The sequence below is a fragment of the Lissotriton vulgaris genome, chromosome 12 (genome assembly GCF_964263255.1).
Source record: "Lissotriton vulgaris chromosome 12, aLisVul1.2, whole genome shotgun sequence".
Lineage (NCBI taxonomy): Eukaryota > Metazoa > Chordata > Amphibia > Caudata > Salamandridae > Lissotriton > Lissotriton vulgaris.
Window position 1 is genome coordinate 64506189 of NC_141700.1, and position 144179 is coordinate 64650367.

The following is a 144179-nucleotide window of genomic DNA, read 5'->3' on the forward strand; positions in this document are numbered from 1 at the left end:
TAATGGAATGCATTGTAGTGGATTTTGTGATGTAAAAACTGCGTTGTAAGTGCATGTGTTGTAAATGTATGCGTTGTAACGTCATACTGTCAAGCCGGCCCTGGAAGCAAGCAATGTTTGATAACGGCTGCTACCGGACCGCATGGTGAGACGGGGGTAAGGGGACGACAATGAAAAAAGAACCCCACTTACCTGTATCGACTGGCCGCCACCTCTCCCCCATCATAAAGCACTCGGGCCTCCAAGCTGCCCTGAGCCAATCACAACGCTACAGCTTTGTGATTGGTGGGAGAGCTGTGGTTCGGCGCTCAGACGGGGAATGGGAGGCTGGGCATGTTCCTCACCAGGCTGTGTAATGCAGCCTGGTGTGGAAAATGCAAAGTGAGCCTGACTTTTTGGCCAACCCAAGAGGGCTGGCGGAGCAGTCATGCGCACTTAGGGAGTGTAAACCACTCCTCCCCCTGCTCTGGCCAGCCCGACCCCTGAGAGCCACTGAGTGCAATAGGAAAACGAAAATGATAATAACGAGAGTTCTCATTTTATTTTTCCTTTTGTTCAGTGGGGCGATGCTCCTCCTCCTTAGCGCGGAGCCGCCACTGGCGATCTCTGCACTCACACATGAGCCGTAGGGCTCTAAATAGCAAATTCTATTTAAAATTATAGTAATGCTTCTGAGGAACAGATGGTGCACGGCAGAAACCTATATGTTCTGTAGTACTAGAAGATGGGGAGATGAACACCCACTTTCTAAGTTGACCTCTAACCCCACCTAAAGTGTCAATGAATATCCAAGGCATTAATATATGTATATAGAATAGTGGACTGGCAGCTCACCAGAACGATGCTTACCGGGCTCACTGCCTGTGCACAGAGATAGGTTTCCTGAGGCAAAAAATGTGCAGTCGAAGCGAAACCTGTGCCATCACGTTTGCAGCACACAAAATGAAACAACACAGTAGTGAGGCCTTTATAAATCCTTGCTTGTTGGGGATCTCAGCCTGTTTCAAGTTATTATGTTAAGACACCCTAGAATGTGTGTTGACACATATTTCTAAACTACAAAGACAGTGTTACAATGAAACTCAAGACCACGACTGAGGTGAGTTGCTACCGGAGTCCGGGGCATGTGTCCACAGAGGACTTAGGATGTGAGTTGGCGGCGTGTGATTGGTCATTTATGTGAGTGCCTGTGAAGTGTGCATTTTCATACTAACCGCATTTGTAATGATGTAGCACCAGAATATTTGTGTCACAAATACTATCCTTAATACTATTGAAAGTAAAATCTGCATCCAATGGAACAACATTTAAAACACAGTATTGATGTCAAATTGTGTTTCTGTATATGATATTCTGACATAAAACCTTTGTAACGTGCAAAGAAAGACTAAATGAAAAGTGTTCTCCAGAAAGCAATTCCCTAGATTGTACTGGGACGTCAAAGCCCTCTGCACAGCTTTCTGCTATCAACAGCTTTCTGAAGCCACCAAGAAAGTGTGAATAAACAGAACTAAGACAGAGATGGGAAAAGAGAACCTACAGGAGAGGAAACATCACCAGGGGCCATGCAGAGCAAACAGAAGGGAAAGACAAATAACTGTTTATAAAAGAAGCTTGGAAAGCCAAAAGGACATTGGCTGATGTCCCTTTTGCGTTGGAGTGCTGAAGGAAGGCAAAACAGAGAGCAGATGAGAGATGAGGAAAAGGAGCAAATGGGAGAGAAAAAGAATACCGCGAATAGGTGTTATGTCGTGTTGTGTTGTCTTGTGTTATGTGATGTCATGTTAAATGTATTTGTGGACACAATATCGCCTGTGAGGGTATCCTGGCACTGTGCATGTGCGGGTACCTTCTCTGCCCCCGGCTGGGGGCTAACCAAATAGCCAAGTCTTTATCCTTTTTCAGTACTCAAGAAGCGTGGAGAAGGTTCTGATGTGAGTAAGCAAGTTGTTCCAAGTGATGTACGAGAAAGCCCAGGTACCGGCTCTGTTTCTGTGTATGCGTGGGATGTGTTCGAGCAGGTGTCTGGGTGAAGCGGAGGTGTCTGTGTTTTAGGGTGAACGGTGATGCAGCCGTTCAGGTAAGGGGGACCAGGGTTGTGTAGTGCCTTGAATGTATGTTTGAGGAGTTTGAAGGGAAATCGTTTGTGTACTGGGTGCCTTGTATCTCCCTGATGTGTGTTCTCTGTGAGAGGTTGAGTATCCGTCTTGCTGCAGAGTTCTTGGGGTTTCAGTCTCCTCGTTTGTTGCTTGGTGATTTCGGCGTAGACTGTTCCAGCAGTGGCTAGTGACTAGGGCGTGGGTAACGGTGTTTCTGGTGTGGTCGGGGAGCCACTTGAAGATCTTCCTTAGCACCTTCAGGGTGTGGAAGCAGGATGCAGTGACGCGTGCTCAGGTCCAGTTTGATCTCAGTGATGGTCTAGAGGTTCCTGGCGTGGGGTTTGGCGGAGGGAGTGGGTCCTAGTTTGGCCAGCAACCAGTTCAAATTCCATAGTGAAATACTGGTGCCGAATATCACCCTTCTGTCTTATCGGTGTAGGTCAGTGATACTCACAGTATGTCCCAGGGCTGCATGTGGCCCCTTTGACCTTAACATCTGCCCCCTGGGCTATCAACAGCACTGGACTGCTGTATGTTAAATAAATGGACAAGCATTTGTTTGGGGGTTAATTTACGTTAAAGAAAGGAAGTAACTAAGGTAATCTGCAGTGCTTAATTTTAGAAACACATTCAGTTTTAAAGACATTTTGCAGCAAACGTGTAACAATATGATAAAGTCTCTTGAAAAATCAAAAAGTGTATTTCATTAACATGCTGAACCGTTTCACTTTAGTACATCAGAATATATCAGTGGAATAAGTATTTATTTTTTAAAGTGACAGTTTTCAAACATGAATTTAGAAACATTCATGCTTGCTCACGCCCTGACAACTATGTCAACAGGGAACCAACAGGCAAGTCACCCTTTGGGTGTCCTGGGTTCTTTTTATTCATGAAAAGCATTATGGTTTATTAAACCAAATACAGGAGAAGGTTTTGTACAGTGCACATGTTTGAATTAATGTATTTCAAGTTGCTCTAATATGTGATAATGAAGAAAAAGGAGGGAAAGAGAAATAAAACAATTGCCTAGGCTCACACAATTTGATCAAGTGGGGAAGCTGGGATTGATTTCAGGTTTTCTAGTTTCTCGTTGCTCAATCCAGCAGCTAGATGTACATGCTTTGCTTCCCCTACACCCACCTTTCCACCACTCAAAAACGGTACCTTGCTGGCATCAATGCCGCCCTCGGTTACACCACAGTCCAATTATTTTGGCCCCTGGGAGAATGTTTGTGAGCATCCATGGTGTAGGTAAACATGAATTCCTAATGTAGAAAGTAAACATACTTAGTCAATGGAGGGAGCACGTAGAGGGAGTTGCCAAGTGGTCAAATAGCAAGAAACAAGGAGAGCGGCCACGAAGAGTAAACAAACCATTGGCCAAGGGCAGTCAATGGAATGAAACAAAGATGGGATGTGGGCTGTGACTTTGTCGGTTTGAAGCTTGGGTAGTCTCCGGAGAGGCTTTGTTGGAGATATAGACTATTACAAGCCATCGTTTAGAAAGCAGTGCTCAGAAGTCTTATATTGGGAAACATCCTTTACAACGTAACTGATACAACGCGGTACTGTTACGACGCAGCTTTAACAACGGAAGTCGTTACAATGACTTTCGCTGGAGGGCGCTCTAGGATAGGGGATAGTTTAATTTACTATCCAACACCTTCCCTACTATCCACGGGGACTGGTGTTGAAATAGTAAATTAAACTATTCACTATCAGCGCCCCCCAGCGCAAGTCGTTGTAACGACTTGCGTTGTTATAACTGCGTCGTAAAGGGGCGCGTTGTAACGGTACGCGTTGTACCGTCATACATCCCTTATATTTTGTGGAATTCTGGGCAGCGGGTCCCTGTCTGATGAGATGAGCACAACTCATTAACTAAAGACGTGGGCGGGGATATGTAAAGTAAAATAATTGAATTACTAATAAGTAATCATATCATTTTGACAAATGTGGGAAAATATGTCAGGACAAAATTAAAAAAGCAGGATTTGCGATTTATGGACCACGATCCAAAGTTTTAGAGAGACAAATGATTTGAAAGTCAAAGGAACAACAAAGCCTTGACAATAGTACACTCATGAGACAGAACTACCATGAAAGAATGTTTCTAAGTCCAAGGGTCTTATGAGGATGGGTTCACGCCAGCCTGATCTAGTCTGCCTTACCAATAGGTTAATAGTGCATGCATCCTGCAGAGACAGGGATGGCACTGAAGTAAGGCGAATAAGACAGCTGCCTAATGGTGCCACCACATATAACCACAAGAGGTCACCCAATCACTTTAGGAGTCGACCCAATGCTACCGGAAAGGATCAGCTGAACTGGGGTTATGAATTCTTTCCGGATACATGAACACCATACCTGCCAAGCTTTGACATTTGGAAAGTAGGGGATTTTGAAAAAAAATCAGGGAAATTAATTTCCCCCATTGACATATGACATTGAAGAAGAGCCAATTGTATGTGGGAGCCAGAATAAATAAAGCAATTTTTTGGCTTTAGAAATTGGGAGTCTTCTGTCTGAATCAGTGTATGTAAAACACTTGCAAAGGTCTAGTTTTTAGTAGGTGTGTTAAGCACTCCATGTCATGTGTGACACCTTCAGCCAGTCCAGGGTTTTTGTTTTAGCCAGCAATAGGTTGCATGTTGCTATCCTTGAGGCTTATATTTAAATTAAAAAAAATTATATTACACGTCACACAGTGTGCAAAGTGCTGTTAGTTAAACAGACAGCCGCATACCTTGGGCCTTTTAACAGTTATGTCTGATTTCTCCATGTTTTCGAAATCCGCTCACCAAATTAATGTGAAGGTAGAAGGGAAAGAATTAACGAGCATAACAAGTGATTTCGATTTGGAGGACCAGGGTCCAGCTGTGTTATTCCTTCTTTGGCATGAGGCAGGCTGCTCGTGCAACTGGGGGAAAGTTCACTTCCCCTGAGCCTAGCCTGGCGGAAGTCAGCCGCCTTTGTAATAACTCAGCCGTGAGGCCTGCGCGGTGACCTCAGATCCAATGCAGCTTCTGGATAGCTCTCTGCTGCTCTCTGCTGCCGGCATGAGGTACTGCAGTGATAGGGCAGTAGGAAACACCTAAATCAGAGGTCCTCAAACTTTTGCTTTGAGCCCCTCTTAGAAAAATGTTTTGAAGTTGGGCACCCCTCCAAAACTATATGGCGAGAATCTGAGGAGAGGAGGGATGATTGGGGCGGGGATGATGAGGTCATTTCAGAGGTGCTTTCTGTAGCTCGTAATCCACCCTAAATTAAACACGAACAAAACTGACCCAAAAACACTAATCCCCATAATTGGGGTGCTGTGGGCCCCAGTGCACTCCACCTGTTGCACTAACGATGTCTGTGCCCTGAGAAGCAGGCTATCTCCTCTTCTTTCACTCCTTCCCCGCCATGCCTGACCATCACTTCATACTTAAAACAAGTCCGGTCTCTTTCAGAAAGAAAATTAGCTACTTTATGCTTCCCCCTTTTTTGCACCAAGGCCACCATCTGCTCTAATGCTAGCAAGGAAAGTGAGCCCCCATGCCCACTTTGTGTTGTAAAACATGCATAATTGTGATGAAGTGGGCACCTGGGCAAAAGCGTCACTCCACCTCTTTCACTAAGGATAGCTGCTGCCTTGCTGTCACCTCTGACCTTTGTTAACAACATTGTAATATTCTATGTTTTGCATGTTTTCTGATATTGTATTTTAATACTGTGTTTTCCTTTAAGTGCTGTTACCACGGATTCTTAGAATCCTGTTGTGTGTTCACTGAGTGCATTCCACTTAGGGATCACTCTAACCTAGACAACGACTTAACTGGTTGGCTATGTCTTGTATGCCACTTTAATAAATCAACTCTAATCTACAATCTTGCCTCCCGTGGATTATTACATAAATTTATTGGCGACGATGCGTGCTTTACATCTGTAATCTCCTTGGGACCGGCTAAGAAGTGATAGAGCTCCGTTCCTGTCTAATATCTTCTACTGCTGACTCTGCGTCACCTTGAGGATCATCATACTTAAAGTCGGCATTTTTAACTTCTGACTGTCAACACGGAGATATCAGAAATCGGATATCGGAAAACCACATCTTTCTTTGGACTTTGACAAATAGAGACATCCGCAAACCGACTTTGAAAACAATGACATCTGCAAAACCGTAAGACTATTTGTTCATGTCCGTGTGTTTAACTTGACAAAGATTGAAATTTTATATGTGGTTACTCGAACTTTATTTCGAGACTTTTCTCATATTCTCTATTTTTTTTCCTGATACTCCAACTTTATTTACTTAGCCTCGACCGTTGTCTATTTTAAAAAAAATAACATTTACAGTCCTCTCGAGCCCTACCTTCCTTGGCTGAGTTTCTGAGCTCCGGTATTCTGTTTCCTTGGGGAGTTTTGTGATGACATTATACGTTTGTGCATCATCACGTTACCAGCGCGTCAGTGAAGCGTATTCGTCAGTTTTTCTCTACTGTCCTTTCATTGGACGAATGTTTAGACAGTCTGGATTGGTGTGACGTCCTGTAACTAAGTAACACATTCTTCGCGCATTTACCGCTGATGCGCACAGCTCACATTGCTTAGCAACCAATGCTTCGCTGATGCGCACAGCTCACATTCCTTAGCAACCAATGCTTCGCTGATGCACACAGCTCTCGTTGTGTCTTCGCTGATACGCACAGTTCTCGTTGTTCGAGTTGCAAGTTCAAGTTACAGCGCATTTTATCTTCTTTTTATTTATTCCTTTGACACTTGTGCTCACAGCTTACCATTATCTTCAACGCTGATGCGCACAGCCTTCGTTATTTATTCCTTTGACACTTGTGCTCACAGCTTATTATTATCTTCAACGCTGATGCGCACAGCCTTTGTTTTTTTTATTTTTACATAGTGTCACAATACTTTAACCTCAAATTTTAAGTTTCAAGTCTCTTGTGATCTCATTACGTATTTTCTTAAGTTACTGCTAATGTGCATTCTGTTTTGCATTACTGTTTGTTTGATAATATAGTTTGCTTTAACTATTCTTTCAGGTTATGTCTACTCTACAGTCAGTTAATCCACCTCCAGCTTTTCTGGAAACTCCTGGTGAACCTCCAATAAGGTGGGAAATTTGGCACAATGCTTTTGAAAATTATTTAGGAGCCATTGGAGCATCTAGATTTCGCCCTGAAAGGAAAAAGTGCCTTCTGTTACATTCTCTAGGCTTTGAGGGCAGGTCTGTTTATAAACATCTCCCAGATTTACCTGTTATTGAAGGTGTTGTGTCTGATGAATATAGTGACACTGTTCAGAAACTTAAGATTCGTTTTGACAGACAACCTAATCTTATGGTTCGTAGACACACTTTCTTTAAGAGAAAACAAGCTGATTCAGAAGATATTGATACCTACATTTCTATTTTACGCAGATTAGCGTCTGAATGTAAATTTGAAAACTTTAATGAACAACTTATCAGGGACCAATTTGTTTGTCATTGTAAGGACAAAAACACTAGACAAAAGTTATTAGCCATGAGTGATCCGTCTCTTGACGACACTATTAAGTTAGCTAAAAGTGAAGAAACATCCATGGTTTCTCTCAAGGAACTTGAGGACAAAATGGTTGAACCTATAAATGCCTTAAGTTTGAATCCTTCTTCAAGGTTCAATAAAAAAAGTCTAGGCCTAACTTTACTAAGGGAAAAGTTTTGAATAAGTCTGAGTCCTCTCAAATGTGCATAAGGTGTGGCAATCCTCAACACCAAAAGGGTTCTTTATGTCCTGCTTCAAGTGTAGTTTGTAACTATTGTAAAAAGGTGGGACACTTTGCAAAAGTTTGTTTAAAGTTGAAAAACAAAAAGAATTTTAATAAACCTGTTGTGGGTGTTGTTGATTCTGATTCTTCTTCAGAATCTGAAATAACTATTGGTGTTGTTTCTGATTTTCCTGAAGAACCCATTATTGAAGGTGGTCCTGACTCTTGTGTCGACCCCATTATTGATGTTGCTGTTGGTGATAAAATTCTGAAACTTCTGGTCGACTCCGGCGCTAAGATCACTATGATTGATAAGGGCTGTTTGACAATACATGGAATGTTTCTCGACCCCTTCTTCCTCCAGACCGTGCTCCTGTGTCCTACGAGGAAGGAAAATTTGTCTTCTTGGTTTCTTTGAAGACATCTTGTGTTTTCAGGGTAGGAAGATCAGAGGGAAAATTTATGTTGCGATTAAAGGACTCAATATCTTGGGCTGGTTCCATCAGGGTCTCTTCGGTATGACACTTAAACCTGGTGCGAAGGAACAAGTTTTCATTGCTGCTTGCTCTGATTATCTAGAAATGCTCAAATGCAAGTTTCCTTCTGTTTTCAGTTCCACATTGGGTAAAATAAAAGGGTTCAAACACAAGATCATTGTTAAAGAGGGGTCAACACCGGTCAAACACAAACTTAGGGGTGTGCCTTTCAGTGTCAGAGATGATTTGAAGAAAGAACTTGAGATGTTGTGTGAGAATGGTGTGATAGAACCTGCAGAGTCTTCTCTTTGGCTTTCGCCTTTGGTCGTAGCCCGTAAGAGGGATGGCAAACTTAGGGTCTGTGTTGACCTTCGCTCAGTCAACAAAGTGATCTGGGTGGATTCTCATCCTCTTCCCCGAATTAATGATCTTTTTGCTGCTACCAAAGGGGCAAAGTTCTTCACTAAATTAGATTTAGCCAGTGCTTACCACCAGGTCGCGTTACATCCTGATTCCCGTCACATCACTGCTTTCATTTCTCCTTTGGGCACCTTTCAGTATAGACGTATGCCTTTTGGTCTAGCGTCGGCCGCGTCGGTCTTTCAGAGAGTTATGGGTAATATTTTGGAAGGTGTTAAGGGTGTGACAGTTTTCCAAGATGATGTTTTAATCTTCGGCAAAGATGTTGGTTCTCATGATTCTGTTCTTGATAATGTTCTAAATTTGTTTCAAGATCATGGTGTAGTTTTGAAACTAGAGAAGTGCAAATGTATGTGTACTGAAGTTGAATATCTTGGTCACATCCTGACACAAGACGGAATAAAGCCTAGACCGGGACTTTTGGACGCTATTTCTAAAGCTCCAATTCCGTCTGATAAAACTGGGGTTAAGTCTCTTCTAGGTATTTGTGAATACTACTCCAGGTTTATTCCTCATTACGCGACTATTGTACGTCCAATTAATAACCTTTTGAAGAAGGGTGTGAAATTTGTTTGGTGCGAGGATTGTGTTAAGGCTTTTGAAGAAGTGAAAGTTTCTCTGACGTCTGATTCTGTACTTAAACCTTTTGATCCTGCTTTGCCATGCTGCCTAACAGTTGATGCAAGTTGTGTTGGTCTCGGTGCTACCTTAACGCAAAGTGAGGGTGGTGTGGAAAGAACCATCAGCTTTGCTTCCAGGGTGTTGAGATCGGCTGAGATTCAATACTCTGTTATAGAGAAGGAGCTTTTGGCGTGTACTTGGGCCATTGAGAAGTTCAGACCGTTCATTTGGGGTAGGCGTTTTCTACTTCAAACTGACCACAAACCTTTGGTTAACATCTTGGGGGGTGGTCTTACTAAGTGTTGCACACCCAGGATTTTGAGAATGGTGACTAGGCTTTTACAATACCATTTTGATGTTGTGCATATTGCTGGGGGAAAAAACGTAAGGGCTGATTTTTTGTCCCGTTTTCCGCCTGCTGTGTGTGACGATGATGTTGACATCCCGTTTTCCAATCTTATTGAAGAGGACTGTGATGATTGTTTAGTTGCTTGCGTAGACATTCCTGAATTACAAGTTTGTTCTGAAGTGGAGTGGAGGAAGGTTTTTGAAAAAGATAGTGTTCTTCAGGATGTTTGCAATTTTGTTAAAGTGGGCTGGCCGCGTGAAAAGGTTTTGTCTCCTTCTCTTCAACCCTATTCTAAGGTTGGCCATGAGATATCTATTGAGGATGGTATTTTACTTCGCAATGATAAGATTATTCCTCCTTTTGCTTTTAGAAAAGATATCATTGTCAAAGCTCATGAGGGCCATTTGGGTTGTTCACTCACTAAACGCAGAATTCGTGAAATGTTCTGGTGGCCTGCTATGGATTCCGATATTGATCTTTTTGTTGCAGAATGTTGTATCTGTAAATCTTCTGATAAGAGTCTCAAGACTTGGGTTCCTCCTCTTATGCCAGTTGAGTGTCCAGATCGTCCTTGGGCTAAACTGGGTATTGATATCATGGGCCCTTATTCTGTGCTTAGTGGGAGTTTCAGGTTCATCTTGGTTTTAGTTGACTATGCTTCCAAGTGGCCAGAGTTTAAGTTGACTAAAGACGCTGATACAAAAAGTGTTATTGAGTTTTTGTGTGACGTTTGGAGTAGGGAAGGCTTTCCTGAAGTGTTGGTTTCCGATAATGGGAAACAATTTGTGAGCCATGAGTTTGTTGACTTTCTATCCAATTCAGGGGTTAAGCATGTCAGGAGTTCTCTTTATCATCCCCAAGGAAATGGCCTTGTTGAGAGGATGAACAGAGTTATTGGTGATTGTGTAAAGTGGGCTAGGAGTAGTAATGTCGAGGTCAGCAAAGCATTGAAGAGCAGGATTTGGTTTTACAGGACCACTCCTCACTCCTCCACTAAGGTCTCTCCTTTTGAGTTAATGAGAGGTCGAAAGCCTAACACTTCGTTTTGTCCTGGGTGGATGTCTAAATGGATAAAGTCTAGTTCTGATGTTTCAAGTCTTATGTCCATTGTAAAAAGTAGTGTTCTGCTTGCCCAGTCCAAACAAAAGGAATATTTTGATGTAAGGAAGGAAAGGTACGAAAGAGAGTGTGTTGGAAGTTGGGGATTGTGTGAGGATTAGGAAGTCTGCTCATGTCAGCAAAGGGGAAAGCAAGTTTGGGCCTCCTGTAAAAGTGGTTAAGATTGTAGGTAATGCTATACAAGTTGAGGGAGGCTTCTGGTGGAATCTTAATAGAGTTGCTAAAATTGTTAGTAGCTCTTATGTTCCCTCAAAGGCATTTTCAACCTCACCTGTTCCTAAAAAAAATTCCACTATTTCTATTCCCTCCAAGGTTCCCTCCACTGACTCTGGAGCCAGGAAGAGTTCTCGCATTGTTAATAGACCTTTGAGATTTAGAGAGTAAATGTTTCCGTCTGCCCTCCTTTGCTCTTTTTGTTTTTCAGTTTTTTTTAATTTATTTTATTCTTTTAAGAAAAGGAGGTGATGTAATATTCTATGTTTTGCATGTTTTCTGATATTGTATTTTAATACTGTGTTTTCCTTTAAGAGCTGTTACCACGGATTCTTAGAATCCTGTTGTGTGTTCACTGAGTGCATTCCACTTAGGGATCACTCTAACCTAGACAACGACTTAACTGGTTGGCTATGTCTTGTATGCCACTTTAATAAATCAACTCTAATCTACAATCTTGCCTCCCGTGGATTATTACAAACATCTACCATCTCCCCCCCCCCATTTCTCATCATCCCTCTCATCTCTCTGATCTCCATATCAAGGTGTCGCCTCAGCTTCATTTTTCACCCTCCCTTGGGCCATGGCTCCAAGGCTCAAAGAAACTCTGGCACAGCATGTATGCCCTGGGCCTCTCATGCAACTATAGCACCAAAGACACCTACAACTCTTCAACGCAGACTGCCTACTCTATCCACTCATCAGGGCCATTACTTCTAGGCCAGAAGTCTAATGCAGGCTTTCTGACGCTTTGTGTAAAAAATAGGAGAAGGGCACACTTAGCCCCCCACTTCCGCCCGTGCTGCTTGGGCCTTGTTTCTTGCGCAACAGTGGTGACCCGGGCCCTAATGCTAGCATGGAAAATGCACCCCATGCTCTTATTCATAGTAAGACTGCCATAACTGGGGTCCAGTGCCACTTACAGAGGGTGTGGTAGGAGGGTGGACTCCGGTGCTGTGAGATATATAGTAGAGAACTAAAGAAGAAACATGCCTTCTCACCAAGGTGCGTGCTACCTGAAAGAAATGTAAATGTGTGCAATGGTTAAGCAACCAAATATAAAGGCTGCCTTTGAGCCAGTTTAGCTAATAATTATTAAGTCACTCAGCTTCATGGTGACAAATATTTATTCTTTTTGAGAGGTAATGTAGGTGTCTGTTGAAAGGAATGCACCCTTTTAATGGACTCATATAAAAATATTTACATTAGATATAGCGTGAATGCTTATCACTAAAATGTGTATTTTTAAAACACTTGTTTTTATCTTAAACAGTATTTTGCAGCAGCCTGTTTTAAACAGTGTAATGCATTTTCAAAACAATGACATTCACAGTGCTTTCTGTCACAGACTGGGACCTCTTAGCACTATAAACAAGTCACTTTTCCTCTCGGGACCAATCAGGATTACATTCTGTGATTCTCTGGCCACAAATGATAGACATCTGCAGTGATCACTTTAGCTAACTGAAATTTCATAAGGCAAACAAGCATATTTCCCTTTGATTAGTTTAACTTGCATTTATTTTTAAATCGAGGTGTGTGCATGTTGTTATATGCAGTTACCTGAAGGTGAAAAAATAAATAAATAATAAAATGCAGAATTTGTGCTTCTTTTTAGCCATGTCTTTGACTTAGTCTTCACAATCACTAACACTGGCCTATGCCACTCAGTAGCACAGTGCCTTTTGTAGTTCAAGACATCCAGGGCACAAGTCGTAAAAAAAGAAGTGGAGGGACGCTGTCACCGGAAGTGACGTCACAACAGAAAGTGACGTCACGAAAGGTGCCGAGCTCCTCGTCCCAGAGAGGCCAAAGAGTGAAGTCCAGCTGTTTGGCAGGGGGGACGGCGTCCCCCTGGTAAAAAAAAGTGGGGGGTCGCGGTCCACCCGCGAGGTACCCCGACTCGAGCCCTGAGGCTATCTTCATCTACAAGTAATTGCAGACCCATCTGCGCCTCCCTGAGAGCTCATCCATGGCCCCCCAGGGGGACGCACCCCACAGTTTGGAGACCTCTGACCTACATCAAGCAGCGAAAGGCTTGTGTTTAGATATTTAACAGAGTTTTTGTAGAATATGCAGTTGATCAGACTACTGCGAGGAAGACCCAGATCCAGTGTGTGTGCGTGTGGGGGGGGGGGGGTGACCCTCAACACTAGAGGGGTATTGAGGGGACCGAGAGCAGAAACCAGTGGGGTCCAAAAAGATTTTTTTTAGGTCTCAGGACCTATAAGCTGCGAAGCAGCTTCCGGTCCGGAGATTTAATGTTAGTTAGTAGGGCAGTTTAGACCCGCCTCTCAACTCCGTTCGCTTCCATTGGCTGGCTTCCTAAACAGAGGCCAGCCATTGGAAGAGAAGTGAGTCACTCCAAACAAGCCCCGTCTTTTTCGGATTCGGGGGCGTAAGTTTTGCTGTTCTTTAGCTCGTGACGTCGTCCGTCACTCAGGACAGCAAAACACGCCCCCGAATCCGAAAAATTTTGCAAGCTTGAGCCAGCCATTTTGCTGCTGGTATGGTTGAGGTAGGCAGCGTCGGGGAGGGGGGGCGCTAGTTCATTGTTTTGGGCTGTTTTCTGTTGGCTTTTGTCTACTAATAACTTCCTCGGCCTCCACTTTGGCGCTGTGGTGAATACCCTTTGAACCTTCTGTTTGAACAGCACTGATGCGGAAGTGCGCGGAGTCTTGTGAAGTGAACCTCAAGAACTGAGTCCGCCTCCAACTTCAAGTCATACTGCAAACCAGAGCCGAGACTGCCTTCAGGCTCGAGACTGTAAACCAGAGCAGAGACTGCCTCCAGGCTCGAGACTGCAAACCAGAGCCGAGACTGCCAACTACAGCCGAGACGGCCCCTAAGCTCGAGTCTGACTGCAGACCAGTGCTGAGACTGCAAATCAGAGCCGATACTGCCTCCAAGCTTCAGACTGCAAACAAGAGCCGAGACGGCCCCTAAGCTCGAGTCTGACTGCAGACCAGTGTGAGACTGCAAATCAGAGCCGATACTGCCTCCAGGCTCGAGACTGCAAACAAGAGCCGAGACGGCCCCTAAGCTCGAGTCTGACTGCAGACCAGGGCTGAGACTGCCTTCAAACGCGAATTACAGTGAGAAAGGCTGACAAGAGTCAGACACTGCAAAACACTGCTTGCTAGCTGAAATTAGACTGCAGAGTTTGCAAGGTACTGTTAGGCTACAGAGTCTGCAAACCCGGCCCCTGAGTGTTGTCACGGCGGGCACTGCAGAGAAGAGACAGCAGAAAGCAGAGACCACTGAGACTGGAGCAAAAGACGACGGAGTGTGAAAAGAAGAGAAGTTACAACAGACTTCAGCGAGAGCTGCTGGTATGTTTTCTCCCAAACCAATAATGAAAGATTAATAATAAGCAAATACAATCAGATGCCCCAGAAACCGGACAACAGAGACCGCAGAGCTCGAGGCAAGAGACTACGGCTATTGGAAAGCAGAGACCCTCGGGTTTGCAGCCTGGTGCGGCAGAGACAGTAAACAGAGGCCGAGGAGCTGTGGTCGAGAGACTGTAGAGAACGAGGAACGTGAAGCCAGACACTGCAGCGACCTGAAGGAAGAGTCAAGAGACGACACCCACTGGACGGCAGCGGCTGCCCCCTCCCTGGAGAGGAGAGACCGCACCGCTCGAGGTAGGGGGGAGACTGCAGAGCAGAGTCCGTGACTCCTTCACGCCATTGCCAAGGTGAGAGGCTCGCGTGATCCATTCGGGGGGGGGGGGTGAACTCCTCATTCAGAGCCATCGAACACCGGATTATGAATGGATTTGGGAGGAAGGACCCCCCCATCCCCTTTGCATGCACACCCTGGGGGCAGGCGGGCTGCGCCAACGGCCCGTCTGCAGAGGGACAGTTCACCGCATTTTCCAGACCCAGTCTTTAACAGTTGCCTGTTTTATTGGGAAAATACAATATTTTATAAATAATTCAATATCATCAGTCCGCTGCCTCCAAGACGTGGGAATGTGGACTCCGCTCACTGGTCCTTATACTAGCGCCAAGAAGCACACACTGCTTGGGTTGACCGGCGCCACAACGAAGTGCACTCTAATGAGGTAAGGAACATCTTTAGCTGTCATTTCCCGCATGTAATGCCCCCTGTTCTGTCGTGTTTGCTTTCCTGCCCCTGTTCCGTCGTGTTTGCTTTCCTGCCCCGTTCCCTTCCGTCGTGCTTGCTGCCCCCTGTTCCGTTGTGCTTGCTGCCCCCTGTTCCGTCGTGCTTGATGCCCCTGTTCCGTGTGCTTGATGCCCCTGTTCCGATGTGCTTGCTTTCCTGCCCCCGGTTCCGTTGTGCTTGTCTTCAATATGGCGAAGGAAAGTACTTTCAAATACCCGTGTTCCGAATACCAGTTGCAGAAAAGCATAGTGCCTCTGTTTACTAGAGCATAATGTTGCTCTCTCCACAAGAATGCGGCCTCGCAGGGTTCAACTGGCTGCTCATAGTTCATTAACGTCACTTTCGGCAGAGTTGGGAGGGAGCAGAAGGGTTCGCAGTTATTGTTATTATGTATTACATTACTAGTGCGTCTCTTCCTAGGGTGGTGCTGTTGGTCTTTTTACTAAGCTTATTTGCGTGACAATGGTTTTAAATGCGGTACAGTGACAACATACTTTCTTATAACACAAGATATGTGACACTTGGCAGGGCTGGTATTTTTATTATTCATCCAAACTCTACTCAATATTTATGGGGTGTCGGTGGGAGGCACAGTTTGCTGGTAAGTTCTCATGCCAATTATCAAAAATATGAAACCCCTCAGCGCTTTGTTCATTAACATATGGCACCAAGCTGTTCTCTTCCATACCATGGAGCATATTTAAAAGCACTGGCGTTGGCGCTGCATCACTTTTTATGATGCTCGGTGGCGCAGAGAGCTAAACCATATGTACAAGGCAAGGCCAAGCCACTTGGCGTGGCTTTTCATGGTCTTGCAGATATGGTGTAAGCAGAGACGTTTTAAGGCAGGGGCAAAGTGCCCTCTGGCCCAAGGCCCCTGGCTTTCAGGGGGTCCTGATAGAGCCATTGCTGTTCTGCAGAGTCTTGCCCTGATGACCTGGAATAATTCTTCAACAGATTGTTTTAAATACCATTTTCATTTCATTAATTTTAATGTGAGTGATGTGTGAGTTTATTACAGATATTTTGCAAAGAAATGTTTGTTTTATGCAACATCCATAAAAAAAGTTTTTTTAAGATCAAAACAGGACCTCACATATGAGAAATGGGAACGGATCACAGAGATTATTTTCAATATTTGCGAGCAGCTGCTGGGTTTCAATATTGCAAATAGGTCATGTAATAGGTCATGCATTTGCGAGCGATTAAGCTATTGGCATTGTAAATGACAATGCCATTTATTTAACGATTAAGCTATTGGCAATGTAAATGACAATGACATTTATTTATGATTTAAAAAAAAAAAAAATCATGAGCAATGCCAATAGCTCTACCTTTAATAATGCCGAGACCATTGCATTGTAAATGCTTGTTTAAATGTACTTACTTACCTGTGTTGCGCTTTCCTATGTCTTTTCTTCTTTGTTCTCTCGTGGAGACTCAGGCAACCCCCACCTGCAAATCTGTTTTACTGGATGCGCTCTATAAATGAATGTGGTTGTACTGCCCTCTGGTGGTACAATAAGAGATTCACAGCTCTCGCCGAGCAGTGCCTGTCTACACACAAATGGCCTCCTGCTGCTGCTGCTGCACTCATTAATAACATTATTAGCGAGGCTGAACTCGACTGGTAGATATACTAATAGGCGCCTGGCATCTTTTATTCTGACTAGTAAATTGAATAGAGTAAAGGCTTACAGTGTGTGTTCAGCTTCCAGAGGGGGGACTGGCCTACAGGGAAAAGAACCCTTGAGCTGGTGAACAGTCACTTCACTTGCATTGCTGACAGATAAATCATGCTTTCTTCCATTTGCTTCTTCTTCCTTCTCTCCTTCTTTCTTTCCTATTCTTATGTTTTTGTTACTACTTTCGTTTTTCTTGCTCCATCCCCTTTCATTCTTTCTTTTCTTCCTTCCTTCTTTACTTTCATTATCTCCTTCATTCTTTCCTTCTCTCCTTGCTTCCATTGTTCCGTATTCATTTATTTATTTACTTTCTCACCTTGCTTCTTTTCTTCTCTCTTCTTCCCACCTATCCTTTGTCATCCTTCCTTCTTTACCTTCCTTCCCTTCATCTTTCCTTTCTCATCCTCTTCCTCCCTCACCTTCTTCTTCTCCTCTTCTGGGACATTGACATTGGGCTGCATTGCAAACTCACTCTGCTGTAGGGAAAACAGCACTGTAAGGGCCAGAATGCAAAGTGGTTGTGGTTAAAAAATGAGAAAAGTGCCACAGTGGTAACCGTACCAGCTAAGCAAGACTGGACAGGGACATGGTGCCCTGCATTCAGTGCTTAATTTGAGCCGGTGGTTTCCGGTGCTCGGCACCGGCACTTAACCGTGAACACCAGCTCTTATGTCAGTCTGCCATATGGTGGTGCTGTTTGTTGAATTTAGAGCACACCAACAGTTGTTTATGAATTCAATATATATTAAAAGTGATTAATACCTGCTGTCTAAGCCATTCTTATAGCTTTGGGGGCCTGGAATAGTCTGAATTGTCACACTTGTAGAAGTGTGATGGCAAGAAGTTGTGTCAGTACTGTCACTGGCAGTGCTGGCAGTAGCAATGTGTGGTGCACTCTGCAATGGCCTCCTGATAAGAGCCCTGGCACTTAAATCTTTCATAAAATTAAGCACTGGTTAAATGCCCATGTAACCCACATTTAAACGCCATACACTGACCGTTCTCTACAAACTTCCCCTGGTTGGTATGCAAGTGGCTGGACATCCCAGATGGTAACACTTCAACTTTCAGGAGCCAATTAACACAGCCCAGACCTGACTTGTAATTAGAAGGAAAGCAACATTTTGTCTTTCCGTTGGGTCACAGAGCCTCATTACAAGTCTGTGGTCTACGTCTCAGAACAACTTCCCGCCCACCTCCCAAATTGGAGGTTTCTAAATTAGTCTGGAAACCTTTAGCAATGAGTATGGAGGAAGAAGAGATGGGAAATAAATGGATGCACAGAGGAAGAGTGAGAAACCTAGAGAGATCACTAAGGAAAGTAACAGGTATAGTCAGCAAGCCTTGTGTCAAACCTTCTGCCACTGCTAGGTTTATATATGAGAAACAAAAGGGATCCACCCTAGAATTGATGTATGAATGTGTTCTCCCAGACTAAGTGGGTCTCTTACAATGGTGGATAGCACACATCTTTGTTTAAATACCCCTCACACACCAAAAGGGCCCTTGGTGTCATGCTTCATCATAGGGGTCTTCCCGCCCCGCTGCGTGCTGCAACCTACGACTGCGCGGGAGCACTAATTTTGGAGGAAAAAAACAGATGTGTAGTGTAGGAATGTGAGTGGAAGGGTCAGGCGTGAGTGAAAGAGTGAATATAAGTTAAAAAATACCTGGCACTGTAGAAAAAAAGCTTTAATATTCTGTTGAGCTTGTATTATTAAAAGTGGGGCATGAGTTATAGATATAATGCTATAATGAGCCATTTCTCCTATGTCAACATGTTTCAAAGCCCTCCCCTGGCTTCTTCATCAGGACCGAAAGGATCCCTTCTACACTCAAATTTGTAATACAAAGAAAAGTACACAAAGTGTATATACATGTAGATGATACTGCGTGGTGCACGTGTAAAAATAAACATGCACTGTATACAATACTCCAATAGGTATACTACTTTATGAAAAAAAATTCTAAAAAAGGATATTACCCCATGAGCCTCCAAACAGGGTGGGAAGGAGTGTCTATAGTCAAACAAATATCAAGATCACTGCCTCTCCTGGATACTACCTCCCCATGGCTCTGGGCTATTGGTGTGATTTTATAATAATAAAGAAAATGCTGCGCTCGCCATGGAAGTCATACTGCCAAGGATTCACTACTGAATTCATGCTGGGGATTCATACTGACAAGATATGCACCAGCCCTTAGGTTTTATGAAAGAAGTCAGTTTCATGCATCCCTCCTTAACCCATGGGTCCACACAGGTAGCTTGACAGTGTTCCCCCAAAGTTCAAATACCTCTTAGCAAAGGGGCTAGGAAACAAAAACAGCAAGAGCTCATAATGTGCAGCGACATGCAGCGACATTCCGATTTTCCTGAAATGAACTGGATTTTTTTTTTAAAACATACGCATGCTGCCGTAAATAGCCCCTTTCTGCTCATGACTTTTGCTCTCAGTAAAAATGTCCGGACTTCTCCTTTTCGTCATTAAAACAGATGTACTTCTGCTCCGTGGCCTGTTTCTCACACCGTCTGCTGGTTTTGGCAGCAAACGTCACAACTCAACTGTACTAACTTATTACAGAGGAGCAAGCATGTAATTTTCTTATTACAGTTGACTTTTAATGGGAAAGTATTGACACTTCTTAGTAGTGAATGAGTACTCTGGTATTTTTGAGAACTGTTGCTTCTATATTTCCACCTCAAATACTGGGAGGAAGGTCCTTCTTAATGATTATATGGGTTGAAAGATGCCCTACAGAGACCCAATATGTTACATGAAGCTACTTGTGTGGCTGTGTCCTGTTTCTGTGCTCCAAAGCCCTGCATCCAGAACCAGAACTCTGCACAGTGAAGATGTGGGGCTGGCACAATGGACCAGCAGAGACAGCAGAGGGAGCACTATTCATACCATGAAGCACAGTCACTTCTCATTGGGTACAAGGAGTGATTTTATAGTGAGTGTGACTGGGCTCCAGTAAAGGCTTAGCCTGGGTGAGAGAGACTATGTTCAAAAAGTTAGACGTACACAAACAACTGTGCTTCTAGAAATAATCCTTAATAACAGTGAAACCATGTTAAAAAAAGTGAAACTCGCACACTCCGACTGATCGCTCCTGTAACAAGCATTTGCAATGCAATAGGTCTCGCATTAGGAAAGTTTGAGCTATTGGTATTGTAAATGACACATTTTATATTTATGTGTTGGTTTTGAAAATAGCGAAATTAATAGCTTTGTCATTTACAATACCAATAGTTTTAACCTTCGCAAATGTGGCACCTATAGCATTTGTAATGCAATATGTGTTATATTTACGTGTCTTAGATGTATTGATATTACAAATAACAATGGCTTTTAATTTTTTTAAATAATTAATACTTAAAAGTTATTGTAATTTATAATGAGATTATGTTCAGTGTATTTTATTGTGACGAAAATCCAAGAACAGAAGTGAAATATTAACATCTCTTTGTGACATTTGTAATACAGCTTGAAACATTGAGAACATATTTGAACCAGTTATTGTTGAATAGTTGCACAGATTGATGCTGTGGTGGCGCTGAGTGATGCTGTGGCGTTCAGTGATGCTGTGGTAGTGCATAGTGATGTTGTGGTGCCCCTGAGTGATGCTGTGGTGGTGCTGAGTGATGCTGTGGTGATGCGATAGATAGATAGAGGGAGGGCGATAGATAGAGGGAGGGCGATAGATAGAGGGAGGGCGATAGATAGAGGGAAGGCGATAGATTGAGGGACGGCGATAGATAGAGGGAGGGCGATAGATAGAGGGAGGGCGATAGATAGAGGGAGGGCGATAGATATAGAGGGAGGGCGATAGATAGATAGACGGAGGGCGATAGATAGAGTGAGGGCAATAGATAGATAGATAGAGTGATGGCAATAGATAGATAGATAGAGTGATGGCAATAGATAGTGTGAGTGCGATAGACAGATAGAGTGAGGGCAATAGATAGATAGAGTGAGGGCAATAGATAGATAGAGTGAGGGTGATAGATAGATAGATAGAGTGATGGCGATAGATAGACCAATAGATAGAGTGAGGGCGATAGATAGATAGATAGATAGATAGATAGATAGATAGATAGATAGATAGATAGATAGATAGATAGATAGATAGATAGATAGATAGATAGATAGATAGATAGAGTGATGGCGATAGATAAATAGAGTGAGGGCGATAGGTAGATAGAGTGAGGGCGATAGATAGATAGATAGATAGAGTGAGGGCGATAGATAGAGTGAGGGCGATAGATAGATAGATAGAGTGATGGCGATAGATAGACCAATAGATAGAGTGAGGGCGATAGATAGATAGATAGATAGATAGATAGATAGAAAGATAGATAGATAGATAGATAGATAGATAGATAGATAGATAGATAGATAGATAGATAGATAGATAGATAGATAGATAGATAGAGTGATGGCGATAGATAGTGTGAGTGCGATAGATAGATAGAGTGAGGGCAATAGATAGATAGAGTGAGGGTGATAGATAGATAGATAGATAGATAGATAGATAGATAGATAGATAGATAGATAGATAGATAGATAGATAGATAGATAGATAGATAGATAGATAGATAGATAGATAGATAGAGTGAGGTCAATAGATAGATAGAGTGAGGTCGATAGTTAGAGTGAGGGCGATAGATAGATAGATAGATAGATAGAGTGAGGGCGATAGATAGAGTGACGTGGTGGTGGTGGTGGTGGAGGTAGACGTGGTGGTGGTGGACTTGCTAGTGGCCTCGTGGTGGACGTGGTGATGGACATGGTGGTGGTGGACATGGTGGTGGTGGACATGGTGGACGTGGTGTTGGTGGTGGACGCGGTGGTGGTGGACGCAGTGGTGGTGGACGTAGTGGTGGTGGACGTAGTGGTGGTGGACGTAGTGGTGGTGGAAGTGGTGGTGGTGGTTGTGGTGGTGGTGGAGGTGGTGGTGGTGGACGCGGTGGTGGTGGAACGTGGTGGTGGATGTGGTGTTGGTGGTGGACATGGTGGTGGTGGACATGGTGGTGGTGGACGTGGTGGTGGTGGACGTGGTGGTGGATGTGGTGGACATGGTGGTGCATTTTCAAAACCAACACATAGATAAAAGGTTTGTCATTTACAATGCTAGTAGCTCAAAGTCTCGTTAATCCGAGAACTATTGCATGCATTTGCAATGTAATAGGTCTAGCATTTGTGAGAGTTAGAGCTATTGCCATTTTAAATGACAATGTCTTTTTACCATGTGTTTTGTTTTTGGAGTGGATGCACGTGGTGCGGAATTATGTGGGTTGAATTAGAATTATTAGTTGTGGAACTGTGTGGCATGGAATGGTGTGGAGTGAAATATGTGGCATGGTGCACAGTAGACTTATGTGGATAGCAATTCTGTCGTATTGAGTGTACGGGAATTATGTGGAGTGTGCATCATGAATGCACTTGTGTGGATGGTTATTATGTGTTGTGGAGTGGCGTGTTGTGGGGTGGCGTGTGGTGGAGTTTAATTATGTGGTGTGGTGTTGAATTTTGTTGCATGATGTGGAATTCTGTGGTGTGGATTGGATGTATGTAATGTGTAATTATGTTGTTGATTTGAATTATGCAGTTTGCTGAATTATGTGGTGTGGAACTGTGTAGCATTGAGTGAAGTTATCCTGAACAGCCTAACATAGAAGCACCCTCATCTGCAGCACTCTGGTAACAGAGTGAGGGAGCATTACCCAGGGGCTGGCTAGATATGCAGCATTGTGAGAGTAACAGCCATTGGCAGTGCTGCAGGGGAGAGTTAGACACATGTTGCCACCTACGCCTGTACGCGACACATCACAACCTATTAGTAGAAGCAGAGCAGGAAGGTTGTTGGGACCACCTGCAAAACTAAAAGACTACATTTGCGAATAGTTCACCCTTTGTTCCTCTTCTCCTCTCTCTCTCCTTCTCTTCCTTAGGAACGGAGATGTGTCATGATCGTAGGCATGTGTCCCTTCCAGGACACCGTTCAGCATATGCTTGGTAGTGTCCCTGTGCGGACACCATACCGCAGGTGAGGCCACCAGCTGTTAACAGTCAGGATGACAGTTGACAGCTGATCGCTAAACTGACTGAAAGTGTTTACGCTTCAACCTGTGTAGGAGCTAGTGTTGGCTTATTCAATTAAAGAACTCTCTTCAACTAACCTAATGCGTCTGGAGTTCTTAACATGTGCCTAGCCCAATTTTTTTTTTTTTTTAATGAATGTGTGTCCTTGTGTAACATAACCGGTGCTCATGTAAAGCGCTCCAGTACCTTCGGGTCGAGTGCGCGCTATATAATCTGCAAAAAAAACACAAACCTAAAAGCCAATGGTGGGCAACAGGATGCTTTCTGAATGCCCAAAAGAAATGGTTAGCAAGACAACAGCTGTCAGGTAGGCTTCGACCTAAAAGATTATGCCCACTCACTAGTGCGTACGGTGAAGGAATATTACAGCCTCAGTATTTCCATTTCGTTAAGTTGTCCCGGATTTTCCTTTTAGCGCCTTCGTTTTCTAGTACTGAGTGCATACATCCGTACAACATTACATGAGTCAATAAGTACTAGAAAACGCCAGTTTGGGCAGAAGAATGGCTCCCAACATGGGCATCTCTATCATACGATCGCACTGTGGTATTTTTGCGTCTCACCAACTGTAGACGTTGGACTACACCTTCAACGTGACGTTGCGACGTAGCATTTCTGCCAGTGACGTCACACGTACGCCGTTGGACGGACGTCGAAGCGCGAGGAGCGGTGGGGACCCTGGCTAGGCATCGCGCTGGTAACAGCTGAATGTCGGTCGTCGGTAGTCAGACGACCGTCAACGGACCATGTGTGAGACCGGGTAGTGACCGGCTGAGCTTGCTGTCAACCTGGATCGTCGCGGAATGCCTTGCGTCTATATTGGACGCCTCAGCTATCAGGCCCGAGAGCGCGATGTGGAGCGCTTCTTTAAAGGTTATGGCAAGATCATGGAGGTGGATCCAAAAAATGGATGAGTATGCAAGTGAGAGGAGCAGGAGGCCTATCGGAGTACTACTGCACCATCGGTGTGAGGTACTTGTTGGGTGGATTGGGCCTGCGGAAGGCGCATGCGTTTGTTGCCCGCGGGATAATGGCGCACATGCGCAATGGTCTCTGGCATTAACGCGAGTCGTGGCCTGGTGTGCTCGTGCTCCAACAGTTCCCACCGGCGGAGTTTGTACCCTCTTGATGGCTCTTAGCATATACAACGCTTTTGAGACGTTTTTGCACCGCACCTTTTGTGCCTGCCGTATCTGCTCATTCCCGACTGTGCGCATGCTTAGTTTAGGTATACAGCTGTACGTACCCGCGCTACCTTTGGGAAAAAACGCCCGTAAGTGATTCCTGTATGCACTGTGTCCTTTCAGTGATTTTGCGGGTCCTCGTTATTATTGCGCACTGTTCAATTGCTTCCATCAGTCCTTGGAGTCCCAAGTGATGCAGAGCCATATCTGCATTCCCACAGCAACTGTTTAAGTGGTTGAAACTGCTCACTACTACCCTGTGTGTGTGCGCCTGCATGTGTGTGTGCGGGCGCGTGTGTGTGTGCATGCGTGAGTGTGGCTGTGTGTGTGCACACGTGATTTAGAGAGGCGGGAGGCGGGCTTGCTGGGAATGTAGGACAGGAGATGTGCGCGTCCACGAGGTGAAATCGCCGAGGGAAAGCGCGTACCCATCCCCTGTCCAACATTCCCGGCAAGTCGACAACAATAGGTCTTTCGCTGGATGCAGCGCTTCGCACTGCTAACACCAGCGAGACCTAAAATCGTACAGTGAATGATACTATTTTCTTAAAAGTGAGAGTCGCCATAAATGTGCTTCAGGCAATGATCACTATTAGTAGTGAGACCGCTCTTGAAAAAATGAGACTCGCACAGAGTGAAACTGTGTTTAAAGAGGTGAGACTTAAAATTAGTGAGTGATGCTGTTCTCCAAAAAGTGAGTCACCCTCAGTTAGTGAGACCGTGCTTCAAGGCGTGAGACTTGCAGTGAGTGAGACTGTGCCTCAAAACACACGCTCACACATAGTGAGACAGTGCTTTGAGATGTGAGACTTACAAACACTGAGTGAGACTGTGCTCCCAAGGTGGAACACACACACAATGCGTAAGTGCAAATAGTAGACTCATACAGGAATGAGATTGTTCTTGAAGCGACCCTTGACCCTGTTACCAGGTAGGTCGCCCCCAGCCACCACACGGTCCTCCTTGTGGCGCTACCCCCGCTCTTGCTGCCACCCTGCTCCAAAACCGCTGGTTCTCGTGAGTCCTCGCGGCCCACTTGTTGCCTGCGCATCTGCTGCTCTGTACTCTGCCTTTGTACCCCGTCTGGTCCACGTGAGTCCCCCCTGCCCACTTGTTGCTTGCGTATTGCTACTCTGTTGCATTCTGCCTGGTAACCCCTTGTGACTACTGTGTAACCCTTTGTGCCCCCCTGTTCCCCCCTTTTGCCTTCTGTGCTCCCGTGCCCCGTATTGCCTTGGTGTCCTTTCCCCGCTTCTTTCCCTCTGTTTCACTTTCTCCCGCTGCTGCTCCCTGCGGCCCGCCCCCTCGCTGTTCCCATTCGCAAACCCCGCTCCCGCCTCCCAGCTGCTCCTCCCTCCCACAGTCCCTCATATGGAGGCCGCACGTTGATAAAGAGAGCGACCCTTGACCCTGTTACCAGGTAGGTCGCCCCCCAGCCACCACACGGTCCTCCTTGTGACGCTACCCCCACTCTTGCTGCCACCCTGCTCCGCTGCCGCTGGTTCTCGTGAGTCCTCGCGGCCCACTTGTTGCCTGCGCATCTGCTGCTCTGTACTCTGTCTTTGTACCCCGTCTGGTCCACGTGAGTCCCCCCTGCCCACTTGTTGCCTGCATATTGCTACTCTGTTGCATTCTGCCTTGTAACCCCTTGTGACTACTGTGTAACCCTTTGTGCCCCCCTGTTCCCCCTTTTGCCTTCTGTGCCCCCATGCCCCGTATTGCCTTGGTGTCCTTTCCCCGCTTCTTTCCCTCTGTTTCACTTTCTCCCGCCGCTGCTCCCTGCGGCCCCGCCCCCCGCTGTTCCCATTCACCAACCTCGCTCCCGCCTCTCAGCTGCTCCTCCCTCCCACAGCCCCTCATATGGAGGCCACGCAGCGGCCGCGCAGCGGACGAGCGCAGTGGGCGTGCCGCCGGCCCGCCAAAGGCAAGCCTGTCTGCGCCTGTCCGCGCCTGGACCGCGCCCTGCGCCAGTACTCCTGGCCCCCGCCGTAGCCAGGGGACCCGACTGAGATACGACGCCGCCGCCCTCAACGCACTCAACACCGGACGAGCACCCGCCTGCCACCAAGACACCCCGAAGCGAACCCACGGACCATTCACCTGTCAAGCCTGCAAATTCACCTGCCTCTGAACCTGCACCCCACGCACCAAACCGAGCAACTACAACAACCACCTCAAGTGCGTCCTCGTCAACACACGCTCCGTCCACAGGCACGCCATCGAACTCTGGGACCTCCTCGACACAACAGCACCAGACGTCGCCTTCCTCACGGAAACCTGGATGAACGCTACCTCGGCCCCCGACATCGCCATAGCCATCCCGGACGGCTACAAGATCACCCGGAAGGACCGCATCAACCAAACTGGAGGAGGAATCACCATCATCTACAGGAACACCATCAACATCATGACACACTCCCCTCCGTCGAACACCTTCACTTCCAGATTCACACCGACCCCAAGACCAACCTCAGAGAAACGCTCATCTACAGACCCCGGGCCCGCGCACACAATTCAGCGAAACCATCGCCGACTTCATCAGCCCGCACGCCCTAACCTCACCAGAATACATCCTCCTAGGAGACCTGAACTTCCACCTGGAGAAAAACAACGACAACAACACCACCACCCTGCTCGACGACCTAACCAACCTCGGACTCAAACAACTGGTGAACACCCCCACCCACCTCGCTAGCCACACGCTCGACCCCATCTTCTCCGCCAGCAACCACGTCTCCTTCAGCCACTCCACTGAACTACACTGGACCGACCACAGATGCATCCACTTCATCTTCAAAAAGATTACATCCCACCACCGCAGGCAACAAACCATCCGAAGATGCTGGCTCAAAATCACCACAGACCAACTCCTCACATCACTAAGCAAGAACCCGCCAACCGACATCGTTGACACCAACGACGCAGCCCACAACCTCGCACAGTGGATCACCAACTGCGCCCCTCCCTCGCCCCGCCCCCCTCCACTCTCCACTTATGACAGATGCACTTGCGTGCAGCGTTCACGCGCAGCGGACGCGCCCTATGAGCGCCGAAGGCGCGCCAAAGGTAAGCCCGTCTATGCCCGTCCGCGCCTGGACCGCGCCCAGCGCAAGACCCCCTGGCCCCCGCATTATCCACTCCTCCACCCGCTTAACGTACGACGCCGCTACCCTCACTGCGCTCAACACCGGCCGCCTCCCCGACTGCCACCAAGCCGCCCCTGGACGCACCCATGGACCCTTCACCTGTCAATCCTGCAAGTTCTGCTGCATCAGGACCCACTCTACATCCACAAACGCCAAACAGAGCTCAGACAGTAACCACCTGTAATGCATCCTACTCAACACTCGATCGGTCCACAGACACTCCATCAAACTATGGAACCTGCTAGACAACACTACGCCGGACGTCGCCTTTCTTACAGAAACCTGGATGAACGCCTCATCAACTCCTGACATCGCAATAGGCATCCCGGACAGCTACAAGATCATCCAAAAGGACCGCATCAACCAGACAGGAGGAGGCATTGCCATTGTCCACAAGAACACCATCCACATCATGACCAGCTCCGACGATACCCTCACAGCCGCCAAACACCTCCACTTCCAGATTCACACCGACCCCAAGACCACACTTAGAGGCACCCTCATCTACAGACCACCAGGACCCCGCGCACAATTCAGCGAAGACATCACTGACTTCATCAGCCCACACGCCCTCCCCTCCGAGGACTACATTCTACTAGGGGACCTCAACTTCCATCTGGAAAAAACAACGACAACAACACCACCACAACCTTCTGGACAACCTCGCCAATCTTGGACTCAAACAACTAGTAAACACCCCCACCCACTACGCCGGACACACGCTCGACCCAATCTTCTCCTCCAGCAAACACGTCTCCTTCAATCACGTCACAGGACTTCACTGGACGGACCACAGCTGCGTTCACTTCAGCTTCAGAAAGACCACTACCCACCACCACCCACAACAAGTCCCCCGCAGAAACTGGAACAAACTTACCACCGACCAGCTCACCACTTCGCTAAGCCAAAACCTTCCCGCCAAATCATCGGACCCTAATCAAGCAGCCATCAATCTCACACAATGGATCACCTACTGCGCTGACGAATTAGCGCCCTTGAAAAAGCAACACAACAAGCCAGGTAGCAAAAAAGCCTCCTGGTTCAACGACGATCTCAAGAACTCCAAAAAGAACTGCCGCACCCTCGAGAAAGCCTGGCGAAAAAACCCAACCACAGACAACATGACCGCCCTCAAGGACGCCACCCGCAAACACCACCAGCTGATCCGATCCACCAAGAAATCAGCATTCAAGGATTGACTTGACAACAATGCCAACAACAGCAAGGAACTCTTCAGCATCGTCAAAGAGCTTACCAATCCCAGCACCGACACCAACGACATCACTCCCTCTCAAGACCTCTGCGACTCTCTAGCCTCATTCTTCCACAGTAAAATCGCTGACATACACAACAGCTTCGGCGACCAGTCCACTCCCCTCACCACCGAACTGAAGCACCCCTCCACCACCCTTTGCGCCTGGAACCCGATCAGCACCGAAGACACCAACCGCTTGATGAACTCCATTCACTTCGGATCCCCAACCGACCCATGCCCCCATCACATCTTCAACAAGGCCGACTCCATCATCGCACCCCAACTCCGGGATATCATCAACTGCTCCCTCAACACCGCTACCTTCCCGGAAAGCTGGAAACATGCAGAACTCAGTGCCCTCCTGAAGAAACCTACAGCAGACCCAACTGAACTTAAGAACTACCGCCCCATCTCGCTCCTCCCTTTCCCTGCCAAAGTCATAGAGAAGGCCATCAACAGTCAGCTCGCCGCCTTCCTCGAGTCCAACGACTCCCTCGACCCCTCACAGTCCGGCTTCTGAGCCAAACACAGCACCGAGACTGCCCTCATCGCAGCCACAGATGACATCCGAACACTACTCGACAACGGGGAAACAGCTGCCCTTATCCTCCTGGACCTCTCTGCAGCATTCGACACGGTCTGTCATAGTACCCTTGTACAACGCCTCAGCAACGTCGGGATACAAGGAAAAGCATTGGATTAGATCATATCATTCCTCGCCGGAAGAACCCAGAGAGTCCACCTCCCCCCCTTCAGATCAGAGGCCACCGAAGTTATCTGCGGCGTACCACAAGGATCATCGCTCAGCCCCACCCTCTTCAACGTCTACATGAGCCCCCTTGCATCCATCGCACGCCAACACAACCTCAACATCATCTCCTACGCTGACGACACACAGCTGATCCTCTCCCTCACCAAAGACCCAAACACTGCCAAAACCAACTTACATGAAGGGATGAAAGACGTAGCCTAATGGATGAAGAATAGTCGTTTAAAACTGAACTCAGACAAGACGGAAGTCCTCATCCTAGGATCATCCCCCTCTGCATGGGACGACTCATGGTGACCACCAGCCCTAGGCAACGCGCCCAAACCAACGGACCATGCTCGCAACCTAGGATTCATCCTAGACTCCTCCCTCTCGATGACCAGACAAGTCAACGCCATCTCATCATCATGCTTTAACATCTTGCGTATGCTCAAAAAGATCTTCCGATGGATCCCCACGGAAACAAGAAAGACGGTCACCCAAGCACTTGTCACTAGCCGACTGGACTACGGAAACACCCTCTACGCCGGAACCACAGCCAAATTACAGAAAAAACTCCAACGCATTCAGAACGCCTCAGCCAGACTCATCCTAGACTTACCCCGCCACAATCACATTTCCGGTCACCTGAGAGACCTTCATTGGCTCCCCGTCAACAAAAGAATAACGTTCCATCTCCTCACCCACGCGCACAAAGCTCTCTATGACCTAGGACCCAAATTCCTCAACACGCGCCTAACCTTTTACACCCCCACCCGCCAACTACGATCGTCCAATCAAGCCCTCGCCGCGATTCCATGCATCCGAAAAACCACCATGGGAGGAAGATCTTTCTCCACTTAGCGGCCAAGACCTGGAACTCTCTCCCCACCCACCTCCGCCTTACACAGAACCACCTCTCCTTCAGAAAACCACTAAAAACTTGGCTATTTGATAAATAACGAACCCCCCCCACCTCAAGCGCCTTGAGACCCTCCGGGTGAGTAGTGCGCTATACGAATTCTCTACTTTACTTTACTTTAACATCGTCAAAGAGCTTTCCAACCCCAGCGCCAGCAACAACGACATCACACCGTCACAAGAACTCTGCAACTCCCTCGCCACGTTCTTCCACCAAAAGATCGCAGATATACACAACAGCTTCGGACCCTAGACTCCGCCTCCAGTCACCGAACCACCCTCAGCGCCTGGACCCACATCTGCCTTGATGACACCACCAACTTCATGAACTCCATCCACTCTGGCTCCCCCTCAGACCCATGCCGCCACCATATCTTCAACAAAGCCGACACCATCATTGCACCCCATCTCCGGAACGTCATAAACATCTCCTTCGCGTCAGCCACCTTCCCCGAGAGCTGGAAGCACGCAGAAATCAACGCCCTGCTGAAGAAACCCACAGCGGACCCCAGAGACCTCAAGAATTTCCGCCCCATCTCCCTTCTACCCTTCCCGGCCAAAGTCATCGAGAAGACCGTCAACAAACAGCTGACTGCTTTCCTCGAGGCAAACAACGCACTCGACCCATCCCAGTCCAGATTTTGAGCCAACCACAGCACCGAGACTGCCCTCATGGCAGCCACCGACGACATCAGGACCCTGAGAGACAACAGAGAAACAGCCGCCCTCATCCTCCTGGACCTCTCGGCAGCTTTTGATACCATATGCCATCGCACCCTAATAACCCGTCTCTTCAACACTGGGATCCAAGAGAAGGCCCTGGACTGGATCACCTCGTTCCTCTCCGGCAGAACCCAGAGAGTCCGTCTCCCTCCCTTCCGATCAGCGGCCACAGAGATCATCTGCGGCGTACACCAAGGCTCCTCGCTCAGCCCATCCCTCTTCAATATCTACATGAGCCCCCTCGCCGCCATCACACGCAAACACAACATCATCTCCTACTCCGACGACACCCAGCTGATACTCTCCCTCACCAAAGACCCATCCACCGCCAAAACCAACCTCCAGGAAGGAATGAAAGACGTTGCGGAATGGATGAAGCTCAGTCGCCTGAAACTGAACTCAGAGAAGACGGAGGTCCTCATCCATGGACAATCCCCATCCGCCTGGGACGACTCCTGGTGGCCAACCAGGAGCTGGACTGTTCCCATGAGGCACAGAGTCAGACTGATTTGCATATGGCCATGTCTGAACTGGGGTGGCTGAGTGAGCTAAAGAATGGTGATGGATTAAACCCAGATCAGTTGACTGGGGGTGAGTGTTTGATTTGCTCAAACGCTCCGTCCATCATCCCCTTTTGTAACGTCCTGGTGGCCCACAGCACTGGGCTCCGCGCCGACACCCTCGGACCACACACGCAACCTGGGATTCATCCTGGACCCCTCCCTCACGATGACCAAGCAAGTCAACGCCGTCTTGTCCTCTTGCTTCAACACCCTGCGCATGCTCCGGAAAATCTTCAGGTGGATCCCCACTGAAACCAGAAAGACCGTCACCCAGGCCCTCGTCACCAGCCGACTAGACTACGGAAACGCCCTATACACAGGAACCACCGCCAAACTCCAAAAACGACTGCAACGCATCCAGAATGCCTCCGCACGACTCATCCTCGACATCCCTCACCACAGCCACATATCCACCCACCTGAGAAACCTGCACTGGCTCCCCGTCAACAAGAGGATCACGTTCAGGCTCCTCACCCACGCACACAAAGCGCTCCACGACATAGGCCCCGAATACCTCAACAACCGCCTCTCGTTCTACACTCCCACCCACCAGCTCCGCTCCTCCAACCTCGCCCTCGCACCGTCCCGAGGATTCGCAGAACCACCGCCGGAGGAAGATCCTTCTCCTACCTGGCAGCCAAGACATGGAACTCCCTTCCCACACACCTACGACTAACCCAGGACCATCTCACCTTCAGGAAACACCTCAAGGCCTGGCTTTTCGAGTAGTGGCAGCACCCCCCTCCCTTCAGCGCTTTGAGACCCTCACGGGTGAGTAGCGCGCTATATAAATGTTCTGATTGACTGATTGAAGTGAGAGACGAGTGAGAATGTGCTTCAATGTGTGACACTCACTCTCAAGGAGTGAGACTGTGCATGCTATCCTTTGCTGCCTTTCTCTGTTCCGGGGCCCCTCCCTCGCCCCCACTGTTTCTCATGTGACAGCACCCAGATACCCCTAGGGGTGTCAGTGTTGCGCTTTACAAATACTGTTTTATTGACTGACTGATTGGTTGTTCTTTTCTGGTGGGTCTTGCTGTTTCCCTCTCTCCTCACATGTTTTTAAGCATCTCTCCAGGATCTTCCATCCTCCCTCTGGTGAACCACTCTACCTATGGCCCTCCCATCGGGCTCATTTCTGTTAACCCAAGAAGAATAGCATAACACAATAGATATCCCATTCTTGTCTATTGGAGAAACAGACACCACCCTGGGGAGACACTATCGAAATGTATGTCGCAGTCATTTGGATGCGCTTTCTGCGCTGTTCAGAATCACGCAGATGACACGTCAAACCTTTCCATTTATCCGTGATTGAGCTCACGAATTATGCTCATTTGAGGTGCAGTCTACCATGAGCGTCCCTGCATTATTGACACGGACATAGATTTTAAAATAAGAGAGCTCATTGTCAAGTCCCTATATGACCATTGACTGCGAACATTCACTGTTAATAGTGATCTATTTATCCTGAGGTAAAATTTGTACAGAGGTAGCATTCCTGAAGAAGGCAGGTCTTTGCCGAAATGCGCGTAGAGATGATGACATGAAACCAACGGAGAACTATAATCGCTACATGACACAGATACTATATTCTGTTGTTGCCATGTTTTTTCTTTGAAACCTTATCAGAACATTCAGTCGTGTTGATACAACTGGGACAACTATTAAAATTGTCAATACATTATGTATATTAATATGTTAAAAAATAATCTGTTCCCAAAAAATTAAATGGGCCATTCAGTGCATGATATCACAATAGGTCTCAAAACGCAAGCTGACATCATCAAACAAAGCAATATTCTAGAATGCCTATCATTGATGATTGACAGAGATGCAGGGTTGGGCTAAGAGGCCAGTTTTTTTTCTTTGTGCTGCATGGCCCCTTTAAATTATAGTGTGTATACGTTGAAGCTCAAGCAGTGATATTAGTGTTTAATTTGAGACAGTGTTTTCCAGTGCTCGGCACCTGCACTTAATTGCGGGAACCTGCATTTATGACAGCTGCCACATGGTGGCACTGTTTGTGTAATTTAAAGATGAGCAGAAAAATCTTTGTTTTTAAAAATTTAATATATATTAAAAACAACTAATACCTGCCCCCAAGCCATTCTTAAAGCTTTGGTGGCCTCAAAAAGTCTGTGAATTGCCACACTTGTAGAAGTGAGATGGTTAATAGTTGTGTAAGAAAGTGGCAATGGGTGGTGCAACCTGTGGTTGGCTCCTGGGGCCCGGCACTTATGTTTTTTTTTTACAAATTAAGCACGAGTGATATGTATTTGAAATTCTCAGGATCAGAGTTTTCTGTCAACACTGATTGCAGCAGATGTCCAGAAAGGTGACACAATGGCACTGTTTTGTACAACACTCCTGCAGCCCGAAGGCCAGTGTAAGCATTTGTGCTATATAAAGATTTAATCAGGTGCTTGTCCAAGTCCATTTAGTTAAATGTGGAGTTTCTAACAAGAAAAGTTCCAAGGCGACAGCCTCTAATTTATTTGGCTTTAATGAGTGCCTTCCCCTTTGCAGGACATCTACTGTAGGCTCCAAATTCCACCCTGGGAGAACTAGCAAGGTATTTTTAGCTCTGTGTAACAGTACACTATTTAGCCTTGTACACAAACACACACACTCACAAGCATTGACAATGCCAATAGGTGTGGCTCATACCTGAAACTAAAACCAAAGGGGATGATGGACGGAGTGTTGAACATTGCAAGCACTCACCTCCAGTCAACTGATCTGTGTTTAATCCATCATCATTATTTAGCTCACTCCGCCACCCCAGTTCAGACATGGCCATATGTAAATCAGTCTGACCCTGTGCCTCATGGGAACAGTCCAGCCCGAACTGCCAAGCCATGTCTTCCCTGGACCGGAAACAACCATCCTGGGACCAGTTTTTGGCTAATCAGCCGTCATCAGCCAGGCTAGCTTGAATCCAGTGGCAAAGTGAGCAAGTGACCCACATCTGGGCATACCCTGCCAACTTAGGGTGAACAAAGCAAAACCAAAGAGGATGATGGACGGAGTGTTGAACATTGCAAGCACTCACCTGCAGTCAACTGATCTGGGTTTAATCCATCATCATTATTTAGTTCACTCCACCACCCCAGTTCAGACATGGCCATATGCAAATCAGTCTGACCCTGTGCCTCATGGGAACAGTCCAGCCCGAACTGCCAAGCCATGTCTTCCCTGGACCGGAAACAAGCATCTTGGGACCGGTTTCTGGCTAATCAGCCGTCATCAGCCAGGCTAGCTTGAATCCAGTGGCAAAGTGAGCAAGGGACCCACGTCTGGGCATACCCTGCCAACTTAGGGCGAACAAAGCAAAACCAAAGTGGATGATGGACGGAGTGTTGAACATTGCAAGCACTCACCTGCAGTCAACTGAACTGGGTTTCTGGCTAATCAGCCATCATCAGCCAAACTAGCTAGAATCCAGTGGCAAAGTGAGCAAGGAACTGCCAAGCCATGTCTTCCCTGGACCGCAAACAAGCATCCTGGGACCGGTTTCGGGTTCATAACCTCCGGTATGAAGCGATATCAAAGGGGATAATGGACGGGAGCAAATCACACACTCACCCCCAGCCAACTGATCTAGGCTTATTCCATCATCATTCTTTAGCTCACTCCACCACCCCAGTTCAGACATGGCCATATGCAAATCAGTCTGACCCTGTGCCTCATGGGAACAGTCCAGCCCAAACTGCCAAGCCATGACTTCCCTGGACTAGAAACAAGCATCCTGGGACCGGTTTCGGGCTAATCAGCAGTCATCAGCCAGGCTAGCTTGAATCCAGTGGCAGAGTGAGCAAGGGACCCACGTCTGGGCATACCCTGCCAACTTCGAGCGAACAAAGCAAAACCAAAGGGGATGATGGACGGAGTGTTGAACATTGCAAGCACTCACCTGCAGTCAACTGATCTGGGTTTCTGGCTAATCAACCGTCATCAGCCAGACTAGCTTGAATCCAGTGGCAAAGTGAGCAAGGAACCACCAAGCCATGTCTTCCTTGGACCGGAAACAAGCATCCTGGGATCGGTTTCGGGTTCATAACTTTACGTATGAAGCGATATCAAAGGGGATGGTGGACCGAGCGTTTGAACAAATCAAACAGCCCCAGTCAACTGATCTTTTCCATCACCATTCTTTAGCTCACTCCACCACCCCAGTTCAGACATGGTCATACGCAAATCAGTCTGACCCTGTGCCTCATGGGAACAGTCCAGCCCGAGCTGCCAAGCCATGTCTTCCCTGGACTGGAAACAAGCATCCTGGGGCCGGTTTCGGGTTCATAACCCTCATCAACCAGGCTATCTCGAATCCAGTGGTAAAGTAAGCAAGGGACCCACTTCTGGGCATACCCTGCCAACTTAGGGCGAACAAAGCGATACCAAAGGGGATGATGGACGGAGCGTTTGAGCAAATCAAACACTCACCCCGGTCACCTGATCTGGGTTTAATCCATCACCATTCTTTAGCTCACTGCACCACCCCAGTTCAGACATGGCCATATGCAAATCAGTTTGACCCTGTGCCTCATGGGAACAGTCCAGCCCGAACTGCCAATCCATGTCTTCCCTGAACCAGAAACAAGCATCCTGTGGCCGTTTTTGGGTTCATAACCCTCATCAGCCAGGCTATCTTGAATCCAGTCGCAAAGTGAGCAAGGCACCCACATCCGGGCATACCCTGCCAACTTAGGGTGAACAAAGTGATACCAAAGGGGATGATGGACAGAGTGTTTGAGCAAATCAAACACTCACCCCCAGTCAACTGGTCTGGGTTTAATCCATCACCATTCTTTAGCTCACTCCACCACCCCAGTTAAGACATGGCCATATGCAAATAAGTCTGACCCTGTGCCTCATGGGAACAGTCCAACCCGAACTGCCAAGCCATGTCTTCCCTCGACTGGAAACAAGCATCCTGGGACCGGTTTCGGGTTCATAACCCTCATCAGCCAGGCTATCTTGAATCCAGTGGCAAAGTGAGCAAGGGACCCACATCTGGGCATACCCTGCCAACTTAGGGCGAACAAAGCGGTACCAAAGGGGATGATGGACGGAGCATTCGAGCAAATCAAACACTCACCCCCAGTCAAATGATCTGGGTTTGATCCATCGCCATTCGTTAGCTCACTCCACCACCCCAGTTCAGACATGGCCATCTGAAATCAGTCTGACCCTGTGCCTCATGGGAACAGTCCAGCCCGAACTGCTAAGATAGTGGAGTGAGCTAAAGAATGGTGATGGATTAAACCCAAATCAGTTGACTGGGGGTGAGGGTTTTATTTTCTTAAACGCTCTGTCCATCATCCCCTTTGATATCGCATCATACCTGAAACTGCTTTTTCAGATTTGGTACTCAATAAGTAACCGCACATACACTCTGTCACTCACTCATTCACCCACTCGCCCATTCGTGCATTTACATACTTCCCTTGCCACAAGAAAACAGCCGCACAAATTCAACAAGCATAAACAATCTAAAATAAAAGTATAAAAGAATAAAAGTAGGGAGCAGGTCGGTGAACTCTCTGAGGGAATACAAAAAAGATAGAAATTAAAGATACCAATAAAATGTGAAAAATGTGGACCTGACTCACAAAGGTCCCCGCACTAGTGGCGGAGGCCCCGTAGTCGTGGGGGAGTCTCCACACTTGTGGCGGAACCTATGCAGTGACATTTCTCATTGGGGAGATATTGGGCAGAGTGCCGAGACACCCCCACGACTGTGGGGTGTCCACGATGAGTACGGAGGCCCTTTGTGGATCAGGCCCTAAATGACTAGTCCACCAGTTCAGGCACTCACACGTGCTCACTTTCAGGTAGATGTGTGCAAGTGATCAGGCAGAATGACTTTACCCATAGGATAATAGAGCCAATAGCAACAATGGGCTAACCTTTTGCCATGCAGCTTCCTGTCACGGGGAGAAGTGAGTGAATGGTACTCGAACAGACTAAAGAGAGCTGGGGGGGAGTAGAGAGAGAGAGCGATATATATGTGTGTGTGTGTGTGTGTGTATATATATATATATATATATATATATATATATATATATATATATATATATATATATATATACATACATATCTCTTTGGTTTTTATTACAAGCAACTACCCCTGCCACTGCCTCCTAAGAAGGCCTAGTAAGGATTATTGCTTTGCAAATCTTCAACCCCAGGGTTTGTCATAGGAAGTAACCAACACCACGATTCTTGTCTTTTATCATAATCTCTGAGATTTCATGTAGTAAAACACTTGTTTACCTCTTTAACACAGTGTAATACAACCCTACCGTAGAGGCCTGTAATCTTTGTCACTGACGCGTCACCATAACCAACGTGGGACTACTGTATAAAGTTTTCACAGAGGCAACCATCCATATACAGTCATACACCTATAAATATGTACAAAATAGCAATTAGCAATACAATACATAACTCTTCCTAGGGTGGATTCTCAAAGTGGAAATCTTCACCTACTAGAGTAACCAAACCCCATACCTACTGGAGTAATCTATGAGATTCCATCTGGCAAAATAAAAATCTACAAGTTTTAACACAGTGTAGTGACATCCTACCCTTAAAAGCCTTTTTTTGTGTTACACATATATTTTTCACAATAAGTATGTCAAGTTTACAGCCTTTGGAATAACTTTTCATAATAAACAGTTCAAACTTACAGCCTTGCTCATTGGCTTGCCGCCATAACCAACTCAGCCCTGCCGAATTGAGCACACTCTATCCCAAAATACAAACAGTGCAACATAAGGACGCGTTTTCAGCAGAAGAACACAACTTCTGCCCAATCAGAATTTGTACTCAAAGTAATCAACTTTTGGGCAGTCAAAGCTTCTCTTTGTATGATCACATGACAGCTTTGCTGTCAGGCCAGACCTAAAAAGCATTATCTGGCTAAACGATCCAGAGAATATTGCGAGCACCACACAATATCACTTCTGCGTGGACAATATTACATTTTACGATGAGCAGCTTTGTAATCTTTCACCCCTGAGATATTATCTCATGAAGCACTTATATACACTTTTGGATAAACTAAGAGTGGGTTTTTTTTTGGGAGGTTTATATAGCACAAACTAGACCCAAAGATATCGGGTATCAGAGTACTTTACATAGCACCAGATTCGTTACACAAGGACACAAATTGTTTTTGGTAGGCACGGGGAGATTAAGTGATTTGCCAAGAATCACAGGATGTTGAGCATCGTTGTCCAGACTCTAACCCGGTTCTCCAGCTTCAACGTCGACCATTCTAGCCATAAGGCTACCAGAACAAAAATCCCTGTCCCCCTCAAAAAGGAAGACATTGCTGACATATGGCGAGAAGGTTCGAAGTAACACAATGCAGGAATTGGGAGGCCGGTTGAACGTGCGGTCACATGTCGGGAAGAGGATGTTCCCTCATGTTTACCTCTGTATTCCTTGATCTGTGGCAGGCGCTTCTCTATTGTCAGTCAAAGGGACAAAGACACTCTATTGACCGATAGTGGGAACTACAAATAGATGTAGGACTGTGCACTGTAATGACAGGAAAAACACTAAGGGCCCGTTTCAACAAAGGGCCTCCGCGGTCGTGGCGGGGGGTTCGCACTCGTGGCGAGAGAATGAGAAACTGCAATACCGAGGTGCTGCCATGAGTGCAGGACACCCACCGCGGTCATGGGCCTCGGCTAGGAGTGCGGGGCCGCGGCCAGGACTGTGGGGTCTCTGCCATGACTGTGGGACCTCTGCCATTACTGTGATGCCTCTGCCACGACTGCGGGCCTCTGCCACAACTGTTGGGCCTCTGCCATGGCTGTGGGGCCTCTGCCACAAGTCAGTGTGGGGCCTCTGCCATGACTGTGGGGCCTCTGCCACGAGTGCGGGGCCTCTGCCACGAGTGTGGGGCCTCTGTCACGAGTGTGGGGCCTTTGCCATGAGTGCAGGGCCTCTGCCATGACTGTGGGGCCTCTGCCACGAGTGAGTGTGGGGCCTCTGCCACAAGAGAGTGTGGGGCCTCTGCCATGAGTGTGGGGCCTCTGCCATGAATGCTGGGCCTCTTTCATGACTGTGGGGCCTCTGCCACGAGTCAATGTGGGGCCTCTGCCACGAGTGCGGGCCGCTGCCACAAGTCAGTGTGGGGCCTCTGCCATGACTGTGGGGCCTCTGCCACGAGTGTGGGGCCTCTGTCACGAGTGTGGGGCCTTTGCCATGAGTGCAGGGCCTCTGCCATGACTGTGGGGCCTCTGACACGAGTGAGTGTGGGGCCTCTGCCACAAGAGAGTGTGGGGCCTCTGCCATGAGTGCAGGGCCTCTGCCATGACTGTGGGGCCTCTGCCACGAGTGAGTGTGGGGCCTCTGCCACAAGAGAGTGTGGGGCCTCGGCCATGAGTGTGGGGCCTCTGCCACGAATGCTGGGCCTCTTTCATGACTGTGGGGCCTCTGCCACGAGTCAATGTGGGGCCTCTGCCACGAGTGCGGGCCGCTGCCACAAGTCAGTGTGGGGCCTCTGCTATGACTGTGGGGCTCTGCCACAAGAGAGTGTTGGGCCTCTGCCATGAGTGCAGGGCCTCTGCCATGACTGTGGAGCTCTGCCACAAGAGAGTGTTGGGCCTCTACCATGAGTGCAGGGCCTCTGCCATGACTGTGGGTCCACTGCTACGACTGCCGGTTCTCTGCCACGACTATGGGGCCTCTGCCACGAGTGCAGGGCCTCTGCCACTACTGTGGGGCTCCGGCCACGAGTCCAGGGCCTCTGCCATGACTGTGAGGCCTCTGCCATAAGTGAATGTGGGGTCTCCCCCACGAGTGGGGCCTCTCCCATGAGTGTGGGGCCTCTGCCACTAGTGTGGAGGCTCTTAGTGAATCGGGCCCTAGATACAGACTACAGCGGGTTGACACCCATTTTCTAAACAAGGATAACCTGGTGCTGAGTGTAGACATGTCCCAGACATAAACTACTCCACAGAGAAAGGATTTATAATCATTGTTCAAAGTCCAGCGAGGACGTTCAACCTTACCAAAGAGAAGGCTTGGTTGGAACACAAGGCTTCCCAGGTTCATCTGTTTTGGCAACATCATGTATCTGTTGGTTGAGAGGTATAGTCCAGTGGCTATGTGAAGGGGTATAGTGCAGTGGCTATGTGAAGGGGTATAGTGCAGTGGCTATGATGAGAGGTAGAGTCCAACGGCTATGTGGAGGGGTATAGTGCAGTGGCTATGTGCAGGGGTACAGTCCAGTGGTTCATTTCAGGAGGTCAGAAACCAGCACAGCCCACTACTGAAACACAGACCCAGTGCTACTCACAGACATAGTGCCTATCACAAAGTTTAAATTCAAAGCACTTTGCAATTCCACTTCTGTTGCATTAACTCAAACTATCTAGTGCACGGATACCCTCACAGGTGAGAACAAGCGCTGTACAAACCTACCGATTGATTGATGGATTCTGGTGACTTATAAAAACACATGAATGAAGTAAGATTTCTAAAGCAGGCCTTCACCTCACTGCCCTCCCCTCACTGCCTGGCCCTCTTCACAAACATGCAGATACGTGTAGTTTTATTTTCCGCTGACCTACACTTCTGCATTTATCTCCTGCCTGCCTTCACTAGGCATGTGTTCATTGTTTTACTGGAGGGGGGTAATACATTGCAGTGGTCTGTTCATTTCTCCAGGGAGACTGTAGGGCCAAAGGCTTATCTCCATAGGCTGTAGGATACCGCAGCCTACCACCTAAATTGGTAGGGTTGGCAAGTAGGTTCCCAATACAAACACATGTCTACATATTGTGCTCCCATGAACTGTACCTCTGCCTCCTGTCCTCAGCTCAATGAGCTGAAAAAAGAGGCCATTTTCAAACTTGCAGTCTTCATCTCTTCAGAAAGGGGGCTCAACAAGAGCTCCTCTTTCTGTTTCATAATATTTAAATGCGACTCCACACTGAACTGTTTGCTTTCATTTGTGCCAGCTGCCTTGCTCACCTGTGGACTAAGCTATACTCCTATGTCAAGAGTGACATACCACATGTCAAGAGGGCCTTTACTGGATTCATTTAGGCTTGAGTTGTATTATGGTGGCCCAAAAGCTTTAGCACTTTAGCTGGAATGGTAAATTAGTGTTTGTTTTACTAGTGAGAACATCTGGTAATTCACTAATTGACCTCCTAAGGTAGTGCCATGCTGTAAATAGTTTATAAGCGAATCAGATTGTGATGCTTCAATTTGGGCCTCTCTTCAATATCACGTGCGCTCACTCAGAGCTCTTCTTGATGGGCGAAACCAGTGCTTAATTTTTAAAAACAATATAAGTGCCAGGGCCCTTTTCAGGAGGCTATTGGAGCCTGCACCACCCACCACTGCCAAAGACAGCACCAACACAACTACGAACGATCACGGACCTACAATTGTGACAATTCAGACAATTATAGGCCCCCAAAGCTATACGAATTGCTTGGGTGGCATGTATTAGTCCTTTTTAATACATATTGAATGAATAAGCAACTGTTATGCTAATCTCTAACTGAGGCAAACAGCGCCATCATGTGGCCGACTGTCATAATTGCCGGTATTAACAATTAAGTGCTGGTGCCAAGTACCGGAAACAACTGGTTCAAATTAATCATTAAGTGGATTTGTACTTATTTAGTAATTTCTTTATTTTAAAAGTTTTATAAAGTTCAAGCCCAGAGGCTTGGCCAGGAAGGTCGACATGGTGGCCACATTTTAGCGTGGTCTGACCCGTGCCTGGTCTTCAATAAGTCTCCTCCCTTTCAAGGCACGTGGTGACAGAAGAGGAGCTGGGAAAGTGCCCACAGATCACAAGGGGCACATTTGGTAAATAATGGTAGCAAATGACTGACATTTTTTTTGCCTTGCGTGTCACGGATGGGCACTGTCAATCCCACAATCAAAACTGTACATACCAGACGATACCAAGTGCTTCGATTGACATAAGTTTTTACCAACTTGATACTGCACTTCAAATCCAGAAGGTATTGGACTAGAAGCCACTGGGCATGAATGCTGAAAGTGTAACATGTTTAATCCGGCAGATATGGCGAGTGAATATGAAACAGCGTTAGCTCCTGAACAGTCTATAATGGAGGACAGAGATGTGAAAGATGAAGAAATCGCTTTATGAACAGTTTGGAAGACTGGAGAATCTGTAAATTCACACAGAAACTTTCTGACCAACTCATCCACCCTTAACTTGGAGCCCTAACACTGGGGCCATCAACACCTAACCTCTGGGGTCACTAACATTTTTCTCCACATTTAGAAATAAAAAATATATTCCACAGATAACTATTATATTAATTCAAAAAATATTCCTCCTTTGAATCAATATGTTGACATCAGGCTAAAAATCTGGACTGAAATACACCGACAAGCATATCGCTTCTTACGCGCTTAATAAAATTTATAAAAAAAGGAAATTTAAAGGGACTGTAGAGAAGGATCTGAGCTGTGCGCCCGCTGGAGACAAAACAAAGAAAGCGCACCTGCAACGCATCAAAGAAAGCGTGCCCGCAATGCATCCTCAAAGAAAGTGCACCAGCAACACATTCTCTAAGGAAGGGCACCTACTATTCATTTGTAACTCCAACCACTAGTATCTGTAGTAGACATATGCACTTACTACCATTCTTATGTGAGTACAGAGTTTATCTGTTTCATATCTTATATGTAATTCATGGACTCTGAACTTCTAATGAAATGTAACTGGTTCTATTGTAAAGCGCTCTGACACCTTCGGGTAAAATGTGTGCTATATAAAACCCCTAAATAAATAAAAAATGGCCTAGTTTGTTCCCCACAAGCAAAACAATCTTAAAAATCTGACAAATAAATGAGCATGTGAAAGCCAAAAGTGCATTAAACTTATCTAACAATTCAAGCAGCCTGAAAAGACGAAGTACTGGTAGGACGGCTCCTGTTTATGCATTATGTGAGCTTTTCTTTTAGTTTCCTACTTCTGTTCACATGAAAGGCATTATGGGTTTTGTAGTAGAAGAGACTGCATATTGGAGCCTCCAGTCTTGTAATGAAATTCAGTGGGAAGTAAACGCCCTACTGGTCATCTACACACAAAATACATTATATGATGCTTTGTATACATCAAAATTAAAAACCCACCCTCCACCTCCACTGACTAGCTGGATGAAAATAAAAGGTGTCAATGCACACATTTACACATAATTTAGCTATGATAATGCCCTGCAAATGCATGGATGTCATTTAGGGGTCGCCAGAGGTCACAACAGCACTCTCTCACACCCCTTTACAGGATACAGGGATTCATTGTATGCACTTTACTTTGACTGCAGGGAGGCACCACCTTGAAGGGAACCCCACCTGCCTTCCTCTGATGCCCACAGGTCTTGACCAATCCTAGAATCCATAGCAGCAGCCAGTAAACAGCAACTTCATGAAGTGTAAAATTATCTACAAGTAAAACATATACACAAATTCAACTGCACAGAGATTTAAAAAAGGATTGCACCCTGCAGCACTCCTCGTCTAACAATTGCAGATACCTGAACACTGATCGTGTTTACAGAGATGTGTTTGTGTACATGGGCATGTATCTGTACGTGTAAGCATTTGAATGTGAGTGCAAGTGAGTGAGTTAGTGACAGGTAGTGAGTGAGATGGTGTGAGATTGAGGCCCAAATCTACTATTCTTTGACACAAGGCAACGCTGCACCGGAGATGCTGCACTGTCCTGCGAAAAAGGGAGAAGAACAAATGCAACATATCACCTAAGATAAGGTGCGATGTTTTTCTCCCTCTGCACTGGTGCACTTTTGAAAGCCACGCACCAACTACGCACCCTTGCGCCACAGTGCAAGGGTGTGTGCATTCTCTGAAGCATAGGTTCTGTACTGGAAGGGCTGCCTTTCATCACAAAAACTACCCATTAAGCCTTATCCCACTTTGCATGTGTGCTGTACAATGCAGTACAAAAGGGGGTGGTGATGGACGGAGCATCTGAATCAATCAAACAGACAATGCAGCACACATGCAGAGTTGGAAAAACAAGGAGAAATGAAAATATTTCTCCTCGTTGTACCTGTCTCAGATCTTGGTGCGGGTTCCTATCTACTAGTGTTTGTAGCGATTTGTGTCAAACCCATGGGCAATTGCATTGGAACGCTCATGCACCACCCATCAAGCGCCAACTTGGTGCAAAATACTGCAAAGCAATTTATAGCGCAATTTTACATTACTTTGGGAAACTATCCAATGCAAATCAGGATTTGCACTGGAATGTAAATCCCATTCCAACACTTTGCGCCACGTTTGCATCACAAAGCATTATTAAACAACATGGGCCTGAGTGTCTGTAGGTATGCGTGAATATGAGTGAGATTATGAGGGAATGCAAGTGAGTAGAAATGAATAGGAATGAGTGTAGGGGTGTTTTGAGAGTGTAAGTGTTACGTTAGGGCCATGTGACATGGCTTGCTGCAAAAAAAAGGGTCAAGAGTGATTGGATATCACTTCCTGTGATGTCATTAAGGTCAAAGGGTATGCAATGTCACTTCCGCTGCCACTGACATTTTGGTGAATCAGCGTCCATGTGCAAATGCTCGGAAAGGTATCATAATTTCAACTCTTCATCCTTTTAAATGTGACTCTCACAGACGGTTAACAATTACAGTCGTGTTTACCCTGTCTAAGACTTACCAATGATATGCAGTGGACACATACGCTGCACCTTTCCCTCTGGTTGGCCTCCAGACCTACTACATACATTTTAATTATATCCTCGGTTTGAAACCAAATTGATGTTTTTGGCCCTCTCCAGTTTGATGACTTTTGCTAAATTAAGAACTTAAACCTATTAATTGATTGGGAGTTTCTTGCTCTTTGTAAACATCGGGTGACTATTTAATTATAATGTTACTTGCTGCATGCATTGGGGTCACTTAACACTGGAATACAAACTTCCCGAGAGTAGAGCTGTGACAGGATACAGGGATTAATTGTATAGAATTTAACTTTGATTGCGGGAATGCACCACCTTGAAGGGAACCCCGCCTTTCTGCCTCTGATGCCCACAGGTCCTGACCAACCCCTCAACCCACAACCGCTGCCAGTAAACAGCAACTTCATGAAGTGCAGGATTCTTTGAAAGTAAAACATAAACACAATTTCAACTGCACGGAGATTACGAGCGAATTATTTCGTCCAATAGCACAGAAAGTATAGAACATGTGGTGAGGATGTGGCCTAACAACCAGAGCTGCTGACTTCGGAATTTGGGACAAGGGTTTGAGTCTCGGCGTTGCCTCAACATCCTGTGATCCTGGACAGATCACTTCATCTCCCTGTGCCTACACATACGGTGAATGCGTCCTTGTGTAACCAGTGGTGGTGTAAGGCGCTCCAATACATTTGGGCTGAGTTTGCGCTATATAAAACTGAAATTAAAAAAACATACAAGTTAAATAGGCGCCGTGAAAAAAAAGGAAAGGGTCAAAACTGAGTTAAGTTTGGTAAAGTTACTAGTATGATTGGTATGACTAACGTGTGACAACGTATGTCGGAGGCTGATTTTAAGTTTTTTTTTTATCATGTGAACAGTTTACCCAAACAATTCAAAGCAATACCAGTAAATACTGTTTGTCAAATAAAACAGCACGTTAAAATACGAGTCCCAACCCGCAATATACATCATAAATGTATGAACGACTATCAATGCATGGATTTTATTTGAAAAAAGTATCGCACCCTGAAGCCCTCCATTATCCCCTACAAATTACAGATACCTCAAGATTGTATGGATCAGTGCTTCTTCAAAAATTGGAATTAAAATCCTTTTGGTATATATAACTTAGTATTTGCAAAAAAAGATAAAATGTAGTAGCGTCTGCTCTGAAGCCCCCTCACATGGAAAAGGGGGAATACATAAAGCAGAAAAATGGCCCATGGGTGTGCACTTTTATGTACACTATACACTGCTTCGGCAAATTCCAGAATCTGCACGTGCAAAGTTGCACCCTCTCCAGGGTGAAGATTGATTACTTTTTGCAACTCACGAAACGTTCCTGGAGCGCGGTACCAGAATACCATAGTCAGGATAGGTTTGACGTTAATATGTTTTTCAAAACATCATTACGAAAAATATTGCCCCATTTGGAGCTAATAACTTTAAATCTACACCCAATGGAATTATATTTGTGTAAACTATATGTAGGGCACGCATGTTGTTACGTCTCCCTCCTCTCTGCCATCCGTCTGGAGAGCGTTAGTGTCCAAGGAGATAGCTCCTTGAAGTGATTGCAGGCCAGGTTCCAGGTGTTGGTATCCTCCGGGTAGCCTCATCGGGATTGGCGCACAGCTTCCACATATCCTCAAATAGCAGCTTTCCTCTACTCCTTACAGCCTCCTGACTGCCTGTCCACTCCTTACAGCCAATCACATTTGTCCTGGCTGCCTGTCCACTCCCTACAGCCAATCACACTTGTCCTGGCTGCCTGTCCACTTCTTACTGCCAATCACGCTTGTCCTGGCTGTCTATCCACTCCTTACAGCCAATCACACGTGTCCTGACTGCCTGTTCCAAGCTGGGAATCTTGAAAATCTTTCATCAAGATGTTTCTAGCTCACATCCTTGGGTGTTCCAGACTGTGCTTGATCAGATGGTCAGTCCTACATATAACCTCTATGACAGCCTTCTTATGAACACAGAACTCACTCCAGGTTTTATGTCAAGACTGAAGGCTAGCATTATGCATCAATGTCTTTTTTTCACAATTCTGCAAACAAACCAGGTATTCTTTACTAGAGTGCTTCTCTTGAAAGCACATTAGAACAGAAGAAACCTTTCCCCAGGAAACTGTTTTGGGGTTTACTTTCACGTTGGGTCTAGTGGCTCAGTGGACTAACGCGTTTACTGCAGGGGCCTGTGTTCGAGCTTATGGTCACAGGTTGAAATCCCCGCTAGGGTGACCAACCGACATAGGTGCAAATTCAGGACAGTAAGTTTAAAAATTCAGGACAAAGGGACTAAATTCAGAACAAAAGGTCAAAATTCAGGACAAAACGTCGGGACAAAATGTACGTTTAACAGACACGTCAGAGGTGGTCGCGCAATAGTATATAAGTAAGTACATAAATAACCACCTAAGTAGAAGTCTAAATTAGTTCATATTGGGTTGAGACAATCACGCACGTCACATTTTTTCAGTATGGCTGCAGCTTGGTACCTTAGACGATTCAAAATTCGCATCTCGCTCCAGAAGGTACATTAGTCACAAGACAATGGTGAACCACACCTGAATATAAGTGAGGCTGCTTTTATTGTTGAAAACTACAGGATATACAAGGAACTTTGCAGTGCCAGCCCCCAGTAACAAAACCACCCTTCACTAAGCATGGGCGGATTTTGCGGATCCACGGTCCGCGGATTTTGCGGATTTGCGGATCGTGGATCCGCAAAATCTTTGGATTTTGCAGATTTGCGGATCCGCGGATTTGGGGCGGGGCTTCCATGCGAGTGCACATGCTTCTTGTGTGTATAAAAGGTCAGAGAAAGATCAGTTCAGCAGATGAAGAGAAATAAGCTCCTGGTCACAGAAACAGCACGGGTATTGCGCTCGTGAAAGTCACGGATGCAAAAGCCTCTATCCAGCATCACAGCTGATTTTCCACGGTAGAGTTGGGAAGAAGGCACACCTGTCCAGCCTCGACGACGCTCACGATTGTTTTTGGGCTAATGAATGAGTCACTGAATTTGAGCATCAACTAGTTCGAGCGACCATGTGTGTGTTACTATGCAATCGCACCGATGTGCGCAGGGGTCCCTTGAGTGAGCTGTCCATCATAGTGGGTGAATGGCGGGAAGACGGTGCAAACCGCGAGTGTGTGGGCGGGGCCAAACGGGCAGGGCTACCATGCGAGTTCACACATGCTTCTAGTGTGTATAAAAGGTCAGAGAAAGATCAGTTCAGCAGATGAAGAGAAATAAGCTCCTGGTCACAGAAACAGCACGGGTATTGCGCTCGTGAAAGTCACGGATGCAAAAGCCTCTATCCAGCATCACAGCTGATTTTCCACGGTAGATTTGTGAAGAAGGCACACCTGCCTCGACGACGCTCACGATTGTTTTTGGGCTGATGAATGAGTCACAGGAAGGGCATGGTAAATATTTTAGGATGGCGCCGGCAAGCTGCCAGCGCCATCCTAAAATACTTACTAAATTAGCTTCAACAGGAAGCACTAATAGATAAAATAAAGCAGGTGCTCGAGCACCTGCTTTATTTTATCTATTAGAGCTTCCTGTTGAAGCTAACTTAGTAACTATTTTAGGATGGCGCTGGCAGCTTGCCGGCGCCATCGTAAAATAGTTACAACAGGCCAGGCTTCAACTTTTGCCCCCGGAAAAATCCGCCGCTCGCGGATTTGCGAATTCTCGGTAAATTCGCGGGAGTTCGCGGATCGCGAATTTACCAAAAATTCGCAAAATCCGCGAGCGGAACGGATTTTCCGCTCATACTTACCCTTCACCCCCTTTCCAGCCTCCCAGGGAAACATCCGATGCCCGGTCCGGCCAGTCCGGCCTTGCTACCACCCTCCAATGGTGCTCTTCATCTTCACTTAGACGGTCTCTCCTGTGTATTTAATTTCTTTTATAGTGTTACTCATTCAAAGTATGTAGCGCAGGGTGTCAGAGTGTGTTACATCACACACACATTATATAGAGACAATGACTCATATTAACATGAAAGTCAATGTATAGGAAATGTTACTTAAGATAATGGGTGCTACAAGGTGTAATCATTCTTTCATCCATCATTCAGTCTTTCACCATTCATTCTGTCCTTCCATCTGTGTGCCCATCTATATCCAAGCATATTCCACCATTTGCAAACCTATCCACCATATATCCTTCCATCCATCATTTCACTCATCCATTCCTCCATCCACCCTTTCACTCATCAATCCATTATTCATCTACCCACCCTTTCACCCCATCCACCCGTACAGTCATCCATCCACCTTTCCAACCAATCCTTCTATTCGCTCATCCATCCAGCCATTTACCCTTTTACCCATCCAGCCATCCATTCACTTACTCATCCATCTACCCATTCACTTACTCATCCATCCACCCAGTCACTTATCCTTCCACCCATTCACCCTTTTAGTCATTCATCCTTCCTTTCTCTCTCCATCCCCCTTTCACTTATCCACCCATCCATCTACTCATCCATTCATGAATCCATCCATTGATCCTATTATTCATCCATCCTTTCACTCATCCAGCCATCCGTTCTCTCATCCATCCACCCTTTCACTTAACTCATCTACCCATCCTTTTGTCCATCTACCCCCTTTCACTCACTCATCAATCCTTACATCCACCCTTTCACTCATCCATCCATTCACCCTTTCACTTATCAATTCATCCATCCACCCATTCACTCACCCATCATCTACCATTTCACTCATCCATCCATCCTTTCACACACCCATCCACCCTTTTACCCATCCATCTACCCTTCCACCCATACATCCATCTATTTACCTTTTCTCTCATTCATACTTCCACTCATTCACTCATCCATTCATTCTTTCATTATCTATCCATTCCCCCCTTTCATTCATCCATCATCCTTTCAGTAATCCATCCAGCCATTCACACATTCCTTCACTTATTTACTCACCCTCCTTTTCACATTATGAGCTGAGCCTTTGTCTGCAGAGTTGCAGACAGAAGAGGCCCATCAAGAACGTCACCTTGCTGTAGTTCCTAAAGCACGGGGTGGCTGCAGTGGGGGAGAATTCACTATGCCCCTGCACATAGGCAGACTGAAAACGTAGAAGTCATGAGTCATGCATGATGCACAGTGCCAGGATGTGAGGTGACTGTGACATGGTGTTGTTTCCAGGGCTTTAAGTGGTGTAAATAAAATGGCGGATCTCTTCAAAGGGGGTGTTTAATGTAATTAAGAGCGTGGTTTAAAACACCTAGGCTACAAATCTGCGCTTAGCATAGTGTTGCGCCTGACTGGTATTATGTTATTTCTGTCATTGCATTAATATATATATATAATACAGCAAGTATCATTACACCAACAACAAGCCAGGACTATTGGCTTTGTCAATGGTTGCTAGTTCCTTAAAATAAAAATAGCAGCAACCATGGCTTTGTTGAATATTATATTAAAAATACTTCAGTTCTAAAATGACCAGACAGTGAAAGAACGATAACCTGTTCTTTTTAACTTATTTTTCAGGCTTCATTAAATAAACAGTTTTTTCACGTTACAGCTTTGGCGTTTTACCTATTTTCTAAGGGAAGCAGCACTGCTCCCTGTGATGGGCAATATTACGGAGAAAAGGCGTTGGTAAAAGGGATCCTCACGGACAACGGACGTGAGGTCCCAATTACGGATGGTCAGTGAAATTTACGGACGGTTGGTCACCCTAATCCCGGCGGGTCCACTCAGCCTTTTATCCATCTGAGGTCGATAAAATGAGTACCATTGAGTTGGGTAACAACAAACATCTGTTATTCAGCGCCAAGATACCCGTAGTAGTGAACGTGCGCTTTACAAATACACATGTTATGTTGTGTTAGATTTCTGCTTCCCTCACTGCATGCTTTAAAGGGCAGATCGAAGGCACAAGGAGAAGCCCTTCTAAACCAGGCCACCAGAAGACTCTACGGCACCAAGATCATGTGGCACTGATTTGAGGTTTCTGTATAACAATCTAACGCATTCTGGGAGTTGTAGTCATGGTTCACTTCCATTAAACGAACACACCTGAAAGCAATGATTCATGAATCTGAAGCCCAGAAGTGGAACATTGCGACTTTGGTGCCATGAAGTGATCTGGTAAACCTTCCTTGGTATCTATCTAGCTTTTATCACCTTCTAGAATCCTGAAACCCGGTCATAGTGGAGCCAAAAGGTACAAAAAAGAAAAGCCATACCTCAGTCTTGAAAGTGAATGTTACATACCAACATGTTTGCCTGTATTTGCCTATGTTATCGGGCACAGGGGACGTTTTATTTCTATTTTTAGAACCAAGAGCTTTAAAAGTACTTCATAAAAAGTCTCAGGTGCTCAACTATTTCCTGTTCTCCGCTGACTCCTGGATTTGTTGCGCCCCCCTGCCCCCCCCCCTCCCACCCCACACAAACACACACTTGGCAAGCAGTTCTCCAAATAACCACTGCCCCTTGGGGTAAAGAAGGTGGCACTTCTCAAAGAGATCAAAATGGTTGAAATGTTTTTCACCCCACACGTGGAAACATCACGACAGCTTGGGGTGGGAAGAAAAAGCAGGAGGGCAGCTCAGATGCGTCTCTGGAGCTTGGGGCAGTGTCGCTGTAGTCTCTGGTTGTAGCGTGCGACTGCCCTCCTATGGCAGTGTGTGTCAGGCATGGAGCCCTAGTGTAACTTATTGTACTGTATTGTATTGTATTGTATTTGAATTTGTAGGGCGCGCAGCTACCCACAGGGGGTCTCCCGGCGCCAAAGAAGTAGTGATTGCACATCTCAGATGTTATTGAGAGAAGAGCCAGGTTTTAAGGTCTCTGCGGAATTTCAACAAAGATGGTTCAAGTTTCAGTGTAGCCGGAAGAGAATTCCATAGCCTGGGAGCAACACAGGAGAAAGAGCGTCCGCCCATTCTCGTCAATTTAAAGCGTGGAATCAGAAAATTGCCATGGGTTGAGAAGTAAATAGGCCGGTGCTGTGCAGTGAGTATCCTATTAGTTTACTGTTAAACTTTGGGTGTCCCTGACTCACATGAATTGGAGAACTGAGGGGCCCTCACAAGCAGGGGACCTAGGGAAGAGGGCCGAGCCTGCCAGTATGTGTCCTTTTGTTGTCAGTAATGGGAGTTTATTTACTCCGGCCTTACAGATGGTAGCCGGAATTTGTTCCTCAGTGGTGCATAAAATGGTTCTATTGAAACCAAGTATCCAAGGGGGTGTAGCTCATGGTTATGCAGTATTTTAGAAGCATGCGAACCGTGGGCCTCCCCTGTGTTGTGTGGAGTCCAACCACCACGCACCGAAGAGATGTTGCGTGAGCGTCTGAGGCAGAGCCTGCAGTGACGGGCGAGAAGGAACCTATGTCTATACAGAAGCGGAATACTTAAAGAGACACCTCTCAGGCTACCCTATTCCATGTCTAAGCAGCTCATCCAGTCCAGGATTTCTGTTGCATGCTAGAAACTGTAGTCTTCCTTAACTTATTATGGAACAAAAACTACAAGTCCCAGAATTCAAAGAAAGTCCACAGCCTGGTTGAGCATCTCAGATATGGACCTGGGAAGCTTGAGAAACAAAGACAGAGCTATATATATGAATGGCCTGACAGGATATGCGGCATGGGAGACATCCCTCAAAACTATGCACCGCCCTTAGGCAAAAGTCATCCACCTAGGACTGACGTCACCGCCTAGACATTGCCTGACCAATGGAAAACTTACTTAAGGAAGCCGGTGACCTTCGAAAACATGGAGGTCTTCATGTGTACTATATGTGTATCATGCACTGACTCACTCACAAAAGCATTTGTTCACATTCTGAGTAATTCAAAAACTCACTCATTCAGCCACTCTAGTCAGACACAAACTCATTCGTAAGTCCACTCATTCAAAAACTCACTCATTCAGCCACTCTAGTCAGACACAAACTCATTCGTAAGTCCACTCATTCAAAAACTCACTCATTCAGCCACTCTAGTCAGACACAAACTCATTCGTAAGTCCACTCATTCAAAAACTCACTCATTCAGCCACTCTAGTCAGACACAAACTCATTCCTAAGTCCACTCATTCAAAAACTCAGCCATTACCTGTTTTACATACCTATTGTCCCACTCAAGCACTCACTCAGCGACTGACATAACCTTTCATTTTTTAGCCACAGGGCGACTGGGAGTTGTTTTTCACAATTTATCACTACGGAGCCGTGCAGAAAATGGAAGGTGGGGACAAGCACTCATTCAGGAAATTAAAATAAATTTGAATAAAAATCCTTAAGGGATGAGCCAGATCAAATAGGCAGAATGTCCCAAAAGGAGCAGTTTGTTTTCGACCCACTGCTTCCTGCGATCTAAGAGTCGGTGCAGAGTTTTATGAAATGTGCTACAAGTGACCTCGAAGCGCCCTTTTCACAATTACAATCAAACACGTTCACAGTTAACCTTGCTAAGGTTACAATGAGGACATTTACTGAATATCATGTAATCACAGTCCTTTTCACACTTTCACAGTTATACAAATATAATTGGTTCACTATGTTTGGCACATACCTGAGTTTAGGGATATCACCAGTTTACAATGAACAGTTCACTGAGCATTACCATTCAGTTAACTCAGTAACAACAATTCACAATTAATCAGCAGTTCACTGGATCTCACTCATTTAGAGTTAAATGCATGTCACTAATTCACAGGCAACGGTTGTTGTGATAGCACTTATGTACGGTGACACAGATGTCACCAGTTCACAACTCAGTGGCCAGTGTGCTCGATAGGGCACAGTCACTTTTTAATAGATGTCACTTTCTCACGACTGCGAAGAAGAATTCACAAGCTTCTGATTCACTGTGAGATACTTTTCACTAGTTCACAACACACAGTTTGCTATTTATCAAACATACATTTAACTAGCTACTACCCGTTCACTATGTTTGCCACATACATGGGTTAAGGGATATTCCCGGTCCACTACCAAGTTCCCTTGATATTGAACCTTCGATTTTTTAAGATATCACCTCGTGCGATTACACGACACAGCCCACCAGCTTTCACTTCTTCACAGTTAAATAGACTTCTGCTGAGTCTTTTATTGCACACTTAAGGCATTACTTGATGCAAACTATATACTGCCCTTTGTATTCATTTTGTAACTGAATTTAAAAGTTTACATTAGACCTCCACTGTGAATAGTTACAAAATAATTCAGAAGTTCTCAAATCATAATTAACAAATAAACTGTGTATATAAGGTCCCAATATATCAGGTTAACGCATAACCATTAACATTGAAATGGCTTACAGCTGCTCAGAGTAAAGAATTTACAACGTAACAGTTCAAATTTACCAAGAAGTTTGGAACTTTTTAGGAGTTGAGAATAGCTCACAGGCCAGCAGGTGTGTTCATACCGAAATGAAAGCACATCTGTTAACTGTTAACAATTAACAAGAGACCAGCAGGTCTGTGTTAAATAACCACTGGAACAGGTGGAAAAGTAGGTTGGTTTATTGAGCAGCACAGCAACACGAACAGCAGTCTCTTGGTCCACAGGAACAGTGCAACTGACCTGTAGCCAAGGACACAGTAGTGTTCTAAGAACACTTAAAGGAAAACAAACAGGATTTAAAGGTACAGAAGAAAGCAATGAGGATAAAATGTAACACATCTCCCTTCCATAAGAAGAAAGATTAACTGTTAAGAAACATAGTCATGAAACCTTACAGGCAATGATCTAGGACGATTGGATAATCTTACCCTTGAAGCGATGGAACTGCTGGTATGCTTGGGAACAGCGGGAATGGAAGTTTGTTGCACAGTGGGACACTTTGCAACCCGCTTAAAGTTCCATAATCTGCCATCCTGGGTAATGACACTATTACTAAAAACCTTTACCAGTTTCATTGGCTTACCAAACTTATTCGAACATTTTGAAAGAATGCCAGGTCTCTTGATCCTCACCACATCTCCCACAGAAAAATCAGGAGATTTTACGTTCCACTTCTTGTCGTACCACAATTTGCTTTTTTGTTGTTTGTTTTCAACCTTCTGAGGTGCTTGTTCAACCAAGTCTTGTGAAAACGACTTGTTGAGACATTTATCCCTGAACCACCAAGGACAAATGGTAGAAACAGGATCACGTCCTTTAAGCAAACGAAAAGGGCTGACTTCAGTGGTTGAATGAGGAGTAATTCTGTAACACCACAACTTTTCTCTTAAAAAAGTCTTCCAATCTGACTTAGACTTACAGACCTCAGATATAAAGCCTTTTAAAACTCTATTAAAACGCTCCACCAAACCATTTTCATGTGGTTCATAAAAAGAGACAGTATTGTGCTTGATAGAATGTAATTTGAGAAAAGACTCCATTTCTAGAGAAGTGAGTTGCACGCCATTATCCGTGACCAGAATGGACGGACAACCCTCTCTAGAAAAAACTTCCTTGAAAAATTCTATAACAACATTTGTGGAAGTGGAAGAAACAAATTTGACTTCTGGCCATTTTGAGTGGTAATCCACTAACACAAGAGCATAACGGGAATCAGAGGGAAGACACATAAATGGGCCAGAAATGTCAAAGGCAAGTTTTTTCCAAGGTAATGTGGGCCAAGGGGTCGTTTTCAAAGGGGGAACGTTAACTTTCAACATTTTGTCATTTCCTACACACACAACACACTCTCTGACCTTGTGTTCAACTAAACGATCCAAAGATGGCCACCAGAAATAATTCCTAATCAATCTTTTCATGGCAGACATACCTGGATGTGTTTTATGTGCAAGATCTAGAATCAGGTTCTGTATATCAAAAGGTGGAACACATTTACCCGATTTAAAAACCAAATCATTCTCCAACTCAAGCTCAGTTGAAATATTGAAAAATGGCATAAAATTTTCCTTTAACAATTTTTTATCAGGCCAACCTTCTAAAATGAATTTTTTAATATTTTGTAAAGTAAGATCTTGTGCATCAGCAGTTTTCCATAAATCTTCAGAAATCTCAATGAAATCAGTAGATAGGACATCCTGCAAACAAGTGACCACATCAGTGTCATTCAAACTCTTGCACTCAGAAACCGGAGATGGATGACGAGACAAGAAGTCTGCCACCACATTTCTCTTCCCTGGGACATACTCCGGAGTGAAAGAATATTCTTGGAGTCGTGAAGTAAGTCTGGAAATGCGAGCCGTGGCATTCCAACCTCCACCTGGGGATAAAATGTTAACTAGTGGTTTGTGATCGGTTCTCAGCACAAACTTATTTCCCCAAATGAAATTCCTGAAGTGCTCAATGGCCCACACACAAGCTAAAAGCTCTTTTTCAATGACCGCATACCTACGTTCTGTATCATTGAGGGTACGGGACGCAAAACACACATTCCACTCATCTTTGCCAGCCTTTTGGGACAAGACAGACCCAAGACCATACATACTGGCATCCACTGTGATGACACACAACTTATTCAGGCAGAAAGGTCTAAGTGTTGGAGCATGCAAAATATCAGACTTGATGCGTTCAAAAGCTACCTGTTGTTCCTCTTCCCAAACAAAAGAATTCCCATGTCTCAAAAGCTTCCTCAAAGGCTCCATTTTGGTGGCAAAATTATTTACAAATTTACTATAATATTCACACATTCCTGCAAATGATAATAATTGGTCTTTGTTAGTAGGCGGTGGGGCATTACTGATACCATCCACATTTGATCTTTTCGGCACTACTCCATCACCTGATAATGTGTGTCCCAAATATTCAACTGAAGATTGAAACAACTTGCACTTGCTAGCTTTCAAGGTTAAACCACTATTCCTTAGTTTTTCACACACAGATCGTAAATGACCCATATGGTCCTCCACAGTACCTGAAAAAATTAAAATGTCATCTTGAAAACACTTCACACAATGATCTAGATCCCTAAAAATGTTGTACATGACCCTTTGGAAAACTGAGGCAGCTGAGGCTAAACCAAACGGCATCCTGTTATACTGAAAAAGACCATGGGGAGTAATAAAAGACGTTAGACACTTGGATTCATCAGTAAGTGTGATCTGGTGATAAGCCGATCTTAGATCCAGGGTAGAGAACACCTTTGCGCCTTCCAGCATAGAAACCACCTCATTTATATTTGGAAGGGGATGACAGTCCACAATAATGGCCAAATTAAGTGCCCTGAGGTCCACACACATTCTCAAAGATTTGTCCGGTTTCCTGACTAAAACAATCGGGGAAACCCATTCTGCAGAATCAATGGGTTCAATAATATTCTCAGCCACTAAGTCATCTAACATTTTCCTCAGATCTTCCCTCACATTGATGGGTACCCCTCTCAGCTTTTGCCTAACCGGAACAGAACCAGATTTCAGTTTTATTTTGTGTGAAAAATTCTTGAGCATACCTAGTTTGTCAGAGAACACATCCTTAAATTCACCTTTAATTATATCAGAACATCCATCATTTGAAATGGCGGAAATGTTATCATCTTCAAAAACTTCACCTAAAATGACAGGATCCTTTGCACGAGGATTTAAAATAATGCCAAATTTCCATAAATCTTTCCATCCAACGACATTCACACCTTTGACTGCAATATATAATTTAATATTGACAGTCCTGGATTTGAAAGTAATTCTGACCTGGAAAAGACCTAACATTGTTACCATAGTACCATTGAAACTAATTGCCCTAATCTCAGAAGGAAGAATGTCTTTTAAATTCAGAACCTGTTTTAACCGTTCTTCAAAGTAATCCTTGGTAATAATGGTCCAGGGTGAACCAGAGTCAGCCATCAAGTTAAGACTGACACCCAAAACAAACATCTCACAAATTGGTTTTTTAATAAGTTGATCATTGTCATCTATCAAAGAAATCTCTCCAGCCAAATAAACCACAAAACCTTTATTGGGTGAATCACAATGCTCTACACTAGTACAAGCACAACTGCAAGTTTTTGAAAGATCTTCTGTGACAACAGCAACTTTATCTTTGGGACCTTGCACAGACATCCTTGAATCTCTACAAACAGTGGAGAAATGTCCTAACCTTCCACACTTTCTGCACTCTTTGTTGATGGCGGGGCATCCAGCATATGAAGCAACATGCATTTTACTACCACATTTATAACAAACCATAGCTTTACCATATCTCTTAAAATTAGTTGTGTTGTTGAATCTATTGGTATTGGAAAATACTTGTTGACTTTCATTGATTTGTCCTTCTTTATGTTTAACAAGACAAACCTCATCATGCGAGTTAGACTTATTGGTAACATGTTTTTGAACAGTGAGCATCCATTTCTCCGACTGTTCTAAAGACTTCGCAATAGCAATTGCTTCAGATAACTTTGGGTCACCTAACTCCCATAAACGTTCTTGCGTTTTCTTGTTTTTCACATGAACTATAATTTGATCTCTCAACATCTCATCACAAATGGCACCAAAATTACAATGAATGGACAAAGATCTCAAAGCAGTCATAAATTCATCAAACGATTCAGATTCTTGTTGCGCCCGAGTATAAAATTTATACCTATTAAGCGCTATATTAGAAACTGGTTTAAAACGCTTTTCAATTCTAAGTAGAGCCTCTTTATATACATTGGTACCTTCTCCTTCACCTAACTCAGGCGGAATAGGGGGTAAAGCTCTAAATACCATTTGCCCCTCAGAACCCAAACAGTGTAAGAGAATGCTTTTCTTCCTTTCAGAACCCATACGTTCTCCATCTATAGCCTTCATGTAGTTAAAAAATTCTTCTTTCCAACGAGTCCATGGAATGGGTGGATCACCCTTATTCTGCAAAAATTTTTCAGGTGGGTCAAATTGCATACTCTCTATTTCAGTAGCTTTCCCTTTTTTAAAATAATGAAACTAAAATAATAATAACCAATTTGTCAAATAAATAAATACCGTGTAATAATTTCTAAACTAACACAGTGGCAGATAAATCAAAAACACCAGAGTAAACTATAATATATATATATATGGCCTCTTTAAATTGCTGAAGTGAAATTTGTCTCATGTATTTTCTTCCAGGGTAAGAAGCCAAAACGAAATTTTGATTAATGACACAAAACTATGTAATACCCGACAAATGAAGATGTTTTGTCTCTCTGTTGTATTTTCCTGATGATGTTGTCGTTTCTTGGATGAAGTCTCAATTAGGAGTGTAGAGAAAACAAAAACGGAGAGAAACGATGGTTGGTTGCTATGGAAACGCAACCTGAAACCAACCCAATCCAAAATGGCCGCCGCGCTTATTTCCAATGCGTGATTACGTCATCACGCGCTGATCCGCCTTGGCGCCGGTGTCTTTAAGTTTAGTAGCGCGAGGACTCCTTCGGTGCACAGCTGGTTTGAATGACGCACTTCGCGCACAAGAGGATAATCCGATCACGAGCGTCCAGACAACAGCTGACAATCAAGGCTCTCACGCGCAGATGGGCACGTTCCAGACAACAGCTGGTGCAGACTCGCGCTGATGTTGTCTCGCGTCAATTACACGCATCAAAACCGATCCACCAGCCAGAGTCATGTAATTCAAAGGTAAACACACAGAATTACCTTAAAATGTTTCTAATTCATCAGATTTGCGTTGGTAGGAGTTCTTGGAAACGGATTTTCTTCTTCTTGTGAATATTGTTCTTGCCAATCTTCCTAGATGCTTCTTTGAGGGAAGAAGTTCTTGATTGTAGGTTTTTTTCTTTTTTTTTAAGAAAATCGATAAACTCCACCTCTGTGCTGCTCTTTAACCAATGAAGGTCACCCTCGTCGCCAATTTTGTTAAATAACCACTGGAACAGGTGGAAAAGTAGGTTGGTTTATTGAGCAGCACAGCAACACGAACAGCAGTCTCTTGGTCCACAGGAACAGTGCAACTGACCTGTAGCCAAGGACACAGTAGTGTTCTAAGAACACTTAAAGGAAAACAAACAGGATTTAAAGGTACAGAAGAAAGCAATGAGGATAAAATGTAACAGTCTGTTAACAGTTAGCAATCACCAGGATATTACTAGTCGGTTTACAGTTTGATAAAAACAACATAACCGGCGGCCCCCGTTAACAATGACCAATTGCTCGGGTATCACCAGTTCTGTAAACAGTTAACAAACACCGGTAGGTCGAAAGGTCTGTTAAGAGTTGCCAATTACTTAGATATCACCCGTTCTGGTAAATATTCACAAATAACTTGAGTCAGACAGTTATGTTAACAGTTACAAGTTGTTCGCATAGGATTAGTTCTGTTTACAATTAACAATTCGTGCAACAGGTTTGTTAACAATTAACAGAAAGCAGTTCCAGGTTAAGTTAGCAATTGACCAGGTAACCGTCCAACATTAAATGTAATCAGACATCAGCAGTTTGCTACTCACAGTAAGCAACTACCCGTATTTCATTTCAATTAAAATCACCTTGTTATCGGCAGCTCCTAATGACGAATTAACTAGATGCCAAAACCAATTACGTAGATATGAACAGATTACAAATAAGCTTAAGAAAGTTTACGAAGTTGGCTATTACCAGTGCATCATTAATTCAGTTGCCAGCCAGCCGCTACCTGAAAAGCATTTCAGCATAGCCACTTAAATAGCTATACGCAGTTTACTACCAAAATATGTCCAATTTTACTGCCGGCTAATAGCAGATATCCGCAATTCGCAAGTAAAATCGACCCATTTCAAAGTGTTCTAGAAACAGTTACTTGAATAGCAGCGCGTCACAAGTCAAAAGTACTAGTTTTATAGTAAACCCATAAAAAATATCTACATTTCAGCTGTTCAATGTCAACACCATTTCCCTATTTATGGCAACGTATTAATATTTTTTTTATCTAAATGCAGATGTTGCAATGCCAGTGATGCCACACTTGCTTGTACCCGTTGCTCTGTGATCTGGCTGCACCAGCTTGGCGACCCCGTAGAGAAGAATCATGAGAAACGCGTTGGGCTTACCATCCACCATGTCTTGGCCGTCATGTCGTAGCACAGCTGCCACTTGACTGAGCTCTCGGGCTTGGCCTGGACGGCCTCGGCTGCTCCGCTCTCTGCCATGCCCGCCCGCGTGAGCAGGACAAGCCGCTAGAACATGAGTGTGCCCACTTGGACACTTCGAAGTCATCGCCAGTCGCTGCTTGGCATCCTGCATGCACTGGTCCAGGAAGAGTCTTCTTAAAGGGGCTTCCTCGACCTCCAAAACCAAAGGAGAGTTGGGTAGGGGCTGGACACAGACTCCCCCAATTCAAGGTGAGCTAGGCAAGTCCAGACACAGACACCCCAAACACAAGGGGAGCTAGGCAAGCCAAGACACAGACAACCCAACACAAGGTGAGATAGGAAAGCCAAGACACAGACAACCCAACACAAGGTGAGCTAGGCAAGTCAAGACACAGACAACCTAACACAATGGGAGCTTGCCAAATCCAGACACAGACTACCCAACACAAGGGGAGCTTGCCAACTCCAGACACAGACAACCCAACACAAGATGAGCTAGGAAAGGGCAGGACACAGACACCCCCTAAACGAAGATGAGGTGCCTATGTCTAACTACAGACACCCCAACTTAAGGTGATCAAGGCAAGAGTCAGACACAGACCCTCACCCCCAGCCCCAACTCAAAGGGAGCTAGGTAAGGGTTGAACACAGACCCCCTTCCCTATCTCATGGTGAAATAGGCAGAGGTTGGACAAATGCCCCCCAATTCAAGGTGAGCTAGGTGAAGGCCAGACCCCCTACACTGAAGGCAGAGTCAAACCCTTGTCTCGATGGAGAGGTGGTAAGCAGCATGGCTGGTAGAGAGGACCGTCTCCGTGCCCGCGCCAAGGACCAGCCCGGGCATGTGGGTGGCCTCTCCCTCTGCAGCCCTGGCAGTGGGAAGGGGTTGGCACCAGTGTGCCCGAAGCTTCCCCTCTCCAATCACAGCCACTGCTCTCTTCCTCTTGTTTCCAGATGAATGGAAAGCAGCGCAGATTTGTGAATGAATGGCCTGAGCTCTTGTGGCTTGTGGTTAGGAGGCTCTGCGGTGTGTGTTTTTCATCTTTCTGCCCTACTGGTCCAGCTTAACCAGGAACACACACATGGAGCAGCAACTTACACCTACGCACACCCACAACACGTCGCTGGTGGTGAGTGTGCGATAGAGGGGCATATACTAGCCACAGGCTACAAACAAACAAGTACACATGATACAAACACACACATGGAGCAGCAACTTACACCTACGCACACCCACAACAAGTCGCTGGTGGTGAGTGTGCGATAGAGGAACATATACCAGCCACAGGCTACAAACAAACAAGTACACATGATACAAACACACACATGGAGCAGCAACTTACACCTACGCACACCCACAACAAGTCGCTGGTGGCGAGTGTGCGATAGAGGAACATATACCAGCCACAGGCTACAAACAAACAAGTACACATGATACAAACACACACATGGAGCAGCAACTTACACCTACGCACACCCACAACAAGTCGCTGGTGGTGAGTGTGCGATAGAGGGGCATATACTAGCCACAGGCTACAAACAAACAAGAACACATGATACAAACACACACATGGAGCAGCAACTTACACCTACGCACACCCACAACAAGTCGCTGGTGGCGAGTGTGCGATAGAGGGGCATATACTAGCCACAGGCTACAAACAAACAAGTACACATGATACAAACACACACATGGAGCAGCAACTTACACCTACGCACACCCACAACAAGTCGCTGGTGGTGAGTGTGCGATAGAGGGGCATATACTAGCCACAGGCTACAAACAAACAAGTACACATGATACAAACACACACATGGAGCAGCAACTTACACCTACGCACACCCACAACAAGTCGCTGGTGGCGAGTGTGCGATAGAGGGGCATATACTAGCCACAGGCTACAAACAAACAAGTACACATGATACAAACACACACATGGAGCAGCAACTTACACCTACGCACACCCACAACAAGTCGCTGGTGGTGAGTGTGCGATAGAGGAACATATACCAGCCACAGGCTACAAACAAACAAGTACACATGATACAAACACACACATGGAGCAGCAACTTACACCTACGCACACCCACAACAAGTCGCTGGTGGCGAGTGTGCGATAGAGGAACATATACCAGCCACAGGCTACAAACAAACAAGTACACATGATACAAACACACACATGGAGCAGCAACTTACACCTACGCACACCCACAACAAGTCGCTGGTGGTGAGTGTGCGATAGAGGGGCATATACTAGCCACAGGCTACAAACAAACAAGAACACATGATACAAACACACACATGGAGCAGCAACTTACACCTACGCACACCCACAACAAGTCGCTGGTGGTGAGTGTGCGATAGAGGGGCATATACTAGCCACAGGCTACAAACAAACAAGTACACATGATACAAACACACACATGGAGCAGCAACTTACACCTACGCACACCCACAACAAGTCGCTGGTGGTGAGTGTGCGATAGAGGGACATATACTAGCCACAGGCTACAAACAAACAAGAACACATGATACAAACACACACATGGAGCAGCAACTTACACCTACGCACACCCACAACAAGTCGCTGGTGGCGAGTGTGCGATAGAGGGGCATATACTAGCCACAGGCTACAAACAAACAAGTACACATGATACAAACACACACATGGAGCAGCAACTTACACCTACGCACACCCACAACAAGTCGCTGGTGGCGAGTGTGCGATAGAGGGACATATACTAGCCACAGGCTACAAACAAACAAGAACACATGATACAAACACACACATGGAGCAGCAACTTACACCTACGCACACCCACAACAAGTCGCTGGTGGTGAGTGTGCGATAGAGGGGCATATACTAGCCACAGGCTACAAACAAACAAGAACACATGATACAAACACACACATGGAGCAGCAACTTACACCTACGCACACCCACAACAAGTCGCTGGTGGCGAGTGTGCGATAGAGGGGCATATACTAGCCACAGGCTACAAACAAACAAGTACACATGATACAAACACACACAACGACAAACACACATAGTAGATGCTTGCACTAACACACACCACAACGCCTAGTGTGCAGTGGCTGCACGATACAGGGTCATATACTAGCTCCGGACTGCGCACAGCTAATGACATGTAACACATGTAAAGGCAGACACATGCCGCAAATGCTAACACTAACACACATTCACAACATCTCTGGTGCGGTGAGTGTGCACTAGAGGGAATAATTGTGCTACAGACTGTGCACAGCCATGTACATATGACACAACACTGACAAGGACAAACACATGCAGGACAGAATTACACTAACACACCCCACAACATCTCGTGGGCGGTGAGTGTGTAATAGAAGGCTATGTTTCAGCTGCGGATTGTGCGCGGATACACAATAGGGCAAACACATGCAGGACACACTTAATAACACACACACAACATCTTGAGGGCGGTGAGTGTGTAATAGAAGGCTATGTTTCACCTGCGGATTGTGCGCAGCTACACAATAGGGCAAACGCATGCAGGACACACTTAATAACACACACTCACAACATCTTGAGGGCGGTGAGTGTGTAATAGAAGGCTAAGTTTTAGCTGTTGATTGCACAAGGTAAATGACACGTGACACAAGTACATAGAAGGGCAGACACACACATCATATGTTTACACCAACACAAGTCTGCAACGCCCAATGGGCGGTAGATGTGCAATAGTGTGGCATGTTCTTGCTACAGATTGCGTCAACCATACAGTAAGATACTTTGCATACGCGGCACAGGTTTTCACTAACACACAGTCAGACCGTCTAGACGGTGGGTGCGTGATGAGAGGTGTATTCTAGCTATAGACAAATACAAGACACACACGGCAATAATAAGTCTGACCATGTGACCAAGCATACACCACACTTTACTTCATTCTGCGCACTTAACTGCTTTTATTTTCAGCCACGTCCGTAGCTCTCCTATCAGAGCATTGGGATATTGGGAGTTCCATTGAAGACACAGTTGTTGCTCAGGGCCAGTACTGAAGTCGAGGCTCAGGCCATTAATGGCCGGTATAGCCTCCTTCGACAAGCTATAAAGCGATATTAAAAAACTGACATGTTGTGTGATATCATCGAGAAATCAGTTCAGAGATGGCTATCTGGAGTAGTTCAGTTCAGTCTAGAACAGGCAAAATGAGTGGACAAAGTTTTGTTGGGACTAAGAGAGAATGGAACGATTGTGGAAGAATGCCCAGAAAAAGGGTTTTTTATGAGCAATATTTTATTGGTGGAGAAAAAGAACAAAGGAATGAGTCTGGTAATACATTTGAGAAGTCTCAACGATTAGTTTGCGTATCATAGTTTCAAGATGGAAGGAATAGACATGTTAATGGTCATCCTGCTATCAGGAGATCAGTTGACCCGCTTAGCTCTGAAGGATGCATGGCTGACCGTACTGGGTGGGCACCACACCCGAGTATCTCATGTTCAAGTGGGGCGGGAAGACTTGGACGCCTCCTCTTGTGTTAATAACAGCATGCATCCACGAGGCGCATCCCCACTTGAGACTCAGCGAGCTGTGTGGTGTCTGAAGATTTTTTTCCACTGGCGGAGACGTTTCGCGAAGTTTACATATCCCCCTTTGCAAAATGTGTGATTTTTTTCCATTCGCCTTTGCCTCACCAAAAACCTATTCCATACAGTGGTCGTGGTGCAAGGAAAGTTAATGGGCCATCTGTCTACTGGCTGTGAATTCAAATACAGCCATAATGTGATTGCATTGAAGCCTAACACCCCTGTGTCTCTGTGCAACTGCACCTGCTGCACTGTTGAGAGCTACGCATATTGCAAGATGACTTTCATTAGCTGAAATTTTTTTAAGTGCTTTTTCTTCGCATTTCTACCACTTGTGCGTTGCTTTTCTGCGCACACTTGCAAATGTACACCAGACTAGGGCACGGAAGAGGCAACCCTTCACTATCAGATGAGGCGTGGTTCGCCTGTGCAACAGACCACCCACACACATCTAGAACATGCATGGTGTTGCTGTGGGGTTCACAGTCCCACACTGACTGATAATATGCAGAATGTACTTTTTAATTTTGTTCATGATGCTCGCTAATTCGAACTCGAATACATTTGATGCGCCGGTGCTGTTCACAAGCACTTTAAAACAATATTGTGTGCAATTAGAGGCAGAAAGTGAGTTGGCAAAAGAAAAGGGACTCCCTTTTCAGCAAGATAAAATTATCGAGTTGGCCAATAAGACAGGAGATAGCTTTCTTTAGAAACACTGTGGCTTTAAGGAGTTGAAAAAACAGCACTGTCCCGAGCTGAACCAGCACTTCACATGCACGGCTTCCTTGTAATTTTTATCAAAATAAATACCGATTCTGGCTACATCCGTCTCCTGCTGCCTGCCTAACCACAGGGGGCCCGAGGCACACACAGGACATGGCCTGACCTGTCTGTGCTGCCCTGCTCTTCTGTGGGGGGAGGCGGGGGGGGGGTTCACCCCACCCCGCCCCGCCCCAGCAGCTGCCAGACAACAGATGTAAACGTAAATGAACAGTTTTTCTGTAGCGCTCTTTGGATTGCGGACTCTAAGCACTATAACTGAGGTTGATGAAAGCAATGAAGCCCAGAAAGATGGAGTCATCGGCCCGGGATCACACAATATGGTTTAAAGGTGAAGCTGAGGAAGAGAACTCGGGTCTGCTGCCTTCACAAATTGTAATTTAAGAACTGGATCACACCCAGGGGTGGTTCCAGGAAATGTGGGGCCAGATGTGAGACAGTTTTTCACTGACATCTGATGTGTAAGAACAACTTTTGGACTGCTCACACTGTCAACAATAGCATTTACCACAACCAGCTGGTGCAAAAAGCTATTATCACATTAGTCGGTTGCTCCAAATGTTGGTACAAATCTACTCTCCAATGACCATAAATGCTTACTTTTTAAATCTCATATTTTCAAAATCTCGCATGCAGGCCAGCTTCACCAGTTCTTTGTTTCAGTGCACCACAGACAGATGAATGGAGCAGACTAAACAAGCATTGTTAAAGCCAGTAGGTTTGGGTGTAATGTGCTAAAGTACACAGACACTGCGTTACCACAACGAAGCGAGACACATGTAAGAAATTAAAGTCGTCCATATGGAAAGCTCCCTTGTAACACAGTCCCTCATGCTTTGTTCTGCAGCATGAAAGAGGCCGAAGGCTACAGCCGTCAGCCTATAGCGAGGGGAGAGAGAGAGAAACCCCTCTGGGTTGAGCCAAGATGTGATTGACAAGGTTCTGCCAGGCTGCCCCGGGCCACCGAAGGGGGCCCCCTAAGAGGGCGGCCACCTTTAGTGCCACATGATGGCACAGACCCTAGCAGCGGTCTAGTGTCGGAGACCTGTCGGGTCCCCGGGTGACGTCACTTCCGGCGGGGGAAGGAGGGGATTGGGGGGGAGAGGTATGTATACCGTCGTCGCCTACCTGGCGCCCTCTTTGGTCCTGGTCGCGACGAGGACAGTCCCCCTCCTCCCCCCGTGCCAAGCTGCCCGATCGCTGTTTTCCCTCCCTACCGCGAACCCGGCGGTCAAGCAGCAGGGGAGTGCATCATCTAATACTATTTGCTTTGTATTGCAGGCAGAGTTACAGGGCGATCCAAAGGCTGGAAGGTATAGAAGGGTACCCTCTACAGGAGCACAGTAAGGGTGTGAAAACCAATTATCCCCAGGGAGGTCCTCGCGTGGGATCCTGGAGGAGCGACGGCGTCCCGTTAGTCCTACGGGCGGGTGCGGATCTGAGCAACCGGGGGTTGCCTGCAACTCTCAGCTCCCCGTAGTGGGGAGGGGCATGAGTAAGGGGTGGACTGGAGGTCCCCTGGTGGGAGGGGCTATCCCTTCCCCCAAATTGACAACACCCCTCTGGTTATTACCACTGGGGTTTATGGCTCATCAGGTGGGCAGGTGGCGAGGAGCTGCCTGACCCTGGATCGCCCGTAAGATACCCCAACATGTTGGCATATTGTTATGCAAATAAATCTGCAACAACTTTTTCCCCAAACAATTGTGTTGCGTCTTTTATTAAGATAATTGTTGTGGGAGGGCTGTGGTATGGGCCGATGTTGGCACTAAAGCCAATAGCTGAAAGAGGCTGGTCCAAAAAACTGGTGGATGAAGGGAGTGGACCCAAAGTCCTCTCCATGTTTATCGTAAACAATAGGCCTGTTGGCCATCGACACTATTATAACCAGACCTAAAACTGAGCCTCTTCCGTGCCTCATCTCCTTTCTTTTCGTGCAGGTTTTCACCCTTCACAGACCATGTCGCTTCTTCATTTCACCCTTTCCTCCCGGCCTTAGTCCATCATCGCTTTCTTATTTAGTTCATCCTTCCCTGCTTCTTTCACTCAATGTTTATCTTTTTCTTTTTCCGTTCCTCGCCTTCTCTCACCTTTTTTTTCCAGGAGCACCCTTATCTTCCAGTTTCTGCCCACTCCTTTCAACTCCCACACTTCTGTTTTCCACTCCAGCTGTTGGGACAGTTGGGCCTGGACACCAAGATGTCTGCCCTGCAGCTTCCTGCACCCATGGATGAGCCACAGGCGGACTTCCGGTTTTACAAAGAACAATAGCCAGATAACTTACAAGTGATCTCCAGGGCTCCCATTCTTCTTTCCTTCCTGATTACAAACTTCATGTGCATGTCTGCTTCACTTTCCCGCCTCGGGGTCGGACTGGGACAGACCTGGGCGCAATAATAAAAGTGGCTTCCTTCAGTGAATTAGTAGCACCTGGGGCAGGGTAAACATGTGTATTATCTTCCCAGCCCCCTTCTCTAACCCACTTTCTCTGTCTGTTCCTTCGTTTCTTTCCCTCCATCTTTTTAGCTGTCTTTTCTCTCTCTCGCTCACTTTATCACTCACCCTTTCTGCTTTCACCTCTCTCACACACTCTCTCCGCTCTCTCTCTTTTGCTCCCTCTTTTTCTCCTTCTATCGCTCACTCTTTCTGCCTTCGCCGCTCTCTCACACTCTCTCCGCTCTCTCTCTCTTTTGCTCCCTCTTTTCCTCCTTCTATCTCTCACTCTTTCTGCCTTCGCCTCTCTCTCACACACTGTCTCTCTCTCTCCATCTCTTGCTCCCTCTTTTTCTCCTTCTATCGCTCACTCTTTCGGCCTTCGCCTCTGTCACACACTCTCTCAGCTCTCTCTCTTTTGCTCCCTCTTTTTCTCCTTCTATCGCTCACTCTTTCGGCCTTCGCCGCTCTCTCACACTCTCTCCACTCTCTCTCTCTTTTGCTCCCTCTTTTTCTCCTTCTATCGCTCACTCTTTTGGCCTTCGCCGCTCTCTCACACTCTCTCAGCTCTCTCTTTTGCTCCCTATTTTCCTCCTTCTATCGCTCACTCTTTCTGCCTTCGCCTCTCTCACACTCTCTCAGCTCTCTCTTTTTCTCCCTCTTTTTCTCCTTCTATCGCTCACTCTTTCGGCCTTCGCCTCTCTCACACTCTCTCAGCTCTCTCTCTTTTTCTCCCTATTTTCCTCCTTCTATCGCTCACTCTTTCTGCCTTCGCCTCTCTCACACTCTCTCAGCTCTCTCTTTTTCTCCCTATTTTCCTCCTTCTATCGCTCACTATTTATGCCTTCACCTCTCTCTCACACTCTCTCAGCTCTCTCTCTTTTGCTCCCTATTTTCCTCTTTCTATCGCTCACTCTTTATGCCTTCACCTCTCTCTCACACGCTTTCCGCTCTCTCTCTTTTGCTCCCTATTTTTCTCCTTCTATCGCTCACTCTTTCTGCCTTCGCCTCTCTCACACTCTCTCAGCTCTCTCTCTTTTTCTCCCTATTTTCCTCCTTCTATCGCTCACTCTTTCTGCCTTCGCCTCTCTCTCACACTCTCTCACACGCTTTCCGCTCTCTCTCTTTTGCTCCCTATTTTCCTCCTTCTATCACACACTCTTTCTGCCTTCGCCTCTCTCTCACACTCTCTCTGCTCTCTCCGCTCTCTCTCTTTTGCTCCCTATTTTCCTCCTTCTATCACACACTCTTTATGCCTTCACCTCTCTCTCACCTCTCTCACACTCTCTCAGCTCTCTCTCTTTTTCTCCCTATTTTCCTCCTTCTATCACACACTCTTTCTGCCTTTGCCTCTCTCTCACACGCTCTCCGCTCTCTCTCTTTTGCTCCCTATTTTCCTCCTTCTATCGCTCACTCTTTATGCCTTCACCTCTCTCTCACACGCTCTCCGCTCTCTCTCTTTTGCTCCCTATTTTTCTCCTTCTATCGCTTACTCTTTCTGCCTTCGCCTCTCTCACACTCTCTCAGCTCTCTCTCTTTTTCTCCCTATTTTCCTCCTTCTATCACACACTCTTTCTGCCTTCGCCTCTCTCTCACACTCTCTCAGCTCTCTCTCTTTTTCTCCCTATTTTCCGCCTTCTATCACACACTCTTTCTGCCTTCGCCTCTCTCACACTCTCTCAGCTCTCTCTCTTTTTCTCCCTATTTTCCTCCTTCTATCACACACTCTTTCTGCCTTCGCCTCTCTCTCACACTCTCTCACACTCTCTCAGCTCTCTCTCTTTTTCTCCCTATTTTCCTCCTTCTATCGCTCACTTTTTCTGCCTTCGCCTCTCTCTCACACTCTCTCTGCTCTCTCCGCTCTCTCTCTTTTGCTCCCTATTTTCCTCCTTCTATCTCTCACTCTTTATGCCTTCACCTCTCTCTCACCTCTCTCCGCTCTCTCAGCTCTCTCTCTTTTTCTCCCTATTTTCCTCCTTCTATCGCTCACTCTTTATGCCTTCACCTCTCTCTCACCTCTCTCACACTCTCTCAGCTCTCTCTCTTTTTCTCCCTATTTTCCTCCTTCTATCTCTCACTCGTTTTGCCTTCGCCTCTCTCACACTCTCTCACACGCTCTCCGCTCTCTCTCTTTTGCTCCCTATTTTCCTCCTTCTATCTCTCACTCTTTCTGCCTTCGCCTCTCTCACACTCTCTCAGCTCTCTCTCTTTTTCTCCCTATTTTCCTCCTTCTATCACACACTCTTTCTGCCTTCGCCTCTCTCTCACACGCTTTCCGCTCTCTCTCTTTTGCTCCCTATTTTCCTCCTTCTATCGCTCACTCTTTATGCCTTCACCTCTCTCTCACCTCTCTCACACTCTCTCAGCTCTCTCTCTTTTTCTCCCTATTTTCCTCCTTCTATCACACACTCTTTCTGCCTTCGCCTCTCTCACACTCTCTCAGCTCTCTCTCTTTTTCTCCCTATTTTCCTCCTTCTATCACACACTCTTTCTGCCTTCGCCTCTCTCTCACACTGTCTCACACTCTCTCAGCTCTCTCTCTTTTTCTCCCTATTTTCCTCCTTCTATTGCTCACTCTTTCTGCCTTCGCCTCTCTCTCACACTCTCTCACACTCTCTCAGCTCTCTCTCTTTTTCTCCCTATTTTTCTCCTTCTATCGCTCACTCTTTCGGCCTTCGCCTCTCTCTCACACTCTCTCAGCTCTCTCTCTTTTTCTCCCTATTTTCCTCCTTTTATCACACACTCTTTCTGCCTTCGCCTCTCTCTCACACTCTCTCACACGCTTTCCGCTCTCTCTCTTTTGCTCCCTATTTTCCTCCTTCTATCACACACTCTTTCTGCCTTCGCCTCTCTCTCACACTCTCTCTGCTCTCTCCGCTCTCTCTCTTTTGCTCCCTATTTTCCTCCTTCTATCTCTCACTCTTTATGCCTTCACCTCTCTCTCACCTCTCTCCGCTCTCTCCGCTCTCTATCTTTTGCTCCCTATTTTCCTCCTTCTATCGCTCACTCTTTATGCCTTCACCTCTCTCTCACACGCTCTCCGCTCTCTCTCTTTTGCTCCCTATTTTTCTCCTTCTATCGCTCACTCTTTCTGCCTTCGCCTCTCTCACACTCTCTCAGCTCTCTCTCTTTTTCTCCCTATTTTCCTCCTTCTATCGCTCACTCTTTCTGCCTTCGCCTCTCTCACACTCTCTCAGCTCTCTCTCTTTTTCTCCCTATTTTCCTCCTTCTATCACACACTCTTTATGCCTTCACCTCTCTCTCACACTCTCTCACATGCTCTCCGCTCTCTCTCTTTTGCTCCCTATTTTTCTCCTTCTATCTCTCACTCTTACTGCCTTCGCCTCTCTCACATTCTTTCTCTGCTCTCTTTTGCTCCCTCTTTTTCTCCTTCTATCGCTCACTCTTTTGGCCTTCGCCGCTCTCTCACACTCTCTCCGCTCTCTCTCTCTTTTGCTCCCTCTTTTCCTCCTTCTATCTCTCACTCTTTCTGCCTTCGCCTCTCTGCTCTCTTTTGCTCCCTCTTTTTCTCCTTCTATCGCTCACTCTTTCGGCCTTCGCCTCTCTCTCACACGCTCTCCGCTCTCTCTCTTTTGCTCCCTATTTTTCTCCTTCTATCGCTCACTCTTTCTGCCTTCGCCTCTCTCTCACACTCTCTCACACGCTTTCCGCTCTCTCTCTTTTGCTCCCTATTTTCCTCCTTCTATCACACACTCTTTCTGCCTTCGCCTCTCTCTCACACTCTCTCACATGCTCTCCGCTCTCTCTCTTTTGCTCCCTATTTTCCTCCTTCTATCACACACTCTTTCTGCCTTCGCCTCTCTCTCACACTCTCTCTGCTCTCTCCGCTCTCTCTCTTTTGCTCCCTATTTTTCTCCTTCTATCTCTCACTCTTACTGCCTTCGCCTCTCTCACATTCTTTCTCTGCTCTCTTTTGCTCCCTCTTTTTCTCCTTCTATCGCTCACTCTTTTGGCCTTCGCCGCTCTCTCACACTCTCTCCGCTCTCTCTCTCTTTTGCTCCCTCTTTTCCTCCTTCTATCTCTCACTCTTTCTGCCTTCGCCTCTCTCACATTCTTTCTCTGCTCTCTTTTGCTCCCTCTTTTTCTCCTTCTATCGCTCACTCTTTTGGCCTTCGCCGCTCTCTCACACTCTCTCCGCTCTCTCTCTCTTTTGCTCCCTCTTTTCCTCCTTCTATCTCTCACTCTTTCTGCCGTCGCCTCTCTCACATTCTTTCTCTGCTCTCTTTTGCTCCCTCTTTTTCTCCTTCTATCGCTCACTCTTTCGGCCTTCGCCGCTCTCTCACACTCTCTCCACTCTCTCTCTCTTTTGCTCCCTCTTTTTCTCCTTCTATCGCTCACTCTTTCGGCCTTCGCCGCTCTCTCACACTCTCTCCACTCTCTCTCTCTTTTGCTCCCTCTTTTCCTCCTTCTATCTCTCACTCTTTCTGCCTTCGCCTCTCACATTCTTTCTCTGCTCTCTTTTGCTCCCTCTTTTTCTCCTTCTATCGCTCACTCTTTCGGCCTTCGCCGCTCTCTCACACTCTCTCCACTCTCTCTCTCTTTTGCTCCCTCTTTTTCTCCTTCTATCGCTCACTCTTTCGGCCTTCGCCGCTCTCTCACACTCTCTCCACTCTCTCTCTCTTTTGCTCCCTCTTTTTCTCCTTCTATCGCTCACTCTTTCGGCCTTCGCCGCTCTCTCACACTCTCTCCACTCTCTCTCTCTTTTGCTCCCTCTTTTTCTCCTTCTATCGCTCACTCTTTCGGCCTTCGCCGCTCTCTCACACTCTCTCCACTCTCTCTCTCTTTTGCTCCCTCTTTTCCTCCTTCTATCTCTCACTCTTTCTGCCTTCGCCTCTCACATTCTTTCTCTGCTCTCTTTTGCTCCCTCTTTTTCTCCTTCTATCGCTCACTCTTTCGGCCTTCGCTGCTCTCTCACACTCTCTCCGCTCTCTCTCTCTTTTGCTCCCTATTTTCCTCCTTCTATCTCTCACTCTTTCTGCCTTCGCCTCTCTGCTCTCTTTTGCTCCCTCTTTTTCTCCTTCTATCGCTCACTCTTTCGGCCTTCGCCGCTCTCTCACACTCTCTCCGCTCTCTCTCTCTTTTGCTCCCTCTTTTTCTCCTTCTATCGCTCACTCTTTCTGCCTTTGCCTCTCTCTCACACTCTCTCCGCTCTCTCTCGCTTGCTACCTCTTTCCTCCTTCTGCCACTCTCCCTGTCTCTCCATCCCGGTCCAGCTGTCTGCCCCGCTCCCTAAACCCCTTTCCACCTCTCCTCTTCTTCCTCTCTCCCCCTCTCTACTCGCTTCTTTTCTCTCTTGACTTCACACTGGGTGGGAAGCATCTATTTTGGTTGATTTTTGAGCTATAATTATCCAATTTCGTTAACTGTGCAAACAACAAGACGCTGTACTCGGGCCGTGTCCTCCAGGCCACCCGGAAAGGCAACCCCCACATCCTATCTGCCTTCTGGGGCTCACAGCTGCAGCAAAAGATGGGGAGTAACGGAGGAAAGAGGGGTGCGCCTCCCCAATCACCAGCCAGTACTCTTGCTGTGATGCTCCTGTGCCTGTACCCCCACAGTCACCCACTGCTTGTGATGGACCACTCAGTTCCTGCCATACATTGATAGCGAGCTCTGAAAATAGTTCACTCTAGCCAGACCCCCCTATACTTTTGTCACCCCCTTTACTGCCCCCTGCCCCATTCCTGATGCCACTCACCCAGACACACCCTGCTGGGTGACCCAGAGTTTGTCGAGGCCATGTTGTTTACTTGTTGTCTATAACATCTCTCTTGATGAGGCCAACATGGGCTCAGGCCTCCAGTCAGCTCCACAGAGTGAATATGTGGGGCCCCTCAAGGCTCTGCTGACACCCACATTCTTCCAGCTATTGATCAAGGCTATCGGAGGCCTGCTGGGTAATATTCCTTTTCTTCCCATCTGTATTCAGATGACACTCAGGCCCTCGATATGAATGGCCCAGTAGATGAGGTGGATACTGAGGTACCAGTAACACCCGGGGTGGGGTAAAACCCCCCATTACCAGCTGGACCCTGAGTGCCACGAACAAATGAGGAATTGCTGGGAGAATCAGTAATTGTGGGTCAGATTCTCCGGTAAGTCCTTGTTTCCTTCCATATGTTCACAAGGAGATCTGGATACAAGTAAAGAGTTTTGTGATACTCCTTCGGTTCTCACAACTCTCGTGGGGCTGGTAACTTCTGTTACGGGCCCTGTCGCAATTAAGAGGCCCCTTGTAACGAGTGTTAGCTGGTACTGCAGCCTCTGTGTCTCTATGTGTTGGAAGAAGTGTTGGAGTGTCTGTATGTGATTGACCCTGTGTCTCTGATCTAGTCTGCCATGGAAATCAAAACACCAACCACGTCTTGCAGCATGCTCCATCATTGGGTTGGCTACTCAGTATGTCACCACGTCTTGTGGCCTGCCACATCATTGAGTTGGCTACTCAGTATATCAACCATGCCTTGCGGCATGCTCCATCATTGGGTTGGCTACTCAGTATGTCAACCACGTCTTGTGGCCTGCCACATCATTGGGTTGGCTACTCAGTATGTCAACCACGTCTTGTGGCCTGCCACATCATTGGGTTGGCTACTAAGTATGTTAACAACGTCTTGTGGCCTGCCACATCATTGGGTTGGCTACTAAGTATGTTAACCACGTCTTGTGGCCTGCCACATCATTGAGTTGGCTACTCAGTATGTCAACCACGTCATGTGGCCTGCCACATCATTGGGTTGGCTACTCAGTATGTCAACCACGTCATGTGGCATGCTATATCATTGAGTTGGCTACTCAGTATGTCAAACATGTCTTGTGGCCTGCCACATCATTGAGTTGGCTACTCAGTATGTCAACCACGTCATGTGGCCTACCACATCATTGGGTTGGCTACTCAGTATGTCAACCACGTCATGTGGCCTACCACATCATTGGGTTGGCTACTCAGTATGTCAACCACGTCATGTGGCCTACCACATCATTGGGTTGGCTACTCAGTATGTCAACCATGTCTTGTGGCCTGCCACATCATTGGGTTGCATACTAAGTATGTTAACCACGACTTGTGGCCTGCCACATCATTGAGTTGGCTACTCAGTATGTCAACCACGTCATGTGGCATGCCACATCATTGGGTTGGCTACTAAGTATGTTAACCACGTCTTGTGGCCTGCCACATCATTGAGTTGGCTACTCAGTATGTCAACCACGTCATGTGGCATGCTATATCATTGAGTTGGCTACTCAGTATGTCAACCACGTCTTGTGGCCTGCCTCATCATTGGGTTGGCTACTAGGTATGTCAACCACGTCACGTGGCCTGCCATATCATTGAGTTGGCTACTCAGTATGTCAACCATGTCTTGTGGCCTGCCTCATCATTGGGTTGGCTACTCAGTATGTCAACCAAGTCATGTGGCCTGCCATATCATTGAGTTGGCTACTCAGTATGTCATAATATGTGCACACTGGAATTCAATAACTCCATTCGAAAATGTTTTTTTAAGACACCGCATTGTTAGCCCTTACGTGTCGTTTCTTAAAATGTCAAACATAAAATCTGACACTATGGTCTGCTTGTATTTCATCATTAGTCACGAATATTGTGTTAACAGATCCAGATAACTCCGACCTCTCAGTGTTTATACATAAAGACTTGAACAGACATATAATTTCCCTCTGAGATTAAGGGTAAGCCATACATCACTCTCTGCTATCCTGATAGGAAAATAAACCTTGACACACTATCAGTAATCACTACTAGCATTTTCAATACATGGATTTCACTCCCAATCGTGCTACTATAACTCGCCGTAAGAATTCCCATGCAGCTAAAAATATGATAGTAACGCATAAATTAATGCAAGAAGTTAACAAATGAATATGTGCTTGTGTGCTTTTATATACCCCTTATGTTTGATAAACGTTCTTACATTTAATTTTCATTATAGGTAAATTGAACCTCTATGAATCTAAGTGGGCAACAAAAAAGACCACTTAATACTGCACGAATTGTGTGAGTAAAATGTTTTAATTTGTTGTATCTGTCCTGACGAATGCTCAACAGACCCAGCTGGGCAATAAGGAGCTGAAACATGTTGACGTTTTGTTACAAGTGATATGCGAGGATAAGGTAACTAGATCCATGGGCATACCCATTAATCTTTTTATAACAGTTCTCATCCGTTCAGAATTAAAAGAGTTTTTTTGGATGAAGAATTGTTTTATAACAATAACCTTCTCTGTGGGGGTATCTGCACACATCTCTGGACACTACTACCCTATACCAAAGGTTGCCTCATGGTCTGAGGCTGGCATATAGCACGTAAGATAACCCGATGATAAATACCACAACGCATATGTGGGGCGGAAAATCAATATAAACCGCAAGTTACCATAGCGTTTATGAGGGTTGTCTAACAAACTAGTTGTAATGTAGTTACAAGTGTCCTAGTCTAATTTTGATTTACGCATACTCAGTATGTCAACCATGTCTTGTGGCATGCCACATCATTGGGTTGGCTACTCAATATGTCAACAACGTCTTGTGGCATTTCTACATCATGGGGTTGGCTCTGTCAATCCTCACCTGTATTTCCACAGGAGTGATAGGGAGACAGTGAAGCAAGGTCCCAACTTCCTCTCTCCACTGAAATGAGGAAGAGGAGAAGGAAATAGAAGAGCACAGGTCCCATGGAGTCAGAGCAGCGAGGAGTGTAGTGCCCAAACAGTCTCTATGTGTCTCTTGTATACAAAAACAAAAGGGACATTACTTGTCTAATCCCACATAAATTACATTGTAGTACTTAGTGAAAAATACTATATGTATAGATATACCTGTAACCATCCCCTCTTCCGTTACTTAAGGGAGTGCATACAAAGGAGTTATATGCAATCTATAAATAGAACAAGCATTTGCAATGCAATAGGTCTCGCATTATTTAAGTTTGAGCTATTATTATTGTAAATGGCAATGTTTTTTGCTTTATGCTATAGTTTTCTTATGTACATAAAAAGCTACATATAAAGTATTTGTTGTTAAAATTATTTATGCAGTATTTAAATTTGTTTGCATAAAAGATTACAAGAATATCTTAGCAAAAAAGTTAAACTTTTTAATGGTAATTGACTAAATGTCCATTTGTACATTTTAATTTCAAATAGGTAAGTGTAAACATCACAAATATATTGTGCAAACAGTGCAAAATATTTTAGCCATAAATATTTTTGTTTTATGAGGTAGTTTGTAAGAAAATGATTGTAAAAGGCAACCACTGTAATTAAAATGTAACATATAACAGTACAGTTATGGCTAGTAAACATACATTAGTAGTATAGTATAATTGTAAACAAGATGTAAATAAGACTACAGAAATTAGCATGAATTATCACTTTAATATCAACTTTACAAACATTTTGAAAACACGATCACAGCTGGTAATCATGCATTGGCTTGTTATTACAAGCATTTCATTCTCTCAATCCATCTTCTTCCTTGTTCAGAAACCATCAGGGACTATCCCTTCTGGAACTCAAGGAAGGGAGCTACTTTATCATTTATAAGCCTTTCAAGATAGCATATATACATTTTCTGTTTGCAATCCTGATGTTTGATCAGTTGTCTGACTTGTGTTCATCAAGGAACTGGCTCTTTGATGAGACCTACCCACAAGCAAGTTATAAAACATTAACCTTACGTGGATGAGTGGGTAACTGTGTGCCTTTTTCTCAAAGGCAGAGGAAAAGGTCAGGCAAGTTTGCAGAGTCTTTCAGTCTCACAGCATTTTAATTAACTTAGAACAAAACTCTCATTGAACCATCATATACTGGACTTTATAGGGGCCTACGTCTGCACACATCTGGGTACAGTGTTCTAGGCCACGAGATTTGTGTCTCAAACCTTCATCACCTGTCACTATCCTTCTGGGAAGAAGATGGCATCATCCACAAAATAGCTCCAGATCCAATGGTTATGACAGTCTGCACCCATGTGGTCCAAGGGATGTGAATTCCCTTTAGCCCATTTGACCTCCACCGCCTGAAATATTGTTCTTTCTCCTTGGGCAATCATAATGCCTTTTCAAGCAACAATTAGACTGCTGTGGTTTGGGAAATGGTTATTGTACTGACAATCAGAGATGGAGGCAAGAATTTCCTAAGTAAAGATAACCTGCAGTGGTTGGAACTAACTAACTCGACATATTGACTGAGTGGGCCGGACAGTCACTGTAAGGAGGATAGAAATAGAGAAGTTCTCGGACATGGCTATTTGACTAAGTTAATTCTTGAAGAACTTAATTATAGTAGGCCTACTATTGGGATTTGTCATGTTGATATGAACCAGCGCAACAATTCATTGTGTACATACCTAGCCATGATGCATCAATGTCAGCATTATTCATCTTCAATTATTGGCTGCGATTGCTACATCATAAGCCAACTCATTGAGTGCAGCAAAATGCCTCACATTAGGACAGAATTCAGAGTGTGCTCTGTATTTGGCACTTTGGGACAATTAACAAGGAACTGCTTAACACTGGCACCTATTTCTTAACACCATTTATAGTCTTGCTAATGTATATACATTGGGTTTAAGTGAATGTTTCCGCACGAGGTGAAAGTCCGCGCTATATAAAAATGCATAAATACATGAATAAAGAAATACCGCCTTCGGGTAAAGTCCGCGCTATATAAAAATGCATAAATACATAAATAAATAAATACCGCCTTCGGGTAAAGTCTGCGCTATATAAAAACGCATAATTAAATAAATAAATACATACCGCAAAACATCCTCGTTACTCTGCCGGCCTGCGACCAGGAAGTCAGGCAGGCCGGCGCGACACCCGGAAACAGGAAGTAGGAGGGCGGGAGCCTACCCCGCCTCCCACGGAAGAGCCGCGATTGGAGCCGTGTTGGGAGCAGGGAGCACCGGAGCAGGCAGGAGCCTACCCTGCGCCCCGGTGCCGAAGGAGGGAAGAAGAGTCCTGCTGCCGGGCCTTGCAGCTGAGGAGAGGAAGCCGGTGAGTGCGTTGCTGAGCGGCGGGCGGGCGGAGGGAGAGGAGCATGTAGGCGCGGGGGGGGGGGGCGGCCTGTGTATGTGTGTGCGTGTGTGTATGTGTCTTGGAGTGCGTGTGTGTGACTGTGGGGGAGGGGGTGTGTGTGAGCGAGTGTCTGTCTGCGACGTGTGTGTGTGTGTGTCTGTGTCTGTGTCTGTGTGCATGCATGCATGCGCGGTAGGCTGGGAGGGCGGCGCATGCGCAGTAGGCTGGGAGGGCGGCGCAGGACGGAACGTGCGCGTTCGCGCAGCCAAATCCGAATGCTAAAAATCGTGCCAGTTTCTTGTCCCTCATTCCCTGCCATCAGGCAGCTATAGAGTCTCTGTCCCTGTTCCAGGGCGAGACCTAAAAAGAGAGCATAGGTTGGCGGATCAAGACTCTTATCTCTTGTGGTTATATAAAGACAGACAGAAAGTATAAACATACCTAAGCTTTCTGAAAAAGGCAAAAAATGATAGGCCCAAAAAATACTGTAGAATCCTCGATACGTTAAATATAGATATTCCTCAGATCCTATCTAGCAACAAAAGTTAACAGAAAAAATGTGTAGGGCCTTTTTTGTCCATATAATGCATTTTCTTAAAATGCAGAAACTGTACACTAAACAGTGTCTCTTTTTCTCTTATGTTCTAAGACATGCAAAGTTTTACGAAGAGGCTAGAATCTCCAACAGCCAACAAATCATATCAGATAAGTATATGCACAACGTTGAACAGTATTATAGAATTTGCGCAGCTCATGTTACCACCTTTGTTTCATGAAGTTTCCAGATTCTTTAAAGGTATCTTTGTTACTTTTCAATGTAGTTCCAGTAGTGGGAGCGGGAGCGGTGAGGAAACAGCAGAAGAAGAAGTGTTTCGGGTCCAGGAGAAAAAATGCCAAACTGAACGACCTGCGAGAGGTGTCGATCATGACGTCTTGGAGAACCCAGAAGCGGAAGGTAAGTGAAAAACAATGGTGGAGGAGTGCACGAGGATCAACTAGAATGCAAAGCACTCCTCCACCAGCAAAGGCCAGCTGTATGCTGGAAGAGCTCCGTCCTGCTGCCGATCCGGCCAGGAGCGGAGCATACATGACAGACTCCTCATTATGTCAGCTACGTCTTGCGGCATGCTTCATCATTGGGTTGGCTCCTCACTATGTCAACCATGTCTTGCGGCATGCTTCATCATTGGGTTGGCTTCTCACTATGTCAACCACGTCTTGCGGCACACTTCATCATTGGGTTGGCTCCTCAGTATGTCAACCACGTCTTGCGGCATGCTTCATTATTGGGTTGGTTCCTCACTATGTCAACCACGTCTTGCGGCATGCTTCATCATTGGGTTGGTTCCTCACTATCTCAGCCGCATCTTGCGGCACACTTCATCATTGGGTTGGCTCCTCAGTATGTCAACCACGTCTTGCGACATGCTTTATCATTGGGTTGGCTCCTCACTATTTCAACCACGTCTTGCGACATGCTTCATCATTGGGTCGGTTCCTCACTATCTCAGCCGCATCTTGCGGCACACTTCATCATTGGGTTGGCTCCTCACTATGTCAACAATGTCTTGCGGCACACTTCATCATTGAGTTGGCTCCTCACTATGTCAAGCACGTCTTGCGGCATGCTTCATCATTGGGTTGGCTCATCACTATGTCAACCACGTCATGCGGCATGCTTCATCATTGGGTTGGCTCCTCACTATGTCAACAATGTCTTGCGGCACACTTCATCATTGGGTTGGCTCTTCACCATGTCAACCACGTCATGCGGCATGCTTCATCATTGGGTTGGCTCCTCACTATGTCAACCCCGTCTTGCAGCATGCTCCATCATTGGGTTGGTTCCTCACTATCTCACCACGTCTTGCGGCACACTTCATCATTGGGTTGGCTCCTCACCATGTCAACCACGTCATGTGGCATGCTTCATCATTGGGTCGGTTCCTCACTATCTCAGCCGCATCTTGCGGCACACTTCATCATTGGGTTGGCTCCTCAGTATGTCAACCACGTCTTGCGGCATGCTTCATCATTGGGTTGGCATCTCACTGTCTCAACCACGTCTTGCGGCACACTTCATCATTGGGTTGGCTCCTCAGTATGTCAACCACGTCTTGCGGCATGCTTCATCATTGGGTTGGCTCCTCACTATCTCAACCACGTCTTGCGGCACACTTCATCATTGGGTTGGCTCCTCAGTATGTCAACTATGTCTTGCGGCATGCTTCATCATTGGGTTGGCTCCTCACTATGTCAACAATGTCTTGCGGCATGCTTCATCATTGGGTTGGCTCCTCACTATCTCAACAATGTCTTGCGGCACACTTCATCATTGGGTTGGCTCCTCAGTATGTCAACAATGTCTTGCGGCATGCTTCATCATTGGGTTGGCTCCTCAATATGTCAACAATGTCTTGCGGCACACTTCATCATTGGGTTGGCTCCTCAGTATGTCAACCACGTCTTGCGGCATGCTTCATCATTGGGTTGGCTCCTCACTATGTCAACAATGTCTTGCGGCACACTTCATCATTGGGTTGGCTCCTCACCATGTCAACCACGTCATGCGGCATGCTTCATCATTGGGTTGGCTCCTCACTATGTCAACCCCGTCTTGCAGCATGCTCCATCATTGGGTTGGTTCCTCACTATCTCAACCACGTCTTGCGGCACACTTCATCATTGGGTTGGCTACTCACCATGTCAACCACGTCATGCGGCATGCTTCATCATTGGGTCGGTTCCTCACTATCTCAACCACGTCTTGCGACATGCTTCATCATTGGGTTGGCTCCTCAGTATGTCAACCATGTCTTGCGGCATGCTTCATCATTGGGCTGGCTCCTCACTATGTCAACAATGTCTTGCGGCACACTTCATCATTGGGTTGGCTTCTCACCATGTCAACCACGTCATGCGGCATGCTTCATCATTGGGTTGGCTCCTCACTATGTCAACTCCGCCTTGCAGCATGCTCCATCATTGGGTTGGTTCCTCAATATCTCAACCACGTCTTGCGGCACACTTCATCATTGGGTTGGCTCCTCACCATGTCAACCACGTCATGCGGCATGCTTCATCATTGGGTCGGTTCCTCACTATCTCAGCCGCATCTTGCGGCACACTTCATCATTGGGTTGGCTCCTCAGTATGTCAACCACGTCTTGCGGCATGCTTCATCATTGGGTTGGCAACTCACTGTCTCAACCACGTCTTGCGGCACACTTCATCATTGGGTTGGCTCCTCAGTATGTCAACCTCGTCTTGCGGCATGCTTCATCATTGGGTTGGCTCCTCACTATCTCAACCACGTCTTGCGGCACACTTCATCATTGGGTTGGCTCCTCAGTATGTCAACCACGTCTTGCTGCATGCTTCATCATTGGGTTGGCTCCTCACTATCTCAACCACGTCTTGCGGCATGCTTCATCATTGGGTTGGCTCCTCACTATGTCAACCACGTTTTGCGGCACACTTCATCATTGGGTTGGCTCCTCACTATCTCAACCACGTCTTGCCGCATGCTTCATCATTGGGTTGGCTCCTCACTATGTCAACCACGTCATGCGGCATGCTTCATCATTGGGTTGGCTCCTCACTATGTCAACCCGTCTTGCAGCATGCTCCATCATTGGGTTGGTTCCTCACTATCTCAACCACGTCTTGCGACATGCTTCATCATTGGGTCGGTTCCTCATTATCTCAGCCGCAACTTGCGGCACACTTCATCATTGGGTTGGCTCCTCACCATGTCAACCACGTTTTGCGGCATGCTTCATCATTGGGTCGGTTCCTCACTATCTCAACCACGTCTTGCGGCACACTTCATCATTGGGTTGGCTCCTCACCATGTCAACCACGTCATGCGGCATGCTTCATCATTGGGTCGGTTCCTCACTATCTCAGCCGCATCTTGAGGCACACTTCATCATTGGGTTGGCTCCTCAGTATGTCAACCACGTCTTGCAGCATGCTTCATCATTGGGTTGGCATCTCACTGTCTCAACCACGTCTTGCGGCACACTTCATCATTGGGTTGACTCCTCAGTATGTCAACCACGTCTTTCGGCATGCTTCATCATTGGGTTAGCTCCTCACTATCTCAACCACGTCTTGCGGCACACTTCATCATTGGGTTGGCTCCTCAGTATGTCAACCACGTCTTGCGGCATGCTTCATCATTGGGTTGGCTCCTCACTATCTCAACCACGTCTTGCGGCATGCTTCATCATTGGGTTGGCTCCTCACTATGTCAACCACGTGTTGCGGCACACTTCATCATTGGGTTGGCTCCTCACTATCTCAACCACGTCTTGCGGCACACTTCATCATTGGGTTGGCTCCTCAGTATGTCAACCACGTCTTGCGGCATGCTTCATCATTGGGTTGGCTCCTCACTATCTCAACCACGTCTTGCGGCACACTTCATCATTGGGTTGGCTCCTCAGTATGTCAACCACGTCTTGCGGCATGCTTCATCATTGGGTTGGCTCCTCACTATCTCAGCCACGTCTTGCGGCACACTTCATCATTGGGTTGGCTCCTCACTATGTCAACCACGTCTTGCGGCATGCTTCATCATTGGGTTGGCTCCTCACTATGTCAACCACGTTTTGCGGCACACTTCATCATTGGGTTGGCTCCTCACTATCTCAACCACGTCTTGCGGCACACTTCATCATTGGGTTGGCTCCTCACTATCTCAACCACGTTTTGCGGCATGCTTCATCATTGGGTTGGCTCCTCACTATCTCAACCACGTCTTGCAGCATGCTCCATCATTGGGTTGGTTCCTCACTATCTCACCCGCATCTTGCGGCACACTTCATCATTGGGTTGTCTCTTCACTGTGGTGACAAATGTGGCTGCATGTAGTTTGCAGTGGATGCGGTGTGGCTCACTGGTTAGAGGCGGCAGACCCGGAAGCAGAGAACGGCCTGGGACCAGGGTTCAATTCCCGATGCGGCAGGGTTGTGGACCAGGGTCAACGGACTCGATAATTCTCGCCTCGGTGCCTACTCTAACCAGGGATCACACTCGGCAACTCTGGGTATTAAGCTTGCCTCATCTCTACAACGGCCCCCCACAGACGCCGGGGATGCCTGGTTTCACCTTGGAGATCCCGGAAAGGGAACATCTCACAGGGAAAGCCAGGACGGGTTCCCCAGCGGTCTTCAGCGCCAGGACACCCCGAGATGGGGTAACAGTGCGCTTTACAAGTATCATCATTTTCATTACATTACATGCTAATGTAGATGTAGTAGAGTTTGACCTTCAGTGATAGTCAAGAGCTTCCTCTTCTCTGTGTAATTCAATCCCCCAGTGTAATGGAGTAACCTGCCTAATCTGTACCCAATGGAAACTCTATATTTCTATTAGTTTCTCAAATGACTCCCAAGCACCAAACTACAATTATGAAAGGGTAGGAAATATCCAATTGTTGATTTCAACTGATTTGTTAAGCTTAAAGTCCTGTCTCCGTCTGCCTTCCGAGCTCTTTGTGCTGTGCCGCATCCCACTTTACTCCTGATGTATTTTTGTACAAAAACCTAACTAGCTAATCTCCCCCATCAATGCCACCCCACATCCTATATACTTATCCTCTTTTTTCCTTCTTACCTCTTAATCAAGCTTTCCACTGCTGTCTTCTTGTGTCACCTTATTTATTTTTACGTTCTGGATGCTGTTGCCATAAAGTCTTTTGTAACAAATCATTATATTTTCATAGAAAAGGTATTTTGGCATTTTGACTTTTCTTCAAAATGAAGTTTCATCCGCCTGTTTTCATTGGTTGTTGTGTTTTAGTCGAATAATAAGTTGGTTTTGAAGAAAAGGGTTGTTGAACCAATGTTGACAAATTGTTTTATCAAGAAAGGGTTTTACAAGGTTGGTCAAAATCAACCTGGTGAAAGCCTTGATATAAAAATCCTTTCTGCACACAGAGTTTTTGGGCTCTTAAGTGGGGGGTTTCTCCTTTGAGGGACTCCTTCTTTTTTCAAAGACTCTCTTCCCTTCTTTAATGCCCCTTACTCCATTTTCTTGTACAAAATGTTACTCACCCTATCGCTTTTACTCCTCTTTTATTTACAAACCCCTTACTCCACCTCCTTCTTTACTACCATTTTTAACAAACCCCTTACTCTGCCTCCTCATTAATGCTACACCCCCCCCCCAATCGGAGGCCACTACATCATAGTTGGAAAGGCTTCTGGCATTATACACCTCACCCTCGTGCTAAGCAAGTTACCACGTACAAATCTGGTTTACAAACCTTTGTTGCTAGCATACTCGCTGACCATCAATCAGCTTAACCTAGCTGTATCTTCACCTCATCAACATAATATACGTCGTCCCCCCTGGAAGGAATACCAAGACCATGGCGATCTGCAAAAATTGGCTGTAAGTGACTTCATTGACCGCAAACAGACCCTCCTAAACAGAGGTATCCATGCAATGCTTCTCCTCTGCGCAAGTACCTCGCTTCTATAAACGCGTGACCCGATCATTTTAAAGCACTCCCATGCTGAGTATTCTCCAAAGCACAGGCATGATTTAGATCTTGCGGACGGCTAACTCCATCACAACAGTGACGGATATCCTGTCCACCGAATATATGAATCCCATAGGATATAATAGGATTTATATTTCCGCAGACAGCATATCCTTCAAAGTTGTGACGAAGTAACCCATCTGCCAATACCTAAATCAGGCCCTAAGCCACTGGGTGCCATCAACTACCCTGAGTTTTAGGTGAACCTTCTACCTCCATGTTGGTTTCTGTTGTCGTCAAACAATGATGAACGTGCCATACACATCCTTGGAATCCCCAAACAGCATCATACGACAGCACATCTCATCTCTCTCCAGCCATCATCCATTTCTGAATCCTTTAAGCAGGCCTCCACATGGCTCATGACCATATGGACATACAAGGGGTTTAGACTGTGTTGGGTCATTTGCGGATTCATTCATTAGAGCCGACAGACTGGCTCAGCCTACTGGCTTCTAACCACTCAGCTGCCTGTCAAGAAGATCTCCTCTCCTCAGTGGGAGGTGGAGTCCATGCGGGGTGTTATGGATTTCTCATACTGCTCAAAATGGAGGTCAGATTATCTGGTACCCTCTCGCTGCACAAGAGTTACTGATTCAGATGCCTGAGAAACAGCCGATCTTTTAGAAAACTATTCACATGCTCGCTTCGGCAGCACATATACTAAAAAATTGGAGCGATACAGAGAAGATTAGCATGGCCCCTGCGCAAGGATGAGACACAAATTTGTGGCGCAGTCCATATTATTAAAAAAACTAGTCACTAATACGTACAAGGATTGACTACAGGCTCTCAGACCACCAGCCAGTCAAGCCTTACCCATCGGATGTTGTATCCGGTGGAACCTATGAGTTAGTCGGAAATGAGAGGTGCTGGAAGATATGTAGGTGTGATACATATGAGTGAAATTCTATCTTCCTTGTTGTCTTCTGGTCACAAGCACTTATTAAATCCTTAACCACAGCATCATAATCATCCCATTTGTAACACTCATTTATTTATTTATTGACATTTGTAGAGCGCGGCGAATACCCGTGGGCGTCTCGGCGCTAATTAAGGGCATAGATCAGCAACTGGGGTAAAGAGGAAATACAGGCTATTGGTCAAATAACCACGTCTTTAGCTGTTTGCGGAATACGAACAGGGAGGGACTTGCTCGAATATGTGCAGGAAGGGTGTTCCAAAGTTTAGGCGCGGCAACCAAGAAATGCCTGTCGCCCCATGTGACTGTTCTGGTACGAGGCACAGCCAAGAAGTTCTGATGAGAGGAACGAAGAGATCGGGATGGAACATGATGGAGAAGATTCTGTTTGAGAAAGTGGGGACCTTGATTATTGAGTGATTTGTAAACAATACACAGCGATTTGAATTTGATACGGCTGCGTATCGGGAGCCAATGGAGATCCCTAATGATGTTTGTGACAGGTGCGAACTTGGGGATCCCAGCCAGCATTCGTGCGGCTGCATTTTGGATTGACTGCATCTTGTTTGTCACTCGGGCTTGAGCATTTAAAAATAGAGCATTACAATAGTCCAAAGAGGACAGGACTAGTGAGCTGACCAGTGTTTTCCCGGCTGTGTTTGGTAGGAAAGGTAGTATTTTCCTAATCATTCTCAATTTCATATGAGCTGAAGCCGCAGTTTTATTCGCATGTGCCATGAAGTTGAGGCCAACATCAAAGATGACGCCTAGATTTCTCACTTTTATGGCTGGACTAGGCGGGAGACCGAAAGAAGGAGGCCACCAGACAGGAGACCAGCCCGGGGAGAGGTGACCGAAGATGACCACTTCAGTTTTTTCTGAATTGAGTTTCAGACAATTCGTGGCCATCCAGTCACCTATTGCCATCATTCCTCTCGTGAAACGATTGGCCACTTCCTCACCGTCCCCATTGATAGCCAGTACCAATTGGGTGTCATCGGCGTAGGAGGTCAGGCTCATCCCAAAAGCTTTGATGACACTTGCAAGATCCGACACGTAGATATTAAATAGTGTCGGACTCAGGGATGAGCCTTGAGGGACCCCACACGGCAGAGACACCTTAGATGATTGGTAGGGTCCTAGAGATACTGCCTGTGATCTATTGGCCAGAAACGATACGAGCAAGTCCAGAGCAGTTTTCTGGACCCCCAATCTTTCGACACGGTCGACTAAGATCTTATGGTCGACCGTGTCGAAGGCCGCGGAAAGATCCAACAATACCAGGAGTGCTGTCCCCCCCTGGTCTCGTATGGCTCTGATGTCATCCGCAGCCTTTAGGAGGGCAGTTTCCGTGCCATGACATCTGCGGAATCCGAACTGGGTATTGTCGAGCAACTGGTGCTGCTCCACAAATTCCGACAGTTGCTGGTTCATGGCTTTTTCTATTACCTTAGCCAGGAAAGGAAGGCTGGCTATCGGACGATAGTTTTTCAGGTCATCTTTATTCAAATTAGCTTTCTTTAAGAGAGGTTTGACCAACGTATGTTTCAAAGAAGCCGGAAAAATACCGGAGCTAAACATAGTGTTGCAAACATGGGTTATGACCGGTATCAACGTGTCCATAACTGGCATAAGAACATTAAGTGGACACGGGTCTAGTGCAGAACCTGATTTTATCCTTGAAATAATGTTCCTTGTCTGATCCATAGTAAGATCGACAAAGCGGGTCAGTGTGTTATCCCGTAAGGTGGAGGGCGAGGATAATGGGGTAGAGTCCGTATTTGAGGAAAAAGCCTGATAGATGTCGTTAACCTTTTTTAAAAAAAAAATCAGATAAGGCATCGCAAAGCTGTTGTGAGGGAGGTGGTGTGAGGTCGTGCGTGCCACCGGACAAGCGTTTAGTGATGTCGAATAACTCTTTACACGAGTTTTTGGAGGTCTCAATTTGTGCGGCATAATAGGCTCTTTTCGCCTCTGAGATCATCTGTTTGTACCGGGCAAGAGAATCTTTGTATAGTGATTTACTTTCTAGGTCGTAGCGCTTCCGCCAAAGTCTTTCTCTTTGTTTATGTAACTGTTTCTGTTTTCACATGCACTCGTTTCCAGCCATGTATGCTGGATCTGGCTTGAAACTGATTGGACAAGGCATTTAGGCTCTGTCCAGAGTCCATTCTCTACAGACAACCAGACAAGGAAATAACGCTGTAGGATCACATCAGTGACAGAAGCACAGATGACAGGCATCTAAGAGTTTTACAGGGTTAGACTCTATATATTATATCAAGCACCAGCTTAGATCTCGTTGGTTTGCAAGAATACTGAGTTTCTAGAAACACTGCAGGAATGAATGTGTATGAAGACGCATGAAAACGGGACATTTCCACAGAGCACCAAAACTTCAAGCGTGTCCATCGGGCCCCTCTCACATACTTCAAGCGTGTCCATCGGGCCCCTCTCACATACTTCAAGCGTGTCGATCGGGCCCCTCTCACATACTTCAAGAGTGTCCATCGGGCCCCTCTCACATACTTCAAGCGTGTCCATCGGGCCCCTCTCACATACTTCAAGCGTGTCCATCGGGCCCCTCTCACATACTTCAAGCGTGTCCATCGGGCCCCTCTCACATACTTCAAGCGTGTCCATCGGGCCCCTCTCACATACTACCACTGGTACTTGCGCATGCGCACTGGGGTTCCGAGGCTGAACTCATGCAGGCTGCATACAAAACTCTGTGGTTCTCCTTAATGAACAACCCTTCTAGTGAGTGTCCTCCTCCTCAGAGAGTTGAAGTCTCTACTCCACACCACCCACCGTGGGCTCCTTTTCACTGATTGGCCTCTTGCATGGATGGGTGGAGTCTCTCGCTCCATAAAGCGCCCAGTGGCCAGTTTCTCACTGCTTGGCAACTGATTCTTTCCATTGTTGAGATTCTTGTGGAACCGGTTCTTTTCCATCTTATCCTGGGCTGTAGAGAGCTTATGAATCTGCAGGTCACTCACCAGGTGTGTCAGAGGCCCTTGACTCAGGGGGGATCTGCACTCTGTTGTAGACTCTCAGACTTTTTGAGTTAGGGTGACCAGATTTTAATTAGAGAAAAACAGGTCAAGCCAGACATAAAAGTAGGACTAAAGCCTTTACCAGTCCCGATTTTGTGCAGCCTTGTAAATGTGTGCACCCACGCAAGCACACACATGTGGTAAGTGTGTGTGTGTGTGTGTGTGTGTATATATATATATATATATATATATATATATATATATATATACACACACACACACACACACATGTTGTTGCAATATATATATATATAGAGTCGTGAACAGTATTGCATGGAAGCTCTTTGTCAACTACAAGACTGTAACAACTACATGCCTACAACGGAACGAGAGTACCAGGAGAGTATCCGGAACTATCACTCCCTTGTAGATCAATGGTATGGAAAGGGCATACTAAACAGGGAGGAATACTCTTTCCTACAGAATAAACAACCAAGATTACCGAGTTTTTATCACCTCCCGAAGATTCATAAACACCCCACGCAACCACCAGGGAGGCCCATCGTGTCATCCATCGGTGGGCTAACTGAGAATATGTCGAAGTTTATCGACTCATTCCTGGCACCATGGGTTACCGAACTGAGTTCCTATACCAAGGACTCCAAGGACTTTCTGAGGCAAATTCAAGACGTGGAGTGGGAGGAGGATCTACTGATGATCACTATGGACATCTCGAGCCTCTACACGAGCATCAGACACCATGACGGAATTGCAGCAGTTAAGACATTTCTGAATCTGCGACCCGCCCGTTACCTGCAACATAGTCAAATGATTTTGGACTTTATATCGTTTTGTTTGAATAACAATATTTTCATTTTCCAAAATCAACGATACAGGCAAATAAGGGGGACTGCGATGGGCACCTGCTTCGCCCCCAGCTACGCGAACCTCTTCGTGGGCTGGTGGGAGAAGCAGGTGGCCTGGGCAGACGACAAAACCCCTTGGGTGGAAAGAGTGATATGCTGGAGAAGGTATATCGACGACCTCTTCCTTATCTGGAGGGGGTCAGAACAGTCAGCTTTAGAGTACATTAAGATTCTGAACCAGAATGATCTTAACCTGCACTTCACTTGTACATTAAGCAAGAGTGAGGTCAACTATCTAGATCTCAGAGTTTTCGTTGACTCAGGCAAAATCCAGACCGCCCTCTTTAGAAATGAGACGGCGGGTAACTCTGTCCTCCACGGACGCAGCAGCCATCCAACCTCCCTGGTTAAAAGCATCCCCTACGGGGAACTGTTGAGGATCAAGCGCAACAGTTCTCTGGAGAGAGATTACACAGAGGCCGCTCAACAAAGCGTGAAACGCTTTAAATCTTGCGGCTACTCTACAACTACCCTCCAACAAGCTGAGAAGAAGGCAGAGAAAGTCAATAGACACACCCTCTTACAGGATAAAAAGGTGGACAGCCCCAAAGGAGGGAGTGGTATCATTAGACTTATCACTAACTACTCAGTGGCAGCTAACAAGGTGAGAGCTATCATGGCCAAGAATTGGGGGATCCTCAGATCGGACAATGTAATCGAGAAGGATCTGCAACAACATCCCATGATAACCTTTAGAAGATTAAGATCCTTAAAAGATAGATTGGTCACTAGCCACCTACCTAAGGGCAAATCCAAAGGAGAACTGGGGGCAATGCATGGCTCGTATCCATGCGGGAAATGCAAAGCCTGCAGTAATAGTCAGAGGGTATTGAGCTACAAGGTGCCACATAGGGACTCTAAAATTAAAATCAACAAGTTTATTACTTGTTCGACCACATTTGTGGTATACTGTCTGAAGTGCCCCTGCGGACGGATGTACGTAGGAAGCACTACTAAAGCAGTTAAGTTGAGGATCCTAGAGCACCAACGAGCCATTGCGAATAAAGATGAAAATTATCCAATGGCCCGCATTTTGCAAGTCACCACAATAGCGATAGGACACAACTCAGCTTCTTCAGCTTAGACTGCATCCCTCAAGACATCAGGGGTGGAGATCTTAAGAGGCGACTAAGACGCTTGGAGTCTCGATATATCATCGACCTCCAAACAAAGTCACCAGGAGGACTTAATGCAGGGGAGGAGTTATTATCACACCTTTAATCAGTTTCCCTCATCCCTGAACCACGTAACTGTCTGAAGTGAATGAATTTTCTTTTTATTGTAAATGCTGTTGATATTATTTGGTCTACAGAAGAATGGTCAACCCAACCCCCCACAAACCACACCCCTTTCCTTTAGTTAGGGCTAATTTAGTGTGGTATTGTAAATAATGGTATCTGTATCCATGGCCATCCAGGCCCCAATTGATACCAAAGAAAGAAATCATGGGGATTGAGTTACTTTAACTGTATACCAATACGAGTATAAGGTTAGTCGAGCAATGACCTTTATGCTGAATTATGATTTTGTGTTGAATTGTTTGCCCATCCAGGGCTCAATAAGTTGTATAACACATGAATTAAGCGCTTACAAATGTACAGCCTACACCCATTGCTCAAAAATGTGAAATTCGAACTGTAAATAGCGTTATTTCATCGTTCAAAGATGGCGCTTTCATTTGCATTATGAACTTTTGTCTGTTTCTATGAATTCAGCCTTATCAACTGCTGCCTTGCCGACGCCAGCTGACACTGACGAAGGCAAGTGCTGAAACGCATCTGTTACGATTTTGCTTTGCGCTAAATTAACCGTATATGGTTTAAAATCTGCTGCGAGTGCCGTCTTGTTGCTTTCTGCTGCCGGTTGCCGGTCGCAGAGTTGCGGAGCTTCAAATATATATATATATATATATATATATATATATATATATATATATATATATATATATATATATATATATATATATATCCATATAAATTCATGTGTATGCACTTCAAAAGATATCATGCTTAGACATATCACACTAACATGAGGCCTGGAGCTCCAAAGGGCTTACTATCTGACCTTGACTGGACAAGCTTCAATATTCTATATCCCCCTTAGAGATCACTTTGCTTGTCCTGAGTTCATGATATTTCTTTATCTGGTTACACAGCGCCGAACCAGCCTTTCTGGTCTACCCATATCTAGCTGTTTATAATTGGCATGGTGCAGATCTTTCACATCCCTGTTAGCCATATTTGGCTTGTTGCCTTGTTCTAGTTCTGCTGACATGGCATTACTAGATGTATATAGCACCTAGAAACCAGTCTGACAGCCCCTAAGGCAGGAGACCTGCCTTCTTCCTTGCTAATTAGCAATGATGCATGCATTTGGTACCAATAAAATAAATGTTGCTCTGTTTCTGAGCAAACTTGCTCTCTCTGGTGAGTTTCATTCATTTGCTCCTGGGAGGGTGCCAATATTTACCCATCCCATGTATGCCACACATTTGCAAGGTACGTATACAGAACATTAGCTGTGCCGTGACCCTGAGCACCTCGTACCATCCATTCCCACTCTGTCGCTGCATGCACGCATCCACAGGCTGAAAGAAACTATTTACTTAAGGAGAGCATACTTTTCTCTTATTTTAGGATAACTTGACCTTTGTCCCAAAAACCAGGGCATATGTTTAAAATTAAGGAAATCGTCAGGACACCGGGACAGTCCTTTGAAAACCGGGACTGCATGGAACATCTGGTCACCCTAATTTGAGTAGCTGTGTGGCTTCACTTCATGCATCGGTTACCCATAGAAACTTTTCCCTTCAGGGTGAGCGTTTGTGCTCCTGTGAGTGAAACAATTGTAATATTGGTCAAGCGTGGCCAATTACCTTTATGGCTATGATCTCACCCAACAGATTAAGTACTATGTCGAAAGAGAGTAGCACTCATTGGCTAGCACGACAGGTCTGTCGGAATAGTGGGGAGTATTTACCACACATGGAAAATACAATTACCCCAGGGGAGGTACTCATAACGTGTAGTAAATACCTTCTATTCTGTGTTTTCAACTGGAAAATGAAGTATATCATGTGGAATGGGTGTTTAACACACATAATGTCCTTTTTTCCGGGCCTTTCCACCGATACATTTTGTCAGGTTTGACTGGCTGGAATTTATATGGGGAAAACTGTGAGGGTGTGAAATGTATCACAGGGATTGGAATTTAGTCCTTCTCTTCTAATGAGGGCCCACATGTGTTGTGAAGAATATCAATAACTGATGCAGCTGATCTGCTCTTGCATTACCGCCACGTACCAGCAGACGGAGCTCTAGCCCTACATAATATTATGATTGGACCCATAAGGCTAATGCTGTGGTTTGAAATGGAAATATATAATCTGCAAGATCTCATCTCCCCAAAGACCATGTCTGTGAGGCCATTAGCAGTTCCTCTTCTTACTGTTCTTCCCATAAGAAAACCACAATCTCTCTTAACTCCCTCATATAATCACAGAGTTTACATTTCTAAAATTCCCAGAGGAGGTTAGCTATCAGGGAACTGAAGAATCGGCTAAAAGTGAAAAGGCTCTACATTAAGTAGAGTTTATTATAACACACACATAGTTATTAGTAATATGCACCAACCTGTGGTATGTGAGAACTTCAGCCAACTAAACATCTAACCCAACAGCACCTTGCACATTGAGACATGATATTTTGCTTGTCCCATGGGAGTGTGGGGCCTTTGTAAGGCCATTTTTCGAATAATGTAGTTGCAGTCAAAGTTTACTGAGTAATAATGCCCATGCTTATTCATTGCTTTACTTATAAAACAGGAAAATACTTCTATTAACAGTTAAGTAAATAGCTCACTTGACATTATAACAGGCTAAAGGAAAGGACACGGTCCTAGCCCCTTTTGGGCACAAGTAACAACCTCAAACAACTTTATATCTCCCTGCCGCGAGGCACTATATATCTGGCACATGCACATGGGCTTCAATAGAACCCAGCACTTACATGTCTGCTCCTAACTCACACAGTCCCAAATAACTGGCATCTGTCATGAATGTCTCAGACACTGTGTGGGCGAAGGTCCCCGCTGTTGCAAAATATTTATGAATATCCATATAAATTCATGTGTATGCAGTTCAAAATATATCATGCTTAGATAGATCACATTAACATCAACAAGCTATTCTGTACCCCCTTAGAGGTCACTTTGCCTGTCCTTACTACATGATATTTCTTATTCTGGTTGTGCAAGTTGCTTACACAGTGCGCGAGCCAGCCTTTCTAGTCTGCCCATATCGGGCTGTTTATAATTTGCATGGTGCAGACATTGCACATCCATGTTAGCCATATTAGTCTTGGTGCCTTATTCTAGTTCCGCTGACATGGCATTACTCAATGTATATAGCACCCAGAAACCAGCCACTCTGGGAAGAAGCGGTCTTAGAGCCCCTAAGGCAGGAGACCTGACTTCTTCCTGGCTAATTAGCAATGATGCAAGCTTTTGGTACCAATAAATAAATTTCAATCTGTTTCTGAGCAAACCTGCTATGTCTGGTGAGTTTCATTCATTTGCTCCTGGGAGTGTGCCAGTATTTTCCCATCACCCACAAAGCTTTATAAAGGGAGCCCCGGCAGCCACCCCACAAGGGCACAGTTAAGAAAACCTATACCCATGACTAGAATGACACTGCCACCTCTGCCAGTCACCGCATAACATCAGCAGAGTGGGGGGTAGCCACTTTCGAATAATGAGGGTATACTTGGGGGCACCCCTGATATGTTTTTAAAAACATAAAACGAAGGGGACACCCCCATTTGGCATGCATGACTGCAGAAAACATAGCACTGTGCAGAAACCTAGAAAAGAATCAGAGATTTACGCATACAAGTGGAGGAATTTCATCTCAACAGCCTACAAATCCCAACAAACTGTCGACTAGAAAGCAAGGGTGGGTGTAATTTGTGTAGTTTGTTGTTGGGTAACTACCCAAAATAACAGCATAATTATACAAGATTGCATGGAATTACGCAACAAGCGTAAACCTGATTTAAGCACTATTTTACTACTACTATATTGATTTTGTATTATGCATCATATTACAAATGTTTTTATTAATCATGCAATAAAGAATTACTGACATAAATCAGGTAGCCCCCTGTTTCTCATTTATTGGGTCTAAAAGCACCTCTCGAATTAAATGTCATTTCTACGACCTCATGCACTTCTGTCAATTAGTCCCATGGCTTGTGTGACACCTTTAGCCAGTGCTAACTTTTCAGTCAACCCCGTGTTGCATTCTGGGAGATGTGGCTTTAACTTTCCACGTATAGAGTCAGGAATTCCAGTATTTAAGGTTGTGTTGATTAAAAGTCCAGACATGCACAGCAGTCATGCATGTCATAGGGCCCCTTCACTTCTTGGCATGTTTCCAAGCCACATATGAGATGTCCATCAGGGCCTGGCAGCTTATCCCGCTTTATATTCTGGCATTTTAATTACTGCTGCTTTTTTAATATAAATGTGTCTTTCTCCTGCCAGTAGAAGTGTACTAAGGCCAAGAGTCTCCTTTTTAGGACTCACCTATAGGAAGTTTTTAGCTGTCTGTTGTCAAAGACCTACGGTGGACAATGCCACCACTTACAATGGGGTTTGGTTCAGCCTATTGCATTTTTTTGTAAAACGCATTTCCTTGGTTCTTACTCAGTGGCTTTCCTTACTCCTCTGGTCTTCATCCCTCGCCTGAAGCATAGCCTCTTTGGCTAACAGTTGTAATTCCAGATTGTATGTAATACAGCATTCTATGTTTGATGATTGCACGTTGTTTATTCTATCACCGCGCCTGGTTGGCCGATACCGTCATGTGACAGGTACGTCACACTTTGGTGCTGGTATATACAAGATTAATAGGTAATCATTATGGTGATAACTACATGTTTATTGTCCATTAACTTTACTGAATTGTCATGTCCACTGTGCAGATCATGGTATGCTCCCCTTTTGCGACTTTTTCTCACATGCATCAACATTGTGATCTCTGCCTGTATTAAACCTAGCCATTCCACATTGCCCTCCCCAACAGGTATCCCAATCCGCTACACATGTTGCCCATTTCATGTGATTCGCATACTCTGGGCCGACTCCGGTATGCACTATGCCATGCAGCCACTGGCGGAACAATTCATTTGCGTTTATTCGTGTATATATTTATTCCTTTTGATTCTTATACGCACCAACACTGTGATGTCCTAATTGGTTTTCAGCTTGTGTTGTGATAGTACGAGTTACTCCATCATGGCCGCTCTAATAAGCATCCCAATCCTTTACACAGTCCGCCCTCTTCTATGTCTGACACGATCCATATCACGTGATCGGAACTCAAGCTTGTAATCGTGAGTCTGATTCCGTTACGAACTCCGCTACGCAGCGTTTGGTGATACATGGATTAACTCCTACCAATGCAGGTACACTTCCACCGTACCTCTTGTGATCCAATTTGGGCCCTTCACGTCCGGTTACCTTTCTAATGGAGACTTCTATATCTTTTTGCAACTGACAGATGCCGTCTCGAATTTTCAGCTAGGAGACCCCAATCAGGCTCGGTGTTTCCATCCTGCAACTTTTCACGGTATGCCCGATCCACCTTGCATTTTTATTCCTTTTAGTGGCCCTCCTATAACGAAACATTTAGTGATGATCTCTCCACTTTCCTTTCCCAGAGTCCTCCATTTACTGATTCATTGATCCCCACACTGCCTATACTGTCTCCATATTAATTATCCGGAGATAACCGTCCTTTTCTTATGCCAGAAGCCGGGATCTATCAATAGGTATGTTGGAACGTGTTTCAGGGGATAGTGTTAGCTTGTTTATCTGTTACCAACAAGCTAGATTGGTTCTCATAGGCTCTCCTGCTATGTGGTACTACCAGTGACTAATCCCTTCTTTTTCTAGAGATTCCATTCGATACTATCTTGCGACTTCTTCCAAATTACTTAGTCGTCGACATCACTGACGCTACTGCATCCACTCCTAATCACAGTGGAGCCTACTGTAAGTTTATCCACTCTACTACATGTGGCTAATATGCATGTCGCTTGGTGCAAGCTTAGTTTCTTCATTGTTTCCTCCTATATAGAATGACTCCCCTACTAATCTCCAGTCGTATCTGACACCAGAGCGTGGTCCTCCAGCCTTGGCCCTACCTATCGTGCTCTGTGGGAGTACCAGTTCCCTCTCCGCCCTCGATAACAAGCATCCCTGGTATGTCTTGTTATTTCCAACTTTGATGTGCAGAATTTTAATTTTTAATCACTATATTGTGGATTTGTTCCCAATGGTATTATACCCTTTTTGTACTAAATAGGTCTGTGTCCCTGTCTTTTGTCCTGATGAAGACCCCAATGCAAGGGATCAATTTCAGCCTGCCTTCACACTAGGGGTCGAAATGTCGACTGTTTTTCTATGTTCTTCAGCTTCATTCCCACAATTACGTTATTAAACACATTTATGAAGCATGGTATTTTGTAGTATCAATATTGAACTTTGTTCCTTGGTAATTTGAATTAGTACAATAATCCTTGATTGATTGTAGCATTTTTGGCTTTGGTTTTATGTCACTTACCCCTTCCAACACTCACTTCACACCTCCCCTTCCCCGTTTCCAGGGCACTGTACTAAATATTGTAAATGTTTTGTCTATAATGGTTGCCTTAATAAGTGGCTTAGCTACATTGTAAATAAAAACAATGTTAGCAGAATGACCTTTTTGTCTTCATAATTGACTTTTCTTGATATAAATAATTTTCTGTGGTTTACTGGGACCCCTCTCTCTCAGCAGCATAGCCTCTTTGCCATCTTTTTATATTAGATGACTTGTATCCTTCCACTGCTTATGTTCATGAAACTCCTGTTTACTTTTCCATGGGATGTGTGTTTTCTTGCTGCAACTTGTATGTTGCCTTCATCCTTAAATCCCCACTCTTTTTGTACCCCCACTCCCCCAAGCTCAGCCACTGCTTCCTCTGCCCCTGCCTGATTTCTTGTGTTTCTTTTATAAACCCAAGCTCCTCCAATGCTCAGAGGTCCCACCCGTAGCTCACACTGCTGCGCAGCAGCGACTTGATAACATGAGCCTGCATCTCTGTTGCACCCCCGCCTCTTCCTGTCGCGTTCTCCTTCCATTGGAAGTACTTTTGTCAATTTTTTTCTAATTAAGACTGACATCTGTTTATCTAAAAGTGCCTCTTGATCACATGTTATTGTTATATTTAGTATTACTGTTATTATTATTACTGTGAACTTCTCTGTATTTCTTACCTCTTTATTTCTCTTACCATATATTTTTCTATTGCTGTTCCCCTTCCATCCCCATTTTTTCCCTTTCTTCCCTCTTTCTTTCTCTCTTCCTTCCCCATAAAATGAAAAGTTATAAAATCATTTTTTCTTTGTATAGCGTTTTCCCCTTTTGGGGCCTTTCTTGTTTATTGGCACATTATTCTCCACAATTATTTTAATTCCTATTGCTCTTTATTTGTGCTATTCTTCAACTCAATAAAGCTGTTCAAACTAAAAAAAAAAAGACTGACGTCTGTCATGTTTGAATGGTAAAATAAAATATTTTAAGTAGCAACCTCAATATGATGCATGCATGTGCATTCCTGGTGATGCATGCACATGCTTGAGTCATCACACTGAAGCAGTTTTTTTTTGTCGCTGTTGTTCTGCATTGGTAAACAAGCATTTTTTCTTTTTGCTGAGGCAGAATATGGTTGGTAAAAAGCATTGGCAAAGCCAAAAGGTCAGGTAATATCATTAAAAAGGTGAGACCCATTTGAATGGCCAATGTTTGCTCATTTAATACTTAATTGGTGAGAAATCACTCCCCCAGTGAGTGCCAGTCCTTCCTAGTTCCCTTGCTTGAAAGCCTCCTGTCAAATACAACTTCTTTTGCAGGCTTTGGAGAAGGCAGAGTCTCCTTAACTACCTTAGCATAGGGAAAGAGGACTACACAGCGGAGAGGCATAGGAGCTCATAGACCCCAGCAGTGCTTAATTTGTAAAGAATTGAGTGCCAGGGCCCTTCCCAGACAGCCACTGCAGTCTGCGCCACCCATTGCCCATGCTAGTGCTGCCAATGACAGTAACAACATAACACCTAACCGTCACACTCCTACAAGTGTGACAATTCAGAATATATCAGGCCACACAAAGCTATAATAATGACACAAGAGGCTGGTATCAACCATTTTCAATTCATATTGACTTCATAAACACTGTTGTTGTTCTCCTTTCAAAATTCAACAGACAGCGCCACCATGTGGTGGACTGTCACTTGTGCCGGTAATTAAGTGCCAGTACCGAGAGCACCGGAAATCACCGGCTCAAATTAAGCACTGGACCCCAGGCTAGTCCCCTATCACCTTTTGTCCCATCCATTGCATGTAAAGGACAGATGTTTCCCCCACCTTCCTGAATTGTAACATTGTGAAAGCGTATTTAGAAAAGCCTGAAATCAAAGATGACAGACAAATATTTGACGCTCAATGGGGACTGGAAAATGTTTTTAATAATCAGCAGTATTTTTTAGTCGAGGGAGTCACTATACCTTGGTCAAAATATCGAACTGCAATATTAAAAATCCACAACATTGACTAACATTATAAAGGCAAGTCAAAGAGTAGTAAACCTGTACTTCTCTGTGTATTTTTTCGCTTCAACAAACTCTAGTAGCGATATATCAATGCAGTATCATTGCGGGCGATATAATTGACCTCAATATTGTGACATATAACGTGATATTGTTCAATTTAACATAGGTGCAACACATTCTGATGAAATCAGTGTGGATTGTAATAAAACTTGGCTTGGTCAAAAGTCTGGTTGGAGGTGGAAGCTTGTGTCTTCTTTTACAGTGGTGGATGTGATCGGGATTAAACACAGTTGGCACTCTCTGATAATTGACATTTGTATGTAAATTGTTGGTTGCGCCACAGGGTAAAAGAACTCCAGTCATGATGCACATAATTCAATTTGTTCTAGCCCAAGTTACGGTAGTCAGATTGGCCTGATACTCCCCAGGGCTCTATATTTTATTTAAAAGAAGCTATGGTCATCTTTTATAGCGCAATGGGGCTATATGGCACAGAATTGAGTGACAAAATATTGCACTGTATTAATATATATATATATATATATATATATATATATGTGTGTGTGTGTGTGTGTGTGTGTGTGTATACATATATATATGTGTGTGTGTGTGTATATATATATATATAAATATATGCACAAAGTAGCCAGACTGCAACTCCAGTTCCCAAAAACGGAACAGACGACCAAAACGAATCAAATAATAAGGCAAGAAAGATTTTATTGAGGCAAACTTAGCAGCAAAGCGAACTGACGCGTTTCAGGCGGATGCCCTTGATCACAGTCCAGTCTGTATGTATATGTGTGTATATATAAATATACAGATTTATTATTTTTACTCTCACATCTATGTATCTTGAATATATTCTGGATACAATATTTTGGCAGGATGATAATTGAAAATTGATATTGTGGTAGAACACCCAAAAGGGTTTTTCTGTCTTCATCCCTGTGATGTGAAGGGACCATGTACATCGGTTGAAGAAAGCTGAAAGGAGCCCAGTACGAAGCGAACGGAACAGGTAGAACTGGCTGTGACTGCCTCACCTGACAAGCAGCGCCACCATGAGAACTCTACTGTAGGATTGACTCTCCTCCCCGGCAGCGGGATTGCCTTGCAGATCCCAGCAGAACATGAGCGAAGGGAAGTTATTTTAAGTCAAAATCATTACAAGAATTAAGCTATAATTACACTTAGCTCTTAATGATATGCTGGTGCTGGCGAGACACCTATTTTGACAGAAAGGAGGTGCCCCATCAGCAGCAGCTGAGCAGACAGCAACGCGTTCTCTCCCACTTGTTCGTGGGAGTCCCTATCCTTCAAAAGGGCTTCCGCCTGGCTCTCTGAAGAGAAGCTCGCACCTCTCTTGTGCCCAGCCAAAGAGTGTATGAACAAGTCACCACACAACGTGTGCTCTGTGAGGAATGCATTTACTTATTTTCTGTGCCCCTACAGTCTAGGTGGAAGATGGCGAATGGAGGGCATTGCGCCACTTCCCTCGGTGCTCCGTTCCAGCGGTTCTTAATCTAGGGTTTGCGGAGCCATGGGGGTCCGAGATGCCTATTCAGGGGTCCACAAGTGTTTCATAAATTAATATGAAGAGATTAATAAAGTATATATGCATAAAAAAGCAAAATGTGACATTTCAAAAACTCTGTAAATGTGAAGGAATTTGAAATTGGATGCTAAAAATTAAATTGAACCCCCAAGCTTGATTCGTGGTCGCTGTGCAAGTACTGCAAACAGAGGGTGAAGGATTAATGGTCGCAACTGAAGCTGTTACAAAACATGTGTATTCGTAAAGCAAACATTTACCCAGAAGAGTATTTTGTTGCTGAATACCAGATGTTTATTTTTACCCAACCCAGTGGTACTCAGCTTATCGAGCTAGGAAGGATTAAAGGCTGAGGAGACCCACCAGATTCGAACCTGTAAACATGAGATAAAAGCATTAACCCACTGAGCCACCAGACCTGGACAGTATGTGCTGACAAAAAGAGGTTTCATTAGGAACCAAAAAGAAAGTGGTTTGCTGGAGTCTAGGATATTGCTTTGTCTTTTAGAAATAAAGCCACATTTTGAAAAGCTACAACCTTCCCATTAAAATTACCTTTTTTCTTTTTGTATAGGTTTTTTAATTAAGGAAAATACTGTATAATTTGTGTGTTTGTTTCTGTAGTTTTGTGGGGTTTTTGGAGGTTTAAATTGTATAAATTCATTAGTCCGGCATCCCCAGCTTCCCACAGTGAATCATTTGGGCTCTGCAGAAGGCCACAGGTTCAGAACCGCTGCCTTAGACGTATCAGAGGAATACATGACTGCTGAGGGAAGTTCTTTCTGAGCCCCTCCCCTTAGTAAACCTAAATACTGTGGAACACTTTGGAGAGGACTTGTGGTTTGCACCTTCTTAAAGATAAACATTCACATTATTGAACTAGAAGCTCATGTGAAACTTAATTTGTATTGGGCAAGGTTCTGCTCAGTGTGGAGTCATCGCACTTCCTCCCCTGTTCCTGTGCTCCACAGTGGTCTGGAAACTGGCATGTTCGAGATGCAACTGTCACTACCCGACTCTGCCTACTGCTCCTCAGCCTACATTTGTCTAAATCCTCTACTGCTCCCACAAGAAATCCACTTCCTTTTAGGCCTCTCATATAGGATTTAGCTGCCTGTGGTCGAAGACCTATTGTGGACAATACTTATACTTACAAGAGACTTTGGGTCAGCCCATTTCTTACGATCGGTGGGCTTTCTTTACACTCTCATTGGATGACTTACTTGAAGCCTTTCCTTCCCCTTCTTGTATTTGTGGGTCCACAGGAACATAATTTGGTACCATCCTTTTGATTGGATAACTCGTATCCTTCCACAGCTCAGTCGGAGAAATACTTTTTTGTTTGCTTTTAGCACTCCATGTGAGTACTTGTGGTTCCTTGCTTTCTCCTTTACCTGCTGCTTCACCCCTAAAATGATGCCCCGCTTGCTCCCTCTCACTCCTCAACTTGCCGATTGGCTTCTCCCAACCTTCTGTTGTCCATTTTTTTGTGAAACCTATTTTCGACTTTCCACTACCCTCAATTCCTCTGTTACTTCCCTCCTTTCACCACTCCTTGTCCCCCCCATAGGCTTTTCCTTTTTTTTCAAACCTGCTGGGTTCTCTGCTGCGTTTAGTGTCCCCATCTCACTCTTTCGCTCCCTCGTCAGTACCATACTTTTTTTTCCATTGCAGAACTCCATGCGCGTGCATGTGTTTTTTTGTTACTTCCTCCATGTGCTGCTTCCCAATTGAAATCCCCTCCCCCACGATCTCAGTACTTCTTCTCTCCTCTACAGCTAGCACATTGCTTAACCTGCCCCATCCTATCCTGTTTTGTATTTTTTTTATGTTCCTACATTGCTCTCACCACCCCCACACTCCGGCTGCTTCTACAGCTCATCAGCAATTACGCCTTCTCCCCCACCGCCCTTGGTTCCTCTCTCTGTCGACGGTTGCACTCCCACCTCCAGTCTCATTCTTTAAAAAAAATATTTATCTTTTTGGAGGGCTCATTAGATACAGTTTGCTGTTCTATCCTACATACTCGTCAGTGCACTTTCAATGTTTTTTAATTTAACTCTCCAAGTTGGAAGCCTACCATCTTGCGGGGGATGAATTAAAAAACAAAACAAATTTGCTACCAACTCATTATGCAAGCAAACGGATCCTTGATGGTGTGGCTGCCACCGTAGCATCATAAAGCATACTCACATGTGATGATACTCGTGCACATATGCTTCATCCAACTTTTTAAAAATATATTTATACCAGTGCTGTTGAGTGCGATAAAAAAAATACATTGGCCAGTCCATTAGGACGAAAGGGTAAGACCTATTGCTTTGCCAAAGCGTGTTTCAAAATGGCCATCAGCTATCTTTGAGTAGTACATATTTAAACAAGCATTTGCAATGCAATAGGTCTTGCATTTACACGAGTTTAAGCTATTGGCAATGTAAATGACAATGCGTTTTATTTATGTTTTAAAAACCAAAACATAAATAAAAGGCATTGTCATTTACAATGCCAATAGCTCAAACTCGCGTAAATGTGAGACCTATTGCATTGCAAATGGTAGGTATCACGGACAAAGGGAGGGAGGATGGGCGTGGCAGTGGGGGGTGGGAGAAGGCATGGACAACAGGAGGGAGGGTGGGGGTAAAGAAGGCACGACAATGGGAGGAATGACAGACGGATGGGGTAAAGAAGGCACGGACAATAAGAGGGAGGGCGGTTTACTCTGCTGTGGTCAGGGATGTCGAGCATTGGTCCCCGAGGGCCAGATCCATGCCCAATTTTCGATATATCTCTAAAGAGTCTCTCATAAAGTGCTCTGAAGCAGCTAAATTGTGGCACTTTACATGTTAAACATTGAACACTCAATTGCTCACTCTCCAAACAGCTTCCAATGCTGGTCATTAATGGCAACCAGGAATCAGGCAAAATAAAAGGTGTCCACCTTTTATGAAACAACAACTTTGACACCTAACTCAGTAACAGAACAAACTGTCACCTAAAAAAATTACTACCATTTCAGAGTAGGAAAATGAGAAATGTAACTTTAACACTTGTAACAATATGTCAGGAAACGTTTGTAAGTAATAAGGTTTGCTTTCAACTCGACGTTCAAGGGGAGTATATTCTGGGTTCATTTGCCAGACAGTGACGAGGCAGGGCATCAGAAAGTTTTGAATGTGGCTTTGCCAGCAGCTAGGTCTCCTTTTAGAGGAGTTTCACAGAGATTGTAACGTGTGCACCTCACTCTTATAAGGAGGGCTCCCGCACTTATATACGGGAGCAGCACACCCTCCCCCTGCGGCACGAAGGCCTTGTGAGGCGTCTCTGTTTACAAGCGCCCGTCTTTTCTCGTCCGGAAAACAAGCCCCCCCATGCTCAGGGCACAAGTCCTAAAAAATAAGTGGGGGGACTAACCTAATTAATCAGTATGCAAGTGGTATCACGGCGCATGACATCGCAGTGCGCGACATTGCAGCGCGACATCGTGGCGCGTGACATCGCGGCGTGTGACATCACAGGAAGTGGCATCACAAGAATGGACATCAGACCTTAAGCCCTCACATATGCTTAACATGTCTATCATGAGTACATTCGAGCATAATTCAAGAATACTTGAAAACTCTCCTGATTTAGGCAGAAGATTCACACTTTTGTAAGCTTCACATAAAACAATGTTGCCTTTTGTCAGCGTAAAGCTTCCTCTACCCATAGTGCTTTAAAAGAAAAAATTGTGATATTTAAATTATTACAATGCCTCCTCCGGGGTTGTAAGTGCTATGTAAATGCTATTTAGTTTGTGCCTATACTGGGAAAGACCAACACATCTGACATTCTTACAGTGCAAGCATATCTCCTAAACAGGGACTGAACAAAGTGAAAAGCTGCCTCTCTTAAGTATGTGTGAAGTGTTAACAAGGTGTGAGCCTTTGTTTCTCCTCTGCTGCATTTGCCTCTGGGTGTGAGGCTCCTGACTGCTGCCAGCCAGGAGTCTCGAACAATAGGAGGCCTGATGACCCCTCAGACTCGGCCTTTGTTAAGAGCCAGCATGAGTTTAGAAATAAGAGAGCCCCGTCCTAGCTTGCACGTTGTTGCCGATCGAAAGCAGATAACGTGCAGGCGCTGCTGAAAGTGCCCCGGTGTTTGGAAATTACGCCGGGGTGAATTCAGCATCTGTTTCAGTGGGGCCCAACTTCTTGGCAGGGTGGACAGCGTTCACCTTGTGTAAAAAGTGGTTGAACGCCGTCCACCCGCGTGTATCCCCGACTCGTGCCCTGCCCACACTGCTCAAAGAGGTTGTTTCACAGGGCGGAGACAGGTCGTGACACCCCGGCGACGCCCTACAATTGAGGATTATACATTACACTGTTTGCAGTTCCAAATCTTCTTACTGCCGGGATTACCTGCAAAATGAACACAAACATGACGATTTTCGATGGAGAGAGAAGCTGCAGTTATTAACAGGCGTGTAAACAAAGCTGCATGGGGGGTTGTGGGTGTTCAGGCAAATGTGATGCCAACTTGATATTCAGTGTCCAGGAGTAGTGGTCTCTCAGGCCTGCTCAGCTGGAGAGCTGCAAGTCACCTGGACGTTTCCCTTTGCTTTGTTTTCTTACCTTAAATCTCTCCTCCCAGGGGGTCTGCAGCAGCGTAATCATCTCCAGAGGACAGCAGGAGGGAGGACGTGGGGGAGTAAAGAAGGCAAGGAGAACAGGAGGGAGGGCGTGGTTATAAAGAAGGCACCAAAACACATGGTGCCTGCAGTAAGAGAAACTGGATAAAGAAAATAGTGCTCACAGTCTAAATAACACATACCGGGTAACAACCGAAGTAAAGTGGCCAGTCGGCATGAGAGGTGACAAATGAAGAGGAGGTGGTATTAAGGAGGGACTAACAAGCCTTTTTACGAATCGGAAGCCAGCCTTTAGGACCGACAAGGACACAAGCCAATGGCAAATATGGGTAGAGTGGGCGGGGCTTCTATACCCTACTCCACTACAAGTCTCGCAGAGCAGCTGGCTCTAGGCTCGACCTAAAAAGGAGTCCATGACATGCCTTAGCTTGCATGTTAAAGAATGAACAAGTCATCAAGTTGGGCTGCTGCTGCATGATAACTCCTTGTGCATGCGTGATTATGCTTGCACGCCTATACATAATTGCTCTTTTGTCCTTTATTTTTCTATTTTTGTTAATTCCACTGCAGACCTATTCCATAAAACCAGAAATAAAGACTTATTGGCGTTTCCAATACTTGTTTTGTTATTGCAACACATGTCATGTAGGTTTTTGATAAACTTAAATTGCGTGTTTTTTTTAATATTTTGTTTTTTATGCGACAATCCTGACTATGCCACTTTGTGCAATTCTTGGTACAAATTTACAGTGAACGCACAATTTGTGGTTAAAATTAGCCTGAAACCCAAGGGAGCAACAGAACACAAGTATCTGTTTTCACAGTGCTTTTGTTTTTGCACTATTTTTTAATGCGAAATGCGCTCTTGCATCTAATTGATGCGAGTGTGCACTTTGCTCTTGGATATAGCGCTTAATGATGGATTTACATTTCAAGTAATTAAGTGAAATTTTGCATCACTTTGCCAAAAGCAAATTGCACAGGCCTCTAATGTCTCATTTTATTGCTACTGAGTGTCACTCATGGGGCATAAGTCTCATGCCATGGTCTCGCTCATTGGAGACGAGTCCCTCACACAGTCCCACTCTTTTGTTATGACTCCCTCACTTTGGAATACTATTTTACTGGTTAGCGATCAGGGCCGGACTGGAACCAAAACCGGCCCTGGCAAAGTGCTCGCCCCCGCAGTGGTGGTGGGGGGGGGGGGGGGGGGGGGGGGGTTGGGGGTGCCACTGAGCTCTTTGCCAGGGACGGTTTTCAGCCGAATTTGTTACAGGGACGATTTTGCACCTATGCTGCAAAAACGGCCCTGTAACAAAAAAGGCCCCCAGGGGCCCAAAACCGGCCCCTACTCGTGCGGCGCAACAGGGGATTGTCCGTTGCCCGCTAAGGCCAGCCGGGCCTGTTAGCGATGCTTACATAGTTTTTGTCCCAATCCCTTCAGATCTCACTTTTGTGAACTCCTGAACCTTGACTAGGGCCCAGAAGGCCACAGGTTTACATGTGAAGTTGGAAGAGTCAACTGGCTGAAAGGGCAAGATGAGGGAAGTCAAAAGAGAACCTATGCAAAGGTTGCAATCTAGCCAGGCTTTCCTCCTCCTGAGAGTTGGTGGCTATCTTTCTTCATCCTTTTGGGAGGAGATGCCAGGCCTTCCTCCTCCTGAGGGTTGTGCCTGTCTCTCTTCTTTAAAAAAATGTGGCTGCAGTGACTCCCACCTAACTCCACTTGCATTTCACATCCAGGCTCTGGCAGCTCAAGCTTTTCCCCTGCACAAATAAGACAGAAATAGTGAGAGATGCTAATCTGCCTCATTCTGCAGCACAAAGCGGCGGCGAGGTGTTAATTAAAGGCAGAATGAGTGTTAAAAAGCAGCTGACTGATAAAAGCTGGGACTGGGGGAGGGAAGACGGCTGCTGCCAGTCGATGAGCCCTGCCAGCTCTGTCCGCCAGTTAAAATAAAAACACATAATGGAGCAGGCAGAATATAAACACTGCCATTAATAAGTGTCTCTGAAATATTTATCTGGCCGGCAGAACCACAGGTTGGTTTGCATTGGGAGAGCAGGGCAGAAGCTGGCTGAGAATGTGGCATTTGTACCCCAAAGCAATCCCACTCCAAATCCTTTGAGTTTCATGACTTGCCTGTTGCCAGATATGGAAGATTGAAATGTCATACGACTCCTTGTCAAGAGGATTTGGTAAGGTAAGGTGAGGTTTCTTCTGGTCTCCAAAGGATGCAGGGGCGGAGAGGACGGGCCAAGGTCAACGGATTAGACAGGGCTACACGTGATGCAACACATCAAGATGGGCCCATTGACAAACCTGCTTTGCCCTGTCTTAGCTGATGCAGTGCGGCATCCCAGTCCAGGTCCAACCACAAACGTAGGATGTGTTGGCATAGTTTACATACACTTTCCAAGTTCAGCCTGCCCTCAGATTCTCCTATCATGTAATTTGCGCCCACCTTCTGTTGTAGCAAGAACTTACCACAGTCTCGGAGAAACTGACAGACTCAATCAATCACTCAGGGTTTTATAAGGCGTGACTACTCACCCATGAGGGTCTTAAGGATCTGGGGGAGGGAGGGCGGCTACTGGTTCTTCTGGGTGTGGAGGAACATTCAAAGAGCCAGGTCTTGAGGTCCTTCTTGGATTGGGTCAGCGATGTGGATTGCCTGAGGTGGAGGGGCAGAGTGTTCCAGGTCTTGGCGATAAGGTTGGAGAAGGAACTTCCTCTGCTTCTGGTCTTGTGGATCCTGGGGACGGAGGCTAGGGCGCGATGGGTAGAACAGAGTTGTCTGGCGGGTACGAGGAAAGCGAGGTGGTGGTTCAGGTATGCTGGTCCTATGTTGTGGAGAGATTTGTAGGCATGTGTGAGGAGCTTGAAGGTGATTCTTTTGTTGACTGGGAGCCAACAACAACTGGGAGGTGTTGTGTGATGTGACTGCGGTGGGGGATGTCGAGGACCACTCTTGCTGCGGAGTTTTGAATGCTTTGTAGTTTCTAGAGCTATTTCTGGGTGACACTGGCGTAGAGTGTGTTGCTGTAGTCAAGTCTGCTGGTGATGAGTACATTGGTGACAGTCTTTCTGGATTCTGTGGGGACCCATCTGAATGTAATTTGAAACAGGCAGAGTGTATAGAAGCAAGCTGAGGAAATTGTGTTGATTTGGTTGTTCATTAAGAATGAGGAGTCCAGTATGATGCCACGGTTGCGTTCGTGGTCTGTAGGAATGGGATGGGGTCCCAGAGCAAGTGGCCACCAGGAGTCATCTCAGGCTGAATGGGTGGGACCCAGGATGAGTACTTTGGTCTTGTCCGAGTTGAGCTTGAGGCAGCTGTCTTTCATCCAGGTGGCAACAACCTTCATTCCGCTGTTGAAGTTGGTTCTGGCGGTTGTTGGTTTGTTGGTGACGGAGAGGATCAGCTGGGTGTCGGCGGCGTAGGAGATGATGTTGAGTCTTTGGCTTCTGACGATGTCTGCAAGGGAGACCATGTAGACGTTGAAGACTACATTGTCATAATATAATAAGGTATATAAAAATTCAAAACACATATGAACAGCGAAAGCTGTTGGTTAGATGATCTAAACGTAGTAATTGTGTAGTATACAAGGCACTAAATCTCACATTTGGAACTGATCACAATTTGGAATTCCATGTCTGGCACTAAAAATTCAGCCTTTGAATGAGTACCCACCAACATTTCATGTATGTCACCAGATTCTCAGCCTCCTAACGAGCAACTGTCAACATTCCATGTCTGTCACCAGATACTCAGCCTCTGAATGAACACCCACAAACATTCCATTGATGTCACCAGATTCTCAGCTTCCGAACGAGCAACTGCCAACATTGCATGTCTGTCACCAGATTCTCAGCATCTGAATGAGCAACCACCAACATTCCATGTCTGTCATCAGATTCTGTCTTTGAATGAGCTCCCACTAACATTCCATGTTTGTCACCAGATTCTCAGCCTCTGAATAAGGAAGGCACCCACAAACATTTCTTATGTGTCTGCTGATTCCCAGCCTAAAATCGGACATTTTCCAGCTTTCAATGTCTTCACCAGATTCCCAGCCTCTGAAACAGCACTCTCAAGCATTCCATGTCTGACGCCAACCTCTCTAGATTGTAATCAGGTACCCAAGATCATTCCGGCCAGACACCGAGCTCACAGCCTGGAGTACGGAACCAGGCAACATTCTATGTCTGTCACCCGAATCCGAGTTGACATAACGCACCCTGGGTCACTCTTGGTCCAACTCCAGAATCAGAGCCTTGGAATCAGACATGCTGGGACATCCCACACCTGCAACCAGAAGCTCTAGGTGGGACTCATGGACCCTGAGTGTCAGACTCCACAATCCCAGAATTGGAGGCATGCACTCAGTCAGATTTCATGTCAGTCATCACAATCTCTGGGTAAGAATCAGGCAACCAATCTCTTTCCTGGTCTGACACACAGCGACGGCTCGTGGAGGGAGTTACGGTGGGGCAGGAGGGCGGGTAGGGGGAGGGGCAGGGCGGAGGTTGCTAAAAACCGGCATATGGATAATTGCAGGTAAGTAAACAATTTAATTAATAAAACGAATTTCGTAGCTCGCACTGCATTGCATTTTGCGATGCAAGGCGCACTACGAATTTCGTTTTATTAATTAAATTGTTTACTTACCTGCAATTATCCATATGCCGGTTTTTAGCAACCTCCGCCCTGCCCCTCCCCCTACCCGCCCTCCTGCCCCACCGTAACTCCCTCCACGAGCCGTCGCTGCTGACACATCACTGACACTCTTAGAGTCAGGCTCCCAGGGTCATCCCATGTCTGTCACCAGAATCTCTAGGTTGGAATCAGGCACCCACGGCCATGCTTGGGTCCACAGCCTTGGAATCAGGCACCTGGAGACAGTCCATGCCTGACACCAGCAACTCTGGGCCGGAATCCAGCACTCAGACATTTCTGGTTAGACATCGGAATTACGGCTCTGGAGTCAAGCACCCAGCGACCTGCTCTAACACCAGCCCAGCACTGGCTTCTAGTAAAGCAGAGAGAGAGCATCACCCAGGGCCCACTGCCTGTGACTGCTCCCCCGCTGGCCCAGGACCACAGAACTGCCAGGAAGCATAGTTGAAAGCAATGTTTGGGAAAGGCACGCGCGAGGCTGGAACCCCCATTTCTGCCTCGGTTCCAGGAATGCGAATTAATTAGGAGACGCTCTGTCCCGGAGGTGAACGGCCATGTAAATGTTTTTTTTCCTTCGGGAACACTTGTTCTCTCCAGTCGGAAACATTACTTGACGACCGGCTGCGATGCCAGAGAGCTGCCAACTTTGAAGGGCTTTTGGGGCCCTTGCCAAGGGGGGCGGCCATTTATGACGGCGGTGACGTCATAGGCAGACGGCGGAGTCACGGCGCTACCTCATACGCAGAGGCCGATGACCCGGAAGTGCCGGCCCTCGCGCCACAGCTTGCGAGCTGACAGCCTGCAATTCAACACACACAGCTGCTCTGTCAGAAAAAGAACATTTTATTCCGAAGCTTCCCCCGCTCCGTGCCAAGAGCCGTCCTTCCTTGCATTTTGTTCACCAGGCCCCGCTGGCTGGAGCGAGTAACAGACAGCACTGGGAGCCAAAAGCTGCCCGGGTAAATGTCGTACCAGGCCCAAGTACAACCACTGCAGCAGGGCTTGGGGTGCGTCTCATTTTTTGTTTTTGTTTTTACCAAAAAGGGTAACAATAGGACATTAATTAGCAACATATTTTAATGCAATCGTTCTCATATCCTCATCTCTTACCCACTCGCTCTTTTTTTTGTTTTTTCTAATTTTGTTTTCATCCATCTCCTGTTTTCTCATCACTACATCTCTCTATGGGTCCTCCTCTCCCCCCTTCTTATTACCACAACCCCCCCTTGCGCTCCCAGCGTGCAAGTGGCTTCCCCCTTCTCCCACTGATGAACAGACTCCCAAGAAGAGAGACAACTTTGATTATGGTTTACTCAAGGCGTCGCCCCTTATCTTTATTTAAACAGCATCAGTTCTGTGAGAAATGAGAACTATAGTTAAGCAAAATATAGTTATGAGAATACTGGTCAAAAGATCAGCAGAATAGCTTAAAGATTGCACAGGCAATACAACAGGCCATACAGGACTTGTCTCTAGTTTCATTACAGCACAACACTCCAGAATGAATAGACACAGAAGGCTCCTATTCCTTAACCATCTCCTCTGCCATCAACCAAGAGCATACCAGGGATTATTGGCTAGCATACCTTAGTGGCAACTTCCCCTCCATCTCTCAGAGGAATTGTCACTACCGGCAGGTCCATGGTAACACATACACCAGGGCTCCTCATAGCGCACCGTCCCTTGCCAGGGTACCTATCACCAGACAAATCACCCCCAAATTTTCAATTCCAGGCATCTCTGGGTAGGGCAGAAAGGTCCATTTCCATTTCCATTTTTTTGCATTTGTATCGCGCATAAATCCCCCCAAGGTCTCAGAGCGCTTGCAGGCAAAGGAACCTCCTGTCCGCCGAACCCAGGAGAGCTGGAGGGGCTCATCTGGCTAGAAAAGCCATGTTTTTAGCTGTTTCCGGAACTTCACATGATCAGGCTCTAGGCTGATCTGGATGGGGAGAGAGTTCCAGGCTTCGGGGGCGGTTTTACTGAATGCTCTGTCACCATTTCTAACTGTCCGAACTCTAGGTACAGAGAGAAAGGCCTTGCTGGAAGATCGTAGCGTTCTGACTGGGACGTGGGCCTTGAGCTTGTGTTCAAGATAGATAGGTCCATGACCATTTACAGATTTATGGGCTAAGCAGCATAATTTAAACTTTATGCGTTTTTTTATGGGTAGCTAGTGCAGTCTGAAGGCAGGGGGCTGAGGGGGTGCGAGGGGGTAGGTCAAGTACTAGCCTGGCGGCAGTATTCTGAAGGACCTGCAGTCGATTTAGTAATGTTGAGTTAATGGCTATAAAAAGAGCATTCCCATAATCTATCTTGTTAAAAATAAGTCCCTGGACTAGGGGCATACATGCTGAGAGTGGGATCCATTTGAAGATCTTCCTTAAGCTACACATCAGGCCATAACTGGTGCCCACGGTTTTCCTGATGTGCTCAGACATGGTTAACTTATCATCAATAACTACTCCTAGGTACCTGACAGAGGGCTTGGGGGCTGGGCATGGACCGAGGGAAACTGGCCACCAGTCTGGCGACCAGATTTTGTCGGCTTTTCGGAACAACATGACCTCTGTCTTTCCTGCGATCATCATGAGGTAGTTCCTAGTCATCCATTCATGTATGTCGACCATACCATTTTTTAACCTCCTTTTTGTGTCGTCAGGGTTCTGATTGATGGTGAATAGGATTTGGGTATCATCGGCATAAGACACGGTTCCAAAACCATGTGCTCTGATGACCTTCGCAAGGGGGGAGACATATAAGTTAAAAAGGGTCGGGCTCAATATGGACCCCTGCGGAACACCCTTGTCATTGTCATGGAAGATGGAAGAGTGCGCGCCTATCTGGACCCTGGACCGCCTGTTGCAGAGATAGCTTGTCAGCCATTGAAGTGCGGCGCCTTCGACACCAGCCTCAGCAAGGCGCTCTAATAGAACGCAATGCGAGATGGTGTCGAAAGCTGCAGAAAGGTCCAACAAGATCAATATAGCCGATTGTTTGGAGTTCAAGGTCAGTCTTATATTGTCCACGACCTCGAGCAGGGCCGTTTCGGTGCTGTGGAATGCCCTAAAGCCGGACTGGGAAGGGTCAAGGAATTTGTTGGACTCAAGATGAGTGATAAGCTGTTTGTTTATTAGGGACTCCATAATTTTTTCCAAACAGTGGGAGAAGGGAGATTGGTCGATAATTGGAAGTCTGGTGGCCACCATCTTTCGGTCCCCCGCCGAGTCTAGCTAGCAAAGTGAGAAATCTAGGCGTCATCTTCGATGCTGGCCTCAATTTTATGGCACATGCGAATAAAACTGCGGCTTCAGTTCATATGAAATTGAGAATGATTAGGAAAATACTACCTTTCCTACCGAACACGGCCGGGAAAACACTGGTCAGCTCACTAGTCCTGTCCTCCTTGGACTATTGTAATGCTCTATTCTTAAATGCCCAAGTCCGAGTGACAAATAAGATGCAGTCAATCCAAAATGCAGCCGCACGAATGCTGGCTGGGATCCCCAAGTTCGCACCAGTTACAAACATCATTAGGGATCTCCATTGGCTCCCGATACGCAGCCGTATCAAATTCAAATCGCTGTGTATTGTTTTCAAGTCACTCAATAACCAAGGTCCCCACTTTCTCAAACAGAATCTTCTCCATCATGTCCCAACCCGATCTCTTCGTTCCTCTATTCAGAACTTCTTGGCTGTGCCTCGCACTAGAACAGTCACCTGGGGCGACAGGCGTTTCCTGGTTGCCGCCCCTAGACTCTGGAACACCCTTCCTGCACATATCCGAGCAAGTCCCTCCCTGTTCACATTCCGCAAACAGCTAAAGACGTGGTTATTTGACCAATAGCCATGTATATCTTCTTTACCCCAGTTGCTGATCCATCCCTTAATTAGCGCCGAGACGCCCACGGGTATTCGCCGCGCTCTACAAATGTCAATAAATAAATAAAATAAAAAATAGTTGATCTGGGTCGGGTGTGGGCTTCTTTAAAATAGGCCTTATTACTGCCTCCTTCCAGTGCTTAGGGATGGAACAGTGAAGTAGGGATTGATTGAGGATATTGGTTAGGGCAGGGATCAGTGCCGGGGAGATTTTAGATAGAACTTGCGGAGAGGCAGGGTCTCCCGGGGCTCCAGACTTCATTTTCAGCTAGTGCTTTGTTCCACCTCTTTTTCTAAGAAAGGTGAGAACTCCCTTAGAGTGACAATATGATAGTTGGGGTCGTTGCAACTATTGGCGTCTGGGGCAGTGGTCTGATCAGTTATTGTGGACTGAGGGAAGCGTTTGTGGATGTCATTGACTTTCTCATGAAAGTAAAGGGCTACAGATTCTACCCATTCCTTGGTTTCGGGAGGCACCAGCTGCGAGCCTGGTGGATTTGTGAATTCTTTAACGATGTTAAAGAGTTCTCTTTGTGAGTTGGCTGCTGACGCGATCCTGTTGCCTAGGTAGACTTTTTTTGCCTCAGCTATTTCCTTCATATACTGCCGATGTGCAGCTTTATAGGTTTCCCTATCTTGGATGCTTTTTGTGTGTCGCCATTTCCTTTCTGCAACCCTGGTAGAGTATTTTGTTTGCTCCAGGTCTGGCGTAAACCAAGGTGAATTGTTTTTGGGGGGTTTAGATACTCGTGCAGGGGCAATGCCATCCAGTGCAAGAGTAATTGCCAATTCTAATTTCATGGCGGCTAGGCTAGGGTTGGTGCTCTTAGAGATGGTGGGAGGAGAAAAGTGGGCGGCAAAAGCAGCCGGGTGATCTTATTTCATGGCCTGCTCTTTTTCAGCTTGGTCGGACGAGTTGCCAGGGCCTGGGTGCCGTTGATGGCAAATTTTATGATGAAGTGGTCCGACCAAAAGACTGGGTCGATCTGTGTGATCACAATCTTTGGGGAGTTGGTGACCACCAACAGGTCTGTCCCCCCTTCTGACTGCACAGTGCCCACACAAATCACCACCCCTCCACAGGGTCAGCTCATTTAATAAGTCATCATTTTCTGGGTAGCCCCATTTTTCTGCTGCTAGTAATGCCACAGGGCAGGGAGGTCACTTGCGATCTCACCCTCCCCCAGACACTGCTGGAAGGTTTTTGGTTTTCACCCCCAACAACTGCACGGCTCTGGATGGCAAATGTACACCATCACTATGGGAGAGCAGCCTGTTTCCGTGACGCCTCTCTTAATGTGTGCTACAGGACATACACCCACTCCAGCATTTAAAACAGGGTATACGACTGAAGGAGTCCACACCAGCACTATAGTGAAGGCCCAATCACAGCCTTAGGATGCCATATTCGTCCCACTCAAGATGCCACATATCAATGTAATCTGGCAATGTAAATGTTCCAGAAAATCTGTTCCCTCCCTATTAGGAGAGTAAGGTGCCCTCTCAACCATTCTCGTTCGAGGCAGGATGTCCCTTCTGAGACCATTTGGCATCCCCATATTTATCTAGGGCTCCTCGCCCTCATGGATGGAGCCCGCCACTGACAGACTTCTCGACTTACTCAAACTCAGAGTCAACTTTTCACCTGACGGTACTGACTCCCTTTCCGACGGATGGAGCCCACCTCTAGCTGAATGCTCTGCCTTCTTGGACCCGGAGGCCTTTTTTGCCTGGTGGTAGCAACAGCTACCCCCACACGCAGATAGCTTGACATAATTGCCTGTATCCCAGAACTAGTCTGCTTTTTTTTGCTCCTATCTTTTTCCTTCCCCCTCTTTTCTCTCCATGTCCTTTTCCTTCCTTCTTTCATTTCCCCCTCATTTCCAACACCGTGCAATCTCTTTCAATCTTCCTTTCAGTCGTCCTTTGTTCTCCTTTTTTCTCCCCTTATTTTCATTATCTTCTTCTCCCTCATCTTTCTTCCTTCTCCCTCCCTCCTAGACCTTCCTTCCTTGCCTTATCGCCTCGTTCTTTACTTTGTTTCTATCCATCTGGTTTCTCCACTTCTCTCCCTCTTCTTGCACAGGTAAATAACAATAGTACCTGTAAGACCTGTACTTGTGTGAGGCTGGATACCACGACGGGTCTGACAGTGAGGAGCAGGCTAGAAACAGGGACAACGGTCAGCCCTACGACACAAGGGCAGGATAGTACTGTAAACAGTAAAGGGTAAACCCGGATACTACATATGCTCAGCTTTGAGCCCCTCTCTGTTTAATCTGTGTTCAGCCTTTGGCTGGGGTTGCTAAAAGATGGGACCTAACGATGGTGTCCTATGCGGACGATACCCAGCTGGTTATCACCTTAGCTGAGGGGCCATCGGTAGCAGCCTCCAGATTCAGAGAGGGGATGCCAGCAGTGGCACAATGGATGACATATAACTGTCTACAGCTCACGCACGTAAGACCGAGGTTTTGTTGGTGGGAAAGAAAGCTACTCTTTGATATGAGCATTGGTGGCCAGCATCCCTTGGTCTTACGCCGCCACCTAAATCTGTAGTTAAAAACCTTGGGGTCTGGATGGATTCCACCCTTAGCTTCCAGACCCATACTAAGAGAGTCGCGGCCACCTGCATTGGGCTACTTAGGGGCCTTAAACCTCTCCTGAAAATTTTCAATCCGGCGGTGCGTCAGCTTATTGTGCAGTCCACAATATTATCCCGCTTAGATTATGCCAGCTCGCTGCTCCTAGGTGCCAACAAAGCGGAGATACGGCGTCTTCAAAGAATTCAGAACTCCGCTGCTAGAGCACTGGTGGGCCTCCCTCGCCACTGCTCAATTGGGGCCACTATTCAAGGATTACAGTGGCTTCGGATCGACAAGCGGATTCAGTTTAAAGCTCTCTGCTTGTCGTTCAAAATCTTAAAGGCCAATAGCCCTAAACTCCTTTGTGATTTGCTGAGCCCATACATGCCACACCGACAGCTGCGCTCCTGTGGACAGCATCTGGCGAACGTGCCACGTTTTAGACGTTCTAGGGCTGGAGGGTCCTCGTTCAGGTATTTAGCTGCTAAGCTATGGAACTCTTTACCATTATGCATTCGAGCTTTGGATGACCTGCTTGCTTTTCGGAAAGCTATTAAAACTTTCCTGTTCTCATCTGTATAGCACTTGACCTAGACTTTCGTGCAGCTCTCTCTGGAAAGCTTTTTTGGTCTCAGTTCTGACTGCGCCGGGACGCCCCGTTGCTGGGGCAGCTGTGCGCTCTAGAAATCCTATAACATAACATAACATCAATGATCAAAGCTTGGTTATGGAACGACTGGATGAGGACAAGATCCCTCTTCTGCCTTCATGTTTCTTTGACTTACAGATTAATAATCTTGATTATTTTATCCAAGATCACAGACTTTCTTTTAATTATTGTATTGCTTCTCATCCCTTTAACGTGCTGGTCTTTTGCTTACCTTCCTGTTTTCTTTCATCCATTTCCCTCTCATCTCCCTCTGTCGCTTATACAGGAGTTCTGCTCTCCACATTTAAGCAACCTGCGATTTTCTTAGGGCAGTTTGACTAGTGGTAGCCAGGCCGGATTTCAGTTACAAATGTGCATCAGGAGAATCTCAACATGGTTCATGGTATCAAGTGAGCAGTAGAACCTCGACAAGTGACAAGGCTTCAAGGGACCACCTCGGTTATCGTCACTGCAAACGCAATGGCGGATTTGGGGGTATACGCCAGAGTTGAAAGACAGAGGCCCATGGAATGAATTTGTGCAAATACTGCAGCTTCCGTAGCACAAAGAATAGTGAATGCAATCACTCTGCTGGCCAGACCCGGCCGGTGCAAGTAGAGGAACCGTGAAAACACATCATAGTAGTTCCTCAGGGACAAGCGGGGACTATATTTGTGCAGCACTTTGTGGTTGACTGCGCCATGTGACAAATCATTGCAGGGCTCACATTAAAGTGCTCAACGCGCCTCGAAGTATCACGGTTCAGACAAGCTGAGAATACTCATTCTCACTTCTAGTGCTATGTTTCCTAGCCAACTCTACACCCCCTCTCTCATCCTACATCTTCACATCCCCATCACCAATCTTTCTGCTTTGGTCTGACTACTTTCACCCTTTGACTCGTTTAGGTTTTTACCATTGCTCTTATACTATTTGAGCTCTTGCTTTTCTTCACCCTGCATTTCTTCATTTTCATCTTCCTCATTCCCGCTACTATATATTTTTATACCTTTCTCTCTGCTTACCTTCCACATTTTCCTTTCCATTTCATCCTTTCTTGATCCATCTGTTCTGCTTCATTTACTTTTCATTTCTTTGTCATCTCATTCTTTCAGTTTTTTCTTGTCATTCTTTTTCCTTCTCCCTTCTTTGTTTGTTGTTTGTGTCTTATCTTATAACCCTCAGTCTTATCTTCTGTGATTTTCTTTGCGTCTTCATTTGGATAAATGGGTGTCATTGCTCTGCTCACTGTTCCCAATCGTTATGGGTAATATTTATAAGGGGCAGACCGGTTACAGACAGGCGAGTCACTGGGAGAGATGAGAACAACTTGGCCACCTGATGCGAAGGGCAGTGACACTGGGACACTGCTAGAGGAGACTCACATTCATTTTGGGACAGTGGCATGGGGCAGTGACACTGGTTGATTAACAAAAGTGCGATGTGGACACAACCCCAGGCTAGTGACTCAACACAGTAACTCCAATGCAAGGGCATTGACTGGTGGACACACCACGGAGAAACTGACCTATAGTTATTGACATGAATCACTCACATTGAAATACTGACACAAGGCACTGACAAAGAAGCACAGGCATTGGTACTTACTCTGGACACTAACATGGACATTGGTCGCTGTAACATCGGGTTGGCACAAGCAATTTATGTGAAATATTGTGGTAGATTATACCATTTTTCCATCCTAAATGAATATATTTAACTTCAACTATTCCTGAATTGTGCATTGATCTCACTTTGGAAATCATATTTTGTTTTGAGTATTCTGCATCGGTACCTGCCACCATATAGTTGATACGCTCCATTATGTACATTCTGGTAGATTATAATATGAAATGCAAAATCAGAATATGACCATTCTAGTCATGTTATTTGTGGAAGTCAAGTCTTGTGGTTTTCCACAGTTCTGCATCGCAAGTGCATGTCATCCAAATTAAATTTCAATATTAACAAAGATGCGCAATCCTTATTTTCCCTGAGGGCATAATTAGGCATTCATTTTAAGACGGACAGTTCTCTGACGAGGTGTTCGGCACGTACACACAATTGGAACAGCTTTTCAGCATGACATCTCAAACAGACACGAGGACATTCAAAGCACATTGATAACCCAATGCATGGCATTGCATACTATTGTTTTTTCCCTATGTTAGAGAGTTACCAATATTGTTTCAGTTCAACAACAAATGTAGTTCATTTAAGAGTCTGCCCTATAGAGCTTTACTTTTAAAATACAATGTCAGATTTACAACTTTAACATTCATTTTATCGTTAAAGCATCCTTAGGTGTATCTGCATCTTTTATTTTTGTTATAGAGAGTAGAATGTAACCCAACTTCAAGCAACGTTGTGCCAGTTTCAAGATTTACGGTCCCAGATTTTGTAAGCAGTGGGCAAAGATAAAAAGGCTTAACTGAAATAAAAGCACACTCTTAAAGTAGAAGCTCATCATTCAAATTAAAGGAATTTATTAGCATTAATAACACTCAAATCAAATTTTGCATATTTTCATCCAAGTTTTAGAACCAATTCATTGCATGATTTTCAATCAGAAATTGGCTTCAAATAGCAAAACAGTTTCCTTAGGCTCCTTCGAATTTTGTGTCAGAATGACTGAGGAAGTTATAGTATTGGATCGAACGTATTAGTAAATATGTCTTAGGATGTAGCTCTTAGTAAGGAAATCACTTCTGGGGAAATTCCTGTTGATTATTCCAAGACTTTCCTTCATCTTCTGAACAAACAACTTTGAGGATTTATAGTAAGTTTTCCCAAACTTCTGCCAAGACCAAACAGAATTTGTTCTAATGATCACCCATTCTTAGCAAATTACTAAAATCCATGACTCTTGACTGTGCTTGGACCATTTATGAAGATATACCCAGTCCAAAACTGATTGCTTGAACCATAGAATTGGTAGAGAGATATATCATTCACTTTAGACATTTACTCTCTGGGGAATCAGAACCCACTCTTCCAGCTAAAACATTTCTACAAGACCATATATTGCAACAGGCAATGGGTTTCATTGAATAGCTTTTCGTATGTGGATAGGTAAGCTACCACCATATAAAGCACTTTAGCTTCCAATGCCTACTTGCACTTAAACACATTCCTGTGAACTTTTCACATTAGAGTGCCTGAAGACATCATGTTGCCTGGACGGCCTCCAACTTCCTCCCAGCGAGCTGTCAAGATGAATTTCTCCTATTTCCTGAAACAACATTCCTTTTGTTTCACTTGTATTGATAACCAAGTAACTAAAGTTACAGTGGGAGTGCAGAGCATTTATTTAGAACCTAACCAATCTTCGCTGACATGGAATTATATACACAACGTCAGCCACAAATCGTTCTGTATTTCTGCCATTCACTTGGGGAATTTACTGTGTAAACCTCGGCCTTCTGCTAACTACAGCTTTGGCCACACTATTATAATATAAATCCTGTAAAACCCGCTTCAAGCTCCCAGTTTGTTATGTTATGTTACCACACATTTATGACGCGAGCAGCTACCCGGAAGTGTCCCGGCGCGATAGACCAATGCGGGGTGAGCGGAAGTAAAAGTAGGAGCTAAGCCGTCTAATCAAAAAGTAGGGTTTCAATTGCTTCTTAAATGTCCTCAGATCATAATTATTCCTGATCTCAAAGGGCAGGCTATTCCAGGCCCTAGCGGCCCTTACGGAGAGGGAACTCCCTCCTGTTATGTCAAGGCGGTAGCGTGGGGTGGCAATAAGGCATTGACCTGTTGACCTGTTACCCCATAAAATGCCCTAATCAACTGAACTGAAGGCCTCCCTAATGTCCCTGAATCCACAATTACATTTCCCAGATACTTCTGTCGATTTCCAGGCTATAGCCTAAAGGGCTTAAGAATGGACTGGTCAACCATTTTAATGTTCTCTTGGACGCCCCCCTATTTTAATGACACTTTTTTACACCTTTGAGAACATTCATCAGGAGTATAAAAGAAGTTTGGCTTATATTGTAGTAAACACATCAGTGAAAGAATTCAATCTGTAATTAGAGGGATTCCCCCGCCATCTTTCTTGAAGTTCAGATTGATGTTGGCCTCACCTGGGTGCTAGCATAGTTACAGTCTGTGCAATCAGACGACAAACGGAGTAAGGTCTACTGCCCACAATTCTAAATTGTGTCTAACAATTAATGCATAAATGTGGTCAGAGCATAGAGCTGTACCTAAATTGAGGAACTGCGTCACGATAGTATATTCTGTGTTGGTATAGGGGCTATTATATTATTGTCATGCATATAACCATAGAGGGTCCTCGCCTTCTCCTATATAACTGCAAAACATAATATAGCCTCCTCTGGAACCCTACATTAAGTCGAACCCTTGCATCCCGGGTACACAGTCACCCGTCTGCTGTCTCAGCCATCTGGGAGGCTGCCAGACACAAGATATTTGATTGCCTCCGTTTTTCAGGATAAGGGGTCTTTAGAGACCATCCAAATATATTTTTAGTTACTAGGTGAAAATCCACCCCAAGACAAAATGGCCAAATCCAAATCAAAAATTCAAAACAATGGAATTTCCAACTATTGTTAAAGAAATATAAACTAAAGGATATCAATTTTTCCCATGCTAATATGTCCTTTTTGAGTCATTCATAAAAACTCTTGAACTGAACCACTTTAAATTGCACCAAGATGAACAATATCCTCTTTCTGATTGTACTCATTACAAGAGGAGGAAAAACGAATTTTTATTTGTGTTCAAAAGTTATCATAAACCTTAACAGTAATTAGTGGATTAAAACTATGTTTAACAATTGCTAGGTTTTAAATATCTCTCAAGATAAGATATTCTCCGGTGAGTAACACAAGTCAACAATTTTTAAGGTGTTACCTGAAAAGTGGGATCTTAACAGATGATAAGTTCTGCTTCATTTTCAGGGTAGAAGGATGTACCTTCAATCCATTATTCTTAAGTTTATTGGTGTGGCAAATTATGCCAATAAACACACAATCCCAACTAGCATTTTAACTTGGTCACTGTTACTTTACTTAGTATAATCCTCTTTTGTAGCAAGATTAGTTTTTTTGTCTTTAGTGCTTGTGTCTCCCACCTTTTCTGTATTAAGAGCAAATTATGTTCGCTTAAATTCATCCCACGCTTTTGATATTATTAGTGTTATAATAGTGACCACAACAGAAAGAGATTACAGTAATGGCCACCATGTGCAAGCATGCGAGCAGTGATCACCTCAGTGCGTCAGGCATGATCGCCACCATTAATGAAAAAAAAGCTTTGTTAATGGGGAATGTCTTTGCATGTGTAATAAATGATATCCGTAACTGCAATAACCCTGGAACGATGTAATATTATTTGTAATAAGTCTCATCTATGCCATATGATTTATTACTCAAATATTAGCTTAAAATTTATTTAGGAAATTCTGCCATTTTTCTAAAAATACCAGCTTATGAGTTCTGAAAATTCAGACATTTCCATCTCCAGTAGACATTTTTCAGTTTTAGTATACGTTTATTAATTCACCCATGCAAAAGCTTCTAATTTAGCTGGATGGGCTGCACACAGGAGTGCAACTTACAGGTAGCTGAAGAGCTGCCAGTAGCTCATGAGCTACTTGTTGAGGAACCCTGGTCCAGCTAGAATAAGTGTGCCTTTAATTATAGAAATAATCAATCTATAATATTTTCTAGTGCCCACCGAGTAAACGGACAGGAAAAGGCAGTGAGTAGGTCACTGGAGGGAACTGCATGGGTGGATGTACCATGTTACAACGCATACCGTTACAACTACCTACTATTACAACGCGACCATTACAACGCATACCATTACAACGCATAGCGCTTTGAGGTGCTGGATAGTGGTAAGTATAATTTACTATTCTAACTCCAGTCCCCGTGGACACTAGGGAAGGTGTTGGATAGTAAATTATACTTATTCCCTATCCTAGAGCGCCCCCCAGCGCAATGCGTTGTAATGGTATGCGTTGTAAAAGATGCGTTGTAATAGTAGGTAGTTGTAAAAGATGCGTTGTAACGGGTGTATACCGCATGGGTAGATGCTTGCATGTGCTCTCGGCCCATGCTCCTGTTGGCCCTAATAAGTGACAGTGTAACTTTAGGTGTAGTCAAGGTGGGATAACTGCTATTCTCCCTTTGCAATTCAAAGGTTGTATAGTAGATGACATCAGCAGGGCGGGTCTACCGATGTGCACAGAGTAGGTTTGATATCGGCCATGTGGATGGATGGTCATGTCGCAAAGTGAGTGTGCAATTGGCAGGGTGGATGTATGGGTGTGTGTAAAGGATTTAGGATTCAGCAGTCAGTCAGCATACATTTAGTTTTCTCTGTTCTTTTATTCAGTATTTTAGTTTCCTTATTCTTAGACTTAAAACCAAATCATAAGTCTTCGTGTGTCTTCTTCTAGGATCTTCTTTACCCAGCGGTTTCAGAGTCAACTCTCCCTCAAAAGAAAGTGGCACAGGTAAGTGTTCTATCCACACTTAACCTGTTTTATTCTCAGGGAGTGAGTGAGTTCACCCACTAATATATAACCTTCACCAATGCAAATCAAGTGTTTCAGCATAGAGACTTTTAACGCCAAGTTAGTCCCTTTTTAGTTTATTTACGGGCTTAATTCAATTTACGGTACAAAAGGGGGTGGTGATGGAAGGAGCATCTGAATCAATCAAAGACTCACACCCAGTCAAAAGATCTGGGTTTAATCCATCACTGTTCTTTAGCCCACTCTGCCACCCCAGTTTAGACATGGCTATATGCAAATCAGTCTGACCCTGTGCCTCATGGGAACAGTCCAGCCCGAACTGCCAAGCCATGTCTTCCCTGGACCGGAAACAGGCTTCAGAGGACTGGTTTCTGGCATTCCAGCCGTCTTCAGCCCGGCTTGCTTGAATCCAGTGGCAAAGTGAGCAAGGGACTCACGTCTGAGCATACCCTGCCACACTTATGGCGGCCAAAAGCGGTACAAACGGGGGTGGTGATGGACGGAGCATCTGAATCAATCAAACACTCACACCCAGTTGTTTTTTTGTTTTTTGCTTAATTCTTATTACAGCTTGTACTGCAACACCCTTCAGTCGTCAATGTTGCCTGTTCTGGTTTATCTGCTGATACCCTCCCTCCACACATACTCACATTAACAGCACTAAATTCCCAACAAAAAATATGAACAAAGAGGAAATGTAAAAATAAATTCATAAAAAAGTACACAATGTATTCAAATAAGTATTAAGTACCTATTTGAATACATTGTATACTTTTTTATGAATTTATTTGTTGTGAATTTAGTGCTTTTAATGTGAGTATGTGTGGTGTGTAATTTTACCCAAAGGGGACTCCTTGCTTGACACTTGTCTTTATTGGTACCCCACTCCTTTGGCTGTTGGGTCCCTCTCTTTTATTAGAGATACCCTCCCTCCTCCTGATCTTACCCCAGAGACGTGCATGCACCTATGCAAGCTTCGCTTCCCCTGGAGCGTGGCGGGATGATTCGTGGGTGGTTTGGCTCGTTGGTGCTCTGGGACTTGTTAGCCTCTCTACACTCTTCGGCATGGCTACTGATGCCTCTGACCTATTCAACGTGTACGCAGCATCCTATGAAAACTGGCTCTTGCTCATTGTCCCTCACTCCCTCTCCTCTGGTTCAGCGTCTTCCTCCTCTTGGTTTTCTTTGTCCCGCCCTGACACGCATCTGGTCGTACAGCACTGATGACATTGGTGTGAAAGGCCGGCGACTCCTGAGGCTCACTCTGTTTGAAGGAGCCATGCTGATCAAATATTGCAGATGACAAAGGGAATGGATGTTGTTCACGACTGCTCGTGTCTCTCGGGCTGGCTAGAAATAAAGCAGAGGGGCAGTTTGGTGAGGTACACACCAGTACTCTTCCTCAGTTTCCCCACTTTCAGATTCTAGAGGAGGTTCTTAATGACAGTGTGTCAGAGAGTAGGTGTGTGATTAGGATGTATGACGTTACAACGCATGCTTTTACCACGCATGCCTTTACAACATGGTTTTTACAACGCATGCCTTTACAACGCATATTGCTTTGGGGCGCTGGATAGTGAATAGTTTAATTTACTATTCCAACTCCAGTCCCCGTGGATAGTAGAGAAGGTGTTGGATAGTAAATTAAACCTATTCCCTATCCTAGAGCGCCCCCCAGCGCAATGCGTTGTAATGGTTTGCGTTGTAAAAGTTGCGTCGTAAAGGCACTGGGTGGTAAAAGTTGAGTTTTAAAGGTTGTTTACCGTTTGATTAGGCAGTTCAAATGATGGGTGTGTCACAGAGTAGGTGTGTGGTTGGCCAGGTGAATGGCTGGGCATGCATGGAATCTCCTTGAGTGGGAATGCTCTGGAAGAATGAATCGGAGTGTTCCGAGGGTCAGCAAAGGGCATAAACAAGAGGATGATGCTTAGGTAACTGATTTTTTCCTGTCATTTTGTGCCCATGCAGATGACCATATCTTACAACGGCGTCCTCAGGAATGTCACACGATACAGGCTAAATTCAAAGGTTGGACATCGAGGTGTTAGGCATATCCCTAGTAACTTATGGGAAATTGGCTGGGAAGCCTGACTCTCACCGGTGAGGGCCCTATAACGAGTCTGATGGTCCAAGGACCGCTGGGCTATGGAGACACAGTGGTGGCGGATCCAGCCTCCACCGCACTCGCGGTCCAACCACCCGATTACGATGGTTCCACTGCCATGAAAACCCTGGCGGAGAGGAAACAAAGGTGATGCATAAAGGGGGGGCATAACATGCACATTGGTTCCTGCAAGGCATGGACATTCGAGTCCATGCAGTTCTGGAACCTTGTAGTTCGGTCCCACTGTGGTTCCTTTTTTAATGGCACCCCGCCTTTAACAGAGGCACTGCCATGGGACTGCCACTCCACCCACCTGCCAGACCTCAAAAAAGTCATAATCAGGCGAGTGGGCGGCACACGCTTTGGCAGAGCGGTGACACAGTGGTTGCACCAAGCCATTTTATAGCTTTGGGGGTGCTGGAATAGTCTGAATTGTCACACTGGTAGGAGTGTGATGGTTAGTAGTTGTGTTGGTACTATCATTGTAGCACTGACAGGGGTGAAAGCTGCGATGGCTTCCTGACGAGAGCCCTGGCACTTAATTGTTTACAAACTAAGCACTGCTTAATCCTAGTTTCAAGCCACACTTTAGACTTTGGCAGTCCATTTGGAATCAGAACACGGAGCATGGGAGATTTGGGAATAGTCTCTCAACTCAGACTCAGAGACACGGTCTCACCTGCACCTTGACATTGTTCCTTGTTTCCAGCTGGGAGAAGCCACAGGGTCTAGAATACAGGGTAGGCCGGGTGGCCTTGTGTGATGAATGAGTCTTAAACTCGGGTGTCATTGTACACTCATTATGTGTACTCAATGACTGGAGTGAGTTGTTTTTCACCACCAGATGTGCACGTAGTAGTATTTTGCCCATAGGAATGCAAACGGACACCCCACATTTATAGGGGTAATCCCAGACTAACATCTGCAACTGGAATCCTTTGTGAATCCAACATTTGGTGCCCACTAACTTTTTTTTCTTCTTTCATTTCCTCAATTCGGCACTCCTCTTAACATAGCACAATTGCTGACTGCCTGGTCGCTCGTGTATACGCGGCACTACATATTGTTTGCAACTCTTCTCCTGTGTTGGAAGGGTATTCCTCGTCACCAGGGGGGCAAGGAAGCATTACACGATTCCATAATGCCAACAGCACTTTATGTGAATTATTTTATGTTTCCGTTTTACTTGGAAAATCACTTGCAGCACCAACGGAGTGCTTTACATACAGAATGAGAAATAGAGTGCAAACTATTTACTTAAAAACTTAGTAATACTGAAAAAAGCTCACTACTAACAGAGCATTTTGAGAAAATACTATCATTTCAAAATATCTGTTTCCACACTGAGAAGTGACATGAAGGAGCAGATTAGTAAGAAGTGCAAAAAAATAGATTAAAACTGTAGCCAATCACTCGTATGAAGAGACACCAGAGGATGGAAATTTATTCTGAAACCTGGATTATTCTGAAACCCATTTTGTTTTATTATCCACATTTTTAATTATTCCACTTTCTGAACCACTTCATTCCTTCTTAATTTGAATCGTACTGTTTTAGGCGCTTGGATACCCTTCAAGAGCCTTTAGCTCTTTACCACTTTGGTGGATTTGGGGATTTGGAAGGATGAAATAATACAAGGAGACAAAAGACCACAGCTCAAAAGTTCTATTTCACTGAAGCAAATCGCAGCCTGCAAATTCAAAATTGCTTCCCTTTCTTGGGAAGGGACAGCTTTTTAGCTCTCTCTGAATGTACCACACTGGGGGAGCCGGGACGGCGTTAGGAAATAACCAAACCTGGAAGACATACAGGTTCTGCTGCTGCCCCCTGGAATCTCGGATACTTTTTTGCAGGGACTGAAATTGACAAAATCAAGTTTTAAGAACTCTGACCAAACTAAACAAGGCAAGAGGTACAATACTCAGATCCTGATCAGCAAAGGAAGAGAGCTATAACTAGTGAAGGCAGCAGATTACAACCAAGGTCATGGATGATGTCACTTCCTGGAGCTCACAGTTCTATTCAGAGCCAGGAAGTGCGTTCACCTCACCAGTTGTGACTAAAGGCTAAAAATCAGGTAGAGATTGTCTCCAACTTGGTCCAGGACGGCAATGAGTTCAGTGGTGACCACCACAAACAAAGGGTGGTGGAGGGAGCGCAAGGGGGTTAATATTTTTTTTTTTTTTAAAGGAACTTACCCTAAGCTGCCAGCCCACTCCCGCGTCTCGTTGCGCCTCTGCAGATACTGGGACAGACTCCCTGTGCAATCCCTGTGCTGCTCATGCTATGAGAACAGCGTGGGGATTGGCTTGAGCGGGCTGAAAAGACACTCCGCTCAGGACAGGGGGTCAATGCAGTTTCTTCAGCCCGGCTGTTCAATGCAGTCGGTTTGAGACACTTAAGTGCACATGTGTCTTTGGGCAGCCTGAGACGTCCTGCCAAACACACATGCACACTCCTCCTCCCCTTGGCCCGGCCCGACCCCCCTACACGCGCCGGCTCGGAGCCGGCAAATGAAAAATAAAACAATGATAGAGCATTGTTATGTTTTTCACCTGCTGGCTCTGAGCCAGTGGGGCGACGCCTATCCGCCATTGCTGTGGAGCCGCCCCTGAGTGAGTTGCTACTAGAATATAAAGGAGGGGGATAAAATCAAGAAATACTAAAACACAAACACTGGAGAACGTGAGGAAGGAGAAGTAGGAAACAACAGAGGCGCGCAGCAGAGGAAGGCCAGGTGTGAAATTCTACGAGAAGGGTAGTAAACCCACCAATAATCAAAGTTGTCAGACAAAGACTGGTTGGAACTCTCTCCATGTACGCTGCTCTGTCGCAGCGCAGCCACAGCGGCTCCTTCGAAGGACCTGCAAGTTTTCTGAGCAAACACCATGTATAAAGCAGCGGGTCAGCAGACTTTTTTTGTTCTTGAAAAGCAAAGTCCCAAATAGTGAGTTTACTTTTGAGAAACAAAAAAGGAATGATTTTGGCTCCCAGGCATTTTGACCTAATCAGTGTCATGTTAAGCTTTTTTTGGGGTGCCGGGCATGACATATTTTAGTGGCCCCTATACAAAAAAATGTAACATTTATTACCCATTTCCTTCTATTTTAAGCTGGCATTTTGCCAAATAATACTGATATATATGATAAACTTTAACACAGTCATAAAAAATAGTTGAAATATGTCTTGCCAGAGACCCAAAAAATCCTTACGACGATGCTGGGTAGAGAGGGACAGTCGAGATACATGTAGGCAGGGAGGGAGAAAGGTTTAGAAGGAGAAATAGAACATACAGAGGTTTAAGAGAAATAAAGTTCACTTTCTCAGGGGGCCTCTTGGAAGGTTGTGGTCCTGGGTTATTGTCCACTTCGCCCATGCCTTAACACTCCTCTGGCAAATAAATTCCAGTACTCTTTGACCCGACGCTCTAAATTGAGCGTACTTAACATCTCAGTAAAATTAGAAAAACGGACTTTGTGAGATTGTCCTCTTATTGCAGCGTAATATCAGAATACAAGAGCCCATGGGAACAACACAACTACAGCCTACTGAAGCAGAGATTTGAGCAAAGTCCATGATTTAACTATCTCACACTTAAGGAAAGAGGACAAATTACCAATCCAGTTTGGATGACTGTGTTCTTGGAGGTGGGTTAATCTAAGAGGTTAAGGATTTTAAAGTTGTCTGTGACCTGACGTTGGTTTCTTATTGTTGTCGATTGCAGAATTGCTGGAGTAACAACTTCTCTATAATTCTTCTAAATAAAATCCTGTTCAGATTTAAGTTCTGGTGGAAACAATTTAGGCTCTCTTTAGTTTGAACTTCAGAGACTTCTCAGTTGAGAGTTAAACCACTTTTTGAGCTGCCTTCTGACTTTAATATTTTGCAATTTCATATTGGCCAATTGGTTGTGGAACGCCTAAGAAAGTCATGCAGAACATCCAGGAGCACTCGCATTGAAGAACGGTGAGAGCAGGGGGTGAGCAGGTGTACAAGACATGGAGTATGTTCTATAGCCCCACCAGGCACTTACCTGTGAAATCAATAGCTATTCTTAATCTGCAGGTGTCCATACGAGATTCAAAATATCAACAAGGTGACTATGACCTTCACTGTTTATGCAGTCATGCAGCTCTTGCTGATGGAACTCAACCCTGGTCCAATGATCACTGAAGTTGATTGAGTTTGTCCATAATTTCCTCATACCAAGTAGTAGTGTTACTCAATGCAGTGGCTAGAGGCCAGGCACAACAAGCCAGGTACTCCATGAACTCCATCTCACAAGAGGTTCAGTTTTTCTGAGCAGGGATATGACTAGTTGATGTCATTGGAGGTATAGATGTAAATTTAGCACCATTGTTTCTACATGGTCACTGATCCTCCACCCGTCTCCAAGTTCACCACCCAGCTGGTATACCCATTAAAGCGAGGAAGCATGAACCCTGGTGCAGTAGCCACAGATAGCAAGGAATTCCTGAGGGCAGCTGTATTAATACTAAGAAATCAAACTAAGGCGCTCGACCTCGGACCTGAGGATCTGGGTTCGAGTCTCGGTAACAACGCCAAACATCCTGTGATTCTGGGCAAATCACTTAATCTCCATGTGCCCAAAAAAAAGGAATATGTGTCCTCATGTAACATAACTGGTGCTATGTAAAGCGCTCTGATACCCGGTTTGGGTCAAGTTCGCGCTATATAAAACTCTGCAAAATTAAAAATTAAAAAAATTAAAAAAAATAAAACTAATAGCATGGTCCAACAAAAGCGGACGGTTCAACATAACTCACATGCAACCAACAGCAGCGTGTGAGAAGTGCCTTGGGACGTTTGGGTGATGAACCCTGTCACTTACAATCATGCCAAGAGTTTGACTGCCCATTCGGTCTAATAGATCAAGCTGTGGCCCACCCCAAGGGCATATGATCAAGTCTCCCCCTATTTTGTGCCAGATCAGCTACACAGTGATGCCTCTGCTCTGCAAATGTGGTTTACAATTGGCATGTCATTTGAAAGAGAAAGGAACTGGAAAGTGCGTAAGCAAATACATTTTTTTTCTATGAATCAATTTAATTTCTCATTCACTTTCTCTCACTTGTGAAGAACAAGCATGAATTCCACCCCAGGAACTCTAGTTCAGAGAAAGCCTGATTGGTTCCTTGGCTCAAGCTAAAAACGTACCACTGCACTTGCATCTGGAGGTGTTTAATGTAGTCACAATAGTTATTTTTGGACCCCAGTCATGAGAGTTTTCTTTAGATATTTGGTGAATTCACGCTGATCTCCAACAACTTCACTCCGCGAAACCTCAGGGACACAATTAGTGATTCCATAGACATCCAATCAACACTTGCGATTCAGCGTCAGCCCCTGTGTCGTCGGCTGATACCTTGTCCCTTTTGACCCGAGCATGCCACAGAGATGGCTCTTAGTGCCGGCACACGGCTACCACACGTCAAAAGGACCATCTTTATTTTTAGATTGTTTCCATTGCTCATGGAGAACCAGTATCTGTATGACACGGGATCTCCTCTTCACTCCAGGATGTGGACTCCCACGTTATGATTATTCGAGATATGGCCTTCTTCATCTATCTTGTGATAGGCCTATCGCTTTGCCGGGGGAATCCTGTTGCTACTCTTTTTAGGAATGTTATGTGTACTGGTTTTTGATATATCGCACGACTCGTCCCCAAAGGTACATCTCGGTGCTTTAGCAGGCAGGAAATGACAGGATGACGTGAGATCAGCTCATTAGAACATCCTTGTGTTGAGATAAATGCCTCGTACATGGCTGACAATGTTCATAATCTCCAGTTAATCACCTACAGTTATCACTGTTTCATCATCAGATTTCTGATCTCCAGCCCCCATCGTGTCCCAACACCCCAGTTTCCAGTTGTAGGTCACAACAGCATTTTTCACAACAACAGCCCCCATTTCACTCTTCACATTCTTTCATTTCTAGGGCATCTGAAGCAGTCATCATAGCGTTTAGTAGAACACTGGAATGTTGAGAGCTCAGTTGAGGACAGTGGAGTAGCCCAGTGCTCATAATGGCTGGTAGAAGCCCAAAGCGCCAACATTCCAATGTTTACTTCATGCTTCTCAGTTTTTAATATAGTACATTCTACCCTTAGTGGGTGGAATGTTCTAATAGCCTTATAACCCTTCTCTCTCGGGCTATACCTTTTGTTAAAGGCTCTCTCCCTCGTTAAAGGCCCTCACCGACTTTAACAACCAGTATAGCCCTTGGCTGTGGGCTATAAGGCAAAAATAGGCCTAATATTCCCGATCTTAGGCCCTCTGCCTGCCACCTCCAGGCCGTGCCATTTAGCACCAATGGCAGTTTTTGCAACCACATCACCAGTCTTTTCTCTTTTGTCACATTCACTGTAAAAGTCTAGGCTGGTGTTGTGAGCCATGTCACCCCTGTTTTACCATGACGTTTGCAAATCGAGACTCAATCCTGCCTCCTACCAAGAGGCCCTATTCTGGGTGACTGCAAATTTCTTTACAAAGGCATTCGTTCTGGGATCAGATGACATAGAGTAACGATGGACCTTGCTTAGATCCAGGCAGGTGGTCCTTCGTCCATCAGGGTGGTGCAGGTCATCTCCTCTGCCCCCACTGTAGGACTGCTGCTGGCCACATTATAAGTTCACCACTGACCTGCAGTGACTTCTGATTGTATTGATGTATCCAGTGAAGGTACTAAAAGGTTGCTGCATGGCTGCCATCTTTTAGGTGTCCACTTGTTTGTTTTTCAGAAGGTAACTCCCAAAGCGGGAGTTTGTTTATTAAAAAAAGAAATGGGCCCCCACCCTAGAAGTTTTCTTCTAGGGTGTGTTCGTAAAGACCTTATTTCTTTCTGTTCGATAACGGACAGACAAAATGGACATCTGACCATCCGGTTTGAATAGGACTGGCGATCTGATGCCCGTGCTCCGACAAGATTTCGCAGTACGTTTTTCCACTGGCGGAGCCAGAGGGGTCACCACCATCAGAAAACGAATGATCCACTCAATGCAAAACAGAGCAGGCAGACCAGGGGTTTGGCGGACAAGGCACTTTTTTACTTTTATGATGTAGTACCTTCTCCACCAAATTCTATATCAGGCCGACTGTCGTCAATCTACTTTGAGGTAACTGGTGCCTTCCAAAACTTTAATTTATTTGGTGATTTATCTTAATCTATGCCCTAATATCAATTGAAAGTGGTCACAAATATTAAGTTGTTAATTATGAGCACTCTTGTTATTTTCGTGATTTGTGAAATTTTACATCAATTATTTTGTAGATGCAGGTGGAATAGAGTGATCTTAACTTTATATCATCAACCTATACATCTGGAACACCCCATGAGGAAGGACTTTCCATGTGAAGGACCTTTAGATCCCTCTGTGAAATTATTGTGTGACGTTGTGTGTTTATGATGTAACCCAATTATATATCTTGAGTAAAGTTGGAAATATTACTTTTCAAGCCAATCCCAAATCATTTATGGATAAGCTAAAAAGCAATATACCTTGTACGTAGGCCTATCGAACTCTAACATACACTTGCTGCCACTCAGTAATGGTCATTACTACGCTACATGATTCTTGTACGTTCATTAGAATTGATTTGTAAACGTGAATTTCATATTAAATTTGGTGACTGTAAAATGTAAGCTTTTGACGCTGTTGAAGCATCTGCCTTAGCAATGTCCAAGTACACAGCAACTACACTATCTCTTAGATCTGCATTTACATGCCATCTCACAGAGGTATATGAGTTTTCCAAGATCTCTTTTGAATTAGTCCATGCAAATTCATACCTATAACATCTTGTGTCTTCAGATACTTTGTGCAAGCTACTAAATGTAATGTTATAAAGACTTATTGAGCACAAACAATTACCAGAAGGTGCCAAGAAGCTAGTTCTGAGTTAGAAAAATATAAGCCCCAATCTTAGTTCTACTTCGGAAAAAGCCAGGTTTTTAGTGCCTTCCTGAACATAAACAAGTTCGGAATAGTCCTGATATGGGGGAGAAGTAGGTTCCATTCATTAGCCGTAGTATTGACAAAACTGCTTCCTCCCAATTGGTTCGTTTGAACTTATGAACCACCAATTTCTGGGTACCTGTGGACCATACATTTCTCCCTGGACTATCCCACACCTGGAGGATTCTTTCAGGAAATCTTGGCCAGCTCTATGAAGAGCCTTGTGGGCAAGACGATGAGCTTTGAATGTAATGTACTGCCTAAGGTGCAACTGAGTACAACTGAATGCAGTTGTACTCAGGAATATTTCCTTACTCCTCAGATTTACTTTCAGTCCGGTTTGGCATACATTACCTTTAACAGGCCACTCCTTAAAATCCACATGTTATTCCCCAAAAACTCTCAATATGCAATAGTTATCACATCCAGTAAATTCCGAACACTGGTGTGTCTAATTTTTATCAGATAAGAAAATAAACCCATGTGGCTATGGTCATTCGTAATCAGGCTCTTGTAGAGTTCTGAATCTGGGCAGTTTAATTTGCAGTAGTGAATTTTGGTATTTTCTACGACAGAGCTCTTAGTGAATCTTAGTATTTTATACGTAGAGTCAACTGTGAATCTGAGTATTGTCCTGTGGCGGCTCGCATAGGGTGTGCTGTGGGGTGGAGGGCGGGGGAGGGGCAAGGTGGGGGAGTAGTAAACTCGGACATACGATGGAACGGAGGAATCCGTTCCGTCATATGCCCAAGTTTGCTACACCCCCACCCTACCCCGCCCCGCCCCGCCTCACCGCCCCGCAGCACGCCCTATGCGAGCGGCTACTGCTATTGTCTACCTCAGAGCTGTGAGTGAATCTAGGTATTTTTATTTTTCAGAGTCAACAGTAAATACTAGATTTTTCTATTACAGAGATCTCAGTGAATCTGGGTATTTTCGTAAGTATAGTCGACAGTTAATCTTGGTAATTTCTCCTGCAGAGCTCTGAGTGAATATGGGTATTTTAATAAGTAGAGTCAAGAGTGAATCATGGTATTTTCTACTGCAAATCTAAGTGAATCTGGGTAATTGCATACCTCAAATCAACGCCGAATCTTGGTATTTTCTACTGTAGAGCTAAGAGTGAATCTGGGTATTTTAATATGTAGAGTGAAGAGTGAATCTTGGTATTTTCTACTGCAGAGCTCTGAGTGAATCTGTGTAGTTTCATTGGTAGTCAACAGTGAACAGTGAATCTTTGTGTTTTCTGCTGCAGAGCTTTGACTGAATCTAGGTATATTCATATGCAGAGTCAAAAGTGAATCTTGGTATTTTCTCCTGCAGAGCTCTGAGTGAATCTGGGTATTTTAATATGTAGAGGAAAGAGTAAATCTTGGTATTTTCTACTGCTGAACTCAGAGTGTATCTCTATTTTCATACTTCACATCAACAGTGAATCTTAGTATTTTCTACTGCAAAGGTCTGAGTGAATCAGGGTCTTTTCATACATAGTGAACGGTGAATCTTAGCACTTTCTACTGCAAATCTCTGAGTGAATCTGGGTATTTTCACAGGCAGAGTCAACAGTGAATATTATCATTTTCTACTGCAGAGCTCTGAGTGACTATGTATTTTCAATGGTAGAGTCAACAGTGACTCTTGATATTTTCTACTGCAGAACTCTGGGTGAATATTGGTATTTTCATAGGTAGAGTGTGTTGGAGAGTAGGATCTGCTTACTATGGTTAACCCACTTTTTTGCTGGTGTTTCACTGTTTTTCGACTTTAGTCTGGCTAGGGCCCTGCTAACCAGTACCCCAGCCTAGCTGCTTCCTCTCTAAATTGATTGCATGTACATTAGGTACACTCCAGATTGGTTACTGGGTTACCCTTGTGAGTACCTAGCATATAGTACCTTAGGTACTAAGGGCATAGGTACCCCATAGGCCTACCAGAGGCTGAAGCATGTATTATGCCACCCCTGGGAAGCCTTCCAAAATGGCACCACAGGTCTGCTACTGCAGCCTGGGTAAGGTGGTGCAGTCACCCCTTACTAGCATATAGGTTACCTATATCTACCTTTAATCACTGACACATATAAACCTATGAGTCACTCCTATGGCAGGTCTTATCAATCGTGAAGGCAGAGTGCTTGGTTTTGTGTGAGAGGGTGCCCGTGCATGAGCAGGACCCCTCTGCAGCTTTCGGAATCACTTCTCTGTAGCTGTTCTGTAATGCAGCCAGACCATATACTCTTAAGTTCTTTATAACCTTGCGGCTAATGCTAACTTTGGAATGGCTGCTTGGAAACATGTCGTGTTTGGTGTCAAACACTTTGGAATCCTACCCCCCGGCGGGGGTAGAAGTCCACCCTTCTAGAGAGAGAAGACACGTACACACTTACCTAACCGGTGATAGTTTAAAAGAGCCCCAGCATCACAACATGGATGCTACACCACAAACACAAGTCTGACCTCCTGCTGCTGGACGAAACTCCGGCAGGGGAGGCCTGGGCAATAGGTTTCCTGTCACAGGGAGGTGTAACCACCTTCCAGACAAGCGTTAGTGTATTGGGGCTGGGTGGGTGCATTCAGAGAATGCTTTTCAGACAGTGCTGGGGGCACACTTGGTGTCCCTGTGCATACCCCAGTTCAAACCGGTTGCAGGGGCACTCAGCCCCTGCTCTGGCGCGAAACTGAACAAAGGGAATGGGTGTAACCACCCCTCTTCCCAGACCCTTCCATAGGTGGGTCCCCAGAGTATGTCCAACCCCCTATCTTAGTATAAGTATAGGAACCCAGTCCTTAGGACTTCAGATTACCCTGGACGAAACTCTGCAACATATATCCTGGAACTTTGACATTCTATTTCGACTAGAAGACGGAAGAATCTCCCTTGGGGTCAAGGAGTGACTCCCCTGTTCAAACAGGCACCAAAGAAGCATCTTGCCAGTCTGCATTTCCAAGGCTCCCGCCGGATCCCGACGGATTTGCGACTCAGGACACAGACTTCCAGACTTCTCAGAGGCCAACACCAGATCCCAGCAAAGCTGAGACACGCAGCCCTCACGAGTGATGTGGGACCGGAACTCCTGGACACCGTGCACATTTGCAAGTGCATCGACTTCCCGAGCTTTCCCGAAGTCGTGCATTGGGCTACTTGTAGTCCAAGCCCCGAGCACCATATGCACCGAAGATTGTGGGCCTACACTCCATGAGTGTTCCGTGGGCCTGCTTCCAGCATTTCCGTTCGAGGCTCCTTTGCGATGTCTGGTCCGTCGATTGGTGGGTCCCCACGAAGGTAACTCTTCTGTTTCTTGGGCTTTCCTGGTTGCTCCAGACGTGCCCTGACTCCCCCAGTCCTTGCTGGTCTGCATCGAAGCCAATCTTTGCTTTCTTCGTGAGTTGCTGTTGCCAAGGCTTATTGGGTCCAATCCAGAAACCGACACCTCAGCACTCGACATCCTCCGTAGGACAGCTCGAATCCAGCTCCTGGTTGTCCTCGACGCCTCGTGGTCCTCGTGGCTGAAGAGTCATGCTTCACCTTCTTTACCTGAATTCACCCGACATCGGTTGGTATCTTCTCATCGCCTTCCTGGTCACTGGCTAGTGACCAAGACTCTGTCCCCTCTGCTTTCAGGTTCTTCAGATCTTCGATCCACACTTGGATCCACCCGGACACTTTCGACTTGGTCGCCTGCAGCACTTTGCAGCAGATCGCCCTTGAAAACGACGACGAAACCCGACACCAAACGACACCTATGCACCCGGCTTCCCTGGGTGAGGTAACTCGAGTACTCAGGTGCTCCCGTGGGTATTGACTCTAGAACCTCATAGTCCTAAAGGTGTTTGCTCCAAGTCCTCTTCTAAGTGTCCTTTATCTGTAATTTTCCAACCGCAACTTTCCCCATAGAAGTTAATGGTGATTTGCATCTGTGTTTAGACACTGCCCCATGGGGCCCCTGTATCACTACCTTGGGTGGTTTCTGGTGGCCCCCGTGGTTCTAAAGGTTCTAGGCCTTGAACCTATGTCAGTCATGGTTCTTATACCACTTTCTTAGTATATGGTTTGGTACGCCCCTAGGGCGAACCACATATTGTGCTAATTTACTGTGTGCTAAATAAGTTTACTGAATGTACTTTTGCCTCTAGCCTCTTAACCCTTTCGATGCTGATGACGAGCTCAGCTCGTCATCACCCACGGGTGTCGTGTGCTGATGACGAGCTGAGCTCGTCATGAACAATGGTGATCAAAGCTTTCCAGCACACTGGAAAAATCCCCGCAGCAGCCATGTGGTTAAAGAGACTAGAGGGATGTGTTTAGAATAAATACATATATTATATATATATACCTGGTGTGGTTCTCCTTTCATTTGGCAATTCATGAGATTATAGACTGGTAAAACAAGCTGCTTTACATTCCTTCAAGACTTAGACTGAAGGCTGCTCTCCACAGCTACCACTAGGGTAGCTTTCTATATAGGTTGTCTTTAAACCTACCATCAATAAGGGTCGTTTGGACTGGTGCAAGGTGCCCACTAGAATAGTGGACAGCATATGCCAGGCCAACTTCTAACAGAGTCAACCAGGAGAGCTCTGAGTGAATCTGGGTATGTTATACTGTAGCACTCTGAGGAGTGAATCTGTGTATTTTCATACCTCACATCTACAGTGAATCTTGGTATTTTCTACTGCAGAGCTCTGAGTGAATCTGTGTATGTTATACTGTAGCAATCTGAGGAGTGAATCTGTGTATTTTCATACCTCACATCCACAGTAAATCTTGGTATTTTCTACTGCAGAGCTCTGAGTGAATCTGGGTATGTTATACTGTAGCACTCTGAGGAGTGAATCTGTGTATTTTCATACCTCACATCCACAGTGAATCTTGGTATTTTCTACTGCAGAGCTCTGAGTGAATCTGGGTATGTTATACTGTAGCACTCTGAGGAGTGAATCTGTGTATTTTCACACCTCACATCCACAGTGAATCTTGGTATTTTCTACTGCAGAGCTCTGAGTGAATCTGGGTATGTTATACTGTAGCCCTCTGAGGAGTGAATCTGTGTATTTTCATACCTCACATCCACAGTGAATCTTGGTATTTTCTACTGCAGAGCTCTGAGTGAATCTGGGTATGTTATACTGTAGCCCTCTGAGGAGTGAATCTGTGTATTTTCATACCTCACATCCACGGTGAATCTTGGTATTTTCTACTGCAGAGCTCTGAGTGAATCTGTGTATGTTATACTGTAGCACTCTAAGGAGTGAATCTGTGTATTTTCATACCTCACATCCACAGTGAATCTTGGTATTTTCTACTGCAGAGCTCTGAGTGAATCTGGGTATGTTATACTGTAGTACTCTGAGGAGTGAATCTGTGTATTTCCATACCTTACATCCACAGTGAATCTTGGTATTTTCTACTGCAGAGCTCTGAGTGAATCTGGGTATGTTATACTGTAGCCCTCTGAGGAGTGAATCTGTGTATTTTTCATACCTCACATCCACAGTGAATCTTGGTATTTTCTACTGCAGAGCTCTGAGTGAATCTGGGTATGTATACTGTAGAAGGTGGAGAAGTGTGGCTCAATGGTTAGAGCGGCAGACCCTGATGCAGAGGTCTAGCCCGGGACCAGGGTTCAATTCCCCACCTCGGCAGGTCTTTGGCTCAAAAATTCCACGGACCTGATAATTCTCGCCTCGGTGCCTATTCCAATCATGGAGTCCCACTCTGCAACTCTGGGCAATAGCTTGCTTAATCTCCACAACGGCCCTCACAACGCTAAGGATGCCTGGCCTCCACCTTGGGGGTGCCCAGGAGTGGACGCCTCACAGGGAAAGCCAGGATGGGTTCCACAGCGGTATTCGTACAAGCGCCTTGAGACCCTTGCGGGTGAGTAGTGCACTATACAAGTATCAATTTACTGTAGCCCTCTGAGCAGTGAATCTGTGTATTTTCATACCTCACATCCACAGTGAATCTTGGTATTTTCTACTGCAGAGCTCTGAGTGAATCTGGGTATGTTATACTGTAGCACTCTGAGGAGTGAATCTGTGTATTTTCATACCTCACATCCACAGTGAATCTTGGTATTTTCTACTGCAGAGCTCTGAGTGAATCTGGGTATGTTATACTGTAGCCCTCTGAGGAGTGAATCTGTGTATTTTCATACCTCACATCCACAGTGAATCTTGGTATTTTCTACTGCAGAGCTCTGAGTGAATCTGGGTATGTTATACTGTAGCCCTCTGAGGAGTGAATCTGTGTATTTTTCCTACCCCACATCCACAGTGAATCTTGGTATTTTCTTCTGCAGAGCTCTGAGTGAATCTGGGTATGTTATACTGTAGCACTCTAAGGAGTGAATCTGTGTATTTTCAAACCTTACATCCACAGTGAATCTTGGTATTTTCTACTGCAGAGCTCTGAGTGAATATGGGTATGTTATACTGTAGCACTCTGAGGAGTGAATCTGTGTATTTTCATACCTCACATCCTCAGTGAATCTTGGTATTTTCTACTGCAGAGCTCTGAGTGAATCTGGGTATGTTATACTGTAACACTCTAAGGAGTAAATCTGTGTATTTTCATACCTTACATCCACAGTGAATCTTGGTATTTTCTACTGCAGAGCTCTGAGTGAATATGGGTATGTTATACTGTAGCACTCTGAGGAGTGAATCTGTGTATTTTCATACCTCACATCCACAGTGAATCTTGGTATTTTCTACTGCAGAGCTCTGAGTGAATCTGGGTATGTTATACTGTAGCACTCTAAGGAGTGAATCTGTGTATTTTCATACCTCACATCCACAGTGAATCTTGGTATTTTCTACTGCAGAGCTCTGAGTGAATCTGGGTATTTTCACGAGCAGAGTCCACAGTGACTCTTGATTTTTTCAGGAACAGGCCTCTGTGAATCATGGTATTGTTTGCGTTGTCTAACTACCATGGATACCTCTGGACCAGGTTCAGGTTGAATTTGTTTCACTTATACTAAAAAATACCAAAGGGTTGGACTAAAGAGGCTGATATTGGCCCAAGTCGACAGGACACCTTGCTCTTTTTAATGTTTTCCCTTCGTACAGTACCTTGAGGAAGGTTTTTATTCGTCCCATTTTGATGATGTTAAATTGTACCCAGGTCAGATCGGTACTTCTGGTTTTGCAGCCCCTACGGGTGTTAGGATTTGTCATCCTGTCGCTAGTTTCCCTGCGGGTGCCGTCAAATCTAGAAGAGCGCTTGGCGATGCATGAATTGTGTTGTCTAATAATCTTAGCTGTGTACAAGTGGTCTGTATGAACCTTTGCTGATATGCTTTTTAATGAAACTGTTTTAAGTTTATTGCTGATGTCTATAATGTTGAGGAATTACATCAGATACTGTTCGTCTGTGAGGAAGAGATTGTTAGGGGGCACTGAGCTTACGAGGGCACAGCAGTCACAAACTACATTTCCCAGCAGCTGTAGCGCCATGCGTGACGTGATCCGTTGCTTCCGGGTCACGTGGTCACAGCGCATATCAGCACGGAAACCGGGCAGGACGCTGCCGATTATTGTGTGAACTGGAGGCTGGAGTTTTGCATCAGGAGTTGTCGTCGGCTGGTAAGGGTGCCTTTGGCACCGTCTACGGAGTACTTTTGTGGAGCTTCATGTGCGAGCGTTTGTGCTGTAACAAACGGCGTTTTTTCCTTTGATTGCACGGGATCGTGCTTTGCTGGAGTCTGAAACCCGTGTACTGTTTGGGTTGTTTTGAACACTCTGGTTGAGGGGGAGCTAACCCTTCTTTTGGTACTTCATGGCCGGATTTACGAGTCAGTAGCAGGGGGCAAGAAGTGTTTAATATTGTCCCGGCTGCACAGATGTACATGACTTCATTGGTGTTTGGCAGCATTAAGGAAACTTGGTGTTATTGATTCATTCCTTACCTTCCTTGTTGGAGAGTGACGTAACTCTCGGATTTACAAAAAAGCTATTACCAAGAGGATTCGTGTTATATGTTGTTGAACCTGGGAAGTGCCTTACCCAAGACTAAATGTTCGTGAACTACATGCTTTTCTTTTTTCTTTACAGGAGTTGTGTATGAATGAAGGGATTCGTCTATGTTAGACAGGTAGTGTGCTTTATTTATGTTTCAGAGTGGAATTAGTAGAGTACATAGAGAACTGTCTGATACCCCTCATTGTTGTTTCAGCCTCCTGAAGTTTGAAGACTTCTTATACACAACTCCCAATGTGAATTCCTATGTATTTTTCTTTACAGGTTAGTGGTAGCTCAAATTGTTATATATTGCTAATGAGAAGAAGCACGCTTATGGTGGTTAGTAATTGTTTGTTCTTCTCTCTTCTTGTGTCTTCAAAGGTCTCCCTCCCCGCTGTTCCCATCCTTTCCTTCCAGGCTTTATCCACTCTTTCCCTCGCTTAACCATCCTTTAGTCTGCGTACTATACATAGCAGATTTGGGGCGGTTTAG

At 45.4% G+C, this 144179-nt stretch overlaps 1 non-coding gene across 1 annotated transcript; it reads left to right on the forward strand.

Annotated features, from left to right (window-relative positions):
* The first annotated feature begins 87285 nt into the window (after window positions 1-87285).
* LOC147673313 (U6 spliceosomal RNA) lies at window positions 87286-87394 on the forward strand. The gene has a single exon (XR_015303127.1). It is a non-coding gene; the product is annotated as a U6 spliceosomal RNA (small nuclear RNA).
* The last annotated feature ends 56785 nt before the right edge of the window (window positions 87395-144179 follow it).